Source organism: Mustela lutreola, chromosome 7 (genome assembly GCF_030435805.1).
Source record: "Mustela lutreola isolate mMusLut2 chromosome 7, mMusLut2.pri, whole genome shotgun sequence".
Classification (NCBI taxonomy): Eukaryota; Metazoa; Chordata; class Mammalia; order Carnivora; family Mustelidae; genus Mustela; species Mustela lutreola.
Window position 1 is genome coordinate 46,997,272 of NC_081296.1, and position 144,179 is coordinate 47,141,450.

The 144,179-nt window shown below is 39.8% G+C and overlaps 3 protein-coding genes across 10 annotated transcripts; 1 reads left to right on the top strand and 2 right to left on the bottom strand.

Moving 5' to 3' along the window:
* The first annotated feature begins 12,753 nt into the window (after positions 1 to 12,753).
* On the top strand, positions 12,754 to 20,233 carry GCNT3 (glucosaminyl (N-acetyl) transferase 3, mucin type). Of its 3 annotated transcripts, none has more exons than XM_059180657.1 (3): positions 12,754 to 12,936; positions 16,790 to 16,978; positions 18,309 to 20,233. In XM_059180657.1, exon 3 carries the CDS (start codon positions 18,369 to 18,371, stop codon positions 19,683 to 19,685), a length of 1,317 nt encoding a protein of 438 aa, XP_059036640.1. In that variant the 5' UTR covers positions 12,754 to 12,936; positions 16,790 to 16,978; positions 18,309 to 18,368; the 3' UTR covers positions 19,686 to 20,233. The 3 variants fall into 3 exon arrangements, with proteins under 3 accessions (XP_059036640.1, XP_059036643.1, XP_059036642.1); XM_059180660.1 differs by lacking the exon at positions 12,754 to 12,936 and adding an exon at positions 15,444 to 15,544; XM_059180659.1 differs by lacking the exon at positions 12,754 to 12,936 and adding an exon at positions 15,454 to 15,628.
* A 19,550-nt stretch (positions 20,234 to 39,783) lies between these two features.
* Positions 39,784 to 59,443, bottom strand: GTF2A2 (general transcription factor IIA subunit 2). 3 transcript variants are annotated; one of them, XM_059180664.1, is made up of 5 exons: positions 59,300 to 59,443; positions 47,605 to 47,726; positions 46,735 to 46,839; positions 42,229 to 42,355; positions 39,784 to 40,078 (listed from the first exon to the last, which is right to left on the bottom strand). In XM_059180664.1, the coding sequence occupies exons 2-5, from the start codon at positions 47,674 to 47,676 to the stop codon at positions 40,053 to 40,055; spliced, it is 330 nt and encodes a 109-aa protein (XP_059036647.1). In that variant the 5' UTR covers positions 47,677 to 47,726; positions 59,300 to 59,443; the 3' UTR covers positions 39,784 to 40,052. The 3 variants fall into 3 exon arrangements, with proteins under 3 accessions (XP_059036647.1, XP_059036650.1, XP_059036648.1); XM_059180667.1 differs by lacking the exon at positions 59,300 to 59,443 and adding an exon at positions 59,030 to 59,169; XM_059180665.1 differs by lacking the exon at positions 59,300 to 59,443 and adding an exon at positions 58,741 to 58,897.
* Positions 59,444 to 60,380: 937 nt separating this feature from the next.
* Positions 60,381 to 86,869, bottom strand: BNIP2 (BCL2 interacting protein 2). 4 transcript variants are annotated; one of them, XM_059180662.1, is made up of 11 exons: positions 86,661 to 86,869; positions 79,057 to 79,163; positions 77,961 to 78,028; positions 76,837 to 77,001; positions 75,009 to 75,185; positions 71,219 to 71,321; positions 70,353 to 70,484; positions 68,929 to 69,015; positions 68,704 to 68,802; positions 67,914 to 67,949; positions 60,381 to 65,043 (listed from the first exon to the last, which is right to left on the bottom strand). In XM_059180662.1, the coding sequence occupies exons 2-11, from the start codon at positions 79,104 to 79,106 to the stop codon at positions 64,992 to 64,994; spliced, it is 969 nt and encodes a 322-aa protein (XP_059036645.1). In that variant the 5' UTR covers positions 79,107 to 79,163; positions 86,661 to 86,869; the 3' UTR covers positions 60,381 to 64,991. The 4 variants fall into 4 exon arrangements, 3 of the variants coding, with proteins under 3 accessions (XP_059036645.1, XP_059036644.1, XP_059036646.1); XM_059180661.1 differs by having other exon boundaries at positions 76,837 to 77,004; positions 86,661 to 86,868; XM_059180663.1 differs by lacking the exon at positions 67,914 to 67,949 and having other exon boundaries at positions 76,837 to 77,004; positions 86,661 to 86,868.
* Between the last annotated feature and the right edge of the window lie 57,310 nt (positions 86,870 to 144,179).

The window sequence follows — 144,179 nt, forward strand, 5'->3', positions numbered from 1 at the left end:
GATCAGTTTGAATGTGCCCTGGACAGTCCCTGGAAATTGACTTTGTGCATAAATCCTGGATATCATCCTGTTCCCCATTCGCTTCCATTGCAGAGAACAGAAGAAAATGTTTTTGTGCATGGGTGTGGAGAATGGGATGCCAATTAATCTGAGCTTTTCGGGCCTCACTCAACACCTTCCAGAGGAGTGTTATGTTTGTATGTATGTCTTTCCTTTGGCATTAGGATCCCACCTTCTTTAACCCCAAAAAGGCCAGGCTTTCTTATTCTGCCACTCACTTGATTGTGTAGCAGGTTTTTCCTGCTACACAATTGTCCTACAATTAATGCTATTTGCTTGTCACTGTGTGTTTCTGCTTTCTACCTGCCCTCAGTCCTCCCAGTGGCACTTCTATCTCCCTTTGCAAGTACTACCTTCTAACCTCTCCTGGTTTTGGCTCTTTCACAGAACCAACAAGTGAATAAGTGCCTTAATTAAAAAAAAAATTCCCATAAGTATAATTAGATCAGCTTGGTGTTGGATGCCCTTTATCTTTTCAAGATTGCACTAATGACAATAAGTATGGCCGCATGAATGGGAAGTTGACTAGAACCCACGAGAGTACATGTTTCCCCCGACTGTGTGAAAGTAGAGTGTCCCCAGGAAAAACTCTCATAAGCCACATGGTGTAAAGGGAAGAGTATCCCCTGCTTTCTGAAAGTTTCTGTTAAGCCATTTTGCTTTTTTGAAAGATCTACAATAGTATAGTAGCAGTCTTTTTTGTAAAAGTAAAAATCTTCTTTGGATTTAACACACACATAGGTCTGTCATAAAGTAAAGTAGGTATGTAGTATGAGGAAAACAGAGGATACCCATATCTTAATTTTTTTAAGATGTTATTTATTTGAGAGGAGGGGTCAAGATGGAGGAGAAGTAGCAGGCTGAGACTACTTCAGGTAGCAGGAGATCAGCTAGATAGCTTATCTAAAGATTGCAAACATCTACTAATCCAATGGGAGATCAAAGAGAAGAAGAACAGCAATTCTGGAAACAGAAAATCAACCACTTTCTGAAAGGTAGGACTGGTGGAGAAGTGAATCCAAAGCGACGGGAAGATAGACTGTGGGGGGAGGGGCCAGGCCCCGGCAAGGGGCAGAGCAACGGAGCACAAAATCGGGACTTTTAAAAGTCTGTTCCTCTGAGGGACATCGCTCCAGAGGCTAAACCTGGGTGAAGCCCACGTGGGGTCAGCGTGGCCTCAGGTCCCACGGGGTCACAGAAGGATCGGGGGTGTCTGAGTGTTGCAGAGCTCGCAGGTATTAGAATGGGGAAGCCGGCTACAGAGACAGAGCCAACAGTAAGCTCACAGCTCGGGGCTACCTTGAACTGGTGGCAGGCTCGGTGAGCTCAGAATGCGACCGGAGGCCAGGGAGATGGGAGTAATTGGGCACTATTCTCTGAGGGCTCACTGAGGAGTGGGGCCCTGGGCTCTCAGCTCTGGGCCGGAGCCTATGAGGCCGTCATTTTCATTCCCGTCCTCCAGAACTCCTCAGAAAGCGCTCAGGGAACAAAAGCTCCTGAAAGCAAACCCACGCTGATTACTCAGCCTGGCCCCTGGTAAGGGCGGTGCAATTCCGCGTGGGGCAAAGACACTTGAGAATCACTACACCAGGCCCGTCCCCCAGAAGATCAACAAGAAATCCAGCCAAGACCAAGTTCACCTACCAAGGAGAGCAGCAGAATTCCAGAGAAGGAGAAAGCAAAGCACGGAACTCATGGCTTTCTCCCAATGATTCTTTAGTCTTTAGTCTTGCAGTTAATTTAATTTTTTTTCTTTTTCAATTTTTTTTCTCTTCTTCTGCTAATTTTTTTAACTTTTACCTTTTTCTATTTTAACATTTTTTTAAAAGATTTTATTTTATTTATTTGTCATAGAGAAGTGAGAGCAAGCACAGGCAGACAGTGTGGCAGGCAGAGGCAGAGGGAGAAGCAGGCTCCCCGCCAAGCAAGGAGGCCGATGTGGGACTCGATCCCAGGACGCTGGGATCATGACCTGAGCCGAAGGCAGCCGCTTAACCAACTGAGCCACCCAGGCGTCCCTATTTTAACATTTTTAAAATAGTTTATCTAATATATATATATTTTTAATTTTTTATATTTTTTCTTTATTCGTTTTCTTTCTTTCTTTCTTTTTCCTGAACCTCTTTTTATCCCCTTTCTCCCCCCCCCCCCCCAATTTGGGATCTCTTCTGATTTGGTTAAAGCATATTTTCCTGGGTCTTTGCCACCCTTTTAGTATTTTACTTGCTCCTTCATATACTCTTATCTGGACAAAATGACAAGGCAGAAAATTCACCACAAAAAAAAAAAAGAACAAGAGGCAGTACCATAGCTAGGGACCTAATCAATATAGACATTGATAATATGTCAGATCTAGAGTTCAGAATGATGATTCTTAAGGTTCTAGCTGGGCTCGAAAAAGGCATGGAAGATATTAGAGAACCATCTTGGGAGATATAAAAGCCCTTTCTGGAGAAATAAAAGAACTAAAATCTAACCAAGTTGAAATAAAAAAAGCTATTACTGAGGTGCAATCAAAATGGAGGCTCTCACTGCTAGGATAAATGAGGCAGAAGGAAGAATTGGTGATATAGAAGACCAAATGACAGAGAATAAAGAAGCTGAGCAAAAGAGGGACAAATAGCTACTGGACCACGAGGGGAGAATTCGAGAAATAAGTGACGCCATAAGATGAAACAACATTAGAATAATTAGGATTCCAGATGAAGAATAAAGAGAGAGGGGAGTAGAAGGTATTTTGAAGAGAATTATTGTAAAGAATTTCCCTAATATGGCAAAGGGAATATGCATCAAAATCCAGGAGGTGCAGAGAACCCCCCTCAAAATCAACAAGAATAGGTTCACACCCCATCACCTAATAGTAAAATTTACAAGTCTTAGTGACAAAGAGAAAATCCTGAAAGCAGTCCAGGAAGAGAAGTCTGTAACATACAATGGTAAAAATATTAGATTGGCAGCAGACTTATCCACAGAGACCTGGCAGGCCAGAAAGAGCTGGCATGATATATTCAGAGCATTAAACGAGAAAAACATGCAGCCAAGAATACTATATCCAGCTAGGCTACCATTGAAAATAGAAGGAGAGATAAAAAGCTTCCAGGACAAACAAACACTGAAAGGATTTGCAAATACCAAACCAGCTCACAGGAAATATTGAAAGGGGTCCTCCAAGCAAAGAGAGAGCCTAAAAGTGGTAGATCAGAAAGGAACAGAGACAATATACAGTAACAGTCACCTTACAGGCAATACAATGGCACTAAATTCATATCTCTCAATAGTTACTCTGAATGTTAATGGGCTAAATGCCCCAATCAAAAGACACAGGGTATCAGAATGGATAAAAAAACAAAACCCATCTATATGTTGCCTACAAGAAACTCATTTTAGACCCAAAGGCACCTCCAGATTTAAAGTGAGGGGGTGGAAAACAATTTACCATGCTAATGGACATCAGAAGAAAGCTGGGGTGGCAATCCTTATATCAGATCAATTAGATTTTAAGCCAAAGACTATAATAAGAGATGAGGAAGGACACTATATCATACTCAAAGGATCTGTCCAACAAGAAGATCTAACAATTTTAAATATCTATGCCCCTAACATGGGAGCAGCCAACTATATAAACCAATTAATAACGAAATCAAAAAAACACATCAAGGATAATTCAATAATAGCAGGGACTTTAACACTCCCTTAACAGATATGGACAGATCATCCAAGCAAAAGATCAACAAGGAAGTAAAGGCCTTAAATGACACACTGGACCAGATGGACATCACAAATATATTCAGAACATTTCATCCCAAAGCAACAGAATACACATTCTTCTCAAGTGCACATGGAACATTCTCCAGAATAGATCACATCCTCGGTCCTAAATGAGGTCTCAACTGGTATCAAAAGTTTGGGATCATTCCCTGCATATTTTCAGACCACAATGCTCTGAAACTAGAACTCAATCACAAGAGGAAATTTGGAAAGAATCCAAATACATGGAGACTAAACAGCATCCTTCTAAAAAATGAATGGGTCAACCAGAAGAATTGAAAAAATTAATGGAAACAAATGATAATGAAAACACAAAGGTTCAAAATCTGTGGGACACAACAAAGGCGGTCCTGAGAGGAAAATATATATAGGTACAAGCCTTTCTCAAGAAACAAGAAAGGTCTCAGGTACACAACCTAACCCTACACCTAAAGGAGCTGGAGAAAGAACAAGAAAGAAAGCCTAAACCCAGCAGGAGAGGAGAGATAATAAAAATCAGAGCAGAAATCAATGAAATAGAAACCAGAAAAACAACAGAACAAATCAACGAAACTAGGAGCTGGTTCTTTGAAAGGATTAATAAGATTGATAAACCCCTGGCCAGACTTATCAAAAAGAAAAGAGAAAGGACCCAAATAAATAAAATCATGAATGAAAGAGGAGCGATCACAACTAACACCAAAGAAATACAGACAATTATAAGAACATACTATGAGCAACTCTACACCAAGAAATTTGACAATCTGGAAGAAATGGATGCATTCCTAGAGACCTATAAACTACCACAACTGAACCAGGAAGAAATAGAAAACCTGAACAGACCCATAACCAGTAAGGAGACTGAAACAGTCATCAAAAATCTTCAAACAAACAAAAGCCCAGGGCCAGATGGCTTCCCGGGGGAATTCTACCAAACATTTAAAGAAGAATTAATTCCTGTTCTCCTGGAACTGTTCCAAAAAATAGAAATGGAAGGAAAACTTCCAAACTCGTTTTATGAGGCCAGCATCACCTTGATCCCAAAACCAGACAAGGATCCCATCAAAAAAGAGAACTACAGACCAGTATCCTTGATGAACACAGATGGAGAATTCTCACCAAAATACTAGCCAATAGGATTCAACAGTGCATTAGAAGGATGATTCACCACGACCAAGTGGGATTTATTCCAGGGCTGCAAGGATGGTTCAACATCTGCAAATCAATCAGTGTGATACAACACATTAATAAAAGAAAGAACAAGAACCATAGGATACTCTCAATAGATGCTGAAAAGCATTTGACAAAGTACAGCATCCCTTCCTGATTAAAACTCTTCGAAGTGTAGGGATAGAGGGCACATACCTCAATATCATCAAAGCCATCTATGAAAACCCCACCGCAAATATCATTCTCAATGGAGAAAAACTGAAAGCTTTTCTGCTAAGGTCAGGAACACGGCAGGGATGTCCATTATCACCACTGCTATTCAACATAGTACTAGAAGTCCTAGCCTCAGCAATCAGACAACAAAAGGAAATTAAAGGCATCCAAATCAGCAAAGAAGAAGTCAAACTATCACTCTTTGCAGATGATATGATACTAAATGTGGAAAACCTAAAAGACTCCACTCCAAATCTGCTAGAACTTGTACAGGAATTCAGTTAAGTGTCAGGATATAAAATCAATGCACAGAAATCAGTTGCATTTCTCTACACCAACAAGGCAGAAGAAAGAGAAATTAAGGAGTCCATCCCATTTACAATTGCACCCAAAACTATAAGATACCTAGGAATAAACCTAACCAAAGAGGCAAAGAATCTATACTCAGAAAACTATAAAGTACTCATGAAAGAAATTGAGGAAGACACAAAGAAATGGAAAAATGTCCATGCTCCTGGATTGGAAGAATAAATATTGTGAAAATGTCTATGCTACCTAAAGCAATCTGCACATTTAATGCAATTCCTATCAAAATACCATCCATTTTTTTTTTCAAAGAAATGGAACAAATAATCCTAAAATTTATATGGAACCAGAAAAGGCCTCGAATAGCCAAAAGAATATTGAAGAAGAAAGCCAAAGTTGGTGGCATCACAATTCCGGACTTCAAGCTCTATTCCAAAGCTGTCATCATCAAGACAGCATGGTACTGGCACAAAAACAGACACATAGATCAATGGGCCAGAATAGAGAGCCCAAAAATAGACCCTCAACTCTATGGTCAACTAATCTTTGACAAAGCAGGAAAGAATATCCAATGGAAAAAAGACAGCCTCTTCAATAAATGGTGTTGGGATAATTGGACAGCCACATGCAGAAAAATGAAATTGGACCATTTCCTTACACCACACATGGAAATAGACTCAAAATGGTTGAAGGACCTCAATGTGAGTAAGGAATACATCAAAATCCTTGAGGAGAACACAGGCAGCAACCTCTTCGATCTCAGCCTCAGCAACATCTTCCTAGGAACATCGCCAAAGGCAAGGGAAGCAAGAGCAAAAATGAACTATTGGGATTTTATCAAGATCAAAAGCTTTTGCACAGCAAAGGAAACAGTTTACAAAACCAAAAGACAACTGACAGAATGGGAGAAGATATTTGCAAACGACTTATCAGATAAAGGGCTAGTGTCCAAAATCTATAAAGAACTTAGCAAACTCAACACCCAAAGAAGAAATAAATCTGATCAAGAAATGGACAGAAGACATGAACAGACATTTCTGCAAAGAAGACATCCAGATGGCCAACAGACACATGAAAAAGTGCTCCATACCACTCGGCATCAGGGAAATACAAATCAAAACCACAATGAGATATCACCTCACACCAGTCAGAATTGCTAAAATTAACAAGTCAGGAAATGACAGATGCTGGCGAGGATGCAGAGAAAGGGGAATCCTCCTACACTGTTGGTGGGAATGCAAGCTGGTGCAACTACTCTGGAGGTTCCTCAAAATGTTGAAAATAGAACTACCTTATGACCCAGCAATTGCCCTACTGGGTATTTACCCTAAAGATACAAACGTAGTGATCTGAAGGGGCACGTGCTCCTGAGCGTTTATAGCAGCAATGTCCACAATAGCCAAACTATGGAAAAAACCTAGATGTCTATCAACAGATGAATGGATAAAGAAGATGTGGTATATATACACAATGGGCTACTATGAAGCCATCAAAAGAAATGAAATCTTGCCATTTGCGATGACGTGGATGGAATTAGAGGGTATCATGCTTAGCGAAATAAGCGGAGAAAGACAACTATCATATGATCTCCCTGATATGAGGAAGTGGAGATGCAACATGGGGGGTTAAGGGGATAGGAGGAGAATAAATGAAACAAGATGGGATTGGGAGGGAGACAAACCATAAGTGACTCTTAGTCTCACAAAACAAACTGAGGGTTGCTGGGAGAAGGGGGGTTGGGAGAAGGGGGGTGGGGTTATGGACATTGGGGAGGGTATGTGCTATGGTGAGTGCTGTGAAGTGTGTAAACCTGGCAATTCACAGACCTGTACCCCTGGCGATAAAAATATATGTTTATAAAAAATAAAAATTCGAAAAAAAAAAGATGTTATTTATTTGAGAGAGAGTATGTGTGTGGGCATTCGAGTCAGGGCAGAGGCAGAGGGAGAAGCAGACTCCAACTGAGCAGGGAGCCCAACACAGGGCTTGATCCCATGACCCATGAGATCATGACCTGAGCCGAAATAAAGAGTCGGACACTTACCTGACTGAGCCAGCCAGGTGCCCCCTGAACTGTGTTTTTCCTAAGGAACAAGAGATGATGATGGTGGTGTGGAGATGAAGGAGGTGGCGGTAGAGAGAATGGGAATTAGAGCTCCTGTTCTGTACTCTGCAGGCTTCAGACCACCTTCTCCTTACTCCCCTGACATATGTCCCTTTTTCATACCTATGGTTCTAAATGTCCCTGAATTAAGAAACAGCTTCTGTATGAGTTAGGAATTTGTGAATGACTGCTCATATCAGAGACATGAAAAAGTAGTGGCTACATGAGTTATCTCTCTCTCTTCTATAAATGAAACCTAGAAGTAGGTGGTTCAAAACTGGTGAAATGGTGCCATGGCATTACTTTCAACTCATGGCTTCCATTTTCAATGTTGCCTTTAAGTCTTCGATAGCTGCTGAAGCTCCAGCCATTTACGTCTGCATTCATGACTTCCCAAAGAAGGAAAAGAAGAAGGGCTCAGTCTCTCCTTTTTCTTTTTAAATTTATTTAAATTCAATTAGCCAACATATAGTACATCGTTAGTTTTTGATGTAGTGTTCAGTGATTCATCAGTTGCATAGAACTCCCAGTGCTCATCACATTATGTGCCCTCCTTAATACCTGTCACCTGGTTATTCCATTCCCTTGTCCATCTCCCTTTCTACAACCCTCAGTTTGTTTCTGAGTCAAGGGTCTGTCATTGTTTATCTCTGTGATTTCTTCCCATTTAGTTTTCTTTCCCTTCCCCTATGATCCTCTGTGCTATTTATTATGTTCCACATATGAGAGAAACCATATGATAATTGTCTTTCTCTGATTGACTTATTTTACTTAGCATAATCCCCCTCCAGTTCCATCCTAGTGGTTGCAAATGGTGGGTATTTATCCTTTCTGATATTAGCCTCTCCTTTTAAAAAAAAATTTTATTTATTTATTTATTTGACAGAGATCACAAGGAGGCAGAGGCAGGCAGAGAGAGAGAGAGGAAGAGAAGCAGGCTCCCCGCTGAGCAGAGAGCCCGATGTGAAGCTCCATCCCAGGACCCTGGGATCATGACCTGAGCCGAAGGCAGAGGCTTAACCCACTGAGCCACCCAGGTGCCCCTAGCCTCTCCTTTTTGAAGAACTTCCCCAGGAGTCCCATTTCTCACTTCCAGTGATATTTTTGTTTATGGTTTCTTTATAGTCAGATCTCTTGGTTTTGTTTTTAATCTTATGGTCTTGGTATAATACTAAAAAGAACTTTCTCACTTAGGTATCATAAAAATGTTAAAGTCCCCTCTAAGCATTACAGTGGCTTATACTTTCCACTATGTTGATAGAAATGAGAAGAGGAAGGATTCTAAGCCAGAATATTCTTTTCAGTGCTACTATGTATGTAGTGGGCAAATTTTAAATAAATCCTTACTTGAAACATCTAGTCTTCTGGATGTTTGAAAGTGAACCACATGTTAGGAGTAGAGTAGCAACACCCTTTCTTGTTAATCTACAGGAATGTTTGTATTTTGGGAATGGAGTTGTTAAACTTGATGTCTTGGAGCGTATGCTGACTGTTCACTGGGGTCACTAGGGGATGGGGATGGGGGCAGGGAAGGAAGTGAGGAGCAAAGGGTTCTGTGCCCATGAGTCTTAAAGTTCTGTATGTGCGTTTTAGTTAATGTTGCTGTGTGTCCAAGGATAAACAAGTCCTAATATTCAAAGTATATTAAAAGTAGAGGTAGTAAAATACTCCCTTTATGAATGCCTTTTTGTTGGTTTTTAGGAAGGACTGTTCTGGGACTGTCAATCACCTCTTAGAGCTAGATGTAGTCCTATGCTTGGTCATTAAAATGGTGGAGGGAGCAGAGGAGGGGTGAAGGGAAGAGCTTTTTGCTAGTTACCTCCACATATGGAAGACCATTTTAGGTTATAACCATAGGTCTGGATGTGCATTTTTTTTTAATTTTTTATTTTTTTTTAAGATTTTATTTATTTACTTGAGAGAGAGACAGTGAGAGAGAGCATGAACGAGGAGAAGGTCAGAGAGAGAAGCAGACTCCCCATGGAGCTGGGAGCCTGATGCGGGACTCGATCCTGTGACTCCAGGATCATGACCTGAGCCGAAGGCAGTCGTCCAACCAACTGAGCCATCCAGGCGTCCCTGGATGTGCATTTTGATGAAGTACCTCTGTTTGTTGTGGACAAGTGTCATTATTTTGTAACATCTAAGCTTTTTGGATGTCCTGAGGTGACAATGTATGATAAAATGTACAGCTAGTGAGTCAACCAATTTATAAGTTTCTTTTATCATTGATAGGAACGAAGTATCTTGGACGTGGAATTGTTACGCTGTCTCAGAAATGTGAGGACTTACTAGGTTGGCCGCAGAGGGGCAGGAGGAAGTATAGAGGGAGAGCTGTATGCGGATGCGTTCATACTTACATTGTAATAACTGTTAATGTGTGTGTGTCTCTTTGGCTGTACTATAGGAATACATTAAGTGATTCAATGGAAACATACCCCATTGCTAATATTTGAATAGTATAGATTGGATAATGAATTCTTTTAGAAGCATTATACATTGTGTACTCTTACTTATGTCTGTTTTAATTGAACATTAAGGTAATGCAGTATTTTAATGGTAACCCTGCCAGTATCTTTATCTAGAGGCCTGTTGCCATTTTTGTCTTTTCTGAAATCTTTGTCGTCAAGAAAGGCAGGATTACACTTTTTTCTTTCAGATGGTATAGTGTATTCTTGGTTATCGAAATACTCATAGTTTGAGGACTTTGAAATGGTAAATATTCATGGTGTGTAAAAAAGCATGATACATAACTACAATCTTAATTACATTAAAATGCTTACTTTTGTAGATACACACGTGGGACCTAGAAGTCAAACTGTAAACTGCTTGTGATTATGGATGATTTTGTTCTTTGCTTCTTATGTTTTTCAATTTCCTTTTATGCACATGTTAACTTTTAAAAAACAAATTTTTTAAAACCTTAAAAAAATTCTATATACTATCTGGAAATTTTGGAACTTTCTTTTTCTTTTTTGAATTTTTAATTTTTTAAAAAAAGATTTTACTTATTTATCAGAGAGAGCACAAGCCAGGGCAGAGGTAGGGAGAGGCAGAGGGAGAAGCAGACTTCTTGCTGATCAGGGAGCCCAACGTGGGGCTTAATCCCAGGACCTTGGGGTCATGACCTGAGCCAAAGGCAGAGCACAAGAGCTGGGGGGAAAGGGGCATCTTTCTGGACATTTTAACTTCTGGGAATCTGGTATATCCATTGCATACCTCCGTTTGCACTCACACATGGCATTATTATCTATTTTCACATATTTCTTTCACATAAGACTATGAGCACTTTGAAAATAGAGACTTTTTTTTAAAGATTTTATTTTTTTATTTGAGAGAGAGAGATCACAAGTAGGGAGGGGGGTGAGAGAAGGAGAAGCAAGGTCCCTGCTGAGCAGGGATCCTGACTTGGGGCTCGATCCCAGGACCTCGGGATCATATCTTAGCCCTAAGGCAGATGCTTAGTCCACTGAGCCACCCATGTGCCCCAAAAGTAAAGACTGTCTTAGTCAACTCTGTATCTCTGGCATTTAATCTTAGCAACCTCCTCAGTCAACAGCTGTTAAGTGGGGTAAATGAGGGAAGCACTGCCATGTCATGTACCATTTATTGTTGGTTCCATTTAGGTTCCTTCTTAAGGACACAGTGGGAGGCACCTTGATCCCATCATTAACATGCTCCCGAATCTCTTTTGGCAGGTTATTTTTTTAAAAAGATTTTATTTATTTAATTGACAGAGATCACAAGTAGGCAGAGAGGCAGGCAGAGAGAGAGGGGGAAGCAGGCTCCCTGCTGAGCAGAGAGCCCGATGTGGGGCTCGATCCCAGCACCCTGAGATCATGAACTGAGCTGAAGGCAGAGGCTTAAGCCACTGAGCCACCCAGGCACCCCTGGCAGGCTATTTTGGAGGACGTTTCCTAAGCAAAATTAATCCATTGACTCCTATTCGGATTTTGGTTCTCTTCAGCTTGCTGGATCCCATTTTCGTGCACAGCTTACATCCAGGAGTCTCGACCCAGTAGTTCCAGTAATTACAGGTGACCCTCACCAGCACTGGGCCTTAGAGTTGCTGCCCCTCCTCCCACCACACAGTCAAAACTCCACGTCTAACTTCCGACACCCCCAAAACTTAACTAAGAGCCTAGTGTGGACCAGATCCTTACAGATAACATCAGCTGTCGATGAACATGTATTCTGTATGTTGTGAGTATTGTATGCTGTATGCTTACTCTGGAGTAAGCTTTAGAGAAGAGAAAAGGTTATGTGGAACCTTGTAAGGAAGAGAGAACAAGCATCCTGTTTTACTGAACTGTAAGAAATCTGCAGGTCCGTGGACCGCAGGACCTCCAAACTGTCCTGGTCAAGGGACAGCCACAGAGCCGTAAGCCGTAGTTCCAAGGCTCTAGTACTTAGAGCACCCTCTCAGGGACACAGAGGCCGCTGTCCATTCAGGAAACATTTGGGGGAATCTACCATCCATGGGGCGTCCCCCTAGGCTGGGTGGGAAGGCAGAGCTGAGTCAGGAGCTCAGGATGCCACAGAGGTCCAGTGCCTTTTGACAGGTTTAGGACTGAGCCCATAGAACACGTGGCTGTGGCTCCCCGCTGGGTCTGTGTGCTGAGGAGTGGGCAGCCCCACCCAAAGTTGGGGGCCTGGGGACAGAGGGAGCACATACGTCCTTCACAGTTCAGCAGACGGTCTGCCTTGGGACTGTGAGCAGGAAGGAGCCTTGGGATTGTGTCCCCCTGGCTACATGGCTTTCTTTCCGACTCTGGAAAGTCTCTGCGTTTAATAAATAGGTATAGACTGAATTCTGTGGGGTGAGGGGGTGTCTTTTTTCTTTCTTGAATCGCTGTTCCCTTCTGCTCTGGGCTGTGGGGCGTGAGCAGGGGGAGGGCCTGGCGAGCAGGCTGCCAGCCCTGATGGAGACAGAGTTGGTCCTGTTGGGTCTTTTAACCACTTCTGTTTGGCCGGATAGCACAGCCCCATTTCCCCCAGGAACCCCCAGACCTAGAACCTGTGATAGAAGCTCAAAGCACTGCAACCTCGTCTTCCTCAGAACCTTAGGCTCCCTTCAAACCCCTGCTCCGGCGGATCGGTAACACATTAACTTGGCTTACTGCCTGCTTATCTGCTCTTCCGTCTGCCTCCCTGAGTCACGTTCTCCTCTCCATCAGTCAGGGACGTGGCCCTTGCGGTCCGCGGGCCCCGGGTGGTGGTTCTCTCCTGGGAAGCCTTAGAGTTCTCATGTCGACCGTGCTGGGCGCGGAGCGAGAAAGGACGTGATTTCCGGGAGCTGCAGCCTAATGAGAAGACGAAGCTGATACCTCCCGGAGGTAAACACCATCCCGTAGAATAAGTGGAAGGGGAAATCTGCCAATTTGTGAATCCAGTTTAAAGTGGTTGGATTCTGGGACCCCTGGGTGGCTCTGTCGGTGAAGCAGCTGCCTTCAGCTCAGGTCGTGGTCCCAGCGTCCTGGGCTGGGTCCCATCGGGCTCCTTGCTCCGAGGGGAGCCTGCTTCTCCCTCTGCCTCTGGCTGCCTCTCTGCCTGCCTGTACTCTCTGTGTCGCTCTGACAAATAAATAAAATCTTAAAAAAAAAAAAAATACAGGGGTTGGATTCTGGCTACCCTGACCCTCCTCTGACCCTATTGTTAAGACAGTAGGGGTCCCCGACCCTCCATCTGCTAAACTCCACTGGAGTCTTCCAGATTCACCCTGATGAGCCCGACTTAGTTTCTCCATTCCATTTCTCCATTCCATTCTTGGTAGAAGTCCCGGCCCTTCCCACAGACCTGTAAGGATTTATGATTCAGAGCTCAGGGGATGCGAGCAAAGCTTTTTGCCCAGTGGGGAGTCTCAACTCCTGAGTCTTACTGTTTTCTGAAGTAGCAAAGATAGCCACGGTCATCGTGGGAATTCAGACCTGTGTTGGACAATCTTATGATCTGGATTCATGTTGCTTTTATTTTTGATAGTCTAGAAAGGTGAGTGCTGTTATCATTTTCAGTGCTTGGGACTTCTAGCTATCTTCCTGTCATCCTGAACTCTCAGACACTTTTGCCTCCAGGATCCTCTCGCTCTGCTTTCTTATGTCAGCAGGGGTAAAAGAAGTCCTAATGACGGGGCTTCGGGTCCCGGGTCCGGGTTCCTGCCTTGAAAACAGCCTGGCTCCCAGGCATTCCGGGACTGAGCCCTCCCTCTTGCCTATGCTCTACCTTCTCCTCAAGGCCAGCATGGACTTAAAGTGTGGAAGCTGTGACCATGCCGAATATCTGTCCAAGGGATCTCTACAGGTAGCCTGGCTCATGACTCTCCTGTACCTCCAGCCATCCTGTCCCCTTTGCCTGCCCTTCCTGGTCTCAGCTGCAGCTCACCCCTCCTCTCTGCAGTGCTCCTGCCCACCACTTACAACACAGTTGTAACAGGGAGGGCATGGAAAAGGGGACGAGCTCAAGTCTTTTTGCTGGTCTACCCTTCTGGCCACATTACCAGCATCAATACTGTTGCTTGGTCCACAGTTCAAGAATGCTAATAGTACCCTTCTTGAGCTATTCTGTGAGTATAAGAGGCCTTTGAGGGCTGGCTTGGGAGCCTCTGTGACCTTCCTCAATGGCCTGCTTGGTGCCAGATATTAAGCCATGTGTTATCATGTTTAATCCTCACAACCATCCTATAAAATAGGTATTGGTATCTGTCCCAGTTACACAAAGGAAGTCAGTGAAGCATAGATGGATTACATCATTTGCCTGTGATCCTGCAGTTAGAAAGTGACAGAGCCAGGATTCAGACTTTGCTCTCTTGTCAAAACCCAGGTGTGCCTGTAAATACTACCCACTTGATATTACTAATATGTAGAATATCTCAACAAACTCTATCTACAGTTTAATTTTTTAACTTAAATTCATTTAACATGCAATGTATTATTAGTTTCAGGGGTAGAATTTAGCGATTCACCTGTTGCTTGGAACACCCAGTGCTCATTACATCACATGAGCTCCTTAATGTCCATCACCCAGTTACCCCCTCCCCCAACCCCGCTCCCTTCAGGAAGCCCTCAGTTTGTTTCCTAGAGTTAAGAGTCTCTCGTGGTTTGCCTCCCTCCGATTTTGTCTTATTTTACTATGTGTTAATATTATATTAGCATATATTTAACAAGAGTGGATACTTATTTTGGTTACCTTAATCAAATATTCAGAATGTTTTCTTTTTACTGAGAGATTCTGTGATATGATTTTTATGGGAAAGAAGGTGGGACTTTGAGGGGGCCCATCGAAGAAAAGTCACATAGAAAGAAATTGGAGAGATTTTTGTAGATTCGGATACCTGAACCAGCATTTGCCCTTTAACCATGTTTGCCTCAGAAATGTCACAGCTCAAAACCGAGAGCCACACAGACTCTGAATGATGGAAGCTGAGAGAAGACAGAGCCCAAGGAGCGGGGCCAGTAAAAGTGGGAGCACAGATGACCCTATATAGCTCCCCCACCATTGGTCTGTCTCCATCTATAGTCAGAAGCAGGAAGAAGAGGCCTAAAAAAAGAAAAGAACTAAGTTCCCTAGGCTGTACTGGAAGCCGCATAAACAATTCCTGTAGGAATAAGGTAACTTGATTGATCTCCGTTCTTATGCTGTTGCCCTCATACGAAGCCCACATTTTGGAATCAGCTAGGATTTCTGCATCATATGAAGCCCACATTTTGGAATCAGCTAGGATTTCTGCATCGCCGGCTCTGCCCCCTATTAGGCTCGGCCAACAGGGGGCGCTGGAGGGAGCCAGTAGGACTGAAGGCGCGATTTCCTGCTGGCTTCCTGCCCACTTCCTGCTTCTGTGAGCATCACCATGTCAACGCCTGTTTACCTCCCAGAGGCAGTTTCTTTATGTAACTGCACTGAATCCAGTTACAGTAACGGTGGGCAAAGACGTCAGCCGCCTCAGGAGAGGTTGGGATCTCAGCCTGGGAGCGGCCCTCTGAGGACAGAGACCCCAGTCCCCATTGAGTAGTTGGTGGCGTACTCATCTCAGAGGTCTTGCGTTTCAGCTTGTTGGCACCCATCTTCCCAAATTTTAAATTAAAAAATTCCCAAATCTTGTCTTCATTCCTCCAGCCTGGGAGTGGTAACTACCTCCAGCAATTGCTACTTCCCTAATTTAGGGCGTCTTAACACGCCCTCCCTCTGCCCTGCAGTTACCTACTTAACTTTATAGCTACTTAAGTTCTTTATATTAAATTTTCTCTCTCAAATATTTGGCCAGGAATGCTGCTTTGTTAGAGTGGGGGCTGGGTTCAGGAGAGAAACTGGCAAACCCCAGTGACAGCGGCTTTGAAGAAGGCGTTTCCCACCCCGTGGGGCTCTCACTGAAGGTCCATTTCTTCCACTGCCAAGACCCTAGTCTCACAGACATTAGTGAGTGAGAACTGGAAGCCTGTGGGTATTTCTACAGCTCACAATAAACAGTAACGAAGGGCAGGCAAATGGATTTTTTTTTTTTAAAGCAGTTGGCATTGGAGAAAAAACTGGTTTTTAAGGATTTTTTTAAGGTTTAAAAAAAATCTTTTTCATTTTTTTGGGTTTTGGGTGTCTTTTTTTTTTTTTTTTTTTTGGTCTTGTTTTTTATTGCTTCACTCTTGTAATGTTCAGGGGAAAAAAGAGGAGTAACTTAATTTCCAGGCCAAAAGAAAGCAAGGGAATACCTGTGTTTCTATGGTTCCTGCTAAGCGGGAAAGGGGCAGGAAAGCTTTCAAGTTCTTGTGTGAGCACTGACAGGTGTTTATGAATAGTTTTGTGGCAGGAGAGCAGGTTACAAACTGGCTGTTCTGGTCAAAATACCTGTTTGTGGGGCACCTGGGTGACTCTTGGTTTCAGCTCAGATCATGATCTCAGGGTCCTGGGGTTGAGCCCTGTGGGGGGCTCCCTGCTCAGCAGGGAGTCTGCTGCTCCTTCTCCTCCTGCTGCTCCCCCTGCTTGTGCTCGCTCTCTCTCTGTCAAATAATAAGTGAAATCTTAAAGAAAAAAAAAAACCTGCTTGTATATATACAGCCAGCATTTTCTTCCTGCCTTATTCGCCTCCCTGAATGACTAGTGCCTGAGAATGTGCTCCTGACTCTTCGTCAGCTTGTGCTCAAGTCTGAGAGCAGGAAGCTAGAAGGTGAGTGATAGAGCCGCCTGCTGCTCTCTCCTTTGCAGAGACTGAGAAGGAGCCTGAGACGGGTCGTGGACATCCCGTGAATATCAGATACCATATTTTGGAGGGGTTAGAAGAAGGGGATATGGTGTTCACATTTGCTTCCACGGATTCCAATCAATCTTCCCTTGGAAACACACACACCCTGGCAAGTAATCTTTCCTAAGCAAGAGCAAAGCTATTTTAAAAAGGTGAGAATTTTCTTAATCTTTCATTTTTCCTTCTTCTTAGTTTCCTGTAAAAAGTTAGGAACAAGAAGGACACAACCTTATGCTTAGAAAGAGGACATGACAAGGGAAAACAGTCTTTGTCAGGAGGATTTGTCACATTTTGTTTCTTTCTAGTAAGGATTTTTTTTTTTCTCTATAGCATCTGGTTTTCTTTGATGGGATCCAGAACCCTGTATTGTATTATTTAAAAGGTGACTGTGGTTTGGAGGAAGAAGTATTGGGCTTGCAGACAAAAAAAAAATTGGGGAGAAGGGGTGTGGGGCTAAGTCCCCTAGTTGCGTCTTAAAATATACATGACCTTTGGTAAGTTAGTTAGCATTTGTTTTCCTATCTTTGAAAGAGGCCTAGGAATACTACACTTCAGGTATGTTGCAAAGATTAAATTGGACAATGTCAAGAAATATTTTTGGCCCGTACAAAGCAAACATTAACTACTATATATATGCATAGCTCTGTGTGTCTCTGACTGTAGATATATTTTGAATTTGGATAGACTGGGTTATCTATATGAATGATTACAATGCATTTGTTGGATCATATCCAGTTTTTTTGTACTTCTTCAAGAAAAAATTTTTTGTTGTTGTTAAAGAAGGGTGGGCTAGATACCACATCTACCCAGTGAATTCTGTGGGGTGCAAACAGCCCAATTCACGAATTGCCAAACAAGAGCAAGAAATGTACTTTTATCTTATTTATTTATTTTTTAAGAGTTTATTTATTTTTAAATAATCTCCACGTGGGACTCAAACTTATGACCCTGGGATCAAGAGTTTCATGCTCTCTCAACTGAGTCAGCCAGGTGCCCCGGTACATTTTCTTCTAAGAGGCTTTGGATCTTTGGATTTCTAGAACAGATGCTTGAGAGTCTGAATTTCATGGAGTGTCTCCCTAGACTGATTAGAAATTCTCAGCCCCAGATAAGAGCTATACTAGAAACAGGGTTTTGGCGGGGGTTGGGGTGGGGGAAGGTGGAGGAAAGAGAGGCAGGCAGGGATTTCCTCTTACTCATTACACCCCAGTGGCAGCAGGTGCTCTGTTCTGTGCCCTTTCCTTGTCTCTTGGGGTGGAGGTGGATCCAGACCTCGATCCCAGCATGAATGGCTTGTTTGTAGGGTCAGATTATAGACCTCTGTCAACAAGCCAGGGGTAAGAGGTTCCTAGGCAGGTCTTGACTGAGGATATTTGTATAGAGAAGAAATACCTTTTTGCCATCCCTCTGGAGTTGAGCTTGGTGTTCCTGTGAATACATTCAGGGTTCATTTGTAATCGAAGGCATTTTGTTCTGTCCAAGGATCCCATCCTCCTCCTCCTTCCCTGTGCCCCAGCTCCACTGGTTTCTCATTCCTTGAAGATGGTTTGGTGGAAGAAGCGGCTCTGCCGCCAGCATCACCTGTGGGCCCTGGGCTGCTATATGCTGCTGGCTGTGGTTGCTCTGAGGTTTTCTCTCCGACTGAAATGTGACTTTGATTCCGTGGATCTGGAGTCCCGGGTCTTTCAGAGCCAGCACTGTAGGGACATCCTGTACAAGTCCCTGAAGCTGCCAGCGAAGAGAACCATCAACTGTTCTGGAATCATCCGAGGGGACCAGCAAGCGGTGACGGAGGCTCTCCTGGACAACCTGGAGGTCAAGAAGAAGCGGGAGCCTTTCACAGACACTGACTACCTGAACATGACCAGGGACTGTGAGCACTTTAAGACTGAGCGGAAGTTCCTGCGGTTCCCTCTGAGCAAAGAAGAGTTAGACTTCCCTATCGCGTACTCTATGGTGGTCCATGAGAAGATAGAGAACTTCGAAAGACTGCTGCGAGCTTTGTATGCTCCTCAGAACGTATACTGTGTCCACGTGGATGAGAAATCCCCAGAAACTTTCAAAGAGGCAGTCAAGGCAATTGTGTCATGCTTCCCAAATGTCTTCATAGCCAGTAAGTTGGTTCGGGTGGTTTATGCCTCCTGGTCCAGGGTGCAGGCCGACCTCAACTGTATGGAGGACTTGCTCCAGAGCTCAGTGCCGTGGAAATACTTGCTGAATACGTGTGGGACAGACTTTCCTATAAAGACCAATGCCGAGATGGTCCTGGCCCTCAAGTTGTTGAACGGGAAGAACAGTATGGAGTCAGAAAAGCCTACGGAGTACAAAAGGTCTCGCTGGACCTATCACTATGAGGTGACAGACACACTGTCCATAACCAGCAAGATGAAGGATCCCCCGCCAGATAATATACCTATGTTCACGGGGAATGCCTATATCGTGGCTTCTCGAGACTTTGTCCAGCATGTCCTGGAGAACCCCAAGTCCCGAAGACTGATCGAGTGGGTGAAAGACACTTATAGCCCCGACGAGCATCTGTGGGCCACCCTTCAGCGCGCACCGTGGATGCCGGGTTCTATTCCCTACCACCCCAAGTTTCACATCTCCGACATGACAGCCATTGCCAGGCTGGTCAAGTGGCAGGGCCATGAGGGAGATGTCAGTAGGGGGGCACCGTATGCACCTTGCTCGGGAACCCACCAGCGGTCTGTCTGTGTTTATGGGACTGGGGACCTGCACTGGATTCTTCAAAACCATCACCTTTTGGCTAACAAGTTTGACCCGAAGGTGGATGACAACGTTCTTCAGTGCTTAGAAGAGTACTTACGTTATAAGGCCATCTACGGGACTGATCTCTGAGATGCCCTGTCAGAGCAGTGCTACCTGTGGGACAAGAAAACATGCAAACATTCCTAGGGGGTGCTGGGACAGCGGGGAGGGGGACCAGGGCTCTGGAATCAATCCTTGGCATCCCCAAGTCAGGGGGTTGCAGTCCCAGGTGAATGCTGGGTGTGCGCTCACCCCATTCCTAATAGCTCCCCCACTGACGTTCTCACAGAGTCAGAGTAAGATCCACCTGTTTGGGAGAGGAAGGGAGGGCACTGTGGCAGGGGGCCCTGGATTTCCATTGAATGCTTGGTGTCTGCTTTTCTACTCTGTGGAGACGCTGGTTCTAATGATTCGAGACTCGGTAGTAGGGAGGGGGTGGGACTTCAATGGAAAGAGAGGGCCTTTTGTATTATTCACTTAAAAATAAATAGCTCTTGATTCAAAGCCCTTACCTCTGCTTTTTGTCTTCTAAGCCAGAAATAAGGTAAGAGTGGAAAACTTTTTCTCGTACCTACTTGTGACATTCACAATCCCTGGTGGCTGGCAAGAGGATCTCCGTTATTCCAGAATGACATGGCGAGGTGTCTAGACAACAGATTCAGACGAGTACAGAGGGACAGAACTGATTCTCTCATTATTAAAAGCCTCCCTCATTTCGCTTACATGGACAGATTCATGACTTGTCTGTAAGGGGAAAAAGCAGGGCAATTCAACCAATCTGACCACCTGTATAAACTTCGGAGGCAGTTACAGCACTAATTTTGCCCGTTTCACAGCCAAAGCTTAATGTTCTGTAACAAAGATAATAGCGATTTAGATAAGGTCGCCATATGTTGTTCAAACAGCAAGAATGGACTAGGACTATCTAGCTAAAGCAGGAAGTCTGGGCATCCCAAGTTAGGCCTCGTTGGTCCAAACTCTTACTTGTGTATATGAATGGAAGCGTCACTGTGTGTAGTTCTGGGATTTGTACATTTCCTCATGGGCAGACAGTTGTGTGTGTATTTCTCCGCTCCCTCCGCCCCGTAAATGTTACTCAATGAAAGATTTCTTTCTGAAGCTCCAGACACAAGTGTCAGACGATTGGAAGTCAGACTCTTCTGTGAGGGGCGAGGGATGTTCTATAAAGAGACAGGTGTATCTTAGTATAGCTGATCTTCTGCACACCCTGTGCTCTGGAAAAGGGATATATACACAGGTGAATGCAAGTTGAATGATCCAATGAGGTCATGATGTCACTATGTTCATCTCCGATTGTGAGTCACTTAATTAACTTTTTCCTCAATCGACTTTCCCTGCAACCCACGTACTCTGACGCGTGATCACTGTGTCTAACACAGTGCGTCTTCTACTTAATAAATTGCTACTTTCTATAAGGTTGCAGTCCTTTGGTAACAGGCATTGCCACACCTTACTTACCTACCTTGCAGTATTGCGCCCCTCTTACCTCCTCCCAGCCCCACCAGAAGTGACCAGTGAAGAAATGTGTGTTCAGCAGATGAGCCCTGTGAGGTCTGTCCCCAGCCGTGGGGATCATGGACCTCTCCACCTACTAGCCTTTGCGACTGTCCTTGTTCCTCCTCTGATTGAGGGGGTGGGGTTTGGAAGGTGGTGCCCTGCTGCTGTGGGAAGTGCACAGAAATGCTCCCCCGAGTTCATGTGTTCTGAGAAGAGAACGCAGGTCTTTGGTCTCATGGTCAACTTCTTCTCTAAGTGTTCATGGGAAGTAAATCGTAATTTAAAAATACAAATTAAAAAGATAAAAATGTGAACTTTTCACTATGGGGGGAATAATTTGTTGGAATTTTTCAAGCATAGAGATTGTCTCTAGAAATATATTTGGGTGAATAGGAGGTGCTTTTCATTTAATAACTTGAGGTTTTCCTATCAGAAGGGTCAAATTTCTCCATCATTTGTTTAGTGTATTTTAGAAATCATACGATTAAACCATCGTATCTGTTGATTTTTCCTTCCCTCTGAGTCATATCTGTTGCTTTAACCTTTGTCTGATCAAGAAAAATCATAAATGAGTTGAGCAATGATGTTTGTATTACCTCTCAAGGTCTGAATATTTCCTCTCTTTGAATTGGTAAGCATTGCTTTAATAACTGTATTTTTGTTGCGCACTCTGCCTACTGTAATCTTTGCTCTTGACTGAGTGAGAATTTAAGTAAGGAAGAAAAGGTGGTTGATAACAGTCCCAACATTGTTTGGAAACAGATGGCCTGATTAATTTGGGGAGATCAAGTATTTGCATTAGAAATGGAAAGAATAGGGGTGCCTGGGTGTCTTAGTGGGTTAAAGCCTCTGCCTTCGGCTCAGGTCATGATCCCAGGGTCCAGGGATCAAGCCCCACATTGGGCTCTCTGCTCAGCGGGGAGCCTGCTTCCTCCTCTCTCTCTCTCTCTCTCTGCCTACTTGTGATCTCTGTCTGTCAAATAAATAAATAAAATCTTTAAAAAAGAAAGAAATGGAAAGAACAGGGGCACGTGGATGGTTCAGTCGATCAAGCATCTGCCTTCGCTCAGGTCATGATCCAAGGGTCGGGCCCGCCGAGCAGCGAGTTCTCCCTCTGCCTGCTGCTTCTCCTGCTTGTGCGCAAGCTCACTCGCTCTCTCTCTCTCTCTCCCTCTGTTAAAGAAATAAAATCTTTAAAGAAAATTAAAAAAAAATGGGAAGAGCAATTAAAGTACACTGCGTGCTTTAAGTACCTTAATTGGGCTGAAGGCCTGTTCTTTGCCTTTCCATTCAGTCATTTATGACAAAGCTGCTTTGTATATATAGTTCCCATTTCTATGAAGCTTGAGTGTACGACAAGGATTGATATGACTCCTGTGTTCATTCCACAAATATTAACTAAGCTCTTACTACTTACTAGGCATTGTTCTTGATGCTGGGGGATACAGCAATCAGCAAAACAAATTCTCATGCCCCTGTTGTTCACATACTAGCAGGAAACTGACTGCAAACAGATAAGTACTATATACGGACATACGTTTATTGGAAGGAGACGGCACAGGGAGAAGTTGAAGGAAGTGATAGAGACCTTAGGGGAGAGGGATTGCAGAGGCAGAGTGCTTAACATAGTGAATGTTGGGGGCAGGGAGGCCCTCGATGAGAAAGTGGCATTCGAGTCAAGATCTGAAGAGGATGAAGGAATGATCCTTGAGAACAAATGAGGGAAGAACATTCTAGTCTCCAAAAGGAGACTTGCAAGGCCCTGAAGCAGGAGCTCGTCAGCCTCCATTGAGGAATGGCAAAGAGGCTAGTGTACATGGAGAAGAGGTAAAAGTGCAGGGAGACGGGTTCACCGTGAGGGCCTTGGTAACCTACTACACGGAATTTGTCTTTGGGCGAAACAGGTCACCGGAAGGTTTTAAGCAGAAGATTGACTGGATCTGGTTGACATTTTGATGCTGCACCGAGAACAGGCTGGTGGGGAGTTTAGTGCGGGGGTCGCAGGGAGGCCAGCTAGGAGGTTATAGCAATAATCCTGGCACCTAGTGATAGTGGCTTAGACTAGGGTTGAAGAAGTGGAAATAGTGGGAGTGGTCAGATTCTGGGAATGCTCTGAAGGTTGTTTGAGGATCTGCTGACAGGTTGACTTTGTTTCTGAGAGATGGCGGAGTTGAAAATGTCTCCAAGGGTTTTATCCTGATCATCGTTCGGAAGGATAGAGTTTCCATTAACCAAGATGGGAAATCTTTGAGTGGGTTCTTGGGGAAGACAGGAGTTTGATGTTGCACATACAAAATTGGAGATGCCTGTTAGACATGGGTGGAGGTGCTGAGGAAGCGAATGCATGAGGAACCTGAGTTCAGGAGAAAGATCTGGGCTGGAGACCCTTTGTTGGCATTCCTCCACTTACACAGTGTGTACGTGACACTGGATGAAAGTCCCGAAGGAGAAAACATATAGAAGAAAACATATAGAAGATGAGTTCTGGGGCTCTCCAAAATGAGAGGTCAGGGAGATAAGGCGGAACTAATAAAAGAAAGTTGGAAAGGAGCAGCTAGTGTGGTAGAATGTTCTGGAAGCATAGAGGAGAAAGTGATTTGAGAAAGAAGGAATTGATGGTCATGCCTAAAGCGGCTGAAAGTCACAGAAGATGAGGGTGAAGAAGTGACTGTTAGACTTAACAATGCAGAAGTGACTTGGATGAGATCCACGTTTGTGGAGCGTGCAGGTGAGAATATGACTGGAGTGGTTCAAAGAGAGTATTAGAACAAATCTGGAATCAGCAAGTATAGATCATTGTTTGAGTTTTGCTTTAGCCTAGAAAAGGGGAAAAAACTACAGTAACCGAGGGTTGAGAAGGTGGTCTCAAAAATGAGGAAAGTGATAGCATGTTTGTAGGTTGATGGGAAAGATCCAGTCCAGAGAAAAGGTATAGGAACGAGACGGGGGACCAGACTGTCATCCTTGTGAAGAGAGGGGGTAGTTCTGTGGGGGCGCAGGAGGCAAGGCCTGTCTTCGATGGAAGCATGAACAACAGTTCACCCCCAGGAACAGGAGTGACGATAGGGAGGCTGGGCGTGGTTGCCCACAGATGGGTCCGTGTGGTAGCGTCAGTTTGTGGGGTGTCTTTTACTCCTTTAACATTTTCTCGGAGGTGTAAATACAAAAGTCCCGAATCTACAGCTCAATAATTTTTACGAAGCGAACCTACCTGTGCAACTGGGGCTCAGGTCGGGAAACAGAACATTATCAGCAATCCAGAGTGCCCCTGTATCCCTTTCCAGGTCCTCCCCAGGCTGCTGCCAAGGCAACTGCAGTCCTGACACCACAGATGACCTTGTCTGCCTTTGCATATCTTGTAAGTACTAGATCCTCTTTTGCTTATGGCTCTTTGGCCTCCGTGTGAGTCTTACCTATGTTGCTGGGTATAGCGGTAGTTCACTTGCTCTCCCTGCCGTGTAACACTGCATCCCACGACTGTACCATACTTCTTCCCTTCTAGTGTTGAGGAACATTTGGGCTGTTTCCAGCTTTTGTCTGAGTCAGGCTTCTGCGATCCTTCTGGAACCCGTTTTATAGACAACATGCATATGTCTCAGTTGGGTACATAGCTAGGGGAGAAGCTCCCGGGCCCTACGTATCCACGTGCTGGACGTTAGTGAAGTGTCATGTCGTTTTACAACACGACCTACCCACTCAGCTCCCTCCAGCAAGGTGTGAAAGTTCCATTTGCTTCCTCGTTACCACAGGCATCCCTTGCTTTCACGTGTTTCCCTGAACTGTGCTGTTTTTGTTTGTTTGTTTTTTGTTTTTGTTTCTTGCACAAATTGAGGGTTTGTGGCGATTCTGCGTCGAGGGAGTCTTGCGGTGCCACTTTTCCAACAGCATTTGCTCACGTTATGTCTGCGTCCCATGCTGGTAACTCTTGCAGTCCTTCGAACTTTTTCATTATTTTCGCATTTGTTATGGGGATCAGCGGCTTCTTGAGATGGAAGCTACTGGTGAAGATGCCGTGAAGATTGTTGAAATGACACCGAAAGCTTTAGAATATGCCACACATTCAGTTGATAAAGCAGCAGCCAGAGGCCAGACTCTGATGTCGAAAAAAGTACCGTGAGTGAGACGCCGTCAAGCGGCATTGCAAGCAGCAGAGAAATTGTGAAAGGAAGAGTCAGCTGAGGGGGAAACCTTCATCGGTGTCTTATCTTAAGAAGCTGCCACAGACACCCCCAACTTCAGCAGCCCCCACTCTGCTCAGTCAGCAGCCATTATCAAGGCAGAGGCTTTCCACCAGCGAAAATTGGCTGAAACCTCAGAGGTTGGTTAGCATTTTATTTTTTAGCAACGAAGTATTTTCAAATTAAGGTATGTTTTTCCTTCCTTCCTCCTTCCTTGACGTAATGTTGCACACCCAACAGACCACAGTGTTGCATGATTGTTACTTTTAGATGCACCTGGAAACCAAAAATTTGACTTGCTTTATTGCAATATTTGCTATATAGCAAAGGTCTGGGGCCCAACTCGCACTGTCTCTGAGGAATGCCTATATTACCCTCTGGCTTTGTGGCAGGTGCTCTGGTGAGTGGTGGTGGTATCAGATTGTGGTTTTACCTCGCATTTGATGACTAGTGATGTTAAGTAGCTTGTCCGATGTTTATTAGCCATTTGGATGTCTTGGAAGTTCTCTTTTGATGGTTACCTTTATTTTGTTCAGTGAAATAAAGAGCAAGATGATTTTAGCAGATGAGGATGGAGGGGATACTGGAAGTGTTTGGGAAGAGGAGAAGGTATGATTGGATCAAATTGGAAACCGGACGAGAAGCCAGACCGAGGGGTGAAAGAGGATGGCAGGCCGCGTTACGGATCCAGTGGCATTAGGGAGAGTGAGTCTAACAAGAAATCGGCCATTCATCCGCAAGAGTACAAGCATACAGAGCAGGGTTTACCCAGGTTTGTGATTTACCCCAGCATGGACGGGAGAGGGGCGAAAGAGTTGTTATGTGCAAGGGCGTGATCCTAATGATGGGCCGTGAACTTTCAGGGGTAAGGTCGGGGGATGGGATGACGCTGGAATGATGCCAAGGGGAGTGCCTGGCGAGTCATGTTCTTCATGTGCTGGGACAGCTTCGAAGTGAGGGGTCAGTTCTATTTCAAGGAGTCTTGGTTTAAGGAAATGGTGACATTTGAACTCTCTTAGATCTTTAATTATAGATTTCTCCTTCCACTTTTTTTTTTTTTTTTTTTTTTTTTTTTTGTATTTTTGGCAATTTGTTGAACAAGCTCTAGGTCTTTTCCCTCTGTAGTTCCCTACATTTGGGATTCTGCTGATAGGATGCCATCAGTTTTGATCACTGAACACATTCCTGTCCCAAATGTTTCTTGCAAACTGGTACTTAGATCTAGGCTGCAGCAGGCTCAGTTCTGAAATTTTGTCAAGAAAATGTCATAGATGGTATTTTGTATTTCTTGTTGCATCCCATCAGGAAGCACATATGTCTTTTCTCTTTTTTCTTTTTTTAAGTGATGGGATTGATTGACTGTGGGGTTTGGACGTTGCCAGCCTGATTGTGAATTCCCCATAACCTTCTCTTACCTAATTGTCTTGGTAGCCATTGATGGTCATTGCTGCTAATTCATAATGGATTGCAAAATGGAGACATCTTAATTCTTTCTGTAAATTTTTCTGTAAAGCAAAACTTCTCTAACTGTATCCTTCTGCTAAAGTACAGTTATTTCCCATTGTCAGTTCTTAGAACACTGAATAGTTTACCTACTGACAAATTTGTGTACATAGAGAGGGCATCATTTTTTAGAAAGATTTATTTACTTATTTTAGAGAGAGAAAGTGCAGTGGGGGAAAGGGGCAGAGGGAGAGGGAGAATCCCAAGCAGACTCCCTGCTGAGCATGGAGCCTGTGGGGGGCTCACACTCACGACCCTGAGATCATGACCTGAGCTGAATGAAATCAAGAGTCAGACGTTTAGCCCACTGAGCCACCCAGGCACCCCAGTGCATACTGGTATCATTTTGAATGCATGGTTTAAAAATAATTATTTTGATGCTCACAATGCTCCATCTTTGGCTAGCTAGTATATTATTTTCTTTTAAAAAAGTATTTATTTAAAAAATATTTATTTGACAGAAAGAGAGAGAGATCACAAGTAGGCAGAGAGAGAGAGAGAGAAGGGAAGCAGGTTCCCTGCCAAGCAGAGAGCCCGATGCGGGGCTCGATCCCAGGACCCTGAGATCATGACCTGAGCTGAATGCAGAGGCTTAACCTACTGAGCCACCCAAGCACCGTTGTGTTATTTTCCTGTGGCTACTGTACCGAATTACCACAAATTGGGTGGCTTAAAACAACAGAAATTGTGTTGTTTCATAGTCCTGGAGGCCAGGAACCCCAAATCAGTTCCACTGGCTTAAAATCAAGGCATGAGCAAGGCTACGCGCCCTTTGAAGGCTGTAGGGGAAAACCTGTTCCTTGCCTCTTCTAGTTTCTGGCAGTTGCTGGCAGTCCTTGGCTTGCAGCCACATCACCCCAATCTCTCAGCCTCCATGGTCATGTGGCTCTCTCTTCTGTGTGGCAAATCTTCTGTACCCCTCTTCCAAAGGCCTATTGGATTGCATTTAGGACATATCCTGATGATCCTATATTCTCCCCATCTCAAATTCCTTAATCACATTTGAGAAATCTTTGCTGTATAAGGAACATATTCCAAGGATTAGGACCCAATATCATTGGGGGCCATTATATAGCCTACTAAAGCTGGTGAAAGCCCTTTAAAGTTGGGCTTTTAAATCCCCGAAGCTCTGTGTCTTTTTGATAGGACTCCAGTGGTTTTTTTTATGACTGCCTTACTTCCTGATATGAGAAGGCTTTCCAGGTTCTTTATGTATTTCTCATCCCTTACCTTTAATCAGCCATTCTGCAAGGAGGTGGGTTTGTTTGTTTGAAGTATGAATGGTATTTATGAACCACAATTTGGGCATTAGGAATGATCTTTGCTAGTCAGTGGACACAAGGAATCACAGGATGCAGGAATCGGTTGGGGGACAGTGAGAATGACTCTTCTCAAAATTAAATCTAATAACCTACTCCCAGAAGTTTGGTTTCTGTACCTACAATTTGAGGATCTGTTGCCTGGGTTCCCAAGGGAGGAAATCTGTCCGCTAGGAAATGAACAGTGCTCTCAAGGAACTGGAAATGAGATTCCCATTTGGGCATTTTGGGTTCTTGTGTCACTGAACCAATGGGAAAAGGCACTTATTGTATTGACTGGGGTGCTTGATCTCGATTATCGAGGGAAATGTGACTGTTGCTCAACAATGGAGACAGCTCTCTGGCGTGCCTCCATAGTGCTTCCATGTTCAGTTGTTAAAAGTTAATGGAAGGCCACCACGACTCTCCAAAGCCAGAATCAATAAGGACTTCAATCCCTCAGGAATTAAGTGTAGGGTCTCCCCAGCAGGTAAAGAACCCCAGCCAGCTAAGATTCTGACTGAGGGCAACAGGAAAATGATATGGGCTGTGGGGAGGGGAAAAAAAAAGTATCAGAGATAACTATTTGATTTATAAAAATGAGGACTATGCCAGTTGTTTCTTTCTTACGTATTTGTACATGTTAATTACCTCCCCCCCTCTCTTCTATTAAATGTAAAATTTTGGTGGTAACTGATCTACCATTGAGTCTTAAGATTTCAGCACATCTGGGGGTGGGGCGCTGGTTTGACTTAACTAGAATTATCATCACCCAGATATTCACAGTGACTGGTGGGGTCCTCATCTTTCTGTTGGGGGACAGATTAAGTGTATTTTGTACAGAAGGTTTTTGTGTGTGTAAATCTCTAAAGAGGCAAAAGAATGAGTATTTATGCTGAGTAGGTACAGGAGGGTGCTGAGGGCTGGGTGCTCCTTCAGCTCTGCATCACCTCTCCTGTGTTTTCCTCTTCGCTGTTGCAGCGGGAGACCCACAAGCCACAATGCCCCAGATCCCTGCAGCTGGATTTCTGTTTCGTCCAACTGTTGAGAGGCAGTTGTTGTCGGGGAGAAGAAACCATTTTTTGTACAACTTCCAAGAGTATCACAAGCAACGGAAGGACAGCTGTGGGAGCCGGAGGGCTGGACAGCACGGCGGCAGCGGCGGCTCACAGGGGTAGGCCTCCTGGCTGCTGGTCAGGCAGCGTGGCTTCCCAGTCGGGGCCTCGGTGGTGGTGACCGTGGGTCTGTTTGCTTTTTTGTTCCTTCCATTAGAAGTGATGGTATGCTGTCTCCTTAGTAGTCAGATACACTTACCTCTTCTCTTTTGTTCCTCCAGCCCTTGGAAGCCCTTTGTAACAAACTCCCTGTATTATGTTTCTTCCGTTTGAAATAATGTGGTTTCTCTTTCACAGATTGGACACTGACTGATACACTTCCTCTAACACGGGTACAGTTGGGCCCCCCCCAAACAAGCTGACGGCAGTCTTTTCTTCAGGGGTCCTACAGATTGTCAAGATGAGTAGATAATTCAATACTTAATAGGGCGGTTCAGGAATTCAGGGAAATTTGAGAAACATGGGAAACAGAAAGATGACGGAAAGCTCCTTAGAAGCGGTGGGGCTCAAGTAGAACAGACCGCCAGGAGAGGCAGAGAGAAGACACAGGTTTTTCCCTAAGCATTGATATTAATATTTTTAAAAAGATTTTATTTATTGATTTGACAGAGACAGCAAGAGAGAGAACACAAGCAGGGGGAGTGGGAGAGGAGAAGCAGCCTTCCTGCCAAGCAGGGAGCCCGATGCGGGGCTTGACCCCAGGACCCTGGAATCATGACCTGAGCTGAAGGCAGATGCTGAATGACTGAGCCACCCGGGCGCCCCTCTAAGCATTACTTTTTTAAAGGTTAAAAATTTGTGGCAAAATATACATAACAAATTTTTAAAAGAATTATTTATTTGAGATAGAGAGCATGTGCAAGAATAGGCAGGGAGCAGGGCAGAGGGAGAGGGGTAAGTGGAATCCCCACTGAGCCTGATGTGGGACTTGATCCCAGAACCCTGGGATCATGACCTGAGCAGAAGGTACAGTTCTAACCAAATGAGCCACCCAGGCTCCCTGACTTATTTTGGAGATAGAGCGAGCATATGCACCCGCTGTGGGGAGAAGGAGTGACCATCTTAAGTAGACTCCATTCTGAGTGCAGAGTCTGATGATGCAGGGCTCGGTCTCACAACCCTGAGATCATGACCTGAGCCAAAACCAAGAGTCAGACACTTAACTGACTGTACCCCCCAGGCACCCCTACATCACATTAAACTTACCATCTTAACCATTTTCTTTATTATTATTATTATTTTTATTTATTTGACACACACAGATCACAGGTAGGCAGAGAGAGAGGAGGAAGCAGGCTCCCTGTTGAGCAGAGAGCCCGATGCGGGGCTCAATCCTAGGACCCTGGGATCATGACGGGAGCTGAAGGCAGAGGCTTTAACCCACTGAGCCACCCAGGTGCCCCCATCTTAATCATTTTCAAGTGTACAGTTCACTGTGGATCACACTGTTTTGCAACCAATAGCCTAGAACCTTTTTCCTCTTGCAAAACAAAACTCTGTACCCATCAAATAACAACTAATCCTGCCAGCCCCCCAGCCCTGGTAACCACCATTCTGTCTAAATTTGATTGTTCCTGGTACCTCACAGAAGTGGGATCACACAATATCTATGCTTATATTTCACTTAGCACAAGGTCCTGAAGGCTCATCTGTGCTGGGGCATGTGTGAGAATTTCATTCAAGGGCTGAATGATCCTGCATTATGTGTGTATGTAACGGTTGTTTATCCATTCATTCACTGATAGGCACTGGGGATGCCTTCACCTTTTCACTCTTCTGAATAATGCTGTGATGAACATTGGTCTACAAATATTTCTTCAATCTCGGCTTTTAATTCATTTGGGTATATATCCATTAGTAGAAATGCTGGATCATATGGGACTTCTACTTTAAAATTTTTGGGCAACTGCCGTACTGTTTTCCATAGTAGCTGTACCGTTGTTAAGAGTCACAGCAAGTGCACAAGGGCTGCAATTTCTCTATATCTTTACCAACACTTGTATTTTGTGCTGTTTTGTTTTGATAATAGCCGTCTTATTGGCTGTAAGATGGTCTTCAACACTTTAAAGATTTTGTTTCTAGCTACATAGTTTCTAAAAAGTCTGTGGTATTTGTTATCTCTTTCTGTGGTAATGTAGTGTGTCTTACTCCTATTTTAAAAAAATGTCTGGGGCGCCTGGGTGGCTCAGTGGGTTAAGCTGCTGCCTTCGGCTCAGGTCATGATCTCGGGGTCCTGGGATCGAGTCCCGCATCTGGCTCTATGCTCAGCAGGGAGCCTGCTTCCCTCTCTCTCTCTCTCTGCCTGCCTCTCCGACTACTTGTGATCTCTCTCTGTCAAATAAATAAATAAAATCTTTAAAAAAAAAATGTCTATCACTGGTTTTCAGCAAGTACATTAATATGTGCATGGTTATCTCATGTGGAGTTTATGAAGCTTCTTCACTGTTAGTTTATGGTTTTCATCAAATTTTTTAAAATTGGCCATTATTTCTTCATTTTGCACCCTTTATGACAAAAAGAAAATTCAGGATAGATTTTATTGCTAAGTCTTCCATTTCACTAACTTTTTCTCCTGTAGTGTCTAATTTATTAATTTATCCAATGTTTTATTGCATTTATTTTTTATTTCTATTCCATTTGATTAAGACATTTTTTCTCATGTTTTTAATACTTGTACAAAGCCAGCTGTTTTAACCTTTTTTTTTTTTTTTTTAAGATTTTACTTATTTACCCGGCAGAGAGAGAGCACACACGCACAAGCAGTGGGGAGCCATAGGCAGAGGCAGGGGAAGAAGCAGGCTTCCTGCCGAGCATGGAGCCCAGAGCAGGGACTCGATCCCAGAACCCTGGGACCATAACCTGAGCCCAAGGCAGATGCCTCACTGACAGAACCACCCAGGCACACTGTTTTAATATTCTTATCTGCTGGCTCTATCATCCCTGCCTTTTCTGGGTCTTTTCCTATAGACTACTTTTTCTTCTAGTTTTATCAGTCACATTTTTCTGCTTCTTTGTATGTCTCATAATGCTTTGATTAGACGCAGGACATTATGTCTGTTACATTATTGAGGATCTGGATTTTGTTTACTTAAGTGTCAGGCTTTGTTTTAGCAGTTATTTGTGGATCAGCTTTGAATCTTGTAAATTTTTTTAAATTTTATTTTTTCAGTGTTCCAAGATTCATTGTTTATGCACCACACCCAGTACTCCATGCAATACATGCCCTCCGAAATACCCACCACCTGGCTCACCTAACCCCTCACTCCCCTTCCCTCCAAACCCTCAGTTTGTTTCTCAGAGTCCACAGTCTCTCATGGTTTATCTCCCCTTCCAATTTCCCCCAAGTCACTTCTTCTCGTCTTCAATGTTCTCCGTGTTATTCCTTATGCTCCACAAGTAAGTGAAACCGTATGATAATGGACTCTCTCTGCTTGACTTACTTCACTCAGCATAATCGCCTCCAATCCCATCCATGTTGATACAATAGTTGGGTATTCATCCTTTCTTCTTCTTCTTTTTTTTTTTTTTTTAAAGATTTTATTTATTTATTTGAGAGAGAGACAGTGAGAGAGAGCACGAGCAAGGAGAAGGTCAGAGAGAGAAGCAGACTCCACATGGAGCTGGGAGCCCGATGCGGGACCCGATCCCAGGACTCCGGGATCATGACCTGAGCCGAAGGTAGTCATCCAACCAACTGAGCCACCCAGGTGTCGTATTCATCCTTTCTGATGGAGGCATAATACTCCATTGTATACATGGACCATATCTCCTCTTTCCATTCGTCTGTTGAAGGGTATCTTGGCTCTTTCCACAGTTTGGTATTTAAAGCATCTTTGCTAGAGTGGGTCCAAGCTAAAGTAGCCTTCACTCCAGGGATATTTTATGGCTATTAATAAGGCATGATCCCTCTGGGATCTCTATTTAATACCCTGGATGACTACTGAGGATTTTGTACTCTGGGTCCTGGTCCTATGTGAGCTCTGGGAATTGCTGTTTACAACTAACCACCCACAATCCCCAGTCACTTATTGTACTTGTAGAGTGTCATCTTGTACAAGATGAAGTACAGCTTCATCTTGTAATTGCAGAGTGTCATTCTTCTTATGTACTCCATGAAGATTCTAGGGGACCACACTGTATTAATTCCTTTCTGAAACTCTGCTAACTTCTAATTACCTGAGTAATTACAAGTTAATATCTAACCCCCAATCTAAACCCCAATCTACTATCACCACACAGTTACACATTTATGTTCTTATGATGAGAACTTTTATGATTTTTCTTTTAGCAACTTTCGAATATTCAATAGTGCTGTCAACTCCGGTCACCATCTTGTACATTACATTCCTAGGACTTACTTATAACTGGATGTTTGTACCTTTTGACCATCTTTGAACATTTTGCCCACCTATACCTACTTCCTGTGATCTAGTCTCTGTATCTATGCATACACACACACACACACTTTATATATATATATATATATATATATATATATATACACACACACACACACACACACACACACACACACACACATATATATATTACATTTTCTTTATTCAGGTATTAACAGACACTTAAGCTATTTCTGTGTCTCAGATATTTAAATAATGCTGCAATGAACATGGGGTAAATAACCACACGTGGAATAACTGGGTCATATGGGAGTTCTATTTTTAATATTTTGAGGAATTTCCATATAGTTTTCCATAATGGCTCTACCAATTTACATTATCACTAATAATGGTGCACTTACTTTTTGATAAAAGCCATTCTAACAGGTATGGGGTAGGATATCTCATTGTCATTTTGATTCGAATTTCCCTGATATTAATAATACTGAGTACCTTTTCATGTACCTGTTAACTATTTGTATGTCTCTCATGTCTATTCTAAATCCCAATTTTTAAAAATTGGACCGCTTTCCGTTAGTTTTACAAGTTATATATTTTGAGTCATAATGCTGTATCAAATATATGACTTGAAAATATTTTCTCCCATTCAGTAGGTTGCCTTGTTGTTTAGTATGTTTTAAAAAAGATTTTATTTATGTATCTATTAGAGAGAGAGAGAGAGAAAAGGGGCAGAGGAGGAACAGAGGGAGGGACAGAATCTTAAGCAGACTCCATGCTGATCACAGAGCCCAACATGGATGGGGCTTGATTTCATGACCTTCAGATCATGACCTGAGCCAAAACCAAGAGATGGATGCTTGACCAACTGAGTCACCCAGATGTTCCTGTTACCTTTGCTTTTGGAGTTAGATCCAAAATAATCACTGCCAAGATTGATATAAAGGAGTTTACTACCTGTTTTCTTCTATGAGTTTCATGGTTTCAGGTCTCACATTTGTCTTTAATTCATTTTGAGGTTTTTTAAAGATTTTAAGTAATCCCCCACATTCAATGTGGGGCTTGAACTCACAGTCCTGCAATCCAGAGGTGTGTGCTTTACTGAGTCAGCCAGGTGCCTCTGAGCTCATTTTTGTGTATGGTAGAAGATAGTGGTGTGGTTGAGCTTCATTCTTTCACATGTGGCTATTCAGTTTCCTCAACACCATGTATTAAAGAAACTACCCTTTCGCCATGCGTATATTCTTGGCTCTTTGGTCATAAACTAAGTGTATTTGCACGGGTTTATTTTTGGGCTCTCTGCTCTATTGATCCATGTGTGCATTTTTATTTCCATGCCATACTATTTTGATTACTGTATTTTTGCTAATATAGTTTGAAATGAGGGAACATAATGCTTTTAGCTTTGTTCATAAGAACGCTTTATTTGGGTGTTTTGTGGTACTTCATCTTAGAAAACAGAATGAGTAAAGTCACAGGGAAAAAAGCATAGAGCATGTGTGTCCACCCCCTTAACTTAGGCAAAGTTTTGGTTACTTGCTCATGCATTTCCAGAAGTGGAAAGCACAATCTCTAATCTCTGCCCAGTGGCAAAAGAACCAGTTTCGTCTGGAATAGAACTTTCAGAGGCTCACAGAATCAGAAAGTAAGAATTGAGACATTCAAGACAGAATATTATTGAGTCTTCCTGCACAGTGCTGTTGAACTAACTGAATGCATTCTTTCCTGCACGTTGCTACATTCCTGTACCTATTATAAAGTGAAGTGCTTTGTCCCAAACCCCATGCAAATCCTATCAACCTATGTACTAGGAAATTAAGATCCTTTTACTATCACAGCATGTAAAATAACAAAGTAGCTGGGTGAATTTTCACCAAATTAGAGGGTGTTTTTAGAGTGGTTTGACAAAGGCTCTAAAATCTATTGGAGGGTCCTGGAAGGCAGATGGCAATTATTGTCTAGAGAAGCTGAAAGTGAGTCATGAGATTGCTATGTGGGTTCCAAAAGCTATGATGGCAAGATGTGGACACAGAAAACAAGGGTTAAAAAACAAGCCCTAAATATAATATTTTAGGCCCAATGCTACACAGTACAAGCATTGTCTTTGGGGCGGCGGGGGGGGGGGGAGGAAGTAATTTTCTAACATATATTCAAATAGATGAGTACAATGAATCCCATTTACCTATTACTGAATTTTAACAACTATCAATGCATGGTTAACTTTTTTTTTTTTTTTAAAGATTTTATTTATTTATTTGACAGAGATCACAAGTAGGCAGAGAGGCAGGCAGAGAGAGAGGAGGGAGCAGGCTTCCTGCTCAACAGAGAACCTGATGCGGGACTTGATCCCAGGACTCTGGGATCATGACCTGAGCTGAAGGCAGAGGCTTTAACCCACTGAGCCACCCAGGCACCCCGCATGGTTAGTTTTATTAATATCCCCCTCACACCCATCACTTCCCTCATTTGTTTTTGACATGCCAGGCATCATATAATTTTAAAAATATTTAGTAGCAAGCATGGATTTTGATCAACTAGATTCTCACTTGGACAACTCCATGTAATATGCTCCTACATGAACAGCAGCAGGGACTTTTTAAAAATATACTTTAAAATTTAAATTCAACTAATTAACATGTAGTATATTATTAGTTTTGAAGACAGAGTTTAGTGACTCATCAGTCTTCTAAAACACCCAGCGCTCATTATATCCCATGCACTCTTTAATGTCCATCACCCAGTTATGTCATCCCCCTCCCCCTAAACCCTGTTTGTTTCCTATGAGTAAGAGTCTCTTACAGCTTATCTCCCTCTGATTTCTTTCTTTCTTTTTTTAGGATTTTATTTTTTTAAATGTATTTTAGAGAGGAGGAGAGGGGGCAAGGTCAGAGGAAGAAGCTGATTCCCTGCTGAGCAGGGAGCCCAATGTGAGGCTCAATTCCAGAACTCCAGGATCATGATCTGAGCCAAAGGCAGATCCTTAAATGACTGAGCCACCTATATGCCCTGATTTCATCGTATTTTTCCTTCCCTTCCTCTATGATCCTCTTTCGTTTCTTAAATTCCATGAGTGAGATCCTGATAATGGTCCTATTTCGTTTAGCATAATACCCTCCAGTTCCAATCACATCAATACAAATGGCAGGACTTTGGGGTTTTTGATGGCTGTGTAATATTCCATTGTAGAAATACACACATTTATCCATCAGCAAGGACTTAAGATGTTTAAATAAGAGATGCTGTAAAGGACACCTAGTATTTTCATGTACCCTAGTTTGATAGCTTTTGGGGTTTTATACTTGGCTCTCCTGACTGGCTTTTTGGGCTTGGAGAAGCAGAACCCTCTTGATCTTAACTTCATAATGCACTGAATGAGGTTGGATTCATTGGTTGATCTTTGAGCTTCCATCAGCTTTGAAGTCTCTGATCTGTGAACCTCATCACGTCGTGGCCAGCAGGTCTGGATGGATGTCCATATAATTGTTAACACCCCAAACTCTCAGCTCTGTTGACTTTTTTGGGTAAAATTTCCCTGATCTGGAGGTCTTGCATTCCCACAAGTATTTCTCTAGGCCAAATTTTAACTCTTGAGTGGATGCTCCTATCTTCCTGCATTATTTCAGCTTTGCTTCATGTGTCTCCCCTCCCCAAAGACCATTCAAGGCTGTCTAAGAATTCCCCTGTCCAGCTTTAACAACCTCTGGTATTGTGTTCTCATTCTCGTGTCAACTCTGTCTTCTACTTTCCCCTACCCTGTGCTCTTTTATTGAGTCCAAATTTCATAACTAGGCTACAAATAATGACCTCTCCAGTTGAAAAAATATATATATTCATGACACATGTATGTAATTTTTCAAAATTTTACTATTAGTAGGAATCTAATTCCTACTAATTGAAAATAATTTGACTAAGACTGAAGGCAACCTACCTTCACATTGTAATTGACGTCTACCAAGAGAGAAATTTGTCTTTTTCAAAATTAGTTGAAGATAGATCAAAATAAACAAGTCAAACAATAACCAACCCACTAAAGTCAAAGAGGATACTCTTTGCCCACTATTCGGGTGTTAAAGTAGCATTAGTAATGCATCTATAGTGGACTGATTCTACATTACCACAAAAGCCCAGCTTTTAATCTTAGTCCTAACAGTAGAAAAACTAATGGATTTTTTCTTCTTCCTATTCTTCCTTTTCTTCCTTGCCTATTAATAGGCAAGTAAACTTACTATCATTGGAGCCTGTGGCCAGCTGGGAAAGCACAAAGTGGAGTGAGCTCTTGCTGTGATCCTTTCGCAATCCCAGTAAAGTGTGGGACCATCAGAACACCTACCACAATAAAAATGTCAGCTGTGTGAGGTGTATGCAAGTAATGAGAACGGACAGGAGGAAACGTGAGCTAGCGTTACTGCAGCCCTGCCCAGGCAAAAGGTTATGGTGACTAACCTAAGCACAAGAACAGCCTTCAGTTGATGGATGAAGTTCCAATGACGTTACCTGGATTGAGCACCTGAGTGAGCGGTGAAACAGACCACGTTCTTCCAGTCGCTTGTGGGGTCTTTTCAAGTATTTAAAGGACTCCTTTGTAAGAGGAGATCAGTAAGTTTTGAAGGCTTGGTAGGATACGGATTTGTAGAAGGAAAGCCGCAAGAAATGGACATAACCAATATAACCAAACTTGACTGGAGCAGATGATATGCTGGGTGGTGGGGAACGCGAGGAAGAGAACCCTGGAACTGATGACGAGAATGGGCTGCAAAGATAACCGTTAAATGGTCATGTGGTAGTCAAGGATTACACTAACATGCTGAGGAGATACTACAGAAGCACCTAGAGCATGGCCTATGTCATTATCACTCCAGTTAGTAGGCCACATTTACACCAAAGTCCTCACCCGGGGAGGAGAAATGCTTCTCCATTTCTCAGAAAAACAATCTACCAATACCATTTACAGGATTTTAAATTCCCAAACAAGTGTACAACTCCAGCCCTGTTCTTCCTTCTGTAAGATATAAGTGACTATTACTAGGGAAAAAAAAAGTTTAAATCATGACTTACTCTTTAAGAACCAGAAATTTCTACCACTACTGTTTATTATCAACACACCTATCCCTTAAGCATTATGTTGAACCTCCAAAGTAAAAAAGCTTTGGTTGTGATTAGTTGCAATTGAGGAAAGTCCTAATTATGTACCCTTTGGTGGTACAGAGAGGTTGAGTTGGTTTCTTAATTTGTAAAAGGGGAACAAAGTTCTTCTGGGTTGTTGTGACACTCATCCAGGAAAAGCTAGGTCACACATATAGCACTTAGTCTCACTTGTAATAGTCAGTTATGCTTGTTATTATCTTACAAAGTCTGTGGTGCTAAAGCGAAAAGTGATCACACTTGAGTAGTGGTTGCTTAAAAAATGACACTTGTTATACAATGTGCTTCTACAAATGAAAAAAGGGGGACTATGTGTAATACAAAAAGCTATTGAACATTTTAATAGGTTTGTAAAAAGCTGTTTTCCTGAAGATTACCACCAACTCTATTATCTCGCGGCAGCATTAACTTTCAGAGAGAGAGAAAAAGGTAATCACACTGATTGCAGGTGACCACTGGATGGGACCCTTGAGAGCCTACTCTCACTAAACGATAAACAGTGTCAGATCCTTATTAAAAGTGGTTGGTCTTGACTCATCTATCATCAGCTGCTAAATTTCAGTTACTTAACCTACCCAGTGCCCAATATTCTTCCTCTGATACTTTAGAAAAGCCACATTCTTCATTATATATACTTAGACTGACAAACAAAGAAACTTCTTTTGAGTACACAAAGATATGGCATATATTTGGTAGGACTTTTTATTAGAAGTCTAGTAACTGTTAAGATGTAGATAATTTTAAAATGTATGAAATATGACCAATATGGCCAGCTTAACAAATTATTTACATGTCATGTAGAGACTATTTCATGTTGCTAGGTTTTTTTTAGTTTTGTTTTGGTTATGGAAGCTGTGTAAAGATTGTCTAACTTTTCCTAATTGAATTGTACTTCGGTTTTATATTTTTAAAAAAGACCTATCCCAATCCAGAATTTGGTTTTGCCCTACTGATGAAACTCACTTCCCTTCAGTGAAGAGAATGCATTTCCTAATTTCCTTTGTAAGGCAGATGGTGCAAATGCTTATCTAATATCCTCATATTGCTAGCTTAATAGCTGTACCACTTATTACTCACAGTGAGTTTTAAAATGAATTTATTCAAGAATGTTCTTAGGAAGGCAACAATGTTTGTTGTTAAAAAAAACTTCTGTTTCTTCATGCTGAAAAAGTAATGTAAGAGGCTATAGTTATAAGCTTCTTCCTATTGGAATTCTGGTAGTATATATAGCACAGTGTAGTCATTTCCGCAATGCTAGAATAAATAAAAAAAGTCTCTTCTATGCTTCTCTTCAAAAAGTGATGAATAACAACAGAAGATGGCATAAAAAAGCCATTTTTTTTTCTATTCATTCTGTAGTATTGGAGCCAGTATCTAGGAAACAGGAGAGAAAGATTAAATTCAAGGAGCAATTTAAAATTTAAATACTTTGATAATCTCTTAAAAAAAAGAACTAATGGTGGTGTGAGGGCTGGGGAAGTAGAGAAGGTAAACCTGAGGGAAGCTGATCAAAGAACTGCCCTGAGAACTTGAAAGTTATTTAAGGCATAGGTAAGAGGATAATTCTTAATTCTCCATAGTTATGTTACTGAAAAACCAAATTGTATTACTTGGTTCATTATATAAGTTATACTGGTTTGGTTCCTAGGGCTATTACATGACCATTTCTTCTATCAGGTCCTCTACTGTCCTCAAATTTTAAACCAAAATTTAAACCAATTTTCAGAAGAAAATTGTATTTTAATTCCTGGTGAGGCATATACCAAAATTCCAGCCACTATCACTCTTCCTATGTCAGAAAACTGACTTTTAGAAAAAATGGGCTTACTTCATAGTAGCACTCATTTATTTGGTCACTAAGGAATGGTAGTTTCTCTGTTACTTGAACTTCTACTTTTAGATGCCAAACTTTTTATATTTTACTTTAGGAAAGAAAACATTCTAAGATTGTATTTTTTTTCTGCTGACAGCACACGTGGAACACAACTGAAGCTCTTCCTGAACACTCAGCAGAGATCAGTTAATACCATGTACTGGAAGTGGGGCAAACTTCTCAGAAGCTATGGCAATAGGTAAGGCTGATTTGCTACTTTTCATCTACTGAATTTTTAAAAAACAGCTCATCTTGCATCTGTAGGCAAGAGTATCTGTAATGTTCAACATGGTAGCCACTGCCTAGAATGTGTGGCTATTAGTTAATAAAACATTAATATTTCTTAGTTGCCCTAGCACATTTCAAATGCTTAGGAGCCATATGTGGCTACTGGGAAGTACAGACAGAGAACACTTTCTGTAGGTACAAGTTTTACTGACTACTGCTGGTCTTCTGACAGAGATACAGAAGTTATAAATTAATGCCCAAATTCCAGAGTCTGGTAAAAACTTAATACAAAACAAGTACACATTGTTTGACATGCAGAAATGTTAACATCTTGTAATCCAAAACTATAAAGTTACATATTTTCTGTCATTATAGCAAAGTATTCGATAACTATATTAAAAAGTCCTCTTTGCTTAAAGTTGATTTAAGAATGATTACTCCTAGCTAACCTGAAAAGTGCAAGTCATTGAAATGTTGCTAAGTTTTGGACACTTTCTGATACCCAAAAGAGACTATTTCTTTGGGGAAAAAGTGGGGGGAGGGGTATAATTTTATGCAGCCCTGAAAAATGATGTATTGGCAAATGTGTATACATGTGGATGTATATTACTGTAAAAACATACACATAAGACTAGAAAGTTAAGTATTAAGTGATGTTATCTACAGATGGTGTTGCAAATTATGCTTTTCTATCTTCTTTACAGTTTTTCATTGGTTAGCTTATTTCTTTTGAAACCCAAAATACATAAAACAAAACCCGAGAAATTTAAGGTATTTGTACAGTTTCTTTTGCTTTTCAAAACTCCCCTTCTTAGAGAGTTATAGTCTTCTGTATTTCAGAACAGCTGTTTAGACATAAATGGTTCAGATCATAAAGTAAAAATATATTTAAAATATAACTAGCAAAAGAGAAATAGCTAATCATGGAAGAGAAAGATGTATAGGTTTTGAAACATTTGACTTAAACAAGGTCCTGGATCTGCCACAGAAAATCTATCTGCACAGATAGATCAGGAATGGTAATTTACAATTATACCTGATAAGGTTCTTACAGTTATTTTAAAATCTTTAAATTATTACTTTAAAAATATAACATGTATAGGCATCCAGCAACACAGAAACTAGGATAAATTTCAAAAATTAAACACTTCAAATTTGCAACTAACATGGGGGGAAAAAAATCCCTTACCCTGCTTACTTTTAACTCACAGAAATTTAACGTGTGGAGGCAGTCCACATGTCCTATGAAATGTTCACACCTAAAGTCATTGAGAGGACTGTTTGAGAATTGAGATCAGGAATTCAGAATCTAGCTGGGATGGAAGCCATTTCCCCCCATAATCTCAGGCAAAGATTTTCTAAAGACTCACAAGAACAAGATTTCAAGCAGCTTTGCTTTCACAGTAATTAGGTAAACACTTACTTTTACCATCACAGGCTACAATTTTCACTTTATCCACTTTAATAAGTTCTGTCACCTCTCTGAATTCAACATCATTCAATACAAAAGTCCACACGTTATCGCAGAATCTGTATGTATTTAGAGAGCCCTTTAAAACAAAACATTTAGACATACCATGAAGTCATTTTTTCCCCCCAAAGCAATTTGAGAACTCAGCTACCAAGTACCTAATTCTTAAAACAGCAGGGCAATTTAATGTTTACCTTAAGATCGTCACCCAATAATTTAAAAAAAACCACCCTATGTAACTTTACTAAGAGTTATATACTGTAGTTAGCGGACTATTTTCAGCACTGTTAGAGTCTGCAACTTACCTGAAAGAGGGAAAAGTTGAAAGGAAATTTAAATTTGTACTTCTACTGCCCTCTTGTGGCAACATGACAAAAGTTCACCGCTCTTGCAGTAGAAAATTCACACACCACTTTAGATTCCACCCAAATTTAATGACTGTTGACCAGAAGCCTTACCAATAACATACCGTGCATTATATCCTGTATTTTTACAGTAAAGCTACAGAAAAGAAAGATAAGAAAATACCTTTACAGTACTGTATTTATTGAGAAAATCTGTATCTAAGTGGATCCATGCAGTTCAAACCCCTGTTGTTCAAGGTCTACTGCTTTTTATTGTATGTGTTAACTCCAAACTTGTGCAGAAGCAGGGACTATCCAGAAACATTCAGTTTTCAACCTGTGCTTCACTCAGATGAATTACTTTATCAGCCCCCAAAACGACAACATTACTGTCCTGTGCAAATGATTTTTTTTTTTTTTTTAGGAGCAGGAATATGTGCTTAAACATTAAAAGGAAATTTTTGAAGAATGGGGTGAAAGTGCACAGACAGACACCAACTGAATGTAATAAAAACTTGAGACATACCTACACATGGAATCTTCACAAAGGAAATGTAGTATTGGTCAGAGATTTATATGCCCCAAACCTTCAATTCAGAAAAACATTCTCTGCAGTGGTACCCATAATAGTAAAAACTACAGTGTATCTAGTGTTCTATCAAGTGAGAAGGATCAGGGAAACTATAAAGGCTATGAATGACTTAATGAAATTTTAAAAACATGAGTAAGTACTATTTGTTGGACTGTGCTAGGCCCTGAGCATACAAATATGATTCCTGTCATCAACAAGCTTCGGGTAGCGTATTAAAGTAAGAAAATATATAGTATAGCAGTATCATGAAAGAATAATAAGCTAGGGGCACCCAAGGGTATGGAACACATGGGGCACAGAAGGCTTCTCCCATAAATTGAAGTTTAAGTTTTAAAAAATGAGTAAAAGTCCAGGGAGAGGTGGGACAATGGAAAGGAAAACACATATATAAAGGGAACAGTAAGTTCCAGAAAACTAAATGTGTCAGGAAGTCCCAAGGGTTCTGAAGATCCTGGAGAACCTTGGAAAGCTTTTGCTCTGTCCTAAAGGTCTTAGGTCAATGAAGATTTTGAACAAAGTAGTATCATCAGATTTGCATTTCTCCTGATAACAGGAAGAGCTGATTGGAGGCAGAGTGGACTGGAGGCTGAGGCAGCAGATGCCTGAATGCGAGAGGTGAGAGTGGCTTTGTTACAGCAGCAAAGAGGTCAACAGAAGTGGAGAGAGTGGCACATGGGTGGCCCAGCTGGTTGAGCATCTGACTCTTGATTTCTGCTCAGGTTATGATCTCAGGGTCATGAAACTGAGTCCCTTGTTGGGCTCTGCGTTCAGCACAGAGTCTGCTTATCCCTGTCCCTCTGCTCCTCTCCCACCCTCTCTAAAGAAGTAAAATCTTAAAAAATAAATAAATAAAAATAAAAATTTCTCAACCAATTTGCCATGGTGGGGAGACAAAATTTGTTACCCCTCAAGATTCTGGCTCCAGTAACAGTGCACTCTAAACCACCATGTGCAATAAGCAGCTGGTGTGTAGAAGAAAGCCTGGGCGCATAAGCCCATTGACTTTAGAGCCACAGGGTTGGAAGCATTCATTCAGGGACTATGTGGAGCCCTAGCTAAACGTAAGGAATACCAATAATTAAACTACAAAGGGTCTGAGAAAGAGAGGAGTCAGAGAATGGAAGCCAGGACTAATCAATAATATCACAAATTATGCATGAGGTTTAGCAATGGCATGGCAAGAAGAGTTTCAGTGGAGTGGTAAGATTAATGCATGGAAAACCACGTAAGACATACTATTATGTCTTATTAGGTTAACAAAGGATTATAAAAAAAAGTAGATCTCCTTAGCTATAGTCTGAGTCTTTGGAAGACTACACAGCCAAATGCCAATTTTAATGTTCATTTCTAGCCTCCCTGAACTTGTGTGTAATGTTACTGTCATACCTAATTAGGGACAGCTATGCCAATTATCTGAACAAGGCCATGTCACTGGGCCTTATGCCTAGTGTGTGACGATTCACTTTCAAATATATATTGAAATTGTTATATAAATGTTTCACTTATTTTATTGCTATATTAAATGCTTTTGAGCCAACAAAAGCTTAATAAAATGTGAACACAAGATGATATATTTTAAGTTGTGTGTTTTTTTGTGTGTGTGAGAGTGAATGCACTACAACAAGTGAGGGTTGAGGCAGAGAAAGAGGGATAAATATTAAAAAATAATTCTGATATTGGGCTTTGGTCAAGTAACTGATTTCCACAGTAACTGATCTGGCAAACAGTATCTTGAATGCACCTTTAATAAATACAGGTTTCTTTTTTAAACATTAATCTACAACTGGGCAACATTCTTACAGTTAAGATATCTTGTTTATTGTAGAAAATGGAACAGACAGGGAATTTAGAGGGTGATTTTTCTTGACCATTAAATCTTTTAATGTTTACTATCAGAAGTTTAGTATTTAACATTAATTACAACTCTCACCTGCCAGCATACATTCTATCAAAAGCATACGTTGACTCTTTTAAAAGAAATGTTCTTCCTAAAAATTAGAAATTATTAAAATCTTAATTCTCATACTCAAGGAGATTTTTCCCCCTGTAACATTCTACAAAATGATCTCAGTTATATGAAATTCTTTTGAGGATTTAAAACAAACAAACAAAAAAATTTACCACGTTATCTAAGAGTATTGTTTCAACGAGCCCTCGGGGTCAGTAAAATTCACTACAATATGGATTTCAATGTGATCTAGCCAAATGCCTTTGAAAATTAGAAATGACCAATGTGTGATCTCTTCTACCTTTGTCATATGTCCCACCAAGCAAAACACATTATTTGCAAACTTTCTGGACATAAAATTGATCAAGTCTGCCATAATGGGAGAGGTAGGTAATGAAAGCCTGAGCTTAGAAAAGTAGGAAAAGAAAAAACAAGAGTGGTAAAGTCAGATCTCAAAGCTAATTTTTTAAAAATACACACACTTACCAAACATTATGCAACAGAAATTTAGCTAAAAGGAACTGAAGAGTGACAATAATACAATTAGAAAACTATCAGGTATCGACATGGATTGATTTCAAATTAAAGCATCTTGGCAGATTTGTACACATGGTTGTATAAAACAGCAACCTACTTTTGCCAAAATCATTACTGTTAAAAATTCAAGAACATATTTATAAAATTTTATAAAGATATATTTTACTCCAGATAACTTTTAAGCATTCGAAACATTCCATAACATGCATGCTTTATCCCTTCACTAAATTTGTTCTCTGCCAACCCAATATCCACAACAATGCCTGGTATGTAACAGGCACTGAAGTGTTTGCTGAATAAGTTTTTAGCTCAAAACTTTAAGAAAACCCCCAAATGCTCTGGTTCTCTTAAAAGCGAATTAACCTCTATGTTCTTTTCATATAGTGTAACCTTTTAATTTCTACTGTATGGTATCCCTTAAAACATCATAAGCATAAATATTACATATAACTAAATATCATTGTACACTGATACATATCTGACTCCACCAATATCCGTATCAATGTGGTAAAATTACTTCTTTCACCATGATACTTTCAGTGGGCTTTTAGTTTGACTTTACCATCAAGTTGAGAAAGACAATTTTGTTCAGTTTGGGATTACTGTTCAAATGAGATCAAGCTACCAGAAAAGACCATGATCTACTAGTTTAGGTCTTCATAAGAGTCGGTGGGAGGCAACATGAACGCACTTCCATGGAATGGGTGAAGATCAGAGTTTGAAAAACAGAAGTGAGCTTTAGGGAGTACTTTGTCACTTACCTTCAATCCTGCAGGTAATGGTTCAGGCTCTTGAAATCTCAGTAACTCTTCAGGGAAGGCAGCCAAACATACATAAGCTTATTTGTGAAACAATGGAATAAAAATCTAAAAACAACTGTCTCACATTAAGTGGGCAAACTTAGTATGGAGGTCACTTAAAAGTAAAGTATAATTAAACCGTCGCTTCCTTTTATGATTCCTAAATATGAAGGGGTCCTTAAAAGCACTGTTGTTAACCACCAGTGCAAGCTTTTAGATTTAATAAAATATCCTTACCCTGAAATTGACTCTGTTCCTGACCCTCTGCGCCAATGCTGAATTTATAGCTTTATCAAACTGAAGTAGAACTTGAAGGGCAAGTTGGGGGGTGATCTGTTGAGACTGAGAAAAAGTAAAGGTCATAAATCCTTTTAGGGAAGGACATTAAAGACAAAATATGTATGAATTATCATCTAAAATTTAACTGAGGTTAACCAGAGCCTCTTAATCTAGACTCCCTTATTCTTTAACATACTGACAATTAAGGAGTAAAAGCCTGAAGAAATTTTCTTGCACTATCTTAACACAAACATAATTTGAAGAAGACATGCAGTGATGTTGCACTCCCAGGACAAGACTCTTATCACTCTTTTACAGTGTTTGGAAAGAGGCATTTCAGCGACTGAAGGAATGCAGTTTCTTTAAAAAAAAAAAAGCAGGCCCAGTAATCTATTTTTTTAAAAACCCAATCTCATCAAAGCTCATAAAATCTATGAAAACAAATGGAAATACTTATTATGTTCTTAGATGAGTTTATTTTAAAAGTTTACTTCTCCTAAAACTGAAATATAAATTCAAATTTAAATCTCAAAGACTATCAAATAGTCCAAAATTATCTTAAAGCTACAGAGACTATGCTTTATAAGTAAGAGAAAACCAATAATCTCAATTTTTATGTTTAACAAAAATCCTTGAAAATTTGGGCATGTTAAACTATGTCATTTGATCTTCATTATATTTTCTGCCTTGTAGTCAGGATGGGATAATTACTGACTTGCTGGGTCAAAGATTCCAAGGTACTTAACCTCATTACTTTGCCTGCAAGAAGGGCTCTAACAAAACTTATTATAGACTCATCTAAGTAAAAGTTGGTTTTTAGTCTCCCACCTGTATGAGCTCATCAAGGCTCTCTTGGAGACTGTTTCCCAAAGTTGTATTTCTGTATAATTGATATGCCATGGCTTAGGAGAAAGAAGTTGGTTTTTCTTATTCAGGCTTGCATTGATGTCCTAAAAATTTAATATGAAAATATTAAACATTATAAACCATGAATGGAATATAGTCTACTTCATACATCCTAATATATGCTATTATAACTTGTAATAATTGCAAACTGTTATATAATTAACACAAAGAAGATTAAAAATTATTTTTCTTTTTTTTTGTTACTTTGACATGGGGATTTATACTCCTTTATACAAAGCATAGATATATTTATTAAAAGGTACATCCTTACCATTTCTTTTAAAAGTCTGCCTTTTGACCTAATCTAGAATCAATTTATTGTGTACTACTATTCCTTTCTCCTTACCATCAGTCAGTGATGCAGACAATGTTTGGCTCACACGTGAATGCCCTCCACTTCATTTTCTTTATTCTTAATTAACATTTGGTATTTATAGAGTGCCTACCAAGAAGATAGCACTGTGCTAGGCAGGAGGAAGATGGATAGAATATGCTCCTGGACTCTAAAAACCTTATACTCTACAGAGGGTAACAGATATACAAAACAGCAATTAACTCAGTAGAGAATAAGCACCATGATAGACGTACATAGTGTATGTGGACTGAGTGAACTTGTTAACAAAAGCTTCCTGATTCTTTAAGCTAGACTTTAGCCAAGCAAAAGCAGATCATCATAGGCTGAAAGGTATGAAAATGGTACAGTCTGTAGAGAGAACTGTAAGTTGTCCCACAGTATTAAGGTCTAAGTATGAAGAAGATGGCATGAATGTATTTGTTCCAATGGGAGGGATGCCAGGGTGAATGTACTGGAAGATGAGGGCTTGAATAGTGGGACAGTAGTAGAGATTCAACAAATACTGAGCTACAAGTCATACACAAGATCCCTGACCTCGTGGCACTTTCAGCTTAGAGATGGACAGGAGACATATACAGGGAGTTATCAGGCAAAACTCAGCAAAAATAATGACTGGTTATCAGTCTTCACATTATATACCTGTGAACACTTGATATGAGATCATTTCTGCTTTCTTGAAACCTTTTCTTTGGCTTTTGGGGCCCCACACTTCATTCTCTCCTCCTAACTCACTGGATACTACTGTATTTGTTTTCTTTGGCCCATCCCTCTGCAGGTACCTGACTTCTACTTGAGTGCCCTAAGGCTTCTTAGGTCTTCTCTAGATGCTTTAACTCCCTTAGTATTAGGCTATCTGCTGATGACTCCCAAATGTCTATCTCCAGTCCTTCTCCCCTTGTTGCCCTATATAAAGCTGCCTCCTTGCCAATGAATGGAAATACCAATTAGGAAGCTCAAATGAAATGTATCAAAAACTGAATTCCTGGTACTGTCCCTCCAAACCCTTTCTACCCTCACCTCACCCACTTTAGTAAACAGTAAATCTAGTCCCCCCACCCCCAATTTTACATTCGACATTAGCTTCTCTCTCACTTGACATTAGCTTCTCTCTCACTCTCCATCTAATCTGTCAATCTTTCCAGCTCTTCTAAGTATAGCCAGAAGCTGACAACCTTTACCATCTCCAGTACTACACCATCAAGTCCCCATCATCTACCAGCAAGATTACTATGATAGCCCCGTAAGAGGTCTCCGGGTTTCTACCATGGCCAGTAAAACCCCTGCCCCTACAGCTGCCACACTGAGCCTTTTCAAACATAAATCAAAACAAATTACCCCAATCCCCCTTTATTCAAAACCTCCAATAGCAGCATCCTGTTTCAGAGTAAAAAACACGATTGTGGTCCTCCATTACCTCAATGAACTAACCTTCTGCCACTTATTCCTTCATTCCCTCTGCTGCAATCATACTGATGGTCCCTTGCTGGTTTTCAGTATGGCAAGATAGTCTTGCACTAGGGTCTTTGCACTGTCTGTCCTTTTTGGTTCAAATGTTCTTACCAGATCCCTTCATGGTTCACTCCCTGATTTAATTCAGACCTCTGCTCAAATGTCACTTCATCAGAAAAAACTTCTGTGGCCAACCTATAAAAAGGAACTACCTCTCTTACCCCTTATACTACTTTATTTTCATTCATACCATTCACTGAAGCTGACATATATATGCTTATTGTTTCCATTCACTAAAAGAGATGTTCCATAAGGATGGGGACTTTGTTCAGTTATATATTTACCATCTAGAACAATGCCTAGTAGAGAGTATGTATTCAGTAAGTATTTGTTAGTAAGTCACTTGGTGCTATGTCTAAAACTACTATCAAATATTATAAATTTGTCTAAGTATAATACAAAGTTTTCTACTTTACTGAAGAAAATGAAGCAATGAAAACTTCCAGACTCTCAAAATGGCATCAAACCATCTACCAGTATCTGTAACCACATACTCTGCCTGCCTGCCAGTCACTATAGCCAAACTATCCATGCTGCTATGCAAATACAATCTTTCTATCTCTGCATCAAGCCTATTCTCTCTAGTACACTCAAGAATATCGTTCCAACAATATAATTAGTCCTCCTCTCCCTTACCGTCAAATTTCCCATCTTTATGGATTATTGCCAGCAGCAAACAGGTGGCTACTTATCCCATCTTCCTAAATAAATAAATAAATAAAGTCTCAACTCCCTTTCCACACTAGCTGCACTACATTTCTCTGTGCGGCATTGCTCCTAAGAGTTGTCTGTACTCAGTGCCTTCTCATTCCTTTTCTCGCATTTTCTCTTCTACTCACTCATCATAGACTCACTCCTTATAGGCTTTTGCCTCCAACATTCAAAATAAACAGATGGTGAAGGTCACCAATGGCACTAGTAAAGCTAACACAAAATTCTCACTCCTCTCCAGACTTAATCATTTGACACAGCTAATTACCCCTTCCTCTTTGATAAAGGATCTTGGCTAAGCTTCTGGGGCATGACGCTTTCTGGGTTGTTCTCTTAAGCTCACAGATTCATCCTTTTCCTATACCTTGCCCTTGAACTCCTGGATCCAACTGCCTACTCAACATCTTTACTTTTTGTCTTTCCTATTTTAGGTGAGGTAACTCCATACTTCGATGGGCTTATGCAAAAACCTTTGAAATCTTCCCCTACTCCCCTCATCTCACCTTTACATCCAATCCCTAGAAAATCCTGTAAACTATCTTCAAAATGCATTCAAAATCCATCCATTTCTCACCATTTCCACTGTTATCACCCTGGTCTGTGCTATGGTCATCTGCAATTGGATTACTGAAACAGCTTCCTACTAGGCTGCCCTGCTTCCCTGCTGTCCCTACACTTTAATCCCAATCTAGCAGCCCATATCTCTTTTCAGCTCCAAAACTCCCATGGCTTCCATTTTACTCAATCCTTACAAAAATGTGGCTACCTAAGATCTCTCCCTTGCTCTCACCTTTCTACAGACACACTGTCTTCCATGTTATTCTTAGAACATGACAAGACATGTACCTCCCTATGTAAGCCTTTGCAAAGGCGGCTCTTTCTACCTGGATACTTTTCCTCCAGGCATCCACATCCACTTGGTTCTTGTAATTCCTTCAAGTATAATATGTACTTAATGAGGCTTACACTGATGGCCGTACTTAAAATACCAATAATTACATTATGTAATTACTTTCTACATCCTCCAACAGGGACTTTTGTCTGTTTTGTTCACTTAAGTAAAGCAAGTACCTGTAACTGACTCATAACAGAAGCCAAATAAGTATCTGTTCAGTAAATTAATGAGGGCAAAAAACTGAGTATGTGGGTGGGTGGGTGGGGGAGAGTTAAAAAGCACAAGGAGAGGTCCCAATGGAGATATACACCTGACAAAGTAGGAGTACCAAATCTTGTGTCATACTCTTTTGGCAACAGTCTAAGAGTTATTTAGACCATAGCTCTAAGTCAGCAATGAACTATCAGAAATTAAAACAATCCCATTTACAATTGCATCAAAATGAATAAAATACCTAAAAATAAATTTAAGCAAGGTGAAAGCCGTGTACACCAAAAACTATAAAATACTGAAGAAAGAAATTGAAGACAACAAAAATAAATGGAAAGATATTCCATGCTCATGAGCTAGAAGAATGCTGTTAAAATGCCCATATTACCCAAAGCAATCTACATGTTCAATGCAATCCATATCAAAATTCCACTCTCATTTTCCACAGAACTACAACAAACAATCCTAAAATTTATACAGAACACAAACCCACATAGCTAAAGCAATCCCGACAAAGAACAAAGCTGGAGGCAACATGCTTCCTGATTTCAGTCTATACTACAAAGTTAAAGTAATTAAAACATTATGGTATTGGCATAAAAAAGGACATGTGAATGGAACAGAATACAGAGCCCAGAAATAAACCCATATTTTTACAGTCCAGTAACTTATCACAAAAGAGGCAAGAATATACAACAGGCAAAAGAGTAAATCTTCAATAAATGGTGCTGGACCATTTTCTTACACCATACACAAAATAAACAGAAAATGGATTAAAGACCTAAATGGGAGGCCTGAAATCATAAAACTCCTGGAAGAAAAACATAGGCAGTAATCTCTTGGACATTACCCTTACCAGCTTATTTATGCATAGGTCTCCTCAGGCATAGGGAACAAAAGCAAGAACTAAACTACTGGACTACACCAAAATAAAGAGCTTTTACACAACAGAGGAAACCATCAATAAAACCAAAGGCAACCTTGTGAGGTCGGGGGAGAGGATTTCTGCAAAGGATATATCTGATAAGGGGTTAATATCCAAAATATATGAAGAACTTCTATAACTCAACACCAAATCATCAAGTAATCTGGTTAAAAATTAGGCAAACCTGAATAGACCTCTTTCCAAAGAAGACATACAAGTAAGTGGCCAATAGACACATGAAAAGATACTCAACATCACTAATCGTCAGGGAAAGGCAAATCAAAACCATGAGATCTCACTTCACTCATTCTATGAGAGTGGCTAGTATCAAAAACAAGAAATGTCAAATGTTGGAGAGGATGTGGAGAAAAGGGAACGCTCTTGTACCATTGGCAGGAATGAAAACTGGGGCAGCTACTGTGGAAAACAATATGGGGGGGTCTCAAAAAAAAAAAAAAAAAAAGAAAACATAAATACCATATAATCCAGTAATTTCAGTAGTAGGGATTAACCCCCAAAATTAAAAACACTGATTTGAAAAAATATATGCACCCCTATGTTTGTTGCTGCATTATTTACAATCGCCAAGATATGGAACCCAGGTGTCCATCTAGAGAAAAACAGATAAGGAAAATGTGGTATATATACACACAATGGACTAGTACTCAGACATAAAAAAGGATGGCATCGTGCCATTTAAGACAACATGGATGGAGGTAGAGTGTCTTATAATAAGAGAAATAATTCAGACTGAGAAAGATAAATACCATATGATTCTACTCACAAGTGGAAACAAAAGATTTTTAAAAAACACCCACGCACACACAACCTAACAAATGGATAAACAAAAAACAAACTCAGATGGGTAAGCAGAGACTGATGGTTGGCAGAGGGAAGAGGGGTGAGGAGTTGGATAAAATGGGTGAAGGGGAGAGGGAGATACAGGCTTCTAGTTATAGAATGAGTAAGTCATGAGAATAAAAGGTACAGCATAAGGAATATAGTCAATGATATTGAAAAGCAATGTAACAGGATAGATGGTAGCTACCCTTGTGAACATAAGGTGTATCAACTTGCCTAATCACTAGCTGTACACCTGAAACTAATGTAACATTGTGTGTATCAATCATACTCAAAACTCCCTACAGAACTGTAGTATAAACAAATATTACTCAGCTGTAAAAAAGACTATCTTGTCATTTGTGACAACACTGATGAACCCAGAGGGTATTATGGGAAGTGAAATAAATCAGACAGAGAAAGACAAATACCATATGATTTCACCTACAGGAGGATTCTAAAACAAAACAAAACAAAACAAAACAGACTCTAATACAGAGAACTAGTGGTTGCCAGAAGGGAGGCCAGTGGCAAGAATGGGCAAAATAGATAAAGGGGAGTAAATGGTATAAACTCCCAGTTATAAAATAAGTCAGAGATGAAAAGTACAGCATAAAGAATATAGTCAACAATACTGTAATAACATCAGTATGGTGACAGTGACTACACTTATCGTGGTGACTGAGTAATGTATAAAACTGTCAAACTAATATGCTGTAATGCCTGAAACTAACACTGTATGTTACTTACACTTAAAAAGAATGGACTATTAGGGGCGCCTGGGTGGCTCAGTGGGTTTAAGCCTCTGCCTTTGGCTCAGGTCATGATCCCACAGTCCTGGGATCGAGCCCCGCATCGGGCTCTCTGCTCTAGCAGGGAGCTTGCTTCCTCCTCTCTCTCTGCCTGCCTCTCTGCCTACTTGTAATCTCTGTCAAATAAATAAATAAAATCTAAAAAAAAAAAAAAATGAGACTATTATAGACAAAAGTTGTTATATGTATGTAAGCCTATGGTGATCGCAGAGCAGAAACCTATAGTAAAAACACAAAACATAAAGGATACCACTAAAGTCATCAAACCACAAAGGAAGAGAAGAAGAAAGGAAGAAAAGAAGTACAAAAACAGCCAGCAAACGATTAACAAATGGCTATAAGTACATACCAATCAATAGTTATTTTAGCTGTAAATGCACTACATTCTCTAATCAAAAGACAGAGAATGGCTGAATGGATTAAAAAAAACCCAGGCTCATCTATATGCTGCCTACAAGAGATTCACTTTACATGTAAGAACATATACAGATGGAAAGTGAAGAGATGGAAAAAGATAATCCATGCAAATGGAAACCAAAAGAAAACTAATGCAACTATACTTACATCGGAAAAAACAGACTTAAACATAAAGACTGTAATAAGACAAGATATGTGTCACATAATGATGAAGGGGTCCATCCAATACAGAACAGAATATTGGGAAATACTGGTGCACTCAGCATAGGAACACCTAGACATATTAAAAAAAATATTAACTGACCTAAAGGGATAAATAGCAATACAATAATAGATTTCAATATTCCATTTACATCAGTGCATAGATCATCCAGACAGAGAATTAGTAAGGAGACATCAGTCTTAGAACATGTCAGACCAGATGAACTTAACATATATACACACAGAACCTTCCATCCAAAAGCAACAGAATATACATTCTTCTCAAGTGCACATGCAACACTCTCCAGGATAGATCACAGTTTAGGCCACAAAACATGAATTTAGGTGGACTGAAATCATATCAAACATCTTATACGAGCACAATGGCACAAAACTGGAAATTATACAAAGAAACCCAGAAAATTCACAATGTGTGAAGATTACACAACGTTACTAAATAACCAATGGGTCAAAGGAGAATTCAAAGAGAAATTAAAAAATGCCTTGAGACATAAGAAAAATTTATTGGCTACATCAAAAGCAGCTGTAAGAAGGAAATTCATATTGATAAATGTCTACCTTAAGAAATAAGAAAAGTCTCACGAACAACCTAATTTTACACCTCAAGATACTAAAAACACACACAAAATAAATGAAGCCCAAAATAAGCAGAAGGAAGAAAAAAAAAAGAGGTGAAATAGAGATTTAAAAGAACTAGCAGTTCCAAATGAAAAAAAGAGCTGGCTCTTTGGAAAGATAAAACTGACAATGCTCTAGTAAAATTCACCTGGAAAAAAGTCAAATAAAATCAGAAATGAAAAACATGTTACAACTGACTTCACAGAAATAGGATCTTAAAAGACCGCTATGAACAATTATATTCTAATAAACTGGGCAACCTACAAGAAATTAATTCCTTAAAGCACAGAACTGAACAGTGATGAAATAGAGAATCTGAATATATCAATTACACATAAGGAGATTAACCAGTAAACAAAAACTTCTCAATAAATGCAAGTCCAGGATCAGATGGCTTCACTGATAAATTCTACCTAACATTCAAAGAAGAATTAGCACCAGTCCTTCTCAAACTCTTTCAAAAAACAGAAGAGGAGGGTCATGGGATTGAGCCCTACATTGGGCTCCCCACTCAGTGGAGAGTCTACTTGAATGAAGATTCTTTCCCTCTGCACCTCCCCCAACTTGGGCGCTTAGTCACGTGCTCTCTCCCCCTCTCAAATAAATACATAAATTATTAAAAAAGAATAGAAAAGGAAAACTCTTCCAAACGCATTTGAAGAGTGCAGTATTACCCTGAAACCAAAACCAGACAAGGATGCCACAAGAAAAAAAAATTGCAGGCCAATATCCTTGATGAATATACATGCAAAAATCCTCAATATTAACAAACTGAATTCAACAATACATTAAAAGGGTCATACACCATGATCAAGGTGGATTTATTTGAGGGTAGAGAAATGGTTCAATGGCATCAAATCTGCCAATGTGATAAACCATATTAACAAAATAAAGGATACAAATCCTATGACCATCTCGATACATGCAGAAAAAGCATCTGACAAAATTCAACATCCATTTATGGTAACTCTCAATGCAGTGGATTTAGAGGGAACATACCTCAACATAATAAAGGCCACACAGGACAAGCCCATAGCTAACATCACAGTTCCAACAGCAATAAGCTAAAAGCCTTGCCTCTGAAATCACGAGACAAGATTCCTGCCCAATTACTGTATTTGACAAAGTACTAGAAGTCCTTCCAGAGCAATTAGGCAAGAAATAGGAATAAAAGCCATCCAAACTGGAAAGGAAAAGGTAAGATAACAAAAACTATCAGAGAAATAAAATAATCATTTGCAACTGCATCAAAAGGAACAAAATACCTAGAAATAAATCTAACCAGGAGAGAAAATACCTGTATGTTGAAAACTACAAAACATTAATAAGAGAAACTGAAGATGACAAAATAAATGGAAAGACATTCCATGCTCATGGGTTAGAAGAATTAATATTAATAATATATTCTTATTACCCAAAGCAATTTACAATTCAATGCAATCCCTATCAAAATCCTAACGGTATTTTTCAAAGAGACAGAACAATCCTAAAATTTGTATGGAACCACCAAACCCTCAATAGCCAAAGCAATCTTGAGAAAGAACAAAGCTGGAGGAATCATTCTCCCTGATCCCACAAGATCAGAAAGCTATGATAATCAAAACAGTATAGTACTTGCACAAAACACACACACACATCAACAGAATCTAATAGCCCGTATAAAGAACCCATGCACAGATGCTCAATGAATGAAGTCAAGACCATCTATTGGGTGGAAGGACAGTATCTTCAATAAATGGTCTTGAGATAACTACACAAACACATGCAGAAGAATGAAACCAGACCACTAACTTACACACTATATACAATAATCAACTCAAAACGGATTAAAGACTTGAATGTAAAACCTGAAACTATAAAACTCCTAGGAGAAAACACAGTTACAGTAGCTCCCTGACACTGGTGCTATAATTTTTTTAATTTGACACTGGAAGCAAAATTAAAAAAAGCAAAAATAACAAACGTAGGACTACCTCATACTAAAAAGCTTCTGCACAGCAAAGGAAACCAACAAAACAAAAAGGCAGCCTACTGAATGAAAAAAAATTTGCAAATCATTTAAGAAATTAATATCCCAAATATATAATTCATACAACTCAAGAGCAAAAGAACAAGTAACTCAATTTAAAAATTGGCAGAAGATATGAATAGACATTTTTCCAAGAAGACATACAGATGGCCAACAGACACATGAAAAGATGCTCCACACATCACTAATCATCAGGGAAATGCAAATCAAAACCATAATGAGGTATGACCTCACAATCTGTCAGAATGACTATTATCAAAAAGACAAGAAATAACAAGCGTTGGTGAGGATATGGAGAAAAGAGAACCCCTGTGCACTACTGGTGGGAATGTAAATTGGTAAAGCCACTATGGAAAACAGTGTGGATGTTCTTCAGAAAATTAAAAACACGACCACCATATGATACAGCAATTCCGCTACTGAGTATTTAGCCCCCCAAAATGAAAACACTAATTCGAAAAGAAATATATATGTTCACTGCAATATTATAATATTCAAGCTATAGGAGCAACCTAAGTGTCCATCAATGGGTAAAGAAACTGTGGGGAATATATCACAATGGAATATTATTCCGCCATAAAAAGAATGAAATCTTGCCATTCATAGCAGGAATCGATATAATGGGCATTATCATTAAATGAAGTTAAGTGAGAGAAAGACAAATACGTATGATACTGGATACATGTGGAATTGAAAACCAGAAAGGGGGAAAAAAAAGCATGTAGATTCAGAGAACAGATTTGTAGTTGTAAGGCTGGGGACACAATATAGTAGAGGGAGCCAATGTAAAACAGACATAGAAGGTTTGAATCATTCAAAATACTGACTTTTATATATATGCTACATACACAATATAAAAGTATTAGAGAGGACAAGTGAAACTGGAATTCTGAACACAAGGCATACAGCCAAACAAAGAGGTTCAAAGTAATACTAAATAAACATAATTGTTCATTTAAAAAAAAAAAAAAAGGCAACATACTGGAATGGGAGAAACTATCTGCAAATCATGTATGTAATAAGAAGCTAATATCCAAAATATATAAAGAATTCATACAACTCAACAGCAAACTCGCCGATTAAAAAACGGGCAGAAAAGATCCAGACATTTTCCCAAAGAACACATACAGGTCAACAACAAACATATGAAAAGATGTTTAAGACCACGAAGGCTCAGGAAAATGCAAATTAAAACCACAATGAGATATCACCTCACACCTGTTAAAATGGCTATTACTAACAAGACGGGAAATAAGTGCTGGCGAGAAGGTAGAGAAAATGAGACCCTTGTGCACTGTTGGCGGGAATGCAAACTGCTGCAAACACTGTGGAAAACAGTATGGAGGTTCCTCAAAAATTAAAAATAGAACTACCAAATGATCCAGCAATTCCGGTTCTCCTATTTATTTGACGAAAACGAAAACACGAACCTGAAACTAATGTGTCAGTTATACCTCAATAAATGCTAATTTAAAAAGGAGCTCTAAGTTATTTATACATGTTAAAGTTACTTGCTTCAAGGATCTTAGATTCTTAAAAATTTCTTATGCAGTATTCAAATCTGTTAGATCTGGTATCCGCCACATCAATTTCGTGCTCCTTCATTCTGCAGTTGAGAAAATTACAAGGGCTCCACGTTCGGAATTAACTCTGTAGTCCTGGTCCTGTTTAAATTCATTACCCTGAGGGAGCTGGCTGGAAGTTCAAGGCAGACTTCAAATAAGCGAAGCAGCATAGGAATGAGACACTCACGGAATGCGCGCTCCTGATATTTGACAAAATCAAGATGCGTAAAGACATTCACCTGACTAAAATTCCCGCTTTGGGCTGAGGACCTTCCCCAGGACCGCTCGGCTGGCGCCCCGACGACCACAAACCTCCCGGCAGAGGACGCCACCGCCTCCCGCTGCCTCCCTCACTTTTCATTCGCGGGTACCGGCCGCGGGGGCCACCCGGCAGCGAACTCGGTAACGGGCCCACCCTGGGCCCCTGCCCTCCGCGCAGCCCTCCAAGACCCAACCAACCGCAGCCCCACCTCTCGGGACCGCAGGGAGCGTGGGCCCGGCTCAAGTACCTGTGGGGCAGGCGCTTCCCGCCGCGGAGCGGACTGAAGCGGAGCAGCCAGCAGTCCAGCAGGAAGCACCCACTTCCCGACCACCTCTTCGGCCGCCGCAGGAGCCGCAGAGCTGTGCCGACGACCCGGAAGTGCTCCCCGAACCTGGAAGTGACAGCAAGCGAGTGGGCCGGGAGGCCCCGCCCAGCCCCGCTCCGACGCGCCATTCCAGACAGGTCTGGGGAGGGTGGGGTGGGGAGGGAGGAGGGGCGTGGGGCCGGCGGCTTTCAAGCCCCAGACAGGTGAACTTGTTTCCTTTCCGAGTAATTCACCAGGTTTGCCAAATCATGCATAAGGGAATTCTAACTTTGAGAGATTAATCTTATCCACTGTTAGATACACAATTAGGAATGTTAGGGCAGTCACACTCTATGCCTTAAGTATGTTCTAGGTAATACTGTTGAAGATGTTGCAATACTAAATTGAAGACAAATTGTGAAGATTAGAGCAGGACTTACCATTCAAAACAGGGCTGCAATTCACTTAGCCCAGCAAGCGCTTGTGATTCCTGAAGAATTTTAATGTGGGAGAATTTGTATTTAAAATTTGTACCTAATGGAAGACAAACATTTCAATATATATGGGTTTATAAAAATCCAAATGGTATCCTAAATGTGGATTAAAGGCAGCAATATGTGTACAGCTGTTTGCCATTAAGTAGCTGAACAGTGATTAAGGAGTAAATACATAAGTGTTACCAAGTAGACTCACTCTCTGAGCAGGCCTATAAGCAGAACAGAGTCTCATTTATGGCATGTTTTCAGCCACTTATTGAACTTTTATTGCTGGATTATCCACTACTAAAATGATTCTAAATTATAAAATAAAAAGTGTGATAATTAAGGTAACGTTTAAAATTAAAACAGGATGAATACTTCATGCCCTTGAAGAATAGGAAGTAACACCCAGACTACAGAAAAAGAAACAAAAAGTCTTAAACTATTTGAAAGGCTTATGAGATAACTCAGTGTAAACATTTAGTAGCCTAAGAGAAGACCCAAAAAAAAAAAAAAAAAAGTGTGATAAAAATGAGTCAAAAACAAACTTTCCAATTAATTTATTTAAATTCATTAATGTTGCAAAAATATGATGTGCAACAAATCAGGACACAAGTTACCATATTCCTAACAAGTCAAAGGAAAATAAAATATTACATCTCCTTAGTAAATCACGACAACCCTATTATTTCTTACAGGGATCACATCAACATCTTGCACAGTCATCAGAACTGAATTTCTCACGCTGTAAAATGACAGCACCAAGCCAGGCAACATCAACTGAATAGCAGTGAAATGATCACAGCACACTCTGTCTAAATGGCAGCATGTGAACTTATATTAAAAAAGGTACGTGAATTTTTGAAATCTGTATCCAAGTGTGTAGGTGTCTAACTCACTCTGAATTAATTGTGTTCTATGTGAATAGTGTCCTATGGACTGTGCAAGTCAGTGGCCCTGAACACACCTCCAACATTTGCTAGCTAGGTTTATGTAAATAAATGGTTTATGGGATGTAACTTTAGAAAGCTCGTGTATATAAAAAGTGCAGTGGAATAGCTAATTGGTATTATTTTCCAAGTTCCTCCTTAGCCACACTGATTGTGAAAGCACAAAGATTCCAAAATGTACATGTTTTAATCTCCTGTAGAAGGTCTTACAAGATAGAATCAGACAGCTATATGAAGCAAACAGCGCAACATTATTCCTTATCGATCTGAAACCTTAATTAAACCCTTGATTTTCATCAGGTTTTTAAGTGCCTTATGCAAACTTTTCATAGCATCCTTAAAAGTAATTCTCAAAACATAAGAAATTAAATAGATCTATCATATACAGTTGCAAGAAAATAACAGCTATGTTCAAATTTTAGTGTCACTCCTCATGTTCAACACAATACTTATTTTCAAGTACCATTTAGAACTTCAAAAGAAACTGATCTGATTCTTATTCATTCAGAATCTTGCGACTGGGGTAGAGGTGAGTGAAAGGATCCCAGGTAATTCTTCTGTACTATTAGAACACTGAGTAGAAAATCTCCCACTTCCCGTACTAGCTGACTTTCTTGGGCGAGTCCAAACTCTTCAGGCTTTCTCCTAGTGACTCCAATCACACAATTCCTGTTCCCTGTGACAAGGATAAACTCTAACAGAATAGGTGGTGTAACTAATAAGCATATTAACTCTCCTCTATTCCTTCCTTTTGAGGTTTGTGATCCATTTCTTAAATATCTAAATATTTGAAAAAAAGTAAGAAAGAAAACATGATGGAATGGATTAGCAAATTTCTATTTTCAGCCTATCTTCTCCCTTCTGACTGAGCAATGTTAGCCATTTCCACATATAACACAGGGAAAAGAATGAAGCTACTGTCACCTAATATACACACCTTTACTGATCTCAACAAGAAACTGGCCTGTTCTAACCAATAACACCCTAATGCTAATTTACCTCTCAATTGAAGAAATCTAAAAAAGCCACTTCTGCACTAAATTAAATACTTCCAAATTCCCTGAGCTCTCACATAAAAATAGCCAAATAATAACACTATAGTCATCTACAAGAAGTTTCTATCAAAAATCAGATCCTTGACTTTTTTAAATTCTGAAGTTATAGTTGAAGAAATTCTAGCTACTGATATACAATCAGAAAATTTCAGTATTCAGTGCAGTTACCAAATAGTGCTATTCATTTTGGAAGACTACATTAATGTTTGTTTCATAAAATATGAAAAATAATCTAGCCCTAAACTTTAATCTGAGCATTGTAATTGTTGACCCTCTCTGTTCAAATTTGCTTCTGTGTGAAGAGACAAAGCAGAGAGAATATAAATTCTCTTTAGAGGTATTGTCAGCCTTTGCACTCTTCACTCCAGTCTTATTTCACATATTCTATGTGAAGACTGCAGGTTTTCCTGTTGGACACAAGAAAGCCTGTTAGATGGTGCAAAGAGATGCCATACACGGTACTTCCCTTAACAGGGACACATTCAGTGCCACCTGAGATAACAGCCACTCTAAACTCTAAAGTTCTTTCTCTTACTTCCTTGTTATCTTCCTTTCAAACTACCCCACTAGGCCCTCCTTAGGATCCTATCCTTCCATGCCATGAACTGAGTTAAAGGCTATTAAGCTTCAAGTAGGAGGCCAATGTAGCAGTTTTCTTGGTGCTACTAGGAATATAACCAAGCAGAACAAAGGTAAATTATATGTATGAGAAACTTTGGATTAAAAAGAGACACTTGAGACCAAGTATAACAAAATATAGTGGCAAAAATAAAATTAAACCAGTTAAGTTAGATCCATGACCCCAGGAGACAGATAAAATAATACAATTTTATGTACTTTCATTTCAATCAGCAATGGAAAATTAAAATTGAATGCTATGGGAGGAATGTCACATAGTGATAAATTACAAATAACAAACTTCCTAAATGCTTTTCCTCTAACCTATTAGTTATGATCTTAAGCCTTACAGTTATGAAACATTTATTAGGGGACCTGTCCCTATACCAGGTGTCGGGTAGAGCAGGTGTCTTTTAATCCACTGATTCACAACACATGCCTTTCATTATATCCCAAGTGTTACCACTGTTTCCTCTGAATTTTCATGTTCTAACAGATTAAGGTTATTTGTACTTTAAAAAAATATTTAGGAACATGCACCACTTTTGCAACAAGTTGTATCTATAGTTAGGGGCAATGCTTGCAAAAGCAAAAGTGAATAAAGGCAATAAACTGTTGACCCTGAAGAACTGTATACTTTATGTGGAGGAAAACCACCTATGTAAGAAGTTCAGCAAATTTTGAACAGGATAAATATGTATAGAGAAAAGACTGCTTAAAGAGCTCTATAAATATAGACTCTAATCACAATTAAATTCATTGATCCTTTATTCATAATTCTCACATGGTAAATTCCGAAGGAATGCCTAAGTTGTTATTGTTAGTTTGCTTTTTCAACACAAAATTTCTCTAAGGTTTGAGCAAGCAATAATGGTTTTGGCTTTATTTGATATAATAACATCAGTTTAGGATCTGCCTATGGCTGCTGGATTCAAGTTAAGTTAGAAGACTGCTGAGGAACACCTCATCCTGGGAATCCTCCAGCATCTCCCATAACTGGACTTAGTTTAGCATGCCAAGTCTATAACCAAAGAGGACAAAAAGTAAAGGAAAATTCTCTTTTTTAGTAGAAACTTTGTATGAAAAATGGCAATGGTAAAAGCCATATGTGTGTTCAGTCTAGGGCAGAATAAATCCTAAAAGCTTAGCTCTCATCTGCTTCATTTTGCTATTCTAGCACATTCTTTTATAAATTACCTTACAGGAAGGGCTGGGGTGTGGTAGTACCCTTAAATTTGGAGGATACTAATTTTTCCACGTGTGTATGAGTCACACAAGCAGATGATACTATCAGATCAATCTGTTGTTTTAGGATGATTTTGTGGGTTATTAAGTTCTGTTTGGGCACCTCAGTACAATGTATTTCAATGTAGAGTCAAGGTACTTACCAAATTAAATGAAAAGTTTATATGCTTATATCCCATATTGTCCAAAACAGCATAATGTAATGACGCTCTAAGACTTATAAAATAACTTAAATTTACAGTACTGTCAACATGATTCCACAAGGTCAAACACCTGAACCTCTGCTATAAAGTTTCAGTAACCGATACAGAAGTATTTTGGTAAAGTGCCCACACTGAGAGCAGTTAAAAAGCAGCCCCTATTTTCTACAGAAAAATAGTGACAGTGAGTAACTCATCACATCCTCTGAACACTACACTGCACTCACATATTCTGGAGAGTGATACCCTGGACACACAAGCTTATTTCACATTAGTGAACAGACCTAAAATTTTTATAAAGTTCTGACTTTTGGCCAGAAGATAAAACATCCCATATATACATATATACAAACCCCACTTCTTAGCCTCTTAAATTGTGTAGTTCTAAAAATGGCTTTTTGACTTGTCTTTAAAGTTTAAAAAGGAAAATGTGTGCAATACATTTGTATCTGTGCTTCTGAATTAAGAAACAGTAATAAATGAGGGCGAAAAAAGGTTAGGATAGTATTAATCTTAATCTTCTTAGATTATGTACATGACCTTTGGGTATTCATGAGAACCAGTTTAACTGTCCCTCACCTTATGAGCAACTCTGTTTTCTAAGTTACCCAGGAAATGTATCTAACCATTTACAAGAACAAAAATTCAAACATGCACTTTACAAATCATGGTCTTATTTACCTGCATATTCTTCCACAAGACAGGTATACATTAAAAAATATTGCTCAGAAACAAAAATATATATTATCTCTTTCCTTTACCATTTAGGCATATAAATAGTTTACTGAAGATGATGCATCATTCAACAAACAAATGCAAAAACTGCTTTATATAAAGTGTGGTTCTCTGCTATTTAGCAATATAAAATACAAAATGATTACAATATAATTAGCTAATAAGGAGCTAAATTCAAGAGATTTGCAAACCAATACAGCAGTGAACAGTCCCTTATACAAAAGTCCAGTAAGGAAGAGTCAATTTTGTAACAGATTACATAAAAATCAGGGCCAATAAATGCATTATAAATGCAAAAAAGAGCACTGCTTCATCAGCACATTCTTCAGTCTTGTTTGGACTAGACACCAAACTTACTGTTCACTTTTCGGTTCATCTTGTTTTCCATTAAGTTCTTGATCAACTCTGTTTAATGAAAAACAATAGAGATAATAAGACACTAGCAACTAAACAATTTTCTTTCTAAAAATTGTGACTACTTTTAGCATAGAATATTATTCTGTTAAAAACAAAGCTTTGCAAAGAAGCAGACATAGTAAAAAAGTTACCAAACATTTCCCCAACCAGGAAAGATAATTTTTAAAGACAAGAGGACACTGACAAGAAATGTGCTTGTTGTTTCTTTGAAGATTACTGAATACTGTACATACAAAAGCTCAGAGTTTTATTAAAAGTTAAATTGCAACAGGTATATTAAAATCTTAAATTGTAGCATGGCTGGGATCTAATTGATTAGAGAGTAGCAGGAAAAACAACTCCCTCAAAAATGATTTTGTTAACTGACATACTAAAATGTCACCAAATGATCCATGTTTTTAAATTCAGTGATAAAAATGCATATTTACAGAAATGATTCTCCAAAATTTTTTATTAGTATACATAGAATGTAAATGCTTTTCACTTATTTTGATAGTAAGAAGCCATCAAATAATTGGAAATATCTAGATGTGGTTAAAAATCGAACTGAATTAGAGTGGGTTGCATAGAGACCAAAATTTAGGCAAGTGGGGATTAGAAGAATTATGTAATTACAACACAACTATAAACAACACTTTAAAAATAATATACAACAGTCTATTACTCTTTTTACTAGTCTGAATTACTGATGGAGGGGAGTTTAAAACTTGGTACAATATATGAAGATACTCTTCACACTTGTTTCCAATTTTTGATCATCACCACCCATTACTAGGAGCACCTGAACATCAGTGAATGAAACCTAAAAGTCTTGGTCTGTGTAAAGTCAAATTAATAACATTTAAAAACATTTTTTATGCTGGTATCAAAAATATAAGAGGTATATAGTCTCGATAAGGCATGCAATATACATCCGGTCTTTTCAACATCTGAAATCTGTTAAATTAGTTCTTATGAACTATTTTCACAATTACTTGATTTTTCAACTACATTCAAACACTTTAACAGCTGCACTCTCTCTGGCCACACTTGCACTGAGTCGTTTGAAAGAAACAGTTACAACATTTGACACTACCGTGTGTGCACACGGAGTTTTGAATCCTCCTTATGCCCGGTACTCATCAGAGAGATGTCACCTTAAGTAAGCTCCTCCACACACAGCCTCTGTTACATTTTAAAAAATATTCTCCTTTAAAAAAAAAAATGCTCCTTTATTTTTAAAACTTGAATGTTACCATCTTCAAGCTGACAATGATTTATTGTTTTTTTTAAGACTAACAAACCATGCCAAAACTATCAAGTGTCTGAAAGATATACGTAGTGATTCTATTACAGTTAAACAAGACAAAAAAAAAAAAAAAAAGAAAAACTCAAGATAAAATAGTATTGATAGGTATCAAACAATATATTAAATAAAAAGTATAGTTCCACTATTTTTCTGATGCCTAAATTCCAGGTAACTAAATACTAAGAACTTTGTAAAAAGGCACAATACAGCGGATTTTATCAACAAAGGCAATTCATTTTGAAATCCATGAAGCATTTGGCTTCATTATACAGTTAAAGATTGTATTTTTAATTTCAGTTATCTGTCTGGCAAGTGTACACCAGTGCCTAGAAAGGGAAAAAAAAAATCAGCAATATCTAAAATTATCATCCACATCTCTATGTAAAAATGTTCATTAAACTGTTAAGTGTCCTATAAAAAGGTAGAGCTATGGTTCCATCACATGGTCAACTGAATTCTTGCTCATCAACACAGTCAAAATGTGTTCAAAGAATTAGTTCCTTATAATTGTTTCCTTAGAATGGTCAAAATGGTAATAACTACATACAATAAGAAAGACTATACTAAAGCTGTTTTGCTAATTTGTCATTATTTAAAAAAAAAAAAAAATCCATTAACAAGTCAGCTCCAAATCCTACACTGTTCTAAATTGCTATTTAAAATGGTAACTCTTGGGCGCCTGGGTGGCTCAGTGGGTTAAGCTGCCGCCTTCGGCTCAGGTCATGATCTCGGGGTCCTGGGATCGAGTCCCGCATCGGGCTCTCTGCTCAGCAGGGAGCCTGCTTCCTCCTCTCTCTCTCTCTGCCTGCCTCTCTGCCTACTTTTGATCTCTCTCTGTCAAATAAATAAAATCTTTAAAAAATAAATAAATAAATAAATAAATAAATAAAAAATAAAATGGTAACTCTTTTATACCTTGCCTTTCATCTTCTATGCCGAGATATTAATAGCTAATAGTTTGTTATGCTCAAAGCAGAAGTATTCAAAATTAAAGATGGAAAGCAGAGTGTTTAACTATTTAACAGTATATTACTGAATTTTAGGTATTTTATCATATGTAGAATTTGACTGGTTAGCAGGCCGTTTAAGCGTATAGGGAAATCAATGTTGGTTAGCCAAAGAATATGTGCATTGCAAATATACTCATAAACCCCAGGGAAATAAACTATTTCTTTAGAAGAGTACATATATATTTATCAAAAGCACTAGTTAGACATATAAGTAAAATGGTGAAACAAATAAAAAAGTCTTAGAAGTAATTGGTTTTCCAAATAGTTTTCTTAGCAGTTTCTTTGGTTTTGCAATCAGTACCTGTAACATGAAGGAGTAAGGAGGGGCTACGGCCTTTAATTCCTCATGGGCATTAATATATGATGTTAGAACAGGGTGAATCCAAGCCATATTCAGCATCAGGAACTTCAGATTCACTCTATATTTGAATTCTGGGGTATGTTTATATTTACAAATGCTGTTATCTTTGTCTACAAGCTAACCAACCAATAAGGAAGAGTTAGTCTGTGCAATGCAAATGGACTAGTCTAGATGCAACCCAGTCAAGGTGTGCATATACCTTTTTTGTTTCTTTTTAAACTTTTCTTCTTCATACCTTGGTAGGGAAGAGTTATTTCAGTAAATATACATGTTATGAAGATAAACAAAACTTGAAAAAAAGGCACTGACAATAAACTCATATAAGTCTGCAGGCAAAACCAAAACTATTTAACACACTATGTAGAAAGTCAAAATTGATCTAAGAAATCTCGCTTTACACATTCAACAGACTAAACCTCAAATCAGTAGACCAAAAAACTTTTTCAACACTACAGCAGAGCGATGTTCAAGGATTTATGTTAATAGCCTTCTACCAAATCCTTTTAAAAAATTAGATGGGAGGTGAATTCAGTAAACAGAACATATTCCAGCCACTGGAATGAACCAAGGTTAGGCTGATATAAATAATATATTTCGCCAGTAATAGGATTATTCAGCGCATGGATGAATTTACTCAAATTTGGAGAACAGCATGTTCAAGTATGGAGAATGTTCTTTAGTACTGACTGATCAGGAAATCACCTCTTAAGATTGCAAATAGTCTTTAAAAAGAAATAGTCTTTAAAAATAAAAATTAACTACAACCAGATATAATCCTTCCTGCTTCCTCAGGTGATGGCCTGAAGAAAACAGTATGGGGAAGGTGCTGGAAAATGGCTTCTTTCCCTTTTCCTTAGCTACAAAAACAAGAGCAGTTACAAAATATTTATCATACAGGAAGTGAAAAGGAGGAGTATTGAAAAATATTTACCTCTTGCACATCAATATATAAAGATCCAATACAATTAAAGAAATAAAACAAAACATACTGTTTTATGCATTCTGGTATGCCAACATATTCCATGGGGACAAGTTCCGCTAGTTCTGCCAAATTAAAGACGTATCTAATTTTTTGGCTGAATTTTGAGCTATGGAAGAAAATAAAGATAATTACCTCAATATTCTGACCAACAGAACTGACAAGAAATTCACATAAGGAGCTGGTGTTTTGTTTCTTTTTTTTTTTTTTAAGTCAATGACTCTCAGAAAATTACCTAATAAAGGGTCTTGTGACAGCTAGAAGTGTTCTGATAAACCATGAGGGATGTACAATGATTAGTGATTTTAGGTTTTTCCGTAACCTGGAGTTAAAAAAAAAAAAAAAAAAAGGAAAGGAAAGGAAACAAAAATTTTAAAGCTCTATAAATTCTAATGCTAGGAAAAAAGGTAAGACATCATTAAGTATGTGCAACTTTACACACACACACACACACACACTCCTCATCCAGAAGTTCATTTAGATATGATATTCCTAAAGATAAGGAAATACACTCTTGAATTCTGATGGTCTTTTCTACTGCTACGAGATGAGCTTTACTGCATTTGGCTAAATTTATGTCCACAGTATAGCCTGTTGTTAAATGTCTCCTAGATATATTCACTTGTCTTTAGAATTCTGTCAACCAGGGGTAGAGGACAATACTGAATACGAAATTTCATTTTTCAGGATGAGAGGGGAACTGGTACTCATTTCTTCAACACCATGAAAGGCATTATGCCACAAGAAGAGGAAATGTAAATCAGAGTCTAAAATTCTGAATAAAAATTACCGGCATTACCCTGAATGACTTAAAATGACCAAAAAAACCCTGCTGTTTTATTATGCATATTCCACACTTAAGTAAAGTGACCATTAAGGATTTTTTTTTTAAAATCGTAAGAACTAGCCCATGCCATGTTTAGGTATTTAGAGAAACCTATTAATGAATCTGAGTTCATTAAACTAGTTCAAGTTAGCTATAGCTTAAATCAAACCAACTGGAGATTTGAAGTTCCTCCCATTAGCATTGATGACTAACTGTTGAGGAGAATACACTCCCTAGAGCTCATTCCAAAGTAAGATTATGGCTAAGCATCTTAAAAACCATAAAATATGCTAAGCACTATGAGTTAGGCAAAATTCAGAATGTACTAAAATAGGAAATGTATTAAGTTCTCCATTCTTTCCTAAAATACAAGTTATAGGGAAATGTTCAATGTGGTACAAATAAGGAGAAAAAAAGGACTATTTTATAGTTTTGTTTTAAGGGATTATTCTTTATTAAACAGATCAAAACTAATTTTTCATGATATTCTAAAATACTGAACTGAGAAAACAGAAATGTGTTATAAAATTTACAAGTATAATTTATAGTGCCCTTAGGTGACGACAGGAAATAAAATTGAATAAAGCTATTATAAAAATTATTGAGACTGGGGTGCCTGGGTGGCTCAGTAGGTTAAAGCCTCCGCCTTTGGCTCAGGATCGAGCCCCACATCGGGCTCTCTGCTTAGCAGGGAGCCTGCTTCCTCCTCTCTCTGCCTGCTTCTCTTGTGATCTCTGTCTGTCAAATAAATAAAGTCTTTAAAAAAAAAAAAGAAAATTCTTCTAAAAAAAAAAAAATTATTCAGACTAGCTTTCAATGTGTATTTACAATACCTTCTATCAATTTGCTGATAGCATTTCCTGAGCCATCCCAGACTGGGCATTTTCCTTCGAGTTGTAGCACCATTTAAATAAACTATCATGTAGTTTTCTGCTACTAATAGCTCCAAAGTGCCAATAACATACCTATAAAGACAAATTGAGTTTAAGCCTTAAATACTACTTTGCAGAACCAAGAAAATTATCCAAATTATATAATGCTCTTCCTTCCCTTCAATGACAGCAAAACCAATTAAAATTTCAGAACTGTTATAGTTGGTATTATGAATATGTAACTCTAAAAGAGTTACCTTCTAGAAATACACGTTTAAAAGTCTATGGATGAACTGACATGATTTCTGGGACTTGCTTCAAAGTTATACAATGGAAGAGTATACATTTTGGGAATGAAGTATAAACCTATTAACTGTGGAAGCGTTTGATTTATACACAAATATTCAATACACTTCTTTTACCTTCATATAAGTTTGAAATTTTCCCAGTAAGTTTTTTTTAAAAATACCACTAACTTAAGAAATAGAATGACTCTGTGGAAATAGAATTGAGTCAGTTCAGTTACATTTGGCTTTTTGGGAGTAAATGCATTTAGCCATATGATTTTGAGATAAAAATAATTTCTTTACATTTAATGTAAAATAAAGAAGTTAGAACAGATAATCTGAAATATCCATTCCAGTTTTAAACTGATAATTTTCCTGTTGAGTTGGAAAATGCATACTTTTATAATGCCAAAGAATAAGGACTTAAAGAACTGAAATGAGGATAATTATAATCTTCTCCCAGGCAAAGTTCACTTCCTTAAGCTGGAGATCTAATTAACCGAGAATTCTGTCCACATTTTTCTGTGAAGGTATACTTACTTAAAGAGATTGTCCATCAGGTATCTATAGTTAGGCTGACCACTTTCAGGCATAAAACAGACAGCAAACACAACAATGGCATTTAATCCATCCCCGTAATATCCTGAAAATTAAGTCAAAGATAAAAACACCAGCATGATTTTACTTTTGCAGAGGAAATCTGTACAGCTGACAGATTATAGTGGTTCATGTTCCACAAATTTTTTGATCAAAAAACATGGTTTCGTTTTTAACCTTATAGAGCCTTATAGATCTTTAAATCCCCTCTTCACAAAATGAGAATAAAATCTGAAGAGGAAATAGTGGGCATAAAAACCAGAAACCCATTTAAAGTAACATAATCAGAAAGCCAGTATTATTTTAGTAAATAGACAAAAGAAGTGATATAATCCAAGCAGGCATAATATGAAGACATCTGCAACACTCTTATGCAATTTATGGTTAAAGTGGATGCTTCTGAAAAAATACCTTTACACTCAACAATGCCTAGCATTTTGGAGATTCTAGAATAATGAAAACTACAATAACATCTCTGGCAATTTTAACTGAAGAAAAAGTGTTAAAATGTATATGTTTATTATAATCTCTCGTATCTAGTAACATTGTTTTAACTTTCATTTCCATTGTTAACAAACATGCACTGAAAAGGTTTAAACACTTCAAGTACACTAGCATCTATCTCAATCTCTTAGTCACAAAACACATTGCTATAATTCAATAGCATAAAATGGTCCTAATTATTTCCCCCTAATATAAATAAAGCACTCTTTTTTAAAGATACTAGGTTTAAACCATGAGGCAGGTCTCACAACTTGTTTCCTATGAACTGGCTGAATTAATCCAAGACTGTGAACTTCCTGATCCAGATTATCCTGTTTTCTTCATCTGAATAGAATTAAATTAGGCGGAATAATGTAAATGCAAACATTCAAGTGATTTGCTTTCAGATGAATGAAGACTATAGAAATACAGAGGGGAATGCATTTGGCAGAAAGTAAATTAAGTAGAAAGGACTCTACATAAAAAACAAAACAAAACAAAAAAACCCCGCAATCTGTTTAACCTATGTGGTCCCCTTTCTTGAATTAGGATTCCGTAATAAGAAATGTTCTAGAAATGAGATATCACCTCACACCAGTCAGAATGGCTAAAATAAACAAGTCAGGAAATGACAGATGCTGGCGAGGATGCGGAGAAAGGGGAACCCTCCTACACTGTTGGTGGGAATGCAAGCTGGTGCAGCCACTCTGGAAAACAGCATGGAGGTTCCTCAAAATGTTGAAAATAGAACTGCCCTATGACCCAGCAATTGCACTATTGGGTATTTACCCTAAAGATACAAACGTAGTGATCCAAAGGGGCACGTGCACCCGAATGTTTATAGCAGCAATGTCCACAATAGCCAAACTATGGAAAGAACCTAGATGTCCATCAACAGATGAATGGATCAAGAAGATGTGGTATATATACACAATAGAATACTATGCAGCCATAAAAAGAAATAAAATCTTGCCATTTGCAACAACATGGATGGAACTAGAGCATATCATGCTTAGCAAAATAAGTCAAGCAGAGAAAGAAAACTATCATATGATTTCCCTGATATGAGGAAGTGGTGATGCAACATGGGGGCTTAAGTGGGTAGGAGAAGAATAAATGAAACAAGATGGGATTGGGAGGGAGACAAACCATAAGTGACTCTTAATCTCACAAAACAAACTGAGGGTTGCTGGGGGGAGGGGGTTTGGGAGAAGAGGGTGGGATTATGGACATTGGGGAGGGTATGTGCTTTGGTGAGTGCTGTGAAGTGTGTAAACCTGGTGATTCACAGACCTGTACCCCTGGGGATAAAAATATATGTTTATAAAAAATAAAAAATTAAAAAAAAAAAAAAAGAAAAGAAATGTTCTAGAGGGGCACCGGGGTGGCTCAGTGGGTTAAGCCTCTACCTTCTGCTCAGGTCATGATCCAGGGTCCTGGGATAGAGCCCTGCATTGGGCTCTCTGCTCAGCAAGGAGCCTGCTTCCTCCTCTCTCTCTGCCTGCCTCTCTGCCTACTTGTGATCTCTGTCAAATAAATAAATAAAATCTTTAAAACAAAAACAAAAACAAAAAAGGAAAGAAATGTTCTAGAGAGTGACTTGCATTTTGACTACCATTAACGTTCTGACGCTATTTACAGTGTCTAGGTAAACTTCTATATATGGCACGGTCAGGATGGTTAGAAGTTATAATCATACTCCCATAGCCTTTCCTATTTGACTTGTGATTTAAGAAACGAAGCCTTGTATTTTTGGATATCCTACAAATATGCAAAGCTGGTGCTCCATAAAAATGTGGAATGGACTAGTTCTATACTTTATGGTAAAACTAAATGATTTATTCAGGGTTTTATTGTTTGATTTTTTTTTTTTTGAAGATTTTATTTATTTATTTGCCAGAGAGAGAAAGAGAGCACAAGCAGGGGGAGCAGCAGGCTCCCCACTGAGCAGGGAACCCAATGTGGGGCAAGATCCCAGGACAACTGGATCATGACCTGAGCCAAAGGCAGAAGGCTGACACTTAACCAACTGAATCACCCAGGCATACCTATTCAGGGTTTTAATGTAAAATAAGAGTCATAGTTTAAAATGCCAGGTTTTACTTATATACACAAAAAGACAAGTACAAGAATTTTCAAAGCAGTTTTAATCATAACAGCCCAAATAGGAAACAACTCATAAGTCCATCAAAAGAAAAATGAATAAGCCAACTGTGGTTTATCCATACAATGAAATACTACTTAGTAATGAAAAGGAATGAACAACAGACACAAGCAACAACATGGATAAATGTCAAAAACATGCTGAGCAAAAAAAAAGTCAACAAAAGAGGGTATACTATATGATTCCAGTTAAACGAAATTCTAGAACAGGCAAAAGTAATCATGGGGGCGGACATTAGAATAGTGGTTACTGGAGGGGGGTATTCATTGGGAAGGAGTCTGAGAGAATTTTGGGGAGCAATGAAAATGTTTTACATGTCTAGCTGTAGGTGATATGGTTATATGGGCATCTGTCAAAACTCACTGAATCCTACCTTTCAGATTCGAAGTGAAAAAGTCAGAAAGAAGAAAAACAAACACTGTATGGTATCACTTATACGCAGAATCTAAAAACACCGAACTTAGAAACAGAGACTAAAATGGTGTTTACCAGGGTCTAGGGGGAAAGAAGATATGTTGGTCAAAGGGTACAAACTTACAGTTACGTGATGAGTAAGTTGTAGGGATCTAATGCACAGCGTAACGACTATATACAGTAATACTGTATTATGTAAAGTTGCTAAGAGAATAGATCCTAAATGTTCTCACCACAAAAAAGAAAGGCTAATTATTATGCAATATGTATTGTATCAGATCAACATGTTTTAACCTTAAACTTAACAATATGTCAATTATATCTCATGAAGCTGGGGAAAAACTGCAAATGCTACAAAAAAGATTTATACCATTTCACTATATATAAATTATAAATGCATAAAAAAGGAGAGAAAGCCCCAGTTTCGGGGTTGTCTAGAGGTTAGGTAGAAAACAGTTTTCACTGTATATTCTTATACCTTTTGAATATACTGTGTGCATGTACTAATGATTTTTAAATTTAGTTTTATCCTTTTACTTCAAACCTGTTGTTTCTAAAATGACATGATAAATGTTCACTATATATACATCTTTAACTCAAGATAGAGGAGTTTCTTTAGGCATTTACATTTCTGATATTGCACTAAAAAATATGCTGTTTGATAGCTCTTACCTCCATGGCTGATAACTTTCTTATAGGGTTCAATTGCCTTCATATCAACCCTGTGGTCTTGTTCTCCAATTCGGAACATACGCCAGCGTCGTCCATCTTCTTTTTCCTCTGCTGTTGTGTACTCAGTAATCGAGCCTTTCCTAATAACTTCAGTAGTTTTGGGTTTTGGAAGATCATCTGTCAAAATAAAAGGTTTTTGAATCACAAATTGTTATTTGTACAGTAAAAATCAAATTACATGTTAACCACTTTACTATCTAATTAGATTGTTCAGAGAATATTTCATTATACCTTCCATGGAATTTTAAGTACTACTTCTGTAACAGAGGAAAAGGCTTGTTATTGATAATGAAGCCATTTTATGTTTTTGGAAATTATGGTTAACTTTTTTTGTATTGGCTATTTCAGAAAGCAATTCACAGTGCAATGTATGTGCATAAGTTCAAAAAAGATAATTCATACAGCCATCAGAATCTTAGTACATTGGCCTTACAATGCTGTTCAGATTCTATTTACAACACTATTCTTGGGAGTTACCACTATGGGTTATTTAAAGTAACTGAGAGCAAATTGGTTTTTTGTTCTTGAGCACATAAATTATTCCCCAAACACTGTAATACCAGATAGAAAGTGGTTAACCAGTCAATGATTATTTCTCATTTGATCAGGTTTATTGAGCAGAAATTTACTGATAATATTCTGATGTGTACATGCAAACATCTATTTTAAATTGACATTAGCCAAAGCAGAAGCACCAATGATTAGGTGTAGTTTATAGTTCAAGATTGCACTTTAGCGGATTTTAAATGAAGTAATGATTTTCAAAATTTTAGTATCGTAGTCCTTACCAAAAGATGGGGGGAGGGGAACCTACGGCATGTTAGTTGTTTGTTTCCAAGATAAAGCTGTTAACGGAAAATATCCTTCCAGGAAATGACTACAGCAGCATTAAAGAAAGAAGAGACAAAACACATAGGCAGAAAACTATTTCAGTATCTTTTTAAAATATTGCTTATTACTGGACTGCTTATTGAACCAGTAAAATAGGGAAGAGAAAAGGAACAAAGATACAGTATATCAAGGATCTTACTCTTTACTGCAGATAAGACACATAGGGCTAAAACACTGCTTTCAAGTAAAAATCATTCTAAAGATGGAATATACAAACAACTATATAAAGATACTATACACAGAAATTATCTAATTAAAGAAAACATGCAAAGCAAAACAGATGCCAATTCCTTTGAATTCCAAATAACTAATAATAAGGAATATAAAGTTTGGGGACTAAGAGTATACATTAATTCAAGATGGTTGTTTACATAGTGCAGTACTATCAGACAAACCTAATTAAAAAATCACCCTAAAAAAACTCCCTTCAAAGCTCCCTCTCTGCAAACCCCTAATTACTTTTAGCATATTCCCTATGTTACATGTCTCTTCAAAGCTTTTTTCTTAGCTGATTGACTAAATAAAAGAACATGCCATAATGATCAAGCAGTATTTTGGGAGCAGCATGAAAAAACATAACTTCACAATACTGGGCAATTAAGACAGAAAATAAAGCCACCCTATTAAAAACAGTTTTGAAAGCGATGAGAATATTCAGTGCCAGCAGAATTTCCCATCTTAGTAACAAAATATAGCAGGAACTTTAAAAAAAAAAGTAACTTCATATGTCAACAAAATCCCTTAATCATTGATTTTAGGTTCAAGATAAAGTTTTAAGTTTTCAATTATCCTAATATGAGACTACTATTCAAAAAACATATGTATAGAAAGACAAACATTCATTAATAAAGATCAGATAAAACACTGAAACATTTACCTTCCCACTCAAATTCATTACTGTTTTCTGATGGCGTGTCTAAGCCATCTAAGTCAATCTCCCCACTTTCATCCAAATCATCTGACAGCACAGAGCCATCGCTAGGATCCAGGGTCAGGCTAATATCTGGAGCCATGAGTTTCTTTCTTACTTTATTTCCATTAACTTCTAGCGAGCACGGAATGGGTTAAAAAAAAAAAAGTGAAAAACAGATTAGAAGGAATGTTTACTTGCTCAAGTTGAATAGGAGAAAAAAATTTTAAAAATATTTATTTTTTTAAGGAATCTGGGTGGTTCAGTCGGTTAAGCAGTTGCCTTTGGCTCAGGTCATGATCTCAGGGTGGGTCCTGGGATCCAGCCGTGAATCAGGCTCCCTGCTCAGTGAGGAGTCTGCTTCTCCCCCATTCTCTGTTCCTCTCCCTGCTCATGCGCTCTCTCTCCCTCGCTCTCTCCTTTCACACTCTCTGCCTCTCTCTCAAGTAAATAAATAAAAATCTTAAAAATATATTTATATTTTTGAGAGAGTGAGAGTGTGAGTATGTGAGCAGGGGGAGGGGCAGAGAGAAAGGAAGAATCTTAGGCAGCCCCCCACCACCCTGTACAGAGCCCAACCCATGGTTTGATCTCATGACCTTGAAATCATGACCTGGGCCAAAATCAAGAGTAGGATGCTTAACTGACTGAGCCACCCAGGTGCCCCGATTTAGAGAAAAATTCTAATCACTTCATTCTTGAGAAAAATAACATGAATCAAACATAATTCCAAAGCATTAATTTACAAACCTTGGATTTTGATCGTTATTGCTTCTACATCATGGAAAGACAACACATTCCAGCAAGGATATATCTTTTTAAGTAATAGAGGCAAACATTACAGTCAACTTAACACTAAAAATGATCTCCTCTCAACCTTTTACTATAGAAATTTCCCAAGCCCAAGGGTATGTTTTTGCATGTTAAATTTCCAAAGCATTCAAAAAATGCTTTCTTAAACATTCACTTACTCTTTGGCTCGGTATAATAGAATAAAAAGTGAGTATACTTTTTTTCCTTGACAAAGAATGTGTTAAAAAAAATAGCACAAAATCCACCATTTCATTGAAACTCAAGTGCCAAGTTCTTACCAGGCTGGTTCTCTGGTCCACTTACAGCTAATACATCTGCTTCCATACTATCATCCTCTGGTAAAGGTCTAGAAAATACAGACAAAATTTTTAATTCACAAATTAAAAGAACTTTTTTGTAGTTCAAAGAGCTATTAAAAATATCTCATAGAACCAATTATGTGGAAAACTGAATAAAGTGGTTTCTTAAGCTTCAGTAATTTACAAACGACTTTTAAAGACAAAATTTTCAGACTGTCAGATGATTTACATATTTATGTAAGTAACACATAAAAGTAGATATAACTTCCTTATGTAACTGCTCTTAAGTATAACTACAAAACAAACCTAAAAATTACAAACAACCTAAAAAAAATAGAACTCAAATGCATGAGCTTAATGTGAAATACAATAAATACAATGTGTGGTGAAGGTAAATGGTCCCTCACGTGAGAGGATGGCAACGAGGGCTACAATTCTTCTGAGCTCAGCATTTCTGTATTATTCCTATTATCACCATGTGCTATGTAGTGACTTGGTACTTCCACCAGCTGTCCATATTCCCACTGTTAAGGGACCTTCCTGTGCCCTGAGATGGTCTTCTGACCAAGATGGGATGAAAGCACAATGGTCTGCCTTTGCCCTTTTTCTCTTAACCTAGTGGTACCCATACAAATACAACTACAAATGCAAACGTGTCCAAGTAGCTGGCCGGATAATCTAAAAAACCCTTATTTAGTAAGCTTTCTTTTAAAATAGAAGCAGAAAATTTAACAATTCTTACAGACATCTAAAGAATCCCTTCTCCCAGGAAGCCCTTAGACTCATTTAGAAATACCACATTTAAGCATTCTTTATAACAGCAAACATTTTACATTTAAATGTTGAAAACAAAAATAAAGATTATGGGAAGATCACATATATATTTGGTGGAAAATAAGATACTGGAAAATTCATCTAACTGCTGGAAAGGAATTTCCATTTTCTAGTATCAAATGAACACTTTTTGACACTGGGTTTCTGTAAGAAGCTCAATAGTCACTTAATAAGTGACATCTTAGTAAAGACATTTTGAAGTTTTGTTTTAAATCTGTTTTCATTTGAAAGCATTGCTCACATTGGAAAATCTTCATCTTGCCATTCTTCTTTAAGTTCCACACCTTCCATCCTCAGCTTAGATTCAATATCAACTACAAACTCCTGATAATCCGGAGAGCCAATGCCCTGGGAAAAGAGGAAAATTTGTGACAACATATTTTCCATGTTCCTTTTTATCTGCTAAAAAGGTGCAATAATCTTATAATAATCTTCATTCACATTCCACCCTGGTCATGGAATCAATTTATTGGGTTGCAACTACCATTAAAAAAAAAAAAAAAAAAAAAGAATTAGAATGAAAATCAGGGTATATATATTCTAGTAAAGTAAGTACCATTTGTAGTAAGGGTATTGTGTAGTAAAAATATCTGCTTTCAGTTATATATATGCATGTGTGTCCCAGGTTGTGATTTAAATTTTAAGAATGTAGAAAGAATCTGAGGTGTGGGGGGGTGAGGCACAAGGAACAAAAGTAAATATATTCTTTACTCTGGACCCATAATTAAATTTTCTGTCTTCTGGATAGAAGCTGATCCTAGAAATTGAACATTAGCAAATTGTATTTACATTCATGATTCAGTAAAGCCAAGTGGTATGTGTGCTGCATCTTTTAAAAACTGACGTATAATTAATTTTTTAAAAGATTTTATTTATTTATTTGAGATAGAGAGAGCAAGCACGAGAGGGGAGAGGTCAGAGGTAGAAGCAGAGAGCCTGATGTGAATGGAACTGGATCCTGGGACTCTAGGATCATGACCTGAGCTGAAGGCAGTTTCTTAAACAACTGAGCCACCCAGGTGCCCTATAATTGACATTTTAAAAAATATTATTTATTTATTTGACACAGAGAGAGAGTGAGCACAAGCAGGGGAAAAGGCAGAGAGAGGGAGAAGCATGCTTCCTGGTGAGCAGGGAGCCTGATGTGGGGCTTGATCACAGGACCCTACGATCATGACCTGAGCCAAAGACGAGGCTTAACCCACTGAGCCATCAGGTCTCCCTGTAATTAACACTATTAAACTGAAGCATAATTAATATGTGCACTGTTTTCTATACATCCATTTCTGTAGTTTCAATTCCATCATTCCAGAGTCACTAAAAAAAAGGCTACTCAGTAACTATCCAGTAAATGAATGCTACATTTTGATTTGCTTTGTATCTACACTAAACTTTTCCCATGTAGTTCAGCATGTTTTCAGGCATGGACTTAGTGACTATTTCTGTTCATGCAATTACACATGCTCACCTAGGCCATTCAGTTTTAGTTTCAGTCTGTCCAAGGAGAGGTGTTGGTCCTGACATTCTCACTTGACAAAGTGAAGAATGCAGAGATTGGTTTGGTTGATGGAATAAGACCTGGAAGTTTAAGTATATCATTTAAGAAGTCATAAAGATCAGCGGGTTAATGTCACAAAAACTGTGACAACTTTAGGGGCACAAGAGGTACAAATGAGCTAATATTTAGTTCAGCTGCATTAAAGCAAGTCAATAGATGACTGAAGTTTGTTTTTTTTTTTTTTTAAAGCAGTAGAACATGCATTTCTTAAGAGATAAAAAGTAACACTACAAGTATTAAACAAAGCAAGAAGTGATTGGTCCCAGTGGAAGAAGAAAGAAAGTGAGATGGGGAGAATGACTGATACTTTTCATAGTAAATCCTAACCTATCTGACTTTTAAAACCATGTATATATAATTTTAAAAATACTTTTCAAATAAAACAAATGGTGCCAGCCATTCACTTCAATTAGTTTTGTAAAACAAAGACATGATGCCTCCACACACTGGAGTATTACTCAGCCATAAAAGAGAATGAAATCTTGCCATTTGCAACAACATGGATTGATCTCGAGGCTATAATGCTAAGTGAAAAAAATCTGAAAAAGACAAATACCATATGATTTCACACATATGTGGAATTTAAGAAACAAAACATGAACAAAATAGATAAAAAACAGACTTAACTACATAGAACAAACTGGTGGGGAGGCGGGTAGGAAATGAATGGAAGAGTGAAGGAAGGTTAAGAGTACACTTCTCATCATGAGCATTGAGTAACACACAGAATTGCTGAATCATTACATGGTACACCTGAAACTAATACAAGACTGTTAATTATACTGGAATAAAAAAATTAAAAAATAAAACAAAGATGTGGTCATGATTTACAATTGCTTTATCTGCTGCCATTACAATGCTCAAAAGATATACAAAGCTATACAGAAAAAGCATTATGCTTAGAACAAAAACAAAATTACACTGATAATTTTCTAAAGTGTTAGATTTTTACATGGTAAACTAAATTTATATCTCTGCCAAGACTGGGAGGCTCTCTTCTCAGTTTGAATTCTTACTTATACTCAAGGAACGGTTTCACACGTTCTCAAAAGGTTTAAATTTTCGAGGACCCACTTTCAAGGACAGAAAAAATGGCCAATGCTCTATTCCTCACCAATATATTTGCTTGGAAAACTCAGTATTTATATATGTGAGTAAGTCATTTTTAATTCTCTGGGAAAACACTGAGTCAGGCAATGTTGAGAAATTACTGGAAAACACACCTAAATTACAGTGATCTTAACTTAATTTACCACATTCTGTTTCTAATACACAGTCTACACCTCAACACAGTCTTCACTGATCACTTCATTGATTGTTCTCTGATGGCAACTTCTGTAGAGAAGAAAATAAATAAAAAAGAGATACCTATCCTACCAATCTCTTATATTCTGGACACAGAACTAGTATAAAGACCCCCAAATTGTGGCCAACAAACCCAAATACTTAATGCTTATTCCCTTAGAAATTAATGCTCATGTGAGACTGAAACACTCTATTACTAAAGCTTTAAAACTGTCTCTTCCAGGGCACCTGGGTGGCTCAGTGGGTTAAAGCCTCTGCCTTTGGCTCAGGTCATGGTCCCAGGGTCCTGGGATCGAGCCCCGCATCGGGCTCTCTGCTCAGCAGGGAGCCTGCTTCCTCCTCTCTCCCTGCCTGCCTCTCTGCCTACTTGTGATCTCTGTCTCTGTCAAATAAATAAATAAAATCTTTAAAAAATAAAAAAAAATACCCCTCCATACACAGAAAAATATTCAGTATCTCAAAATTAAAAGCAGAGATTGAAAGTTGCTATCACTACATTCCCAACACCTCGCATGGTGTCTGGTACATAAGCCTGTAAATGTTAGTTATCTGAATATTTTAAGGTAGGGCACTGGATAGCAGGCTTTGTTTTGCTCTACCCCTTGGGCTTATTTTTCTTATTCAACTACATTATTCAACAGGCTTCCTGTTGTTTTACCCTCAAAAAGTGTAATGAAAATATTTAGGGCAACCCACACACATGTAATTATCAATTTCTGTTGGTAAAATCATTCATTATTTGCAAGAGAAAGTATGTAACTTGTGAAATTCTATAAGACAAGCCATGTCCTTTAGTTCCCCTACCACTTGAATAAGTCTATCACTTGAAAACTCCTTTCAACATAGAAAGCCTGAGTCCTTCAGGTCTCTCAACTGATTTATTAAATTTTTACTTCAAAATCGTATTGAAGCATGTGATTTCAATACACAAAGCACATGGGTATGGATATTTAGTTCAGGGATAATTATTTAAGCTAGTTAAACAGAACCTAGGAGAGATACAGATAGATTCACTCTTGACCATCTCAGCACAGACTGTAAGGCGAAAAATACACTAGGTAGACAAAAAGTTCAAACAATTTAGAGAGTATTGTTCTTGGAAGGGCTTAATCATCAGCAGCTGTAAGAACAGGAAACAAACAAGAAAGGAGCAATATAAGCACAACCACTGAGAAGGAAATCAGGACAATGCTGACTCACAATTAACTGTGGCTGTTTCCCATTTTTTGTTCATAAATCTGGTCAATTAGAATGGGGAAATAACACTTTAAGATGCCATTTGTTAAAATAACCTAATGCAACAGGAATTACTTGATTTCTCAACATACTTGTGTTTCTGAGACCACATGATTATTTACACCAATTCAGATAAATTCAGAACACTTGCTGATCCCTCAGTGAAGTTAATAATCAAGAAAAACGGAGTACCTACTAACACAATTGTGTCAGTAGGGAGATGTGGTGGTAAATTCAACCAAGGGAAATGTGGTGGTAAATTCAACCAAGACGAAGAAGAGGATTGCCCTATGCAACTCAGCAATATAAGCAAAAATTAAATATTAAAATCATATTTACAACTGTCTAAATTATAAATTGTAATCTTACATGCAACTTTACTATTATGTTGTTTAATCCTGCTGCTGGAATAGGTGCTGATAACCACCATCTATGCTGAAATCACTTACTAATGGCAGAAGCAAATGCCCAGGCAAGTCTTTCACTTCTCCATTTAAACAAAAGGGCTTCATTGTAAATATTTATGTTCTCTTTTCTCTATGAGGCTGGCAACACTGGTAGTGCTGTAGGAAAATACTTTAGGCCAGTCTATATGTTTGCAAAGATCACCAAACACGTCCAGAAAAATCTTAAACACTTGTCACTGTTTCCTTGAGAGCAGGGTCATGTAGGTTTTTAAGAATGAAATGACACAGGGCGCCTGGGTGGCTCAGTGGGTTAAAGCCTCTGCCTTCGGCTCAGGTCATGATCTCAGGGTCCTGGGATGGAGCCCCGTATCGGGCTCTCTGCCAACAGGGAGCCTGCTTCCTCCTCTCTCTCTCTCTGCCTGCCTCTCTGCCTGCTTGTGATCTCTGTCAAATAAATAAAAATCTTTAAAAAAAGAATGAAATGACACAATGTGATGTCACCTTACGTCTGTTAGAATGACCATTCTTGAATAGACAAGGAAGAGCAAATGATAGAGAAAAAGGAGCCCCTGTGAACTGTTGACAAGAATGTAAATTGGTAAAGCCACTACAGAAAACAGTATGGAGGTTCCTCAAAAAGTTAAAAATAGAAATACCATATGATCCAGCAATTCCACTTCTGGGTATTTATCTAAAGGAAAAGAAATTACTATCTCAAAAAGATATATGCAGCCCCATATTCACTGCAGCATTATTTACAATAGCCAAGATATGGAGGCAACCTGTTTCTACTGATAAACGAATGGATAAAGAAATCGTGGTATATACACACAACGGAATATTGTTTAGCCATAAAAAGAATGAAATCTTGCCAGATGGGACAACATGGATATAGATCTTGAGGGCAGACAGACAGATCTTAAGTCAGACAGAGAAAGACAAATATTATATGGTCTCACTTATATGTGGAATCTTAAAACACAGACACATGCACACACCGAGTTCAAAGATGCAGAAAACAGAGGGGATGGGGCTGGACGAATGGGTGAAGGGGGTCAAAAGGGACAAACTACCAGCTATAAAATAAATTCTAAGGATGTAATGTATAGCACGGTGATTATAGCTAATACTGTGTTACATATCTGAAAGATGCTAAGAAAATAATTCTTAAAAGTTTTCATCACAAAAAAATTTTAATGTGCGCCAATGAGTGTTAAATACATTCACTGTGGTGATCATTTCCCAATATATAAAAATATCGAATCATTGTTTGTATGTACACCTGAAACCAATATAATGTTATATGCCAGTTGTACCTCAATTTAAAAAAAGAACAAAATGAGATAATCTACCTGAAATGTTAACACAAAAAATACGAGAAAAATTACAATGCTGCTGACTTTTCTCAAAATTGTGAAAATAGGGACGCCTGGGTGGCTCAGTTGGTTGGACGACTGCCTTCGGCTCAGGTCATGATCCTGGAGTCCCGGGATCGAGTCCCGCATCGGACTCCCAGCTCCATGGGGAGTCTGCTTCTCTCTCTCACCTTCTCCTCGTTCAAGCTCTCTCTCTCACTGTCTCTCTCTCAAGTAAATAAATAAAATCTTTAAAAAAAAATTGTGAAAATAAAGCAAAGGATAATTATGCCACCTACAAACAGTACTTTTATGATCAGTATGCAGAACATACTGGAGAAGCTCTAAGACCTTTAAGAAGATTGAAGTCTAATATTGATCTCTGACACTTTATTGTAGTTATATATTATTTGTTGTATAAAATTGTAATTGTAGAATACTACTATCATCATACTGTACTAGTATTCTGCTTTATACAATATAAGCTTAAGATAATTTTCAATCCACTGTCAGCCGTGGTTAATATTTCAGTCCTGGCTATATATACTTCCTTTTTTAGATGCCCTCCTCCATCACTGCTCCTACAGGCTTTGCTGCTGAGGCCATGAATGGAATCACTTTCCTTTTCACATTTACTAACTACTTGCACATTCATCATTCCTATATGTTCTAATCAACAAAACATCAAAAACAATGTTTTTCCAATAAAAACACTGGTGTTATTATCCCGGTTTTACATATGAGGCAAATGACATCACTTCTTGGTTCCCAGATTAAATGTAGACTGTTTCTAATATAGCACACTGTTTCCAGTTCACTGGGAACTTTATACAGAGTAAGCCTGTAATGCCAGATTTGGTTATCTTTAACTTCAAAGGTCCTCTAACACTTAAAGGACACAAAGGTACTGACTTATGATCTAGTTCAAGATTCGTGTTTGCAGAAGTGGACCGGTCATACTTCCTGTATAAGCCCAACAATGTTAGGCTGCAATAGAAGAGATTATGAAGAACGAGAATAGTTTAGAAGAAATGTAAAATGACAAGAACTAAGCAAAAGATGTGAGAGTTCATCAAGTAGATAGTATAGGAGGTAACTAAATTGGGTAATTTCAGTTATCAACGTTATTTACAAGTTGCAGAAATTCTTATAAAATTTTAGAAAAAGAGTATGTTTCATTGAAAAGGTTAAGAAACTAGGCATGAAGAGAAATAGAGATCTAATCAAAAGGTGAGGCTGGAAAAAAAGCAACTCTAAAATGCAATCACACACTTCATTCAATTAACTTTAAGGAAGGCACTATGACTGCCGGGATGAACACGACAAAAGCCGTGCTCTCAAAGGGCTCCCGCAACAGGCAGACAAGGGAAGTTTCAAAGCAACGTTGTAGACGCGAATAAAGTTAACAGGAGCTGATCTAGTACATCTCCATCTGCATCAGATACACCCCAAACACCCCAAACCATTAAGTAAAAAGTTATGTCTGAATCCACGCGGGAACTCGGCTTTTAAACGTAGGAAAAGTCTACTAAAGCCTTCATTACAAATGTCGCTTCCGTGTCTATTCCCCGAGGGTACAGGGCACATCAGACGTCCGAGTTTCTTTGTTCTGTACCAGAACGGACGCTGGTTTTACGTTCGCGACCAAAGTGGCCGGTCACCGCACCCAGACCAGGGTGTGTGCAGCGGGGCCGAGAGGGGGGCAAGTTCCATCCCGAGCACAACAGCACAAACGGAAAAGGGGTGGCCGGGGGGCGGACAAGGATAGCAAAGGCAAACAGGAGCCGAGCCAAGGGCGGGGGCCTAAACTGGGCGGGGATCCGGGAAGCGCCTCGCGAGCAGGTTCCCGGGCGCCCCCTACGTCGGATAACCCTCTGAGCGTCCTCTCTCAGGCTGTCCGAGGGGCACTCACCCCTCCGACGTCCACCCCAGGCCTGCTCTCAGCCCAGACCCGCCGTGCCCAGCCTTCCCCGGCCGCACTCACCCCGCAGGAAGCCTTGGCTCCCTCGTCTTCTTCGCCCCTCCAGGCCGGCGACGTGGGACTGACGGCCAGGGCGTAGGAGATAGCGCCGAGAGGAGCCCGCTCCCCTCGGACAGCAGCGGCGACCCGGGCCCAGTCCCCAGTCTACAGCTGCTGCGGCAGCAGCTGACCCGGATGCAGAGTGCGGCCCCGACGGAAGTGACAGTATCCCGGCCTTCTTCAGGCGCGGCGGCCCGCGGAGATGGAGGCGTGGCTTCTCCGAGCCGCCTAGCCTCTGCCCCGCCCCCTTGACCGTCGCGGACTGGCGTCCGCGCACGCGCCTGAGTGCAAGCCCGCATCCCACCTGGGTACCTTGGTACCTGGGTATCTCTCTACTTTGGTTCTTGGCCCGTGAGACTCAGAGATATTTTTACATTATTAATGTTGGCTTTCGTGATCATTAAAACAATTTTATAGGATAAAATGGGTGAAGATACGGGAGGGGAAAATATCCGAAGCCTCATTTTGGGAAACTAAACCTCAGAAGAATCCTTAGAATTTTGTAAAATTCTCGAGGGTGAATACAACAGTGCTGCCCAGATTATATGTAGGGAGCCGATCAGATTAATTTTTTGAATTACCAGTTAGTTGTGGTCCATGCTCTGGTAAGATAAGATAAAAATGTTAGAAACATTTTATCATTAGAGTCAACAGCTATATATTACCTGTAAAGTTACTTACTCTCAACTTCTGTTCCTGCCTGGCCTTGGACTGGTAACTGAAGGACCCAGCTCTGTGCATCGTACTTGGAGTAACAATGCTGCTCCCCAGCTTTAAGGAACTAAGATTAGTTTGGAGGACATAATAATCCCTCTCGGAATTCTTAGGAATTCTTATCCACTAATACCGACAAAGGCAGCAGTCAACTCTGCGCAATGCATTTGAGAATGGGGGGGGTGCTTGAGGGGGAACTGAAAGCTCAAAAATTTAAATCATTGACCGGAAACGCAGCTCCCGGGTTTACACCGTTTTGGCAACATTGACTAAAGTTGGCAGGGGGCTAAACTGTCTGTCTCCTCTCTAAAAACAGGTAAAGATGATATCTATTTCCTAGGATTTTTGTGAGATAAAGCGCTATCTACTAGAACTGTGCTTGACACATTGTAATCATGTATGTTTGATATTATTTTCCACCTGTTCTAGCAGTTTTGTTAAATAGCTGGCTTAGAAAACAAAACTGATAAACAGAGCTTTAGCTAAGCAACTTCTTGGATCATGCATATGTAAGCGATTTCATCTTCACTTACAGAATTTTCGTATTTCCATATTTTGCTTGTTTCTGTCCTGCAATGAGGAGCATTCCTCACAAGGTGGCAGCAAATCATTTGAAATCATACATAGTTGTTTTTGTTTTTGTTTTTGTTTTCTTGCCATCTTTAGTTTCTTTTTCATCTCAGAAATTTTATTGTTTAGTAAGTTTGGTCAGTGTTTGCTTTGGTTATGAATAATCCATTCTAGATTTGTCTTTTTATCCCCATCTCGTGAATTACGCGTATTTATTGTTGAAACATTTGAAACTATAGATGAGGCAAAAAAGATAGTAACTACTAATATGTTTGTGTATATCCTTTCAGATTTTTGTATACATGTAACAATATAAATAACATATGTTTTTATAAAAATGAAAATAATGTACCTAAAAGTTTATAATCTTTATGAAAATAATGTACCTAAAAGTTTATAATGTTTTTTTTCTTTTTTCTTTTTTTTTTCATTTAAAAATATATTGTCGGGGTGCCTGGGTGGCTCAGTTAAACCTATCACTCTTGATTTCAACTCGGGTCTAATCTCAGGGTCATGAATTCAAGTACTTGGGCTCCATGCTGTGTGTGGAGCCTACTTAAAATATAATAAAATAAAAAATAAAAAATATATATATATCCTGAACTCCTTTTCAGGTCAGTAAAAATATATCTTGAACTCCTCAACACCATCATTTTTATTATGGATAATTTATGTATTAACAATTTCTTATTGAACATTTAGGTTGCTCCATTTTTTAATAGTTAAAAACCATACTTACAAACCAAAAAGTCAGAAACCTAAGACTGATTTTTCAAAAAACAGTTTGAAAGTAGTTATATTTTCAAATAAGATGCTCCATATATTTTCTTTCAGCTTTTAGGTGAAATACCTGTAAGCAATGGATGCATTTGATAGCCTGAAAAAAGTAAAATAAAAAAAAAATAGGGCACCTGGGTGACTCAGTTGTTTAGGCAACTGCCTTTGGCTCGGGTCATGATTTCCGAGTTTCGGGATTGAATCCCACTTCGGACTCCCAGCTCCACAGGGAGTCTGCTTCTCCCTCTGACCTTCTCCCCCTCATGCTCTCTTTCACTGTCTTGCTCTCATATAAATAAATAAAATCTTTAAAAAAATATTTTTAAGGGGCACCTGGGTGGCTCAGTTGGTTAAGCAACTGCCTTCGGCTCAGGTCATGATCCTGGAGTCCCAGGATCAAGTCCCACACCAGGCTCCCTGCTTGGTGGGGAGTCTGCTTCTCCCTCTGGCCTCTGCCCTTTCATGGTCTCTCTCAAATAAATTAATAAATTAATAAAATCTTTAAAAAAAATTTTTTAAAAAGGTTAATAAAAAAAGTTTTCCCTGTGTTTACAGATTTTTTGGACACTCTTCGGTGTATTTTTACAATCACTTGTTTTCTTCTGTGTGACTCCTTGAATAGACATACATTCAGAATCTTAAAAGTTGGAAAAGAATTCAGAAGAAAAAATGTGCCTTTAGAACATACCATCTATAAAGTGATACATTTGCTCAGAACCACCATCAACCTCTTCCTTGTGGTTTTGGGCTTTAGCGTTATGTTTAAATAGTCCCTCCTCAACCTAAAATTAGACAAGTAGTTATAGTTGCTTAGATTTTATTTAAGTTTTTTTAAATTTAAGATTTTATTTATTTATTTGGTATAGAGAGACATTGTGAGAGAGGGAACACAAGCAGGAGAGGGAGGGAGAGGCAGAAGCAGGCCTCCCGCTGAACAGGGAGCCCAGGATTCCTGGGATCATGACTTGAGCCAAAGGCAGACGCTTAAAGACCGAGCCACCCAGGTGCCCCTATAGTTTCATTTTTTCAAAAACCAGTAACATTAAATTCAATCGGAATTTTGTCTGTCTGCTTATGATATGAGGTAGGGAATCTGATTTTGCCAAAATGACAAATGAGTTTGCCTAACATCATTCATGGAATAATCCAGTAATTCCTAAACTTGAGGAGGACTCAATCAAATGAAAGTTTGCTTTCAAAGAGGTCATCTCAGGTGGCCGATGTTATTCAAGTATCCATTCACGAACATTTTGACAAACATTTGTATTCCTTCACAAACCATCAGTGAACAAACTTGCAATGAACATATTATGAGTCCCATTATTGGGCCCCAAGGGTACAGATAATAAAGACAGAGTGTCTGTTTGCAAAGGACTCTCAGACTAGGTCAGGAGAAGGGCAAAGAAACATGGCAAAACCCTTTGGTGGACTGAGGCGACATTTGAATTTCCAAAGTTCAGCTAAATAGAAGGGAGCTAAACAGCCGGCAGGGGGCCCGGGGGAAGTGGGGCCTGTCAAGGAAGACTTTCTGAAGGTTATCTCTGGCTTAGTAATACAAGGAAGATCTTCCAGCCAGAGGGAATGGCGTATGCAATTGCACAGAGGCTTCTAGGAACTGCCCCTTCTTCTCCAATGACTGGAGCCCCAGCAGTGGGAGGATAAATGGGTGTGAATGGCCAGTATCAAAAATAAACTGACCACACGAAAGGGGGACATATTTTTTTAACACTAAGAATTTATTCAGAGCCAATATAATGAACAACATGGAAAAGCAATCACTTATTTGTTTATAACTGCTTCAAAAGAAGAGATTGAAAGATGTCCCTCATAATAATGGCATTATTAGGACAAGTTCTGAGAGAACCACTTTGAAGGAGGCAACACTCACACATACTTTGGTATGTGTGTTAAAATCATTCACATTACTTTGCCATACTTCATACATCAAAACAAAAGCACTCAGCCAAAACAGACTTAGAGAGTGCTGAGTCTATCTGCTTCTCACCCCCACTACAACGTTGGATCGGAGAGGTAGGGTGAGAGATGATGAAGAAGACATTTCAGACAACACTAAGAAAATGCTTGTGTAAATTCAAATTTTAGAAGGCAGAATGTACATTAAACAAAACTTTTGAATAATGCTGCACTCCCCACTGTATAATTTTATAGACAGATTGTTATTCTTGCTTATGAGCATATAAATTCAGTGTTGTTTGGCAGCTTGCTCATAATTTTTGAAAAAAATGTGAAGTATCCTTTTTACATGGACTGAAGATGTCTTTGCTGGTTGAGCTTGAGGGTAAAACTGGATACAATTATATATTCATTTAATTATTCATAACTCGAGTCTGAAATGCATGTATATATATTTTTCACTTATTCACTTTTTAAAATTTGAAACTAAACCCAGCAGCAGTTTTATCTTTGGCTTGGTGACAAGTTTCTTTTCGACAATGAACCAGTAAAAGAAATTATTCCAGAGAGAATTTGTGCTTCATTTCAGAAAATCAAATTGGATTGCAGACATATATTACACATCACTGTTGCAAGATGCTTCCACATTTCACAGAGCACATAGAGGGAAACAGCAGCACACATTTTTAAGAAATATTTCCACATGCAGAATTAGATTATGGCCATTCAAGAGGAAAACTAGGCTAATTTGCCAGAGAATTTTTGTCCATGGGACTTTAAGTATTCGCCTCATTCAGGGAAATAGGTTATGGGTAGAAGTCATGTGAGAGCAAGAGCTCAGATCTGGAGTGAGCCATGTTTGTTGAAGATGAGAGAGGATGTACATTTTATTCAACATAAGTTAGAAGAGTCTAGACCTATCTTAGATTACTCATTAAAACTAATAATGTGAACAAATCTTAGAGTCCATATTCAAGTCTTCTGTGAAGCTGTTTCTGCAATGTCGTAAAAGGAATAACAAATATGAGTTTAAAGGTATCTGAGGGTATATACTTTGTCATATAAAAAGCCAAAATTTGGCCATATCAATGCAACAATAAATTGGAGATCATGGCTGACATTTCGAAAGAAGATGGCAGAGACCCATCTACACTGAATAGGGGTCATTACAAAAAAACCCAAAAAACAAAAAACAAAACTGCTCCCCTTCTTAATTAATGCTCTTGCAAAAGTACTTGAGACATAGTATCCCATGCTTGGTTTATTACTAAAATAGAGATAATTTTGAAGGGGAAAGTAGATTTCACTCTTCTTTCTCTCAGTATGACATCTATATTTAGAAACATACAAATAAGTGATAGCCTCCAATTAGAAAAAAGCAGTTTGATTGACTACTGATGATGATGATGATGATGATGATTTTTACCAGAGATAATGCTTCTGAAATTCTTCCTGAGCTGGGTAAATAAAAGTGAGAATTTACTAACCAAGGTGAACTATTCTGTAGTCAGTTATAACACCTGCAACCAGATTAATACAAAATTAGATAATAAAACTGTCATTCACCAAAGCAGTTACCATTTCTTCTGCATTTTTAAAGTCAAAATACAATCTTTTGTTTCAAGGAAATAGGTGTATTTCAGGGACACTGGGAGGCTCAGTCGGTTAAGTATCTGCCTTCAGCTCAGGTCATGATTCCAGGGTCCTGGGATTGAGTCCCACCTCAGGCTCCCTGCTCAGTGGGGAACTTGCTTCTCCCTCGGTCTGCCACTCCTCCTGTTCATGCTCTCCCTCCCTCTCTCTCTGACAAATAAATAAATAAATCTTAAAACAAAAAACAAAAAACAAAAAACCAGGGCGTCTGGGTGGCTCAGTGGGTTAAATCCTCTGCCTTCGGCTCAGGTCATGATCTCAGGGTCCTGGGATCAAGCCCAGCATCGGGCTCTCTGCTCAGCAGGGAGCCTGCTTCCCCCTCTCTCTCTCTGCCTGCCTCTCTGCCTGCTTGTGATCTCTATCTGTCAAATAAATAAATAAAATCTTTTAAAACAAAAACAAAAACAAAACAGGTGTATTTCAAAATATACAAACAATCGTTGGGTCACTGGGAAACTGCATTCTAATTAACAAAGCCAAGTGCTAGCATGGTTCTGTATGAGGCATTTTTATTTAACAAATGCTAACAATGCTCTCTGTATGCACTTTAATTTAATACAAATATAAAAATTAAAAGGTGATGTCATCTAATTCGCTATGGCAATAGGCTAAATGTTCTACAAATGTATTTCCAAAAATATTTTACTTCCTAAAAGTAACTACCACAAGTGAGACAATCTAGATCATTATTGATATTTTAAAATGGCACGGGTAAAAATGCAGTTAAAATGTACTAACCCAATTCTTTTTTTTTTTTTTTTTAAGATTTTATTTATTTGACAGACAGAGATCACAAGCAGGCAGAGAGGCAGGCAAAGATGGGGAGGGGGGGAAGTAGGCTCCCCGCTGAGCAGAGAGCCTGATGCGGGGCTTGATCCCAGGACCCTGAGATCATGACCTGAGCTAAAGGCGGGGGCTCAACCCACTGAGCCATCCAGGTGCCCCCCCCCCCAGTTCTTTTTAATGAATGGCTGTACCACTGAGGAGAAAATATTAATACTGTAACATTATTTTTCATTTACATGGCTCCCTAATGATGCTTAAAGACAAACACTTTTTTCCCCTATATAATTGCTAAAGCACCAAATTATAGTTACTGAGAAAAAGGAGGACACTTTCCACTTTCAGGTATTTATGGAATGGGGAGACATGAAATGACAGAAGTTTGCCATGAATTATCATCTTTATAAGGTCCTTAATCTCTAAAATTCTAGATTTTTTTTTGCTTTTGGAGTACTAACTCTTCAGCAGGTCACCCATTAATATGAGGGACTTTCCATATATATATAAATGTAAGATGCTATTCTATCTGACAAACACTATTTTAAAATTTGTACCTGGTATGCTTTGTGTGTAGTTTGGAATAGGAGAGAGTATGGAGCGAATCTGAATTAGTAAGATGACTAATGCCTGAAATTACATTATTAGTCTTTCCTTAATTAGCTTACAACACTGATTCACGTTAAAATGCAATTATTTAAAAAAAAAAATTTTTTTTTAAAAGCAATTATTTTTCAGAGAGCGTTTAACACATAAACTTTACACTACAAGGGAAGGCCAGGGACTAGGCTAGGATTAGGAGCGGCCATCTAGTCTTTAGCCGGCTACAGTCTCTGTGACCTTGGGCAAGTTCCCTATCTTCCTCAGATCTTCAATTTCCTTGTCACTAATTCATATGGTACACCAAAGACTCATTTGACCGTGGTTGGAGCATTTTGCCAAAAGCTGGGTTTATCCTCTCCTTACATTTTAGAAATTCACTCAAATGTCACCTGGATGTTTAAGTACAAATACAGGAAAATGACACATCTTTCGTATTATTGTCTTGCCTTAAAAAAAAATGACATAAAAACCTCCAATCCAAATGCATACATCAAATCCATGCCAGGTGATAGGAAAGATACTTTAAAGAATCGGAATGTTTACCAGGGAAATGGGTATTTATAATTTGCAGGTTTGCAAAATACAATAGATAGCACCCTGAACTCAGGAGTTCGGAGTCAGCAAATTTCCTTTACAATTCCAACCCGACCATTGAGGATTCCCTGCCACACCTTGTAGGCTCTGTGTTTTTTCTAAGACTGGGAGAGACAAGGGCAGATGAAGAAAGAGATGAGTCTCGGGGAGTCTCAGGCATTGCCCTGAGGTGATCATTTTTGTTTAAGGAGCATTCTGAAAATGAGGAGTTCCTTCAGTTTAGTTTATGAGACTGTCTCCTCCTAATAGTTTCTGCTTCAGTTCTTACCTGATGTGGAGGGACAGACATCCGCGGTCTTGAAGTTATCTGGAGACAACTTGAAGCTTGTTCCTCTTTTTCATTGTAATAATTCTTTTTGGGTTTTGACTGTTAAAAAAGACCTTCTCTAGCAAGCCAATTTCTTGACACAGCTATATATTTTTTAAAAGTATTAGTAGAAACGGATATGTTTTTAGGTTCTTATAGCTAGAGTATGCTTTCCAAAGGTGTCCCAGGGGCCTTGGAAATAAGGGATCTTTTTGTTAAATTAATACATCTATCAAAAAATAATCTTCTCATTTCAATTTATTTCAGAACAAAAAGTCACAGGTTGTGGTCTTCACTGCCCATTGTCCCCCACGTCCTCGTAAATTGATTTGGTGTTTAATTTTTGATCTAGGAAAGAATAATTCATTTTTATCTTCATTTAATTTTAATAGCCAAGGAGGAGTCTATAGAGATTGAATAAATTTAATCCTTCTGCAATTAGTGTCAAATTAATTCATTCTGGATGTGGATAACTAAAGAAATACAGACCCTCCCACACACTGTCAGAAACCTTTATCAGGTTTAATGTTTCATGTAAATGATCCTACTTGAAAGGAAGCTTGTCTTGTTTCTCTCTCCTCCCTTTCTGTCCTTGTTAATTGTTTTTAAACCTAAACTGTCTCTTGGCTTCTTTGAGGACGGTAGCCTTCATTGAATCCACTACGCGATCCTACAAAGATAACATTCTGCCCCCTACCTGGTTCCTTTGGGTGGAGAAATTTAATTTTCCCCTCAATACATTTTACAACATAACTTCTGTGGGATTGCTCCAGGGAGGATGGTCTGGTCAGACCTCACGAGACTGATCTGGATATGTTTTGCGTGCAGCAGGCGGATGGGATTATTTTAAGTAACCCCTGGTTTCACGCAACAAGATCCATCCGGATCATTCCAGATTTGTCACCCAGAGGCGCTTTTTCTGAGCAGCAATGTTAACCCATCTATGGGGAAGCACAGATATAGGAAGCTACCAACCAGGTCAGCAACCAAACTTCTAAAATATCCTTCCTTCTTTCTTGCCTTTAAAATCAACGTATGAGGTTGTATGATTGACATCTATGCAGGTTTTATAATTAGCCATCTTACTGCATGAAGAATAGAACAGTCTAATATAATTCTCTTAATTTCTAGTATAGCTATAAAAGCATACAGGCTATTACTAAACATGACTCATCAAGATTTTTTTAAAAAGATTATTTAGTTACCTCTTGTCAAGTCACTACTTAATGTTACTGTCTATATTTGCTGTGATAAGCATTAAAATCTGTATATTGGTTGATAAATCATTGTTTAGGAGTGTCTAAAGGGTTCAGTAAATTGTACGAAATTGCCGTAGTGTAATAAATGGTTATTTGATAATGAATGAAATTGTTTAAAAATACTGTTAAAGTGTCAAGTTTAAACATATAGATCATCATTCAAAAGGAAGGCAAACATGGAAACCACAGTGACATCATAAATATACTGCAATAAACACATTTATTTATATCGGGCAAGTTGTAGGTACTTTGTATAAATGTGTACAAATTGATATATGAAGTTAATTTCAATCTGTAAAAGTAATTGCATTGGTTTAACTTATTTAACTCTCCTTACAATAATATTTATTGCAGAAAAAGAAGGTAAAGAAATAAATGATGATAAATAGATAAAATACATAGGAAATGGGAATTGTTTTACAATTTAATTACACTGTCACATAAAATTATCACACAAATACACCAAACCGACAGCAGAAATACATTAAAACTCTATTATCCAATGCAGAGAACAGTTTTTGTTGGTCTTCATTTCATTCGCACATTTAAAATAATTTTTATTTCTTTCTACTAGCACAAAACGTGAAATTTCATGTCAAAGCAAAAAGAGTAAGTCAGGCACAAAAGTTTTCTAAAAAAAAAATGTTCTGTTTTGTACGGTATTGTGAAGAGTGACATAAAATCTAAGAAAAGGGCAGCAAAAGCATTCTCAGTCCCCCATGATAGGTATATTGAAGAAACAAACTCAGGGGCTTAATAGAAAATGAAATTAATTGGTTTGTTTTTAAAGATTTTATTTTTTGATTTTTTAAAGTAGGCTCTATCCCCACCATGGGGCTCAAGCCCACGACCCCAAGATCAAGAGTCATATGCCCTACCAACTGAGCCAATGAGGCACCCCTGAATGTAGTTGATTAGTGAGACTTGGGTAGAAGTCTAAGATGTGCACATAACTTAGTAGGGGTACATCTTTAATGGCAGAACACTACATTCTGGGCTAAATAAACATATGTGGCAAAGATTCATTGGTTTTAAAAAAACAACTCAAACATTTATTCCCTAATATTTACTAGGCATATGCTAGATGTGGGGCGAGTTACTTTGGCTCTGTCCCAGAAAAGCTGACCATCTTATAGGTGAGGTGAGACATGTTCATAAGAAACAAGGCATTTATGTCAGGCTTGGTTACTTATTTGTTGATCTGCATATCAGGTTATTTTGCTCTAAGTTTCTCAGCCATGAATTGGGACCAGAGTATAGCATCACAAAACTTTACCATAAAATTCTTAAAACTTGGTGTCAATTCCTGTCTTTGATGTCTAATCCTAAAAATTCTGCAACACATTTAATATCTACTCTTGTAACATATTTAGGCTACCAGGGCAATAATAATTTTATTTATTCTATGGAAATACAAAATTTATAATGAAGAGTACACAATTCAGTTTGGGAAAGTGAACATGATAATTAAACTGAACTAGTTAAAGGGAATAATTCATTGAAGGAATGAGTGGGAATTGAAAAGAATTATGAGAGTGAAAGCTTGAAGGTTTAATGCAATTAATGATAGAAAGTGATTCAAAAGCATATCATGCAATTTCTTTATGAGGGTCAAATATTTAACCATAGATAATAAACTAACTTTTTCGATGATATTTAGTTTTTATGAAACAAAGTCATATTTCTTTTTCCTCTCTCATTTTTTCTCAACATCCATTCAAATAGAAGGCAAATGTATGGGTCTTTCAATCTGGGGTTTAAATTAGACACTGTAAACACAATGCTTGGATCATAACAAATTGGATTTATTCTTCTAATTTGTTATAAAATGCCAAATGGGACAGCATAACTGATGAATGAAAAACCAGAAGAAAGTTTTCATGGACTAATTGACCAGACTAATTGACCAGCCTTCAGATAAAGACTTATCTGAAATTAATTATGCTGTTCTCTAAATTAAAAAAAAAACCTCTGATAAATTTCTAATCACTGGTATTTGAAGCATCTCCAGTACTATAGGTCTTACTGAGTCATTTCACAGTTCTGCCTGCTGATATGCATATATGTATATATTTTCATTTTATATATATTTATGTATAGATTCTGTTCCATGTATATTTCCAATGGGCATATTTTTTCCTTAAGCAAAACAAGCAGAGGGAATGATGGAAATACAGTCGCACCAGCATTCAAATTGTTTAGAAATTTTAAATTGATAAAATAAGAATAGCCCATTTTTAGTATGTTACTTCCATTCTTATTGCTGTTAAAAGATTATTTTTAGTAAGTCAAATCTAATGATAAGAAAAATGTAACCATAATTCTTAGCAGAGAGAGCAGTATCTGATTTTTCTTAATGGCATGATTTATGGTAATTCAAGGGTATTCTAAATCTCAAGGGTTTCTAGGCTCATTTTGACTTCAACTGGTGAATTCATTTATAGAAGAAAAGAAGTAGACACTGAAATAGGTAAAATACAATAATAAAAGTAATTCAAACATGACAATGGAAAATGGAGATGTTTAAAAAGAAAATTTAAAGTATCAGATATTGATGAGAGTAGACTCATAAAATGTTATTCCTAGAATGGTTTTCATCTTCCCATAAATTAAATAAATTGACTCACTTCTGAATGTTAGAGTCTTCAAAATGATATGTATATACTGAAAATATAATCTTTTTTATTGGCTATTGCTATAGAAAGGGTCATAAGTAATGTGTGCCATTAGTAGAATTTAGAAGACATCGTTTATTACACTTCAGAATGGCCTGTTATATACAATCGTTATTTAAGAAAATATTGAACATGGGAAGTAGTTAATTTTTAACATATTGGAAATATTGTTAATTTTAAATTCAAATTTCTTATTCTCAAAGGGAACAGTGTATAATCATTTAAAAAAATTATACCCCTGTCTTAAATTTAAAGATGAAACCCAAGACAACCAACATAGCAGAAGGGAAATGCCTGCCTCTCTCTGAACATGTAAGGTGCCACATGTTCAAATAGAACTCTTTTGCTTTTATTTTCTTTCTTTTTTAAAATTTTATTTATTTATTTATTTATTTGTTTGTTTGACAGACAGAGATCACAATTAGGCAGAGAGGGAGACAGAGAGGGGGGGGGGGAAGCAGGCTCCCTGCCGAGCAGGGAGCCTGATGCGGGGCTCAATCCCAGGACCCTGGGATCATGACCTGCGCCGAAGGCAGACGCTTTAACCCACTGAGCCACCAGGTGCTCCGTGCTTTTATTTTCTTAAAAAATAGCTTTTTTTTTTTTTTAAAGTAGTCTCTACACCCAGCGTAGGGGCTCAAACTTACAACCCCAAGATCAAGGGTCACATGTTCTATCAAGAAACAGCCAGGCTCCCCTGCTTTCATTTCTAATAACCTGTTAGCTTTGATGTTTTTGCTAAGACTAGTACTATTGTTCCTTTCTGCTCCAACCTGACACCAATCTCATTTGACATGCTTTCCTCCACAGTGTCACTTGGGCACCTGGAGAAGTTTTGTGTGCTTGAGTGTGAAATGTTAAGAAGAGAACAAGGTAAATAGTCCTCCTTTTCCCTAAGATTAGAGACGAACTTTAGAATAGTCCACTCTCTCTCTTTATACAGAAATTACATTCAAGTCAGGGCAAATAAGATAGGAAGTTACCAGTTATGTCTGCATGTACATCAGTAGGAGTATGAACATGGGAAAGCTACACGGGCCTTCCTAAGACTTGACCTGTCACAGATACCGGTGTATGTCTATAGGCAGAAAGAGACCTCTCTGAGTTATGGAACGTAGAGGTAACATCGCTCAGGGTCCTGTATTTGGAGTAGTTCTGAACTCTTTCTGGGTTTAAGCAGCTGTTGTTACATGGCACCAGGGAGAGTAGAGGAGGGAGGAATGCTACCACGTGGTGCTAAAAACATATTGGAAGCCCTGGTGTACATTTGCATAAATATGCTCTCTGGGTTTGGCAGGTCCTTTTTGCTTTTAGACCTCTTTATCATCCTGAGCTGTTAGGATCCGTGATCAAAGGGAGACTGATAAAAAGCGAAGGTCAAGCAAAGCTTTATTTGTGATTTACACATATTAGAATTTACCCCATTTAGATGTATAGATCCATACATTTCGAAAAATGTATATAAACTTGAAAATACCACCACAGGGGCACCTGGGTGGTACAGTTAGTTGAGTTTCTGACTCTTGGTTTCTGGTCATGATCTCAGGGTCATGAGATTGAGCCCCACATTGGACTCTGCACTCAGTAGGAAGTCTGCTTGGGGTTCTGTCTCCCTCTCTCTCTGCCCCTTGCCCCTAAAATAAATACATACATCTTTAAAAAAAAAAAAAAAGAAAGAAAGAAAGAAAGAAAGAAAGAGAAAATACCACCACAAACAAGACATAGAATATTTATATTATCCTGAGAAGTTCCCTTTTCCCTGACCTTACCCTGCCACCTGGCAATCATTGACCTCCTACATCTTGTCCCAATAGTTTTGCCATTTGAGAATGTCATATAAATGGTAGCAGACAGCATGTTGTCTTTCGAGTACGGCTTCTTTCTTCTAGCACAATGCTTTTTGAGATTTATCTATGTTGTTGTATGTATCAGTAGTTGGTTCTCTTTTATTGCTGAGTAGTATTCCATTGTATGGCTATACGATAATTTATCCATTAATTGATGGGTACTTGAGTTGTTTCCATTTTTTGGTGATTTTGAATAAAGCTGCTACTAACATTTAAGTATAGGGCTTTGTGTGTATATATGTCTTTATTTTGGAGGAGTTAAATACCCAAGAATGGTTTCTGGGTTGTATGGTAAGTCTATTTTTAACTTTATGAGAAACTGCCAAGCTGTTTTCCAAAGTAGCTACACCACCTTTCATTCCCCCTGCGATGCATGTCAGTTACAGTTGCTCTGCACCCTTCTTGGTATTGTCAGTCTGCTCTGATTTGAGCCAATCTGACAGGTATGCAGTGAAGTGCCTTATAATTTAATGAAATCTTTTCATATTTTTAACATTGGATCCCATGGGTCAGTTCAGTGAAGTTCAAATGATTCTGTCCATAAGGATCTTGTCTCCTAGTTGAAAACCTAATACAAACACACACAAAAATCAAATGGAATACTTCAATAGTAATCCAACAGAGTCACAAGAAAGATATCAAAAGGAGGTTCATGATTGATTCCCAATGAATTATTCAGTTATCATTGCTATAGCAGTTTACCATTCCTGTATGTTTTTCTGTGGATACCAGGTCTACTGGATTCTTCCTTCACAATCTGTTACTAGTTTCTTCTTCCTCATTTGACTGTGAACACTTCAGTCCAGGCCTTAACATCTCATCCTAGATTATTGTAGCAATTTCTAACTGGTGTGATGACTTCTGGATTCTTTCTACTAGGATCAGACCTACTTATGGCCATTAAACTAATCTACATAAAACAGTATTCTGTTGTTAACATAACAAATTACCACAAATTTAGTGGCTTAAAACAATACTCTCTTATTAGTCCACAGTTCTGTAGGTCAGGAGTCTAGACACAGTTTGATTGGGTTCTATGCTTAGGGTCTCACAAAGTGGGGATCAAGGTTTTGGTTGAGCTGTTTTCCCATCTGGGGCCTTATGTGGCTCCATTCAATTCCTTGTGGCTGTAGGACTCAGGTTCCCATTTCTTACTGGCTGTCAACTGGGAGATGTTCTCAGTTTCTCGGGGCCACTCTCATTCCTCTACAGGTGGCCTTTTTATCTTCAAATGCAACAATGGAAAGTCTCCCTGTCTTCAAATCCTTCTCATTGTCTCAAATCTTTCTTTCTAAACAGAGCCCAATCCCATTTAAGGGTTTATGAGATTAGGTCATGTCCACCCCAAATAATCTACTTTTCTTAGAGGAAACTCTTCCATAAAACATAACCTAATTATGATTGTGGTATCCCATCAACACTCAAGTGTAGGAATTATTAGACAAGGTGTGTACACCAGGGAAGGGAAATACTAACAAATTACAATATTGGATTAGGTTTAGATCGAGAAATTTTGTCTGTGTCCTTTCTCCTCCCTAGAGTCTCATTTTCCTCTAAATTATATCCCTGGACCAATGCATTCTTGAGCTTGAGGAGTGGGGAGGAGATGTACCCCAGTCTTGGCTTCACACAGTGAGAAGAGCTCTAGTCCCCCACTTCTTGGGTACTTTACTCTTTGGTATTCCACAGAAGCCGAACTACTGAGCTCCTCTATATGCTTCCGGACCCGGAGTGCACTCCGCAGTATAAGCTCTCGTCATTGCAAGGTTTTGAGCAGAGGACTGACATGATTCAACGTACATTCTAGAGAACCGTTCTCACTGCTGCTTTGAGAATAGGCTTTGGTGATCCTGGTGCAGCCGGGGGAAGCGGAGGGAGGCAAGGAGATCAGTGAGGAGGCTGCTGTGCTGACCCAAGTCAGAGGTGATGGTGGCTTAGATCACCAGGAGGAAAAGCAGAGAATCAAGGATGACTGCTAGAGTTCTGCTACGAGCAGCAGGGTGGATGGGGTGCTGTTCACTCAAGTGGAGAAAAGCTACCTCTATTTCCCAGGGAATGAGGCACTTGTCCAAACCCAGGTTATTAGGGTTTGTTGCAGGCACCGAAGTGCAGATGTGAAGCAAGCATTCAGTGGTAATTTGGCCTCCAGTAATGAGGTTAGGTTTCTTTTTTCTTTCTTTCTTACTTCCTTTCTTTCTTTCTATTTTTTTTTTTTAAGAAAAGGTGTTTCTCATTTGGCAAACAGAGATGAAATTTTTAGCTTAGTTATTCCTCGTGGTGCCATACAGAGTATTTTCTGTTAATCGTACCCAAGTCCTGAGGTTAGAGGTCTGCTGGAGCAAAGGATCAGAGCTCCCAAGTAAGGATGGGTCCCTCTAACATTGGAGTGGATCACACCGGATTGGGAGTGATAAAGTGATCCCTTGGTATTGATAGTTGAGGACTGATTTCCTCTAGACCCAGCCTACACTTCCGTTTCTGAACATTCAGGACACCATGTGCTCGCCAGCATCAGCCTGGGTCCGAAGCTTCCGGGGTGGGGACCTTTTCTGTTGGACACCTCTGGTTTAGTCCCATTACCTTGGCAGGTGGCCTTGGCATCTACACCGCCCACAAGAAATCAAAGGATAATTCAGATTCATAACCAAAGTGTCATTTAGGGCTTGTCTCTGTGCATAGAAAGTGAAATCAAATGTTGAGGCAATTAGGAGAATTATTCAGGCAAAGACATTTCTTCTTCCCTTATATGGATATTTCATGAAAAATTTCTAGGCCTGTCATTAACTAGCTCATTACTTTAATTAACCACTTCATTATGTAAGTGTAGACACAGCCTTAAAATTATTTGTACTGTTTCTTCCTGTGTGTAAATAACTGCAAAGTAAAAATATTAATTTATGAATGTAATTGTGTAGGTGATCACTCCACATTTACTCAGCACTAGCAATTAGTGCATGCAAATCAGCTAAGACAAAAGTCTCTCTGATCCTGTTCAGAATACAGGAAGAGTTAATTTGCAAGAATGCCTGCTTCTCGCCCATCTGATTCTCAAAAGTCACGTTCTTCCCTCTGAAAATCAGAAACTGACCATATTTGTTGTGCGCTTTCTGATCACTGTTAATGCCCTTGCAAACACAGGAAATAAAATGCTAACAAATCATCATCCATTACCTAATTATATTTACCTAGACAGATAAAGTTAAGGGGAAAAGTGTGGATCTTTTTCTTTCTTTTTCTTTTCTTTCCTTTCTTTCTTTCTTTTCTTTTCTTTTTTTTTTTTTTTTAAAGAAAAGGCGTTTCTCATTTGGCAAACAGATGAAATTTATAGCTTAATTATTCCTCATGGTGCCATACAGAGTGTTTTCTGTTAATCATACCCAAGTCCTGAGGTTTTTTTTTTCCTCCCAAAGAGGTGTAAAATGTGTGCTGATTCCCAATTAAGTCAGCTCCCCCTCCAGTGGGGATAGTGCTAATGGGATTTAAAAATTCCTGAGGCTTCACCAGGGTCCACATTAGGAAAAATTCTGACGTAGATGGAATATCACTCCTTCAGCAACACAAACATCAACTCACAGAGAATAGTACAACTGACTGCCTTTGACATCTTACATGGTGGAAACTGTTAGAATTAGTCATCTTCATTACAAATCACGCTTGTGGCTGTATAGCAGCAGTTGAGTTGCCTCGATCATTGGACAATATTTGGACATTTATTTCTAGGTTATCTATTTAAAAATATACCATGTGGAAGTTTTATAAGATACACTCACAGATCTGTGTAAACTGAGCGGCACCGTGGGCCACTGTGACCACCTATATTATTCATTCTTTGTGTGACATGGGAAGCATTCAGGCGCCAGACTACCCAGGTTAAGAGCTACCTTGGAAAGTCACAGACTGGAGTGGTTCAGGGAGAAGAATGTAGGTATACAATCCATTTCTTTAATCATGAGTTCGAGGTTTCAATTTTTATTCTGCAATCCCTGGTATCCCCACCAGAGGGAGCACCGTTAACGTTGGGAGAAAAAAAGCAAGTAGCCTTAACATCTCTGCTACTCACAGAGATGGTAGGTAGCTTATCTGCTGGACGCTGGTATCTAAGTGCCAGCCACATGCTAAGTATTTTATAACAGTGTTTCGTTATTTTTAATCCCTTCAGTTTAAATCGTAGTCTTTATTTTCCAATAAGAATATATTCATAAATTTCAAAAATTTTAAAGTACAAGAGTATAGAGTGAAAACCTCTCCCAGCCACATTTGTCCCCCAGCCTCTCAGCTACCCTCCCACATGCAACTAATGTTACCGGCTGTTTGTGACATTTCACAGGTACTTAATGTTATCAGTTTCTTTTTTTTTTTTTTTTTTTTTTTTTTTTTAAATTTTATTTATTCATTTGACAGCTAGAAATCACAAGTAGATGGAGAGGCAGGCAGAGAGAGAGAGAGAGGGAAGCAGGCTCCCTGCCGAGCAGAGAGCCCGATGCGGGACTCGATCCCAGGACCCTGAGATCATGACCCGAGCCGAAGGCAGCGGCTTAACCCACTGAGCCACCCAGGCGCCCCATGTTATCAGTTTCTTTAGAGCTAATTTATGCATATGAATGTAAATGAATATATTATTTCCTGCCCTTTTATTTTTTTAAATTTTACTTATTCATTTATTTGTTTATTTCATTTATTTTAGAGAGTGAGAGGGAGGGTTCAGCGGAGGGGGAGAGGGGCAGAGAGAGCATCCTAAGCAGGCTCAACACCTGGTACAAAACCTGACGCAGGGCTCCATCTCATGACCCCAAGATCATGACCTGAGCCGAAATCAAGAGTTCGATGCCTAACTAACCGAGACATCCAGGTGCCCCTCTTTCCTACTCTTTTAAAGATAAATGCAAGTATACTATACACACAGTTCTGCACTTACAATATATCATAGAGATTTTCCCCTATCAATACAAAGAGATCTTCTCCAGTCCCTTTCATGATGTCATCGTACACATATACCATAATTTATCCTATCAGTTCCTTATTGATGGACATTTACATTATTTAAGAACTTCTGTGGTTACAAACAAGGCTACAATGAAGCAACCTATAAAGACATTATTTCTTAAGAATGCAAGTTTACCTGTACAATAAATTCTGAGAACGGGAGTACCTTAGTCAAAGAGTATAGGCACCTCCAGATTATCTCTGACCATAGCGCCATTTCACACACAAGGGCTCAGAGAATGCAGTGACTCACTCAGGACACAGTTGTTAAACACTGAAATCAGGATGTAAACATGACTAGTGCTTTAAAAAAGCACATTGCTCTTTTACTGGCCAGTAAAATTTTCCCTCAATAATAAATAATAACTAAGTACTTAATATGTATAATGTGTGTGGTGAGTGCTGTGTAGGATTCGAAAGAGTGAGGACATGGCCACTGTCCTCAGGAAGTTTACAATTGAGCAGTTTTAGTAAAACATTGAAAGGAAGTGGGTGTAGTTATGGACTACATCAATCTATCAATCAATTGATCGATCTATGCATATATATGTCCCCATCCTCATACTATATATGTATGCATGTATTATATATGTGCATATACACTTATGCACATATACAATATGCACAATTTAAGACAAACAATGGATATGAATATTTAAACAAAAGAAATTGAGGTATCTATAATGAAAAAATATGCACATTAAACTAGCTTTTAATAATTTAAAAACAATACAATTGTGTCGCTCTCGGCCCGCAAGAACGACCCGCAGACGAGGTGAGTGGCAAGCTTCTTTTATTACTAATGCTAATGGCGGCCGCCCCGCACCAAGCACTTACAGCAGTATTTATCCACGAAGTTCACCCGTTCTCGCCCCCCTATTTGGCCAATCATAACGCCGTGCACGCAATGTCCTTGTGGACCCTTATGTAACCATACAGGACTCTATTGTTCTCTAGCGGTGATCATGCGTTTATCTCTTGGCTCCTGGTGCTGTGTGCGTCAGCCACGAGCGCACCCACATCCTCCTAAACCAATCATTCTCAGTTCCTCAATCTTCAGGCACTCCTGTCTACGTGACTCCTTGCATCTGCTGGATGGCTCTCCACAGCTCCCCCTTTTTTATTGTTTATATGGCAGGGATCGTGCCTGTCTTAGGTTGCCAATCCTCAGCACACATGCTTACCCGTCATCGGGTACTCCCCCTGGCCGAGGAGCCCCTGTCTTAGGTTGCTATGGTGAGGGATCAGTCTTACCCGTCTCTGGCTACCGACCCAGCATGCTAAGCCATATTTGGGGGGGGAGGTGCTAGCCTCCAGAGCCATCATAGCTTGAACCAAAACTTGTTGCTGCCGTTGCTGCCGTCGCGCAACTCTACAGATGCATCTTAGTAGGAGCACTTGAGCCAGAATCATCAACATAATCAGGGCTCCTATGCCTGCCCAGTTTTTGAGGAATGAGACTGATTGTTATAACATACTAACCAAATCGCCGACGGAGCCAAGAGATACTTGGATACTTGGGTGGCGTTCAAGGTGACATTCTGAGCCCACCGCGGTTGATTAGCTGATGGTTACGTATGATGGCTCTTAACTTATAAACTTCTGCGAGTATAATTTTAACCGCACAAGGCAAGAGGCACATGAAAAGAACAATTACCCCTAGCACTCCTATAATTGTTCCTACAACATACCATGCGTGCGTCAGGGAAGGGAAGTGAGAAAACAAGGACAATGTCCGCGTGGGTTTTGTATACACCTAACAGTCCATTAATCTGATTTTGTGTTGCAAGGGCTTCAGCTACCCTCCCGGTGACATTGTTGAGTGTTGCTGCAGTCAAAGTTTCGTTTATGTCGAAGCAGCACCGGCAGGTTGTCGGGGTTCACCTGTACTGGCATCGGGATATACGTCGGTATCTTGGCTATTACTGCCGAGTCTCCCACCGTGGCATTCCAACATTCTGATAGCAGACAATTCTGGGACTCACAAGAGAGACTAGATGACTTGTTAATAGTAGAAGCATTAAAAACTATGAAGAGAAAGGGAGCTCTAACACAGACGGGCATTGGTGAGTAACTTATGTGCTTAAGTAACATTTGTTTCAAATCGAGAGCTTACGTGATCTTAAAACCGCTCTGGCCAGGTTGGCTCATCCTCAGGAGTGAGGTAAAGTGTTCCCAGCGACTCCACAAGGGAGACAATGAAAGCTGCCTGGGTTCCATAGGCGCTGACTGCCTCCTTAAGCTGCTTTACCAATTTGAAATCTAGTGGCTGGTGGTACCTCTGCTGATTCTGATCTTCTAACACTGGAAAAAAGCCTTTTCCCGGGCCAAGGACCTCTCTCTAATTTTCCGCGGTACAGCCCGAACAATAGCACGTCTTGGCGCAGCTGGGCCTATAAGGCGGGGGCCACTCATGGGGTGGCGCCATGGGGTTAGAATGCGGAAGCGGTGTAACTTCCGTTTTTAATTTCGACTGCGCCACAACTGTGGCTTCCGCCCCTGTCTTCAGCTGCGCCATTACTTCTCCCTGCACTCTTAATTCTCCTAATGCCTTTTGTAATTCCGTCTTCTTTTCCTCAAGTTGCTGCCTCACGGTCTCCAAGTCTGTCTGGAGACCGGGAGATTCCCTTTTCTTGTTACTTGCCTCTATCTTTCCTAGCTCCTGTAACTCGCGTTCGGACATCCCTTCTGAGCTTTCGCTTTCGGATTCAGAATCTCGGGAGGAGCCCTTACGGGACTCTTCCCTCATTTGCTCAAGGACTTTGCCCCCCTGCCATACAGCTCGCTGCAAGGGCCCTCGGGGGGATTGCAAACATACCTTCACCAAGGACCACACAGCTAGAGTCCCCGGGGATGTAGAGGGGCAGCGTTTTAAGTCCTCACCCAGGTTTTCCCATTGTGGCACATTTAGGAGCCCTTCTTCTATAAACCAGGGGGCAATCTCTTCTACTTCTTTCAAAAAGGCCCTCGCTGTTTTTGCCTTTAAAGGGGTACCGTTCGTCTTGAGGACATCTTTTAAGGAGTCCTCCAAGCGAGCAAGATCGTTCCCCATTCAGATCAACTAAAAATCAAATTACAGGACACCCAAAATAACTTACAGATTGATGTTTCTGAACTTCAAACACTACAATCTGAACATGATACTCTCCTAGAACAGCATAACAAGATGCTTCAGAAAACCATGCAAGAATTAGAACTGGTTAGAAAGAATGCCCAGCAAATCACACTGATGAATATGGAAATAGCTGATTATGAGCGTTTGATGAAAGAACTGAATCAAAAGTTAGCTAATAAAAACAGCAAAATTGTTCCCCATTCCGAGGAAACTTTCCTTATTGTCCCCGTAGAACTTCACTAGCCACTTAACGTCTCATCGTCTACGGAGAGCTTCCCTGTTAAACCTTATCGTCCCCGTAGAACTTCACAAACACCCTAACGTCTTATCGTCTACGGGGAACTTCTTATCGTCCCTGAAGAACTTCACAAACACCCTAACACCCGATCGTCTTCAGGGAACTTCCCTGTCAATAGACAGAAATAGGTGCACTCTTTACCTTATCGTTGCTCTTACCTCGATCCTCGTTCTGCGTCTGGAGATAGGGATCCCGGGTTTCGGCACCAGATGTCGCTCTCGGCCCGCAAGAACGACCCGCAGACGAGGTGAGTGGCAAGCTTCTTTTATTACTAATGCTAATGGCGGCCGCCCCGCACCAAGCACTTACAGCAGTATTTATCCACGAAGTTCACCCGTTCTCGCCCCCCTATTTGGCCAATCATAACGCCGTGCACGCAATGTCCTTGTGGACCCTTATGTAACCATACAGGACTCTATTGTTCTCTAGCGGTGATCATGCGTTTATCTCTTGGCTCCTGGTGCTGTGTGCGTCAGCCACGAGCGCACCCACATCCTCCTAAACCAATCATTCTCAGTTCCTCAATCTTCAGGCACTCCCGTCTACGTGACTCCTTGCATCTGCTGGATGGCTCTCCACACAATTGTATTACAGGGATAAGCATTCTTAGTTCTATTACCCAGAGATAACTACTATTAATTTTGGGGGAGGTCTCCTTCCATTGTTCTTTTTTTTTTTTTTTTTTAAAGATTTTATTTATTTATTTGACAGAGAAAAATCACAAGTAGATGGAGAGGCAGGCAGAGAGAGAGAGGGAAGCAGGCTCCCTGCTGAGCAGAGAGCCCGACGCGGGACTCGATCCCAGGACCCCGAGATCATGACCCGAGCCGAAGGCAGCGGCCTTACCCACTGAGCCTCCCAGGCACCCCCCATTGTTCTTATTTACAAAATAGGATCCTCTTTAAAATATTGTCTTATAATCTATTTTTTTCTCTTAACATTGTTTAATAACTATCTTCTCAGATCATTAAATATTTTTCCTTAACATCATTTTCATAGTTTTAGGGGTTTCTATTATATAAACTGAACTATAATTTATTTAACTAAATCTCTTATTGTCAGAAAATATTCTCATGCCTCTCGCCACATTAATTATGATACACAATACTGTGATGACATTTTGGACTTAATTTTTTTTTTTCAAACCATTACGCAGCACTCCACCCTCCCCCTTCAGCATCTGTCTGGATCTCCCTTTCCGGCAAATTCAACCTTGTAGCTAGTCTTCGTGAGGGGGCAATTCCCAGGGTTCTCCCCCCCCATTTCTGGACATGAACAGAAATTAAGGGGACCCAGTTCTTCCTCAACTAACTTTCTGGTAGCGCCGTGGTAGGCTCGGGCAGTCAAGGCATTTGCTCCTGGGACTTTGGATCCTGACTGAGTGGAGGCACAAGCAAAGGGAACTTTGGAGGCCAAGGTCATTCTTATGGGTGTGGTGGTGAAAGGCCACTGCATCCGTGGGATGGCCTTGGTTTACCTGGCTCTCTTGTAGCCTAGCTTTCAAGCATGACTCCCTAGCCTTCTGTTTGATTTGGTCAGCCCCCAAGAACCTTCCAATATCATCTCTCTGCTTAAGACTGCCAGCACTGGTCTTGATTGCTTATGACTTAAAACCCTCATGAATGCAATGGCAATTGTAAGCCTGATTTGTGATTATGTTTTTAGGTAAAAAAATCATTTATGAAAGAAGGGAAAAGAGGGCTTCTTTACATAATAAAATTCTCTCATGTGTTTTAGAAAATCATGGATAAAGTAAGGTACACTTGAATAATTCAAAAATTGTTTATTGACTAACTTGTCCATAACCTTTTGGCATCTTATCGACATGGAAAGCTGTATATTTGTCAAGAAAGCCCTTTAATACTTCTGAGGTGATGATTATCTATCTAAAAGTTAGTTTTATCTAGCTTTAAGCAAACTCAATATATATACAAATTCAGATCTATTATTCATAGAAATAGGGAGGAAGAGGGGCTCTTTAGAAGAGTGAAATGTAGAACCTAGAGTTCGTGCCCATCACCTCCTAGCAGTGTCACCTTGTGCAAGTCACTTGAACTCATGGAATGGCTTCTCGATCTGTAAAAATGAGGAGGTAACAGGGACCACTTCACAAGGTTGTTACTTGGAGTCTAAACTTCAGGACATGTAAGATACATGTGAATGTCTGTTGTACTCTGTAAAATGTTGAAAAACATTTATTTTGTAATTGCAGGAAAACGGAATTTCTGGTCTTTTTAGAGTTTGCTCATTATTTTATACCTAACATGTTTCCATCAAACAACCTAAGAGTATTCAAATTGATTCCATTTATAAAAATTCAGCTTGATTACTTACTTTAATTACTAAAAAACTATTTCTTTACTTTCCTTTCCTTCCATTTTCCATTCATATATGGTTAGTATCTAGGGCATAACAGTGAAAACAAAGGTAATAGCCATTTATAGTTCAATTAAAACAACTTGGCTCAATACTTCTTCCAAAAACCTATATTGTGGGTTGAAAAACAGAACAGTTTAATCAGTTGCTTCGCTTCCATAGTGCCCTGCCATTGTGTTTTATCATTGGTTATCCTGATACAACATGAGTTCTTGAAGTCAGCGCCTTGGGTCTATACTCTCTAGGTTGCCTTACAGACAGATAATTGGGAAAGGGGATCCAAGGGGATCTGCCCCATAGAAGCAGATTGCCCAGTGGAGAGAACGGAGCATCTACTGCCATCCCTTCATATCATTTCAAAGGCCATGGGGAAGACAGGGAAGTTCTGGGGACAGTACTCAAGGGATGGTGAAAATGGACAGTATGGGGGGTGTTATCTATCCTATTAGTGTTACAGGTTTTCCACTGAGTTGATTTATTTCCATTTCTACTGTCATGTAATATGTCTGATTCTTGTCACGTCTTCCTCTCTTCTTTGGTCTCCTAACTGGCCCTCTTGCACCCACCTTTCCTCTTTTTCAATTCAGTTTTTATGTAGCTGCCATACACAAGAGATAGACTGTATTTATCAAATATAGCATATTAGCTCATTACTAATTAATTTGTTTACTGGCTATCTCCCATCCTTCCTAGAATATCAACAGGGACATGGTATGGTGCATTTCTCTATATCTAACCCCTAGAACAGTGCTTGGCACATGACAGGGGCTCAGTAAACATTTGTTGAATGAATGAATGAGTGAACACCTTTGTGTGAAATGACCTTTCTTTTTTCCAACATCTACTGAAATTTTCTTTGTTCTTCAAGGCATAGCTGAACTTCCCTAACTGTTCCTCTCTCCCAGCACTTTTATTCATATCATAACATGCATCAAATTCTGCTTTGTATGAAATTACACCTGTACCCCATTACTTTGTAACTATCTCAAATGCAGACTCTGCTCCACTCACCTCTTGTTCCCCTATAATGTCTAGTACCTTAAAGATGGGAGTAACCAATTAGCATTAAGCTAGTGAGTACTTTTAACTTCCTCAGCAGGTGATTCTACGATAATCCTAAATGGTCAATCCAAGTGACCTAATTTAAACCGTCAGGGATTTCAATTGACATGCATACTGAACATTTACATCATACAGTTAAAGTCTATGGGGGATACAGAAGGAATATAAGGCATTCTGTTGGCTCCTAGGGAGTTTACTGTTTAATTAGGAATATGAGACGATTCCATTGACCACAGTATTAGAACCACTTTAGGATTCTTGTTAAAAATGTCTCTGCCCTGGGGCACCTGGGTGGCTCAGTGGTTAAAGCCTCTGCCTTCGGCTCAGGTCATGATCCCGGGGTCCTGGGATCGAGCCCCACATTGGGCTCTCTGCTCAGCGGGGAGACTGCTTCCTCCTCTCCCTCTGCCTGCCTCTCTGCCTACTTGTGATCTCTGTCTGTCAAATAAATAAATAAAGTCTAAAAAAAAAAAAGGAAAAAAAAGTCTCTGCCTGAAACAAGACATCCTGAATCACAATTTCTAAGGAGGTGGCTGAAAACCTGCATAATTAAGAAGCTTCCCAGGTAACTTATATTTTCAGCAAACTCCGAATTAACTGGCTTTGTTCTTCCTTTCATTCCCAAATGGTGCACTTGATCCCTCATTATAGATGTAGTCAGCCCCCAGTTCCCAGGAATAATACTAGGTTCTAGATCCATGTGCAATGACTTAGTATCAGATCACTTCTGTTACAAATTTGGTATTCATTCATTCATCAAAATTCATTTATCTATTCATCTCAAAGTTTACTTAGAACCTTCTGGGTTTATTGTATACCCGTGAGTCTTAGGTCTCATTTGTAGATTTCTCCCTTCATCCTGATTCCAGTCCTCATCTGTTAATCTTCTACTAGAAAAGTTTCCCTTTGCACTAAAGTCTCATCCTGCTCTTAGTCCTCCCCCCAGAGACTGGAGCTCTGTTCTGAGCTGTAGGCCAGTGTCTGGGGCCCAGCTCCTTGTTGACAACGTTTCCAGAGGTTGAGTGCTTACCTGTCTAGTCTCAGGCTTTCTGGAGTGCCAGATAGAGAGCCTCTCCCATTGTCCTCACTCATTTAAGTAAATGGACACAATCTTTATGTGGATAGTAAGAAAGATATATGAATAAGTGGCTTTTCTAACTATAAAGTGTTATACAAATGCTAGTTATTATCATAAAAAATAGGACTGCAATGACTTAGTATCAAATCACCTCTGCTACAAGTCTGGTATCTCATTCATTCATTCATTCATCAAAATTCACTTATCTTAAACCTTACTGCTATCTTTAGTCAATGCAGGATGTTATCAGCCCAGAGGTACTGGAATACAGCTCTCCGCGGTCAGCCCATCAAAAACACAGGAGAACACGAACGAACATCCTCCTCATGGCTGCAAAGTTAAATAGAAGCACGGTCTCATAAACCTACCACATTCAGAAGCATTTGAATTGCCACTGACAGATTTACTTAATGCTTACTTGAAGCTATACGAAAAGTCCAAATATTTTTTAAAAAGTAAAGAAAACATGCTTTTCACCAGAAAACACACAGTATAGTAGACACGATTTCTTGTCTACTCAACAACCATTCTATTTTCTCATATTTTTTTTCCTGCTGGCAAAACTGATTCTCATTTCAGAGGCTGCAATGTCAGAAAGGTACCTCCCCAGTTTCCCTGTAACTAGGGCATTGGCGTGGCATCCAATAATTCTTTATTTTTTTTTAAGATTTTATTTATTTATTTAACACAGAGAGAGAGATCACAAGTAGGCAGAGAGGGAGACAGAGAGAGAGGAGAAAGCAGGCTCCCTGCTGAGCAGAGAGCCCAGATGTAGGGCTTGATGCCAGGACCCTGAGATCATGACCTGAGCCAAAGGCAGAGGCTTAACCCACTGAGCTACCCAGGCGTCTCTGGATCCAATAATTCTTGACCAATGGACCTGAGGGGATGTCTGCTGGTGAAGTTCAGTGAAGTGTTTCTCCCTGATGAAAAGAAAAATATTGCCCTTTCTGCCTTCAGACATAGCTCTAACTTGATGGCTGGGATAGCAGCAGCCACCTTGCTACAATGAGGGCACAAGTCTGAGGGTAACAGATAATACACTGAAGATTACTGAGCCTTAATTCAGAAAGAGCCTGGATCATTGATGTCACTGGTGAAGGACTAAATTGGCCTTGCCTGCAGCCTCCTTGAGGCTGTTACCGTTGGTAGATGATATTTGCTTTAGCCATTTTCAGTTAGGTTTTCTGTATTTGTAGCTAAAATAATCTTAAATTTAAACACAGTCTTTAAATTAACTATCTTAATTTGTTACTGCCCTGGATATTTGTAAGAGACAGATTTGATTCACCTTGCGTCTTTCTCTGATTAAGACTTTGGCTTGAGGAGTAGCTGTAGTGTAGTAGAAGTGTTATTGAGTGCTGTATGAGTTTTTATATATGGTATGATTTAATTTTTATAAGCCAAATTCAAATCGTTCTGTCTCTGCACATGGTAATATTGATTCTGTCTTATAGATCTGGTAAGTAAGGTAGTGTGTGGTGTAGAGACCTATCCAGGGAGGGGTGTTGAAGTTAGTATTAGAACTCTGTATCTCTGACTTGGTTTTGCTGCTCAAATTTCTGGATTCATGATATAACATTCTGACTTGCATAGTTAAAAATACCTGCCAAAATACCATGACATGATTAAAAATATCGTTTTTACTGGAAGCATGCTGGGAATTCCTGTTTTAGTTAATTGGAGATGTATGTGTGCATCCGGGTCTGAATAGATCACAAAGGCCCTCATTTTCTTTCCAGCTAACCTGACCCAGGAGATGTTTTTTGAAGTCTTCATGCAAAAAATGCACTTAGTGTACATTTCCAATGTTGGATTCTATACATTAAGTGAATAATGTCCATACGTGCAAATTTACTCTTTGGAATCTGATCAAGAATCTCATTTCATAGATATGATTTCAAATCCATTTTCAAGATTCTTCTTCTAAGAGTCATGGCCAATGTATAAGTGTTTTGCCTTTGCAAAAGATAAGAATATTAAACACATTTCATTTCAATGGATATGATTCAACAGGATCATAAATCCTTTCAGTATGAGTTCGCTAAACAAGAGGGATACTGTGTACTCTGGCAACATTACTAATTAATCAGTCTTGTTAGTATTTATAATTATTCTTTAAAATGAAATTTATAATCATAATATGACCCTGAGTAAATTAAGAAAAGCAATAAAAAGATGTTGATGCTCATAATAGCAAAAGACAGTTATTTTAGTAATTTTTATATCCAGAGGAATAGTAATTAGAAGATCTAATCTATTTTAAAGTTTCTATCATAAAAATGTGAAAGGCGGTGTTTCAACTATAATAAGATTCTTTTTCAGGAATATGATCAATGAATAACAGACAATATAATAAAGAGAAAAGATAAATGTTTCCCAAATATGACTATTTTCCACATTTTAGAAATGGGAGGTAATCTTGAGTGTCTCAGAAGTACATTATATATTGTTGAGGCTAACTGAATTATAGATGAAGCAATTATGTCTTGTAATATAATCTATCCATTTAAGGGTGGAAACTACCAAAGTGCATGAATATACATTAAAAAGCAAAAATAAGTTTTTTCATTGTAAAGACCATACATAGTAATTCTTTGACAACTAGAAAATATAGATGAACAAAAACATAAATGAAAATAAAAATGTAAGCAAACACAGTCCATTACTCAAGAGATTACTATATTTAATGCATATTCTTTGGCCTCTATGTATCACATACATTCTGTTGTACAACTTGTACAAAATGGAATTGTAGTTGTATTTTGTTTTATATCCATTTTTAAAAAAAATTTGAAATGCTTTAAAACTTAAGAAATTTTGGAAGTACAGAACAAAGAACTGCCTAAACTCATCAACTCATCATCTAAAGATCCTACTTAACTACCAATAAATGTTCTTTTTTTTTTTTAAGATTTTATTTATTTATTTGACAGAGAGAGAGAGAGAGATTATGAGAGGGAACACAAGCAGAGGGAGTGGGAGAGAGAGATGCAGGCTCCCCGCTGAGAAGGGAGCCCGGTGTGGGGCTTGATCCCAGGATCCTGGGATCATGACCTGAGCCGAAGGCAGACATTTACCGACTGAGCCACCCAGGCGCCCCAACTACCAATAAATGTTCTTTATACAAAAAGGATCCAATCCAGAAATAGTTGTTGCTCTGCTCTTGTCTTTTTAGTCTCCATTCTGGGACAGTTCCCCATTCCTAACTTGATTTTTATGACCTTGATGCATTTGAAGATTATGGTTATTGACCTTACTATTAGTTAGGATTATGATTATTAATTTTTGGTCAACTGTCCCTCGATTTGGTTTGTCTGATGTTTCCTCATGATTTGGATGCAGCGGATGCATCTTTGGCAGGCAGATCTCAGAGAGCTGTTGGGCTCCTATAAGATGGTACTTGACTGGCTCATTAGTGGTAGGGCTGACTCTTGTTACTTGAGTAAGAGGGTGTCTGCCAGGTTTTCCCACTATAAAATTCTTAATTTTCCTCTGTAATTCATAAATATTTTGGGTGCAGATACTCTGAGGCTGCATATATATCCCATTCTTCAACCAATACTTTTCTGCTAGTTCTAGCATTCCTTGATGTTTCTTAATTAAATTTATTATTACTATGATAGTTACCAAGTGGTGATTTTCTACATCTATTATTTTTTCTACATTTGTTAGTTGACATTCTACTGTAAGGAAGAGCTTTTTCTTCTTCCATGTATTCATTCATTAATTTATAACAGAGTGGATCCACAGATTTCTACTATTTTCAATGAGGTAAAATCTATTACTGTTATTAATTATTCTGACAATTAAATTATCCCAAATTTGGTCAGTGGGAGCCCCTGCAAGCTAGCTTACATGTCTTTCTGACATGTTCCCATTGTTCTCTAAGCACTACCTTTTTTTCTGGAACAAAGATATTCCAGGCTTATTGTGTTTTTTCCCTGCCCTAGCCCTAGAATCGGCCATGTCTCTAAGGATCCTCCCTTTTGAATGGAAAGTGGTATAGACACCAGACCTCAGCAGTGGTGTCCTTACTGCTACTCCAGTGCTGATGCCCTTTTACTAGAATGTTGATGTGCCCAGGCAATGAAGAGTGGACAAAATCAGGAAATATACATATACACATATACATTTATATTTGGTTTTATGTTTATGCATTCCGAATAAAATGAGCTCACACCAGTATCTCCAATTTCAGTTCAACACTGCAGGGTTAATTCTAATCCTTCCTTCCTCTTTTTATATCTGTAACTCTCTTTTCTGACAGCAAGAACCCACTTTTCTTAATCTGCTTAAGCTGTCTCTATGCGGCCAACACCCAACCCCTGCTCTGTCACTTTTAAGTTGATTTAAAAAAAAACAAAACCCAAGTAATATATAGTTATTATCTTTCAAGTCACTAAATGATTACCTTCAAGACAATTTTTAAAGGCCAATTATTATTTCACCAAATATATGTAGACATTTAGGTTGCTTCCAAGTGATGGACATTCTTTTATAGAATGGTTATGCAATCCATTATTATTTACTATCCCTAGAAGGGAAATTACTGAGTGAAAGTCGAGCCTATTTTTAAGACTCTTAAGTTGTAGTGCCACATTTTAAAGTCAAGTAAAATGATAGGAATTTGGATCCCACTTATATGGAATTTACAATCACTCTTTCATGGATGGGACTAAAATGGAACTTTGCTCTGGCTAAGGTGGCAATTACACTGTAAAACCCAAAAGTACAGAAGAAATGTTTACTCAAGAGAGCCAATGGTTTTTGCACGTCCTTACAAGCACATTCATCTCCTCAGTGGCTAGGTCCTCGGTGTTGCCCTGGTTCAAGGCAGCTTGCTGAGCACTACAAGTGACACGAGGTTACATTAAATGCTAGTTCCTTCCTCAAGGAAGCCATTAAATTAGTGAATTAAAAATCCTTAATTTATTCATCAAAGGCAAGTCTTCTAGGACTTGTGTTTGACAGGACTTCATTAAGAATTAACTTTCATTATTTAAAAACATTTTTAAAGGGCATTTAAAAAAAGTCTACTGTTGAGTCTCATTTCAGAATGGCCTTTCCTTTATATCCTGTGGGACATTTTCTTACTAGAACACCATAGAGTACATTTTTATTATAAAAAAGAACTTGTGCTTACGGAGTAATTTTGGATCAAAATATTAAGAAGTGTTGTGTTTTTTGTTTTGTTTTTTCAAATTCTAGAACTGTCTAGTCTCTTGTTTTTTTGTTTTTCTTTTTTTAGGGAACATGAACTTAAGATAAGCACATACTTTGGCCTAGATGCAAACATTGGCCTTTTTAAGGTAGACTAAGCTTTAAAATCCATATGGCAGCCTAATTTAGGGCTTCTTTGTGAAAGGAAGGCAGTAAAGGATGAACTCACTGGTTTTACTAAACTGGGTGCCCACCATCTGCCCCCAAGACCCCGAGCTATGTGAGCAACACTTTACCCTCAAGAAAGTAGTGAGCAAGAAGGTGAACAAGTTAATAAAACAAAGACCTACTCTCACTAAATTAAAGAAAATGAGAATTTAGTTTATTTATTTTCATTTCCAAGCATGCTCTAAGTCATAACGTCTGAGGAACGCAGTCTGATAAACCAGTAGGCCAGGGAGATGAGGCAAGTCCCACATCTACAGCAGTTCCTACAAGGGCTGAAGTCACTGCGAGTAGGTTGGTTTCTTTAAGTTTATCTGCCAGAACATAAACATGAAGGCAGTTCTGAGGTTCACATTCTAATACTTCTTCTTTCCTTCTCCACCTTCAAACTTTCTAAGAGTTCCTACTGAAGACTGGCTCTGAGGGGCTCTTGAAGTCACTGTGACTCAGATCCGTGAGTCTTGCTGACTCTGTTGGCCTGGGGTAAAAGGATCCAATCCTTTGAAAAAAGTCTTCTAATTTCTCCAATGAAGAGCACAGTGTCCCGTTTCTGCCGGGTCTCATTTATCACTCCCAAGAAAAATCTTTTGCAGACAGGCAGATCGTCTTTGAAGGACCCTATCATACTGTTTTTCACAGGCTCTCACAGAGGAGCTGGCCTCTAACTGTCCTTTGGGAAGCTCTTAGAAGATTCACTATCTTTATTAAAACGTTTGAAGGCAGGTTTCCAGATTTTAAAGACTTAGTGTGATGATAGCCAACTCGTTTTAACCTGAGTGCTGGAGACACTGGATTGAGGTTCTGAGCTTCATCTGGGCTCAGTGGTAAAAGGATACTGGGGCCGATTGCTACCATTTGATAGGTTTGGAAGGAGGTGGCTACCCTTGTGCCCCATAATGCTGCTTCCAATTCTCTTTTGGACTAAGGATAGGGCAGAAAATATTCACTGTGACAGCCTGTGTTTCTTGAATTCTGCATATGATGACTGTGTCACTCTGACCATAGCAGGGTAGTGCAACAGTATGTTCAGTTTCCTGGAGAACGCCTTCAAACAAACTCGGGTTTTTAAAGTTCAACCTTAGTAAATTTCCCAGTTGTACCTGAGGTCCCTTTTCTGCACGTGGACCTCACATCGTGGGGGCTGAGGAGCAGGGAACAGAAGATACCTACTTTCATATGATCTGCACCACGCTTTAAGAGAGGAAAAATGTCCCATCACTGTCAATGGAATGAATATTCTATCAAAACGGCTCTCTCATTCCCCAGTATTGAGATTAACTTTACCTGCTAAACATGGTAAAATTTATTTCGGTGGCCTATGACCACCATCTATCAGCATCCGACCCCTATCTATATAAAACAATAAGCATGATCTTAAGGCACTCTTAGGGGCTGTCGAAGAGATGTATATTTGCTGACATACAACCTGACTGAAGCCAAACACCATTACCCCTGTGACTGATTGGAGGGCGGCCGTAACTGAACAGTTTTATTTCCCTCCAGCAGCTGAGCTCCCTGACCATGCGAGCTGAGCTGACACGGCATTTCAAGTCCTGTTACCAGCTCAATGGTTCTCTCTCTCTCTCTCTCTCTTTTTTTTTTTTTTTTTTTTTTTTTTAAAGAGAGAGAGAGAGAGAAGGAAAAAAAAAAAAGGCACCTCTTCATTTAGCCTCTCCATCTTGATCATTGCTGATGGGCTATCAATAATTTCAAGTTGGTTGAGCAGTTGGCTGAAGGTTAAATAAATTCTGCTGGCTGTTTGCCTGATTGTACCCGAGCGGAAGGATTCCAATTTGAAGCAGTTTTCTTGCAAGTGTGCCTTGGAAATGTTTCTATAGTCAAGAAAGTTAAGAAATTCAGTGTTGAAGGCTCAGGTGCACTTGAAATGGAGCCATAGTCATGAGCCACAAGAACCTGACACGAACAAAAATGCGGTAGTTTTCTAACTTCAGATTTTCTGTAGGGTCCTTTAGAACCCAAAGAGTACACAGAATTAATTATCAGCAGGTGAAATTCTCAATATGCTATGACACTATTTTGGATACTGGTATTTGCTTTTTTAAAAATGAATCAAATTATATTTCAGTAATTCAGCCATTAGCAATAAGTATAGGGAGGTGTATCACGAGCTATGGTTACATAGGTTTCCCCTGCTATCTGAAAGAGGAACATGCCTATGAAACCCTCTGTAAGCCAAAACGGCATCAAGTGACCATTAATTTACATGGAAATCTTTTTTAGCATTTCCAGGCCAAAAAATAACCTCTTTTAGATTTTTCTGATACCTCAGGACATATCTTGCTGACAGATGGCACAAAATAAATCAAGATAAAGCCCACGGGTTTGACACGGTTGGAAGCTTCAGCGTCTTTAGGCTGAGCTGCTGAGAGCAGTTCCCGGGGAAGCAGCCTGGTGGCGCCATTCTCGCCGCTCGGGGTGAGCCTGCCTCTGGGAAGGCTGACTGTGAATCCCCCGGAACGCTATTTTTGTTTTTCTCCTTGTTTTGAAAAAGCAAAATACTCTTCGGATTTCTTTTGATTAGTGAGCACAGGTATTCATGTAGGTCTTTCAAGAATGGGTGGTGTGACGTGGACTTTTGAAGAGCAAGGGTTACCTGTATCGTATAAAGTTTTCCAATTGCTAAATAGTAAATTTTTATAGTACTTTTATTTAGGGCGCCTGGGTGGTTCAGATGTTGAGCGTCAGACTCTTAACTTCGGCTCAGGTCATGATCTCAGGGTCGTGGCGTCTGCTGAAGATCCTCTCTCTCCCACATTATGGAGGTTCCTCAAAATGGTAAAAATAGAACTACCGTGCGATCCAGCAGTTGTACTACTAGGTATTTTACCCAAAGGATATGAGAGTACAGATTCGGGATACATGCAACGTGACGTTACAGCAGCATCATCAGCAATAACCAAACTATGGAGAGAACCCAATGTCCATCGACTGATGAATGAATAAAGAAAATGTGGCGCGCGCGCACACACACACCCACCCACGCCCACACACACCCTGGAACATTACTCAGCCATCAAAAGCTGAAATCTTGCCATTTTGCAACAATGTGGATGGAGCTATAGTGTATTATGTTAAGTGAAGTGAGTCAGTCTGAGAAAGACAAGTCCATATGATCTCACTCGTATGTGGAATTCAAGAAAGAAAAGAGATGAGCATAGGGGTAGGGGCAAAAGGAAAAAAGGAGAGAGGGAAACAGGTCATAAGAGACTCTAATGACAGAGAACAAACTGAAGGTCGATGGAGGGGAGGTGGGTAGGGGGGAGGGCTAGGTGGGCGATGGGTACTGAGGAGGGCACTTGTTGTGTGTTATATGTAAGTGAGGAAACACCGAATTCTACTCCAGAAACCAATAATGCACTGTATGTTAACTACCTAAAATTTTTAAAGAAAGTTTCACTCTTTCCCTCTCCCTTTGCCCCTTTCCCCTCTTCTTTGCCTAAAAAATAAAAATAAAAAAATAAAGCATTTGCATTCGGGAGATGATTTTCTTTTTTAAAGTAAATTTTTCCCCATTTTACAAAAATAATATGCACTGATTATGGGATATGAACAAAGCACAGGTAAACAAAAAGAAAATAAAAATCACCCATCAGTTAATTATTCTCAGCATTTTATGGTCCATCTTCATAATCTTTTCCCATGTACATATATTTATAACACTTTCTTTTGCTAAGATACGATTTTTACAGAACATAAATGTTGCATCTGTAAAAAAAAATAAGCACATAGATGCTCTTATAGTTATTTTTTGAGCTTCTGGAAATTAAAGTTCATTTGGTGTAAGTTGATGCTATCAGAACCTTACAATACGTTCCCCATAAAGCTCTCAGTTTCTCAGGTCTTTTTCATGATCTCCTGGTTTTTGAACTGTAATTTTCTTTTCCTGTTCTTAGAGAGGGATGGAGAGAGAGAAATGAGGAGCAGAAGGAGAGAGAGAGAATCCCAAGAAGGCTCCATACCTGGCGTGGAGCCTGACACAGGGCTCGATCTTACAACCCTGGGATCATGACCTGAGCTGAAACCAACAGTCAGATGCTTAACCGACTGAGCCATCCAGGTGCCCCTGAACTGTCATTTTCTAATCTCTGATTTTGACAATAACAGCGTATCTGGTTTGCCTCGGTCTTAACTAATTTATTTTAGATACACTTATGTGGATTTCCAAAGAATTTTTAAAGTTACAACATTTTTTGGCATTGCTTCACAAATAACAAACCCCTTATCTTCCTTCTGGGTAGGTTAGAAAGGCTGATTATGTATATGTCATGATTCTCAATCTGTATAGTCCCCAGGATAATGGTGTCCCTGCTTCAGCCTTCAGGGGGCTCTGTACAGTCCCTTCTACTTTTCACATAGGAGGCAGATCTATATAAATGTGAGCTACCCCATTTCCAATTCCCTGGTAATTCTGGCCTGGTAGAACTCAACAACTGTGATAAACCTTGGTCCTTACATACTTACCCCAGTTCTTTTTAGGCACTTAGCCTTCCCTTAGCTGCCACCACCAGTGTAAGTGAAGAGTACACAAGATATTATCTTGGTTCCTGCGGCTTTCTCTGACTTATTAAATTACCATGTTTTTCTGAGTGACAAGGGAAGATAATAACAATGGGAAATGGAAATCAATTTCAGTGATTTAGAGTGCCGTTACTCAAAGCATGCTCCAAAGGCCAACCTCATCAGTATCATTTGGGAGCTTGTAAAAAATGCAAAAATCTCAGAAACCACTCAGATCTACTAAACTGGAATCTGCATTTCGATCAGAGTTTCAGGTTATTAGCACGTATATTAAAGTTTGAGAAGCTTTTGTCTAGGAGAATAAATTTCATTAAAATGTTGAAATTCAGTCATTTAAGTTGAAGCTCAGTCATTTATAATCGTGCTTTTAAATGATGTAATCTGACACAAAAGCACTGAAGTTATTTTGATTTGTTTTAAAACGATCAGTTCATGGTATGACACTGATTTTTAAACTGTAAAAAATAGCTGCGGTCTATTCTCTTAACTTGGTCATTGGTGTTGATCTCTCATGAGTTGGTTTAGACCGCACCCTGAATGGAGTTAGAAAGGTGAAACAGACAACTTATCAAAGTCTCTTCAAGCTTAATTAAATTAATAGAAAAGCAATAACAAAAAGCTTCTAGATTACTTAGCCAGGCTGTTCTAAGTGTTTTAAAGTAACTCAATACTCATAACAGTCCATTAGGATAGGTACTAATACTGTCCCCATTTTACAGCTGGGAAAACTGAGACTTGGAAGGGCTGAGTAATTTGCCCAAGGTCTGCAGAGAGTAAGGAGCAGAGCTGGAGTTCAAATCAGACTAATTAGCTCCAAAGTGCATTTTCTTCATCACTCTGCATTTGACTGTATAAGAACACAACATGGCCACATTTCATGGGAATTCGAAATATGCTAATTTGAAATCACATAATATGAACATAGAGGTTGACTCTCTCCTTATGCAGAAAGTTTTAAATCATGCGATATTCCTCAATGGGGAAAAAAAAGTGTCAAAATTTCTTAATTTTGAAGCCTCCAGGTTGAGTGACTTGTAAAACTGTGTTTGCGCTATTGCCACGTGGTGGCGCCACTCCGTCTAGGAAACAATAGCTATTGTTTGCTCTAGAGAAAGCTAGTCTTGAATTGTGCTACGCCTTTGGGAATAACCCTCAAATACAATGTAACCTCTATGCATTTGACTACCTTACTGTAGGCCTGATTCACACTGTCCGGGTTAATTTCAAAAGAAAAATCTCAGCTCTGTATATTACCCTCGTTGGTCGAGTTGTGACATTTATTTCAAAGTTTACCTTTCAAAAAGGCACCACACTGGGAAAGAAAGCCTGGGACATATTGTAATTCGACAGCAATTCAGAACTTTTTGCTTCTACTACCACTTCTCAACCAGAAATTGTCCGTGAAATACATAAATACAAAGCTTAGCATATCTGGTGCCCCCTTTTGTGGGAATAAAACAAATTGCTTCATTGCTTTTCATTGTTTATTTTATTAGAGTCAATCTCATTCTAAAATGTTCCTTATGCATTTTGTTGAAAGTTAAATAAAATTCCAAATAATTTTGAATATATAATTTTGAATGTATATATATACATATGTATATATATATATATACACACACATATCCTTTAAGATATCAGAACATACTGTAAAGTATTGTTAAACCGGGTTTGGATATCACTAATACAGGAAACTAGCAGATCCTCAGTGAATGTTTTTCTGCTTGAAAAGTTTATGACTCTGAAGCTAGTTCTATTTGCTAGAGCATGTGATTAACCACAGACTCATCCAAAATAGAATTTCACCAAGAAATGAAATCCAGATGGTCTTTCTATTGCTAAGGTGATCATCAGAACATTGGAGTCATAATTTACTGAACTAATAATCATTTTACTGTAAGTTCAAGGCAAAAGTGAATTCTCCGTAAGGAGACAAGTTATCTCATATCATTTTAAAAACTGTCAGTTTATTCACGGGTCAGTCATTAATATATGTGCCAATATACTAGAAATATAGATCTAATAAAACAGGAGGTTATAGTAAGTCGTTAATTAAGACTGGCGGCTTTGGCAAACTGTCTGAATCAATTTTACAGATTCATGTCAAAAGTGTTAATAGTAGTTGAAAGGGTTTTTTCAAAGGATAGCTCGCAAAATTAAAAAAAAAAAAATCCATGACCAAAACCCATATATAAATATAAAAATGGGTATATTTAAATTTCTTCACTAAGCCCCTGGATCTGCCTTGTTGAAACCATTTCACGCAGTGTAAATGGGAGGTGAATACCCACGAAAGAGAATAAATGAAAAGTAGGTGCTCCTTGTTCTCCTTCATGACCTCCAGCAGATGCTTCAAGGTAGAGAGATGATGGGATGATACTAACAAGACAATTATTGAGAGAGGGGAGAGCAGCGGGAGGTTAGGTCAGTGCCAGCATCTGCCAAAGACTTACCATGAGCTGCACACTCGGCTCAGTGCCCAAGACAGGTAACTAAGTGGACAGGTTTTGAGTAAAACCCTGGAGCCAGCCTTCTTCCTGGGCTTTTATTTTGCCTCTACCACTTATTTGCTGTGTGACCTCAGACACGTTACTTAACCTCTCATGCCTCAGTTGCCTTCTCCATAAAACAGGGAAAATATTAGTATTTACCTCCGAGGGTTGTTGCGAGGATTAAGGGAGTTGATGCAAAAATACTTCAAACAGTATTGGTACAATTTATTTATAAAAACAAACAAACAAACAAACAAACAAAATAGGTTTGCCTTAGTCTTCTCCAAATCCCTTAAAGTCTGCATGCAGTGAAGCCCACTCCTGAAGCTACATGTGCGAAGATATCTTTTAAAACTACGAGCAAGGGACGCCTGGGTGGCTCAGTTGGTTGGACGACTGCCTTCAGCTCAGGTCATGATCCTGGAGTCCTGGGATAGAGTCCCGCATTGGACTCCCGGCTCCATGGGGAGTCTGCTTCTCCCTCTGATTTCTCCTCGCTCATGCTCTCTCTCACTACCTCTCTCTCAATAAATAAATAAAAATCTTAAAAAAAAAAAATCTACAAGCAAGCTTCAGTCAACCTCATTGCCTTCTGGATTGCACTCGAACTCCTTGGCCAAGCTCAGAGACCCCTTACAACACGTTCTCTCTACTATTCTAGTTCCTGAATTTTATCTGCAGTCAGCCCTCATTCCAGGCACAAGACATTATTTGTTCTCCCCCAAATCTGGCAAGTTCCATGCCTCTGAGCTTCACTCATGCTGGTCCTTTACAGGAAATATTCTTTTTCTCCTTGTCTAGTTGGTGAAATCTGTCAAGGCCTAGATCAAACATTTTCTCCTTTTTTTTTTTTTTAAGATTGATTTTATTTATTTATTTATTTATTTATTTATTTATTTGACAAACAGAGATCACAAGTAGGCAGAGAGGCAGGCAGAGAGAGAGGGGGAAGCAGGCTCCCTGCTGAGCAGAGAGCCTGATGTGGGGCTCGATGCCAGGACCTTGGGATCGTGACCTGAGCCGAAGGCAGAGGCTTTAACCCCCAGGAACCATTTTCTCCTTTAAAAAGCCCTCCCAAACCATTCCTCTTTGCCTGTCCCTCCTCTCCCAGCATCACGCCCCCCATGAGTTATTCTGTATCTCCTCCATCCTTTCATTGATACTGTTGTATGTCATTACATTAGATGTTGGGCTAGAGTGTAAGTTTCTAGAGGTCATCCCTCCCCAACATCGATTAACTGTTTATTGTATGACAGAACGCTATGTAGTTTGGCCTTTCAATACAGCCCCCCTGTTATCTTGAACTATTCTCATCCTGGGTTTTTGATTCCCAGGAGAAACCTAGATTTTCTAGTGATGTCTCTATCCGGGATCACATGAATTTGCCCAAGCGCCCACAGCCGAAGCCAGCTCTCACAACTCCTTCTCGGTAATTAGGAGCTGGTGCTGGATGCCAGCCATTGTCCCTTCCCTCCCCCCCACCCCCATGTCCCTCGGGCTTGTGCCACCTACAGACCACTGGACTTCATGCTCCTGCAAGCACTTCTCATTTGAAGAGGGCTAGCTGCTTACTACAGACCTTGTTTCTCTGAAAACGAACAGGAATAAGCACCAATGACCTATTTTGGATTTCAATATTGTATTTAAGCAGTGTAGCTGAATACAGACCACCAGAGCTGGCCCTGACACCTACGTGAATCATGATCTCTAATTCCTTCCGCTCAGGTCATGATTCCAGGGTCCTGGGATCGAGCCCTGCATCGGGCTCCTTGCTCATCAGGGAGTCTGCTTCTCTCTCTCTTTCTGTCCCACCCCCATGCTTGTGCTCATGATCTCTAATAAATAAATAAAATTTAAAAAACATAAAAGACATGTTTCTTGGACATGGAGACAGAAACTAATGAAGTACGGTGAGTGGTCAAAGAGCTTTGAACTCACAAATAAGAACTACTTTTGCAGGTAAATAAATGAGGGGTTGATATATTCTGATCATTTGTAAAATGTCCCTCCCACTTTCTATTGCTAGGGAGAGAGGTGCAGGACAACAGATATCATTACCAACACCCAGGAAAGAAAAGCAGCAGCTAAGGGTCTCAGTGATTGTTAGTATGAATCCTTGACGATGCCCATTACACATTCACAGAGGAGGTGTGTGAGTCAGCCTGTCTGAAAGTACTGGAGCCAGTGTTCAATGCTTCTAGTTCTGGATGACTTTTATCTTAGGGTATATTCAACACGCACCTTATGAGATATATTGTACTTATTTTAAATTAAAGGTAGGGTACCTGCTCAAAGCCTTCTGTAGTCATTGTCAGCCTGGAGCAGTGAAGTAGGAACTAGAGGCCTCCAACCAGGTCATTTTGCCTCTCCTTAACCTACTTCATAGTTTGCCCTATAAATTCTTCTTTTAGCTATAAAATAGGTTTTTGTTTTGTTTTGTTTAGAGAGGTGGGGGAAGGGCAGTGGGAAAAGGAGGGAGAATCTTAAGCAGACTCAATGGCTAATGTGGAGTCTGACTTGGGGCTTGATCTCAAGATCCTGAGATCATGACCTGATCGGAAACCAGGAGTCAGATGGTAAACCAACTGTGTCACCTTGGTGCCCCACTACAAAATAGTTCTGTTGTGGATAAATGTTGGTGTTAGAATTAGTTTACTAAAAAAATCTTACTTTAACACACTTTTTTTCCCCAGTTGTGCTATTTTATTAAATTTATTTATTTGACAGAGAGAGATCACAAGTAGGCAGAGAGGCAGGCAGAGAGAGAGGAGGAAGCAGGCTCCCTGCTGAGCAGAGAGCCTGATATGGGGCTCAATCCCAGGACCCTGGGATCATGACCTGAGCCGCCCAGTTGTGCTATTAAAAGAAAGAAGGCAGGAAACAACCACTTAACTGTGTGCACTGTTTCATGACATGTGCCTTCTCACACAAATCTTCAAGGGAAGTATTGTTCTTTCTTTTTTCTGTACAAGGAAAACAAGTCCACTCCACACTGAGGGCTTGATCCCAGGACCCTGAGATCATGATCTGAGCCCAAACCAAGGGCCAGATTTTTTTTTTTTTTTTTTTAAGATTTTATTTACTTCTTTGACAGGCAGAGATCACAAGTCTGTGTAGGCAGAGTATGCAGAGAGGCACAAGTAGGCAGAGAGGCAGGCAAAGAGAGAGAGAGAAGGTAGCAGGCTCTCTGCTAAGCAGAGAGCCCAATGCGGGGCTCAATCCCAGTACCCTGGGAAAATGACCTGAGCGGAAGGCAGAGGCTTAACCCACTGAGCCACCCAGGCACCCCACAAAGGGCCAGATCTTTAAGTGACTGCACCACCCAGGCATCCTTGTTTCTGTAAAGTTTTATTGGGACACAGGTGCATGCATTCATTTACCTGTTGTCTATGGAGGCTTTTGAGTAGGGCTATAAAATTTATGCATGGCCCTCAGGCCTAAAATATTTACTATTTGGCTCTTTACAGAGAAAGTTGTTTGATTCTTGATCACCCACTTTTTCTAAAGAACTGTACATTTTCCAAATAACATATGGGGTAAGAAATTAGTGAAGTTCCCTTTTTTCCAAATTTGCTTCCCCTCACCTCAATACTGAAAAACATTTCAGAACACAAGAAGATAATAAAGAGGAAGATAATGATGACTTATAATCCTGTTGTTTAGAGATAACTACGGCCATCCTTCAGAACTTTTTCCTATGGGTACATGAAAATATGTAATTTTTCCCCCCACAATGAAGTAATAACTATATACACTGCTTTGTTATTTGCCTTGTTTACTTAATATATTTTGAACATTTTCTCATGCCAACAAATATGCACCCATTGTTTTAATGGCTGCACAGTATTTGATTTTATGGTTTTGCCATAATCATTTAGTTGTGGGGTTTTTTGTTTTCGTTTTTATGTTTTTTGCAGAAAGGAGGAGAAACTCAACAAACTGCTTAGTGCTAGATTAAGTCATGACTAAAAAACCACTATCCCAAATGATAAAGATTTTTTTAATTACAGTAAAATTATAGGTCTATTTGCAACTTAATCTAGTGTTGGGCTCATCTGAATGAGGTCAAGTCTTAAGGAGTCTTTTACAGTATTTTACCCTGCAGTCTAAAATCTGCGAGGGCTATCTGACTACTTCCCAGTGACCGATGTTAAAGTGAGCATTTTATATCTGAGACCAGCTCTGTTGATATATTGCCAGTTCCACGCCTGGATGTTTTACTTCCCTTGTTATGTTAAAAGGGAGGCAAGCATGCTGTTTGATAACATGGCATAATTAGATTGTTATACCAAATAATAGCCACATCTACACTAGCGTTTTGGCCTGGAATATAAAACAGTACCTACTGAGGAATAGGGGAATGGGAGAAAATGTTACACACAAACTCTTCGTTTTGTCAATGAGGAAATGGAGCTCAGAGAGCTGACTTCTAGAACGGTGCTCTTGAACTGTTAAGTGTCTTTGTTCTTTTCATGATTAAGTTTTAAAAAGAGCCAGGTCTCCTTTTTGAATGAGCTCTTACTGGGAGCACCAGTACAGAACATGGATAGAAGGAGAGCTGCTCTGGCTGAAGCAGGCTGGAGGGCTGCCGGTACCAGATGTGACCCCCAGTACCAGCTGTGGCCCCCTGACTTCAAGACTATATATCCTGGTACTTGTGGGGTCTTGAACCCCAAATTGGGCTCATTTCATCTCTCTCCTTTGTGATGTCCTTCCCTATGTTAAAAAGAGTTTTCAGGGGCATCTAGTTGGCTCATTTGGTTAGTATCTGCCTTCAGCTCAGGTCATGATCCCAGGGTCTGGCAATCAAGTCTTGCATTGGGCTCCCTGCTCAGTGGGGAACCTGCTTCTCATTTCCCTCTGCCCCTCCTCCCTGCTTGTGCTCTCTCTCTCTCTTTCATTTGCTCTCTCTCAAGTAAATATATAAAATCTTAAAAAAAAAATAAAAAAGAAGAGCTATCTATCTGAGATGCATTTAATTGAGACTTATTTTCTCCTTTGTCAATCTTGTCTAACTGGGAGGGGAAGAATAATATTCAGGGCTAGCTGCATAAAAGCATGTGTTTCACGCAGACTTAAAGGTCAGAAAGAAAGATATTTTCCCTTGACATCATTTCAACTTCAGACCAGTGTTTTGGTGATGAATATTATGTTATTAATGGTCAAGTATATTGGATGAAGCCCTCATTTTTGTTACTCAGTGGCACCTGGCCACAGAACTGATCATAGTAAGCAGATCACAAAAAATTTACTGTAATTTTAGGGACATTTTTATTCCAACCTTTTATGAAAGGTGAACCTTTCTATTACCTAATCCAGTGGCATAAATAAGAATTATTAAAACCCATCTAGATTATTACTTTATTGATGTTTCTCACCTGCACATCCTAGAATATACAATGTTTATCTTGGAAAGACAATACCTTGCAGCACAAAAAGAAAATTGAAAGCCAGATCTTCTCTAAGAGAAAAAGCAGGATCATTATGTAAACAGCAGCCGGGTCTCATCCAGAATATGTCACATAAATATCACACCACGAAACAAGAAATGTAAATTATTGTACATACGCTGTAATGGAAAATTGTATTATACATTAGTGGAGTCACCCATTTATCTAATCACAATCAGTTCCCATAAAATCTCATTTAGGGAAGTTGAATGCAATTCAGGGGAGGTGGCTATGGGAATTTCAATCACGGGAACCAAGGATGGAATGAAATCTTACCAAGGTCTGTGAGTCAGCTTTTACTGCCTTCAAATACCTTTCAAATCTCTAGAGTTATCTACATCTGAAAGGACCCACCCAGCCTCTTATTGGGGCGGGGGGGGGGTGGGGGGTGGGGGTGGGGGGAGTTGGGGAGGAAGCCCTGAGAAAACCAGAAGAGACCAGCATACATGGCTTTTATTTCTAAATCCTGGTTCAAGGACTGTGGTCAACCCACAGCACCATCTCAATGTCATCTAGGTCTTCTTATCCCTTTGGACCAGATTGTGGTCACTTCCACTCATTCATTTGTTCCTAGATTCTCTTATTCAAGAAATACCTACTTAGCACCTTCTATGCCCAGGCTTTGTGTGTGAGGTGCAGATGCAAAGAGATTGAAATACTGTGCCAGACTTCAAGGTGCTGCCATTATAGCAGGGGAAAATAGAAGTGTAGCGGGGAAAATAGACATCAGCGAACAATCACCCCAACATGTGTGTATCCATTTCAATGATGGATGCAAAAAAAGGAAAGACAGAGCGCTGTGGGAATGTAGAACAGAGCTGGTTTGTGGATGGCATACCCAGGAGTGGGTACGGGTGGGGAAGGAACAAATATCAAGCGGAGGGAACACTCCATGTGTAGGTTTGGAGAGGAGGAGGAGCTTGGAGCATGAAAAATACTGGGAGGTGGCGGGGGTTGCTGGAGCCCAGGGCCCTGCGGGGAGAGTCAGGCCAGATGGGGCTGGGTTGCTGAGGAGGTGGGGAGTGGCCACAGCCAACAAAGCACTAAGGATTTTGGATTGTATTGTACAGGCAATCAGAAACCACTGAAACAATTTTTAGGTGTTTTTTTTGGGGGGGGGGTTGGTTAGGGAGAAGAGAGCAGAGAAATATACCATCTGATTGCCATTTTTAAAAGGCCTCTGAGGTTGCAGATGAAGAGAGAGCAGGAGGTCTGTGGGCCGTTGCTACAGGGGAAATGATGGACTGCTATTGAAGGGATCGGGGAGAAGCGCCTGGATTTGAGAGAGATTTCAAAGTTAAAGTCAACAGGGTTAGCGATGGATTGGGTCGTGGGGTGTGGTAAGGGAGGGGAAGGTATCAGGGATGCCTTCTAGGTTTGTGGCTTGAGGATCTGGATGTGTGACATTGCCAAGCCCTGAGACAGGGGTCAGGACGGAGAACCAGCAGCCTCACTGCCCGGTTCGCCTTCTTTGCTGGATTCACTACCATAAACAGACGATAAGCTGTGGACCATAGCTCTTCCCCGTAATGATGACAAATGGACGGGTGGAAGCTGCTTCCCAGCAGTCTCCGAGAGAGAGCACCGCGAGTTCCCTTTCTGAATTTATCAATATAAGATACGTTAATGGATATTAATATTAGGTCATGGTAAATATGAATTCAGTTGTATTTTAATCTATCACCAACTGCCAGAAGAACCTCACTGCCATTCTCTTAGATTTTCAATGGATAAAACACAAAGACTTAAAAACTTTCCTGTATGCAGTGTCTTGATTATACGTTCTGAAGAGACAGAGTATATTTTTGAACCACTGTGAACAATAATAGTCATAATACATTATAATTTATGGACAATCCATGGCTCAAGGCCTCTCGGCGTTTTAACAGAAAACAGCTAAGAGAGTCACTTGATAATCAAACAAGGCAACGTGCCCAAATAAATAAGTCCCATACTTGCTTCATAAATAAACTCCTATACCAGGACTCGACATTAAAGAAGTGCTGTGTATGAAATTGGCAAAGAGTGGGCAGAATGGTTCTTCTCACCTGGAGGTACGCTGCAGTCATGGGTAGGACTAGGATAGAGCCTGGACCCTCAGCTCTTTTGTGGACATTCTCATCCTGCAGAGCCAACACCGATTAGATCGAAGGCTGCCTGTCATCTTTTGCTAGGCTCACCGAGACAAGCATCAATATGCCAATTCCCAGGTTACCTGGCAACCAGGACGCGGGCGTGAGAACTAGCCTCCACCAACAGATGCACCTGTAGGACTGATTCATCTGAGCCAACCGAGAAAACTCCCGTGGGTAGCGTTTCCATGTTTGCTGGGGTGGTGCGTGGCCCAGGTGTGTGCCGCTTGGTGCAACAGAGGCGACGGGGGATTTACCCAGCTGGTTTCCAGGGTAAATTCCTGGTGCAGAAGTGGGGGCAGATGGAAGCACTGTCCTCTGGTGGTTAGGAAGGCACCGTCCGCAAAGGTGAGTTCTCACCTGGCCAGTTGCGTCAGGTGAGTCAGGCCTTGCTCCGGGAAGCTCAGCCTCATGCTCTCGGCCTCCCTCTCATCACTGATAACCTCCACCCTCTCTGAAGAATGCTCACTTTACCTCCACCTAGCTTCAGCAACCAATCTTCTTTCACTGTATTTGCTTTATGCCTTCCTCTGCCGTCTATGTGTACATTCTGGTTCTCATTTTTGCTCTACCACTTGAATGCTGTCTGCCTGGAGGCCGTCTGCCTCCTGACCCCTTACTCCTAAATACTTTCAGAGCACATCTCCTAAGCCCAGGTATCATCTTCTGCAGAACCACGACACTTATCAAGCCCAAGAAAATTAATATTAATTTCATAATACTATCTGGAATACAGTCTATATTTAAATTCCTCCGGCAGGAGAGTATCTTTTACATTTTTTCTTTTTTTTCAAAAACAGGATCCAATCTAGGTTCAGTATTTTAACTGGTGGTTATGTCTCTGTAGTCTCCATTAGCCTAGAGTACTTCTCATTTTTAAAAGTTTAAAAGTTTATCCTTGAGATTGACTTTTTTTTTTTTAAGACATCAGGGGGAGGATTAGAAGGGGGGGGGGGAATCCTAAGCAGGCTCCACACCCAGCACAGAGCCTGCCACAGAGCTCTCTCTCAAAACCCTGAGATCATGATCTGAGCCAAAATGAAGAGTCTGACGCTTAACCAACTGAACCACCCAAGTGCCCCTGATGCAGATGTTAACATTTTTTGGTAAGTATATTTCACAGGCAGGGCTGTGTATATCACTGATAGTGTTCCATTATCTGTGATTCTAAATTTGATCACTTGGTTAGGATGATCACTGCCAGATCTCTCCACTGTAAATGTATGTCTTTTCTTTTGGCAAGTAATCTTATAGTAAGAAATCTACTTTTCCTCTTGTGAATATCTTCTTGAAAACCTTTCACTTTAATGATTTGTATTTATTGGTAACTCTTGCCTGGAAATATCTTTCTTAAAAACGTTTTTAAAAAGATTTATTTAAGGGCACCTGGGTGGCTCAATGGGCTAAAGCCTCTGCCTTTGGCTCAGGTCATGATCCCAGGGTCCCGGGATTGAGCCCCTCGTCAGGCTCTCTGCTCGTCAAGGAGCCTGCTTCTCCCTCTCTCTCTTTGCCTACTTCTCTGCCTGCTTGTGATCTCTGCCTGTTAAATAAACAAATAAAATCATCTTTAAAAAAAGATTTATTTACTTATTTGAGAGAGAGAGAGAAAGCTCCATTGCATGTTTGCATGAGGTTGGGGTGTGGAGCCGAGGGAGAGGGAGAGAAGCAGACTCCTTGCTAAGTGTGGAGCTGGATGGCAGGGCTCTAGGTCAAGACCCTGAGATCACAACCCAAGCCAAAATCAAGAGTCTGTCGCTCAACTGACTGACCCATCCAGGTGCTCAACTTTCCAGCTTAAAAACTCTTCTTCTCCTTTATCAGGCAAAATTAGTCTCTGTTTCTTACAGCTAAGGACTCTGACTTAGTAAGCAACCTCCTATTAGTAAGAAACAGCATGGCACCGGAAGACCAGAGAGCCAGTACTGGCTCGTGAAGGGGCGGTGTCCTTTTGAGCAAGGGCTTGCTCCTGCGCCTGACTCTCACAAACCCAGTCCCAGAGTACTGTTCTGAACCTAGCCAATTTTTAACTGCTCTCCACCGTCCTTCATGACTCTTCCCAATGATGTCCTTTTCCTCTGCTCCATTTTCATATTCAGGGAGCAGCGGGGCAATGGGAAAGATCAAGTGTTCTAAGCTGGGATAAGGGCTGAGGAACTCCACTATACCCTCCACAAGGCTGGCTCAGATAAGCCTCAGAAATCTGACTCCTCCTGTTCCCAGGTGCCAACTGCCTCATGGGAGTCAAAGAACAAGGCAATGCCAGCCTTTTCTTGGGGGCACTCACAGCTTTTGTTGGATGCCTCCATGTAGGCTTCTCATTTCCAACTCAACCTATCTTCTCTTCTTCAGTGGGAATCTCCCTTGAGAGAGATGAGGCATTGAGAATGAACATGGACGTCATCAATGAACATTGACGCATAGTAGAGATATTTAATGTCATGGTGTGGAGTGAATAAATACTAACATATACAAATATAATCACCCATAAATATACACATTTCTTGACTACACACACACACTCAAAAGACAATGTTTTGATGGAGTGATTCCCTACAGGCTGCCGAAGACATCGAGACACCTAGAGGCCAACTCCATCACCTCCGTTTCTAGTTTGTCAATGGCAGAGGTAGAAACAAGTCTCCAATTACTGGATCATTTCTCTTCCTCATAACTAGGTTCTGTAAAAAGGCACCATCCAGAACTAGCTTGAAGACGCATACATCAGGCACAGCTCATTCAGACCACTGCCCACATGAAGCATATATTACACTGTAGCCACTTAGCCACGTCCAAACCATGGCACCCCATAGCTGGATCAATAAATATCAGAGCATCCAAGCCTCATCAACCAGGATGGAGGTGACCCCGAAAGTCCTGTACCTGATTACCAATTCCCGTAGATGCCCTCAGTTTTTAGTGTAATTGATGTGTCATAGACTTCATCCCGTGATTTGTTATGGCCTCATTGATTAACGGGGGGCTGACAGAGCCCAGTGTTTTCCTGCTGTTCTCCCTGGCAGGGATGTTTGTTCAGCAAACAAGAAGGCTGGGGGAGCGACGAGAGCTCAGGGACTCTGCTTCCCTCCATGTCTCTTCTCCCTTCGGGGTATCACAGAATTAGCCAGGGCTGGATTCATATGACTGGGGCTTGAGAATGTGAGTCCCCTTCCCACTGGTTGCTATCGTTTCCTAAAGGAAACAGCAGTGGGCTCCTTTAGTTTCATAAGTCACTGGAGGCTTACAAGAATTTATGAAAAGTTACTGACTGGCTCTCTTAGAAAAACAAAAAAAATAATGCAGGCTGCTGGCAAAATGAATTGACGGTGATCAAAGAACAGTTTCCTCTGGGGATGTGTAGTAACAGGGAAGGACAGGAATAAACCTGGAATGATGGAAAGATTTCAGGTCTTGATCTGGGTGGTGGTTACACAAGCATATATACACGTGTGTGTATGTGCGTGTAAGAGAGAAAATTCATTGAGATGTACACCTAAGATTGATGTGCTTTACTCTGCATATGCTACAATCTTATTAATTTTCTTACTAAAATACAGCCTGCTATAATGGAAACAACATGGTCTTCAGACCACCTTCTTCTCATTGTTTACATCTTGGCTGTCTTCACTTCTTTAGCAAGGCCTCCACTGTCCAGAGCCAGTGATAGTACCGCTCTATTATAGAATAAGTGTTACCAAAATAAGGACAGGAGATCAAATGACGCTCATGGTCAAGACTCAGGACTAAGGCCAAAGTCAGGTTAGAGTTCACCAGGCCAAGGTCCAACATACAAACCAGAAAACAAAGTCATGATCCCAAATCAGGCATGAGTGGTCATCAAGCCAGCTACTAGGGTGACTCAGATGTGCTGGCCCAACAGTGCATATTCCAGTCTATAAACAGCTCCGAGGCGGATCAGCTTGGGGGTTTGAGCCAGCTTCCTAAGGTGAGAATAGACCTGTGATTCTCAACCAGGGCAATTTTGCTTCCTAGGGGACCTCTGGCAATGTCTGTGGACTTTTCTGATTGTCAGAATGAGTGGGAGGAGGACTCCTGGCATAAAGAGGGTAGAGGGAAGAGATGCTATTCATATTTTCCTTTTTTTTCATATTTTTTTCCTTTAATATTTTATTTATTTGACAGAGAGAAATCACAAGTAGGCAGAGAGAGAGAGAGAGAGAGAGATTGGAGGAAGCAGGCTCCCCGCTGAGCAGAGAGCCCGATGCGGGGCTCGATCCCAGGACCCTGAGATCATGACCTGATCGAAGGCAGAGGCTTTAACCCACTGAGCCACCCAGGCGCCCCCAGAGATGCTATTAAATAACCTAGCCTAGGGGCGCCTGGGTGGCTCAGTGGGTTAAAGCCTCTGCCTTTAGCTCAGGTTATGATCCCAGGGTCCTGGGATCGAGCCCCGCACCGATCTTTCTGCTCAGTGGGGAGCCTGCTTCCTCCAATCTCTCTCTCTGCCTACTTGTGATTTCTCTCTGTCAAATAAATAAATAAAAATCTTAAAAAAAAAAAATAATAACCTAGCCTACACAGGACAGCCCCAGCCCTCCCCCACAACAAAGCATTATCCAGTCCAAAATAGCCATGTGCCCAGACTGAGAAACTCCAAAATAGAGCAGGCTCTAGCTGAAGTGGAGAGATCTAGGAACTCGGCCGTAAATGTGTACAAAAAACTGTGCTCTTTCTTGCACTGTAGGAGCCAACGGCCAGGGATCCTCCAGAAGGCAAAAATCTGTGTATAAGCATTCCATTCACACTCTCTTCCATAAAATGTTTCATTTTGTGGCTCTTTCTGCAAGAACACTGGCAGACTGGTGTTTAAACATATTTTACAGTTGGTATTCTGGAATGTAAAACCTAAAATTAGTTGGGAGTTTTCCTCACTGGCTGAGGACCTAGCTACTGGCAGTTCTGTCTGACAACCAACCCGTCCTTCTCGGGCTCCAGGCCAATTTCTTTAATGAATCTCTCTAATTTAATTCGTATTTCCCCACCTCTCTTTTAAGTGCCACCCAGGCTCATTGAGCCTAATATTTGAACCAAATGTATTTAATGTCAGTCCCTTCGTTAAACGTTACAAGCTCTTTAAGACCTTGGCAGGCAGGTACCCCGTTCGATAACCTGGCGCCCTGGCAAAGTCAACAGCCAAGGCCAAGTTCATCCCTCTGCTTCCCATCTTACAGCTGGGGCTGGGGCCTCGTGGGCGAGACAGGCTTTATCGCTGGGGAAGCGTTAAGTTTTCCAGGCCAATGGATCCAGCGCTCTGGCTATATCTCATGCCTTGACACTAGATGTCAGCGAAGGGTAATTGTTGTCTCAATTTAGAGGCCAGCTCAGGTAGCTGCTGGCACCCTTGGTTCATGTTTTATAGCAAAGGTGAAGTATGGCTCCGTTCTCACTGCACACATATATTACAATAAAAGGGGATATTGGCGCCTAGTGTTTTTAAAGGCTAGTCATAAAAGATGAATAACGAGGCAGTTTAAAGCTAAAAGACAGCTGCCAAGCTCAATGGCCATGATGGATGCCGAACACCCAGTGTGGAGAAAACCCATTCCTCTGAGACCACCATCCAAAAAATTAATTACTACAATTCAGCATCTTTAAATGTGCCACTTAATATACTGCTACCATAATTAAATTTCCAGCCCTGTGACCTTGAGACCATTTCCTGAGATAATAAATGAGATCAAGGTTTAATTGATGCGGATGCAAGTAGAAACTGTCCAAGGATGCAAAGAGCCTCCATACTGTGAGTCAAGGTTGGGGGGCGGGGCCAGGGTGGTCGAGGTGGGGCAGAGTTCAGCTACAGTGTTAAGCTTGTCCTTCTGTGATGTGGGGTGTGTGTGTGGGGGGGTCTCTTAGAGTTTCTGTGTTCGCCACCAGAACAGCTCAATGAGGTGGTGACAGCCCTGACCTGGAACTCAGGAAGCAGGCGCTGGGGTCAGGGACGTGTTGCCAGGATTCTAGTTGGCCTTAGACCAGTCACTTCTTCCTGGGCCCTGGAAGCCTCTGTCCTCTCTAGGAAGAAGAGCTAGACAACACACACTGTGCAGTTCCTTCTAGCTCTGATGTTCTGTAATTCCTTTTGGTAAGCTGCTGGTGGGACACGTTAGCTGCCTCACCCACCAGCTATCCTTTAGTCACTGTACAGTAATCCATCAGGTTTCTCTGTTAACTACCAGGGGTTCTGAGGGTTGACCATGGGTGAAAGTGGTCACTACTATCTCCCCCCTGTAGCATGTCACTGTCTCAATAGCCAAGTTCCTTGAAGGGCGATGGATGGCCCTCGTCCAGCTAGCTTGGGACACACTTAGGACATACTTAAGGCATGAATCTGGCTAAGATGAAAACAGAAGCAAGTGTACAGAGGGGAGCCCCATGCAGTCAGAGAACCACCAGCGGGAGGAAGAGTGGGTAAGCAGTCTTGTGCATTGGGCCTCAGGCAGTTTCAATTAAAAATTGACAAACATCAGCTAGGCACTGGGGCTTGTGCTAAAGGCAAGTCCTTGACCTCAATTTGCGTGCATCTTAGGGAAATGAGAATGAACCAATTTGCAACGGTGTCATAGTATAATAATACAGATACGGATAGGCACTACTAATGTAGGTGGGGCCTTCTTAGCTTTGCTTTGCAGCCTCTCTGAACACCTGCCAGTTGACTGGTCTTTGCAGCAGTGCCCCCTCCCCAGTATAAACATGGAAGTGACAAGACTTCATTCTTCATACCTTAAGGAGGGTCTGTCTGTGTTAGCCTTTTCCTCCATATGTCAATGCTGAATAAATCCCCCAACCTCTCTACCTATACACTCACTATGTTCAAGGCAGCGGGTATTGCACCCGAGGGCATGTTTGGCGGTGTCTAGAAACACTGGGGTGGGTATCACAGCCGGGGTGGGGATAGCTACTGGCTAGTGGAGAGAGGTCAGAGATGCTGCTAAACATCTCAAAACACACAGCCCAGCCACCCCCCCCACCTCAAAATTTGGCCTAAGGTAGTCTGTCTAACTTCAATTCAGACAGATGAAGGTAATAAAATCAATTCTACACATCTTTTATGACTTTGATCTTAGTAGATCAAAATAACTGGTTTCACTTTTTTTTTTTTTTTTTTTTACTTAGTGAATGTCTCTCTCGTGAATGGGTAGGGACCCAACATACAGTGCTGTCAATTGGTTAAAACAGATGTCGAGTGTTCCCAGAATCCTGAGCCTCACACCAAGGAGGGCTCATGGCAGAGGCAAGCGGTCATCAGAGGGCATGGGGATAATAATGACGGACTTCTTGAAAAAGGAAACTGACCCAAGGACTGAGCCTGGGAGCACTCGACACAGGGAGTCAGGAAGATAAGGAAGAACCAGCAGAGAAACCTGAGGGGGAATGATCAGACCTGAAGACTAGGAGGAACACCAAGGGAGAGGGGAGCCCCGGAGAGAAAACGAAACAAGGATTTTGATGATGTCTAATGCTGTTGAGAGGTCAACCAAGCAGAGGCAATGGATTTTAGTATCGAGATCACTAGAGACGCAGACAAGATCTTGTTCTGTGGAGTGGAGGGACAAGTGATGTGAGGGAGTTCAGTAGAGGATGAAAAGAAAGAAATCACTCTTTTGAGGAATTCTGCTATACAGGGGAACAGAGAAATGGGGCTGTAGCGAGAAGGGGCTTGTGAGATCAAGAGGTATTGTGTGTGTGCATTTAGAGGGGAGATATTATAACATGGTGGCATGTTGATGGGAATGTTCTGCCATGGAGGAAAATATCAGTGATGCAGGAGTGAAAGGGGACACTTGGCTTGAACAATATTTTTGCACTAGAGAGAAGGGATGCGGCTTAGTGCACAAAGTTGGACTAAGATAATAGCAAGGACAGTTCATCCATAGTGTCAGTTATCCATTGCTGTGTAACAAATTGTCCCAAAATTTAGTGGCTTAAAACAACATTAAAACCCACATTTATTATCTCACACAATTTCCTAGGAGCTTAACAACATCTAGGCTGGGTGGTTCTGGCTCAAGGTGCCTCATGAGGTTGTAGTCAAGATGTTGACCAAGGCTGTAGTCATAGAAAGCTTTGATTTTGACTGGGTGTTGAAGAGCTGCTTCCAAGATGAATCACTCATACGACTGGCAAGTTCATGTTGACTGTTGACAGGAAGCCTAGATTCTTCACCAGATGCACCTCTCCACAGGGCTGCTTGAGTATACTCACAAGATGGCAGTGATTCAAGCAAGAATAAGGCAGAACCCTTAACAATTTTATAATTTAGTTTAGAAGTTATACACCCTCAGGATCTCCACATTCTGCTTATTAGAAATGAGTCATTAAGTCCTAGTCAAGGGGAGGGAATTTAGATTCTACTTTTGCAGATATATTTTTAAACTACCACATATAGTAACAGGAAGGAAGTTGGCAGATGCAGGCACAGATGTGGTGAGGGGGAATTGGTAGATATTCTTTTCTGAGTACTTCTATGTTTTTATTGAAATGGTAAGCAAGGAATCAGTTGAGAGTGGGCCTGAGAGAAGGGCTGGGAAGTTGGAGGAGAGATAGAATTTAGGAAATAGTTGATGAGATCAGGAGAGTGACAGACTGGTAGGACTTCCAGGTGAACTAAGCATCCCTCTAGGGGAGTGATCATGACCTTGAAGGGTAGTCACTGAGCAGTTTGTGTATCTTTCTTCAACCAGGGAAATATGAAGATGTACTGTGAGAAAAGAAAACCTGATCTTTAGGATGTAAGACCACATTTGTTTTTTATTTTTCTTTTTATTTAAATGCTAATATACACTTTAAAAAAAAAAGAATTTGTATTAATAAACAACATACTTGTTTGTTTGCTTCTCTTTATAATTTATTTCATTCTTTCTAGTTTTCCAAAATGAACCAAATGCAGGATTTTTCCTCCCTAATTTAACATGAGCAAATGTGTGTAGGTGTGAATCAGAGTCTCCCTGTGCCCAGAGCTGGTCAGGTCCCACAGCGAGTACTGTTTTAACGACGGACTCAGCATTTTAAGAGAGTTTAAGTTCATACTTGATAAACTGGGACGTCTGAAGAAGATGAAATGTCTTGGAAGATACATGGTCACTGTCTTCAAACACCTGAGAGACTGCGCAGGGTTGTTGCATCTGGCTGTGCTTCAGTTTCTCAAAGATGTCCCTCTCCAGCAGGGAGGGGGGGGGGTGTTTGGGTGACCATCCAGGGACAGGGTGCTCATCACAGGTTGGTGAACAGAAAGCTTTTGACATTCAACCGGAGTTGCTTTTCTGAGAGTATCATGCCACTCTCCCCAGCTGGAAAGAACTCAGTTCCCTCCTTAACAGGACAGATGGTGGGAACTCACGCATGGGGTAGATGAGGCCACTGGGCGAGTGAAGCCCCAACTCAGGACATGCTCTAGCTACACCAGATTGAAGCTGGAGGACACTAACAGCCCCTCACCTCCCTGTTTAAATCCCGCCTGCCCTTGCAGACCTCCTGCACGGATGCTGTGTGCCAAAGGCAGTAGCTCCATTCCATTGCTGAGCCCAAACAGGAACCACTGGTAGAAGCCCCCAGATTTCCACTCTTGTGAGGGAAACATCCCAGCAGGTGGAAATACTTCAACAGGAAAAGGATTCCCTGCAAGTGGTGAGCTCACTCTCCCTTTCAGGAAGCATCTGCCAGACTCCTTTGGAAAGAAAGTCTGCACCAGGTGGGAGGTCGGATGAGCTGACTTCGCTTCCAAGGCCTCCTCCAACTCTCCATGGCTGTGACCTGGGCACCTGGGGTCTTCTCATTGAACAAATGTTTATTGAGCTCCTACAGTGCGACACCCAGTGCACTGAACCTCTTTTGTACTTCACTTCTGGCGTCCTCATATTTGCCTCTCTCTCGGCCATGCGGTGGCCGGGTTTCTGCAGACTGCCATGGGGTATCTGATGTTGATAGAGTCCCTCAAAGGTACCTCTATCAGATAATCCTGGTTGAGATTTTACATGACAAGCTAGCATTGCTGTTTACAGTTCATAATCAGAGACCTCAAGCCACAGAGATGCCAACCAAACTGCTGAAGTCTGTATTTATTTGGTGGGAATTTATGATTTAAGAAATTGAGAATTATGTTTTCCAGAGTCCTTTTCAGCTCAAAGGGTCTGATGTGAGGTTTGTGAGTTGTTTTAAATTCTTTCTTTGTATATTTTTTTGAGGGGTATTTTCCAATATGTGGGGCTTTGTTTTGTTTTTAAGTAGGCTCCATGCCCAGTGTGGAGCCCAATACAGGGTTTGAACGCATGATCCTGAGATCCAGACCTGAGCTGAGGTCAAGAATCAGATGCTTAACTGACTGAGCCACCCAGGTGCCCCCAATGTGGTTATTTGGTACTAATTTGTTGGTTTAGAAGTTTTTCTTCAGCATCAAATGTACTGTTATTAAGTTTCTCATAAAGTATAACTTTTCGTGATTTGAAATTTTGATACCTAATATATTCACACAATTCAAGCTTTCCTCTCCTACCCCACAGCTCACAGTCTCCTTGTGATGTAACCAATTACTAGTTTCTTAGTTATTTTTCCAGAGGATTTTTATGCATACTCAAGCCAACATACATGCATGTATTTTTCTTCCTGCTTTAATAGTATTTTTACAGGATAGCATACTCTGTATGTTTTATGTATCTTTTTTCTCTTAACACATCCTTGAGATCTTTTCATTCCAACATATAAATAAATTCATCATTCATTTTTATAGTTATATAGCTTTCATATATCTGTGGGCAAGTATATCTGTAGAATAAATTTTCAGGAAGAAGAAATGCTGCATCAAAACTCACATGCATTTGTAGATTTTTTTTTAAAAGATTTTATTTATCCCTTTAAGAGAGAGAGAG

What these genes read in the sequence shown, in the direction of transcription:
- GTF2A2 (XM_059180664.1), bottom strand. Translation starts at nt 47,676, where the DNA reads ATGGCATATCAATTATACAGAAATACAACTTTGGGAAACAGTCTCCAA. An exon ending in GGAACAGAGTCAATTTCAGG is followed by an intron (nt 42,356 to 46,734) that starts GTAAGGATATTT and finishes TTTGTTTTAAAG; the next exon opens with GGCTCTCTAAATACATACAG. An exon ending in TGTAGCCTGTGATGGTAAAA is followed by an intron (nt 40,079 to 42,228) that starts GTAAGTGTTTAC and finishes CCTGTTTCCTAG; the next exon opens with ATACTGGCTCCAATACTACA.
- BNIP2 (XM_059180661.1), bottom strand. Translation starts at nt 79,106, where the DNA reads ATGGAAGGTGTGGAACTTAAAGAAGAATGGCAAGATGAAGATTTTCCA. An exon ending in TGGACCAGAGAACCAGCCTG is followed by an intron (nt 77,005 to 77,960) that starts GTAAGAACTTGG and finishes CGTGCTCGCTAG; the next exon opens with AAGTTAATGGAAATAAAGTA. An exon ending in CTGATGGACAATCTCTTTAA is followed by an intron (nt 70,485 to 71,218) that starts GTAAGTATACCT and finishes TTGTCTTTATAG; the next exon opens with GTATGTTATTGGCACTTTGG.
- GCNT3 (XM_059180657.1), top strand. Translation starts at nt 18,369, where the DNA reads ATGGTTTGGTGGAAGAAGCGGCTCTGCCGCCAGCATCACCTGTGGGCC.